The sequence below is a fragment of the Lactuca saligna genome, chromosome 8, assembly GCF_052625555.1.
Source record: "Lactuca saligna cultivar CGN05327 chromosome 8, ASM5262555v1, whole genome shotgun sequence".
Taxonomy (NCBI): domain Eukaryota; kingdom Viridiplantae; phylum Streptophyta; class Magnoliopsida; order Asterales; family Asteraceae; genus Lactuca; species Lactuca saligna.
The window spans coordinates 201,847,804-201,991,982 of record NC_136424.1 but is presented as its reverse complement, the minus strand read 5'-3'; the positions used below and the strand labels follow the sequence as shown (position 1 = coordinate 201,991,982).

Here is a 144,179-nt window from a genome sequence, read left to right as displayed (position 1 = left end):
GTCGTCTGTCGTCGCCGTATGCCACCAAGTCGGTGGTGGTGTTCCTATTCCAGGTAAAACGTGTGTGTTTTTTTGTGTTTCTGTTGTTGGTGTTTACATGTTTTAGTTTGTAGGTATTTGCTTGCTTGGCCGAACTTTACAAGAAAGGCCACCATTACCACCACCGTGAGGTGGTGGCTGTCACCGTCCAACCACTGCCTGCCGTCATAAGGGTGGATGTGTGTGTGTGTGTGTTCATTTGAATGGTGTTGTATAATTGTAATGGGTGACCGGAATTATCAAGAAATTTATAACCACCATCATGAGGTGGTGATTGTCGCCTTCTGCCGCCACCAGCCGTCGTGTTGGGTGACGATGTGCATTTATGTGTGATTGGACTTCCTTTTGAGTTGCTAGCTAATGTTTTGTTCGAGATGGCAGTGGGTGGTTCCCGAGGTGGTAGTGGGTGGTGCCCGATTTAATTAAGAATTAAATAACCTAAAAACTTAACAAATGGACTAATTGGAACGCAATTGGGTTGGAAACCCCAATTAGGGTTTAGAAAACCCAAAATTTTAGATATATAAATTTGGATTTGTCGGGACCCGCATATTTGGACCATTGGATTGGTATTATGAATTATTCCCGACCACATTGTATGTTTGACCTAGTAGAGTGATAGACTTAATGGATTAAGTCCTTAACGGGTTAAATAAGAGCAGTTAACCCTAATCATCATTTTATGTGAAAACGCTGATTTTTCTTGGGCCTTGAGTTGGGCCTTTCTATTGGACTTTGGTAATTGGGCTATTGATGGGCCATCCAAGAACAATTATATGGACTAGAATATTTGGATTAGGCTTTATAATAAGGCCCATTGGAAAGGCTTGGCCCAATTTGGAAATGTGGGCGATAGGTAGGCCATAATTGGGCCTTGATGATTATGATATATTGGACCATTGGAATGCTAAGTGTTTGGACTATAATAAATGGTTGGGCCTTAAGGTAGCACCATGTGATGGGTTTGGACCCAATTTGGAAAATTGGGCATATGTTGAGCTTTTGTCCATTGTTTGACTTTTGGGCCTTTGGAGTGTGAGCTTGGGCCTTGGGCTTGAATCAAGCTAGGTTGGCGGTAAAGTAGTCTTTTAACCCAAGCATGGACTTATGGTTATGTGTTGGAACCCAATTATTAATCGGGTGTTGTTTTGGTGATGACAGTTCAGGAATTTGTCATCCAACAGCTAGAATTTATCTGCGGGACTTCAACAGTGAGTTGTCCTCACTATACTAATAGGGTCGAAGGCACCAATGTCGGCCCTTATTGGATTGTTATCTTTGTTATTGCATGATGATATGCTTACTGACTTGTTAGGTCAGTATCCTGGTTTATAGGATGATATATTAGTGACCTTTTAGGTCGGTATCCTGGTATATAGGATGATGCTAAGATTTGTGATTTGTTTGATTGGTCTGAATATTGGTACACGCTAGCTAGCTTATGATATCTATGTATTGATTGTGTATGTGGAGTTGGGTTGAGATAGACTTGCTTTGTGATGAAGGCCAACAAACCCAGGGAGGACCAGATAGACTACAAACCCATTAGGGCAAATTAGTTCAACCGAAGGCCCGGAGAACGGTCCAGACAGGCTAAAGGCTCTGGTGGGCGGACCAGACATGCTGAAGGTTCTGAGAGTGGGCCAGTTACACTGCAAGCCCGATAGGGGCAATCCAGTATTACTTTAGAATTTACATGCATGCTGTTTATTTGCTATGATATGGTTATGATTTGTATCGTGTTGGTATTTTGGGGGAACTCACTAAGCTTTGAGCTTTCAGTTTTGGATTTTGTTTCAGGTATTTCAGATGATCTTGGGAAGGCGAAGGCTTGATCGTGCATCTCTTTTTATTTGATGATTTGATTTCTAGGATACTCTGATATGATACTATTTTGAAAACATTTTTCAATAAATAATGGTTTTTGAATGTTGAAAAAGTTTAAAATTTTCATGAATTTTTATGGATGTTACAATTTGGTATCAAAGCCTTGGTTTGAGTGAATTGGAGGAACACTCGTGTGAATCCAGTCTCAAACTAAGGAAAACGGATTTTCAAAACAAATTTTCAAATGGTTTTCAAAATAATCAAAGAGGATGTGATGTGTACGATCAGCTGGAGCCAGTGAGTAGACCCCAAATTACCACATAGTTATTTGAGCTTATGATATGTTATGATATGTTAGAAAGGTATGCTAGCAATAGGCATGGGATCTTCACGAATTGCATGGTATAATTGTCTGATTATGTGATGCCTTAGTTCTTATAGAGTTAACTTGTTTGGATGATCTATGACTCTTTAGCGTGTGAACTGGCTATTGTGTGGATACACTAAGTTGCATACCGCATGGTTTAAAGGATCTTAGACTAAGAGGTTTGGTCCTGCTGCACAGCTCTTGTCTGACTCCAACCATTGTGGGATAGAATCTTTTAGCCTAAGATTGTTTAAATGGTGCGTTATGTGATTGTATTCATTGAATAGTCATCTGGCACTGATGGAGGGTTGTGTGGCAAGCATGGTATGGATGAGTCGTATGGGGTCTGCCGACCAGTCACGTTATTGGATGAGGTAGCGGTGTTTTCCCTAGTTTGGGTGCGGTTCATAGTGGGTCGACAAGTGGAAGGATTAGCCACTCTTGAGAGAGTGAGGGTAGGGAGAAGATGCGCACGGGATGTTTGGAGTCTGAGATCGAGGATTTCATGGGAGGATTTGTCAGATCTTATTGCATTTTAGTTCCAGTCGACTTCTCTGCATAAATGCTGCTTGCTTTGTGCTTTGTGGAAATCATAAGTGATGTGAGTTAGCCATTAAGTGAATATGTCAAGTCACATGTGAAAAAGGTTGGATAATCTCTGAGTGATAGAATTGACCCTGCTTCAATTCTCTTGTCTAAGTCTAACCGTTGTAGGGATGAGTCTACTACTCGAAGGATTATCTAAGATTTGTTACATGTGATTGTATTCATGGAATGGCTAGTTAATATTGTGAGGAGTTCTTCAGCAGCTGATGGAAGAGGGAAATTGGGTAAGTCCTAGCATAGCCTATGGAGTATGAGTGAGGTTGTTTTGCCAAGGATCAGGTTTCAGAAGTATTTTGTGACTAGGACTTAGAGGACCTGAGATAATTTTGGAGGAAAGTATAGATAGGTGTGGAAGGTAGTATTGGGCCCGTACTACTAAAAGCACGGGAACCATAATAAAATCAAGGAAGATCTCAGGGATTCTAAGGGCTGTTCAGGGAAGGTAGGATATTTGGATACCATGGTTTGCGGTAGTGGTTCTGTTCCTGTCAATCTTTTAGTTGTGGCTGCTTAGGCAGGAGGATAGACCTGGTATGTGTTTTAAGCCCAGTGGCACATTGGATTTTGGCTGGTGTGGTGTAAATTTAGTGAGTTTTGGTTTGAGGCCTCAGGGGGTTTTGCTTGAGGTCAAGAATGCGAGTCGCGGGACCCAGGAAAGGAGCGATGATTATGATCGGCTGAAGTTTTTCAGCTAAAAGCAGAATGGTTGATTGATGGATTAAAATGCCGCTCTCCAGTGGAAGAGTTATGCCCTTCCAGTTTTTTCGGGTTCTAAGGGGTGAGTAGGCTTGTGATCTCCAGGGTTAGGTTGTTTTTTCAGCTCAGGGTCAGCCGATCATAGTAGTTGGCAGCAGTATTTCAATGCCGGTGAGCTCAGGTGGATTGAGGTGTCGGACTGGACCAGATTTCAAAAGTACTCTTCAAGATTTCAGAGTATAGGCGATCTTAGGGTTTGACTGGTAATTGATCGCTAGCATTGGTAAGCACAAGTTGCCAATAGTGGATTATTAGAAAACAGGAAAGATTGGGAAATCCTTTCATTCTCACGTGTCGTGAAGACTTAGTTGAATCTAAGTGGGGGAGAATCGATCAGGTATTCAGGGAGTAAGGCGGTCGAGTGACCGTCTAGGTTGAGGATTGTGTGAGTTGAGAGTTCGAAAAACGTTCCAACATTTGGTTCATGCCTTTCCTTGGCATCGGATAATATGTTTAGGGACCAGGTTATAGGTCTAGTTAGGACTCAAGTTCAGTTGAGTGTTAGGTCGAGTGCTAGAGTGTTCGACCCAGGATAGGTATAGATGGAGTGGTGGTAGGACCTAGGTTGGCAGATAGTGCTAGAGTGTTGTAAGTCTGTGGGTGTAGCCGTTGCATTCGCAAGGTTGGCAGATAGTGCTAGAGTGTTGTAAGACTGCGAGTGTAGCCATTGTTGGATAAGGTGTCTAAGTCCATAACTATTTCTGGTATGTACTTGACCCGACCCGGCATGGTCCATTTGGGTTGCATGGCACCGTGCAATTGGATAGACTAAATGAGAGAAATAACACTTGGAGATTATTAATATATTATAAGTTCTAATATATTAATAATATTATTTGATTAGTTTGATCAAGAATTAATTTAGAATTAATTATGTGATCAAAAGATAACTAATTAAATATATGGGTTGATTATGTAAATCATCCATATCTTGTATAGTGGGCTAAGAGGCTCCATAGATTATCAAGTTGGGTTCCACCCATAGGATGCTCCATGGGAGTTACAAACCCATGGGTCATGGAAATGAAGATTCATGACACATTAGGGTTTAACCCTAGATGTGTCAACACTATATAAGAAACATGTTCTCCACCTAAAATTGGCTACACTAAGAAACAAGACGGCTTGGCCGATTTTGAGAAGTGTGTGTTCTCTCATAAGTTCTTCCAAGAGCATTTGGTGTTGTGTGAAGCATTTGAGGCATCACACTTGGGGTGCTAGGCTCACAAGGTTTCAAGGAACACAAACAACAACAAGGTAAGTTATTCTATCTATACTTTAAGTTAAAATTGTTCCCCATGTATGCTAGATAGGAATATAACCTTGGAATTCAACTTTGCATGATAATTAGACAAACATAGATCCAAGGTTATTAGGGTTGCATGTACACTTAGGAAGTGTTAGAATGCTCAAAACCCATCAGTGGTATCAGAGCCTAGGCTTGTTTGCTTTTTATTTGTGCTTAAAAGTTGAAAAAAAAAGTCGAAAATCCTGCTGTCTACGAATGGACTCGTCGAGTCCATAAGAGGGACTCGTCGAGTTCACGTGTATCTTCAACCAACTCGGCGAGTAAGTTCATGCACTCGGCGAGTAGGGTCGACTGGTTGCAGAATTTCGATTTAGTTGCTGGAAGTGAATTAGAAACATTACCCTAAACTGTTTTGGTAATTGAAAACTTGTTTTTGGTGGTGTAATGTCTTTGCTAATTCATTTACAACAACTAGTTATCAAAATTACAAAGTTTTAAGTGTAATTTATGAATGTGCTCATATTCATGTTCTTGTTCTTATGATGTTTTAGATGATCATAGGAATTATTTGTAACCTATGTGGTAGATTAATTCTTGATCATAATGTGTTTTAATGGAGTCCATAACTTGTACTCAAGTTATGGAAAACCAAGAGTCACACTTGAATTAAAATCATTAAAACAAACACAAGAGTTAGAAAAATGAAGAGTCTTCATTTTATTACTCTATTAAACTCATAAGTTACAAGAAATGAAAAGTTTTGAAAGTTACAAAACTTGCCCTCAAGTTTTGGAACAAGTAAAGTTAAGTTAAAACTTTAAGTTCCAATCCCTAGAATTTTAAAAGTTAAAATTCAACCCTTATACTTATATTATGATGATTTAATAATTATATATATATGTATAAGAACAAAGTCGTCTTACCGCTAGTACGCCTCATTCACGAAGCCGGTCTATAAGGTGGGTATAAGGTTGTTGCCTATAAAATGGTGACTTAATGGGTGTCTACTCTCACCCACCGCTTGCTTGAGTGGTGGAGGGTCGTTAGCCGAACGGGTAAGACAAGGACTTATAAATTCTCATTCAAAGTATGATGAATATAATAAAGTAACTAAATGTTTTATTAAATTCCCAATCTTAGTTACTTTAGGAAAATGTGAATAAGGTGCTAATCCATGAAATTACACTTTACACTTTGTCTAAGTCGTTGGTGGAGCGTGTGTGGTTAACCGGCACACTAACTTGGACTTAACAAGGTAGGTAAAGGGTGACTTAAGGTTTATTATAGTATCGGTGGAGCGTGTGTGGTTTACCGGCACATCGATTGAGTGATAAACTTTAAGGGTACCAAGTGATTTGCATGGTTACTTCACACCTCGTTTTGTGATCCTCGGTATCCCAGTCACAAAACTTGGAGGGCACCCTCGAGATTGAAACATGCCTTTGAAAAGTTCATTGAATCTCAAAGAATCTAGGAATTTCTAAAAACCAATAAAACCTAATGTCTAATATTTTGGTTTTCGTGGTGGAAATTGGTGAATCGTCATTCACCTACCTTTCAAATATGGTATAGCTTAGATTACGGCATACCTCTTCTAAGTTATATTATATTGTGATTGGATCCTAGCCTTAATATTACATTTGGATGTTTTATTAAGGACTCTCTTAAATCTATACTAAACTTGTTCTCCTCTTTCAGATGTCTTCAAATAATGCTTCTGGCTCGAATCCTAATGGCTCCTTTACTCTTATGAGTCTGTGTGGGAAAGTCACCTTTGATGGATCCAACTTCAATGAATGGATCAGAAACATCAGGATGATTACCCGCTACGAGGACAAAGAATATGTCCTTGACAAGGAGCTTAAGGAAATTGATGAGTCCACTGCAACTCCCCAGGAGATCGCTGACTTTCATACTCATGAAAGAGATGCAACCAAGGTGGCTTGCATCATGTTGGCCACAATGACAGCAGAACTCCAAAAGTCCTATGAGGATTTCTACCCTTATGAAATGCACCAAGATTTGATGGAAAGATACCATCAAAGTGCACGACAAGAGAGGTACGAAATCATATGCTCCATGATAACAACCATGATGAAGGACGAGGATTCCGTCACGAGCCACATGCAGAAAATGCAAAGGTATGTGGATCGATTGCTGAAACTTAATGTGAACCTCCCTGAGGAGCTAGCAATAGATATAATTTTGCGCTCCTTACCATCGTGCTATGATCAATTCCGCATGACATATCACATGAATAAGGAAGAGGTCACTCTCAGCAAACTTCAGGGACTTCTCAAGACCGCAGAAACAGGTCTTAAAGGGAAGTCGGTTGCTATCACTCCTACTCCAAACTCAACTCTGGTTTTGGCAATCGGGAAAAGTCGAGGGAGGAAGAAAGGTTTCATTACTCCTTCTTCTGACCCAAAAGAGGCTGAATGCTTCTATTGCCATGAAAAAGCTCATTGGAAGCGGAACTGCCCAAAGTACCAGCAGGATGTGAAGGATGGGAAAGTCAAACCTAACCATGCAGGTATTTACACTATCATTTCTAATAACTCACCCCATTCTAAATCTTGGGTCCTTGATACCGGTTGTGGTATTCATATTTGTTGTGACTTGCAGGGACTAAGAAGAAGTGAGAATGTGGAGCAAGGAAGAATAAACTTGATCATGGGGAATAGGAAAGCTTCACCTGTCACCAAGATTGGAGTTTATACTTTATCGCTAAGTAGTGGGTTTAGTTTAGATTTGAATAAGTGTTGTTACTCGCCAGGAATGGCAAGAAATATTATTTCCTTTCATGCTTTGTACAAACAAGGGTTTACCTTTTCATTTAATAATGAAGTTTCTATTGATGCTTTCTTTAATAATGTTCTTTATTTTAAAGCATTACCTTGTGATGGTGTGTATGAAGCTGTGTCTGTTGTAGATAACTTAGGAAATAATGTTTTGTGTATTGATTCTACTAAGAATAATAACTTGGATAAAGCATCATTATGGCATTGTCGTCTTGGACATATAAGCAAGAAACGCATAGGCCAACTCCAAAAGGATGGAGTCTTGGAGTCATTTGACCTAAAGTCAGATGATAGTTGCGAATCATGCTTACTTGGAAAAATGACAAAGTCACCCTTCACAGGCTCGTGTGAAAGGGGTGAAGGTTTGTTGGACCTTATACACACGGATGTGTGTGGGCCATTCAAACATGCCACAAGGGATGCTAATCGTTATTATTTGACTTTTACTGATGACTACAGTAGATATGGATATGTCTACTTAATCAAGAATAAGTCAGAGACTTTCGAGAAGTTTAAGGAATTTAAACAGGAAGTCGAGAATCAATTGGGCAGGAACATTAAGATGCTTCGATCCGATCGGGGTGGTGAGTATCTTAGCTCAGAGTTCCTCGACTATCTAAGGGAATGTGGGATTGTCTCACAATTGACACCTCCCAGGACACCACAGTTGAATGATGTGGCTGAGAGGCGTAATTGAACCTTGTTGGACATGGTTCGTTCCATGATGAGTCGAGCTTCGCTACCAATCTCATTCTGGGGGTATGCCTTAGAGACTGCCGCCCATATCCTTAATCTAGTCCCTACAAAGAAAGTTGCCAAAACTCCTCACGAGATGTGGACTGGTAAAGTACCTAAACTAGACCACATCAAGATTTGGGGTTGCGAGGCTTTCGTGAGACGCGAGACTCATGATAAGCTCGAACCCCGAAGCGAGAGGTGTATTTTCATCGGCTACCAACAGCAATCCTTTGGTTACCTCTTCTACAGACCTAGTGACAATGTGGTCTTTGTAGCAAGAAGAGGAGTCTTTCGAGAAAGAGAGTTTATAAGCCAAGTAGACAGTGGGAGGCAAATTGATCTTGAAGAAATTCAAGAGTCAAGTGGTGATGGAACTTCAAAATCTAGCCCTCAACTTGAGGAGGAAACTCCTGTTGAGCCAATTGACGAATCTGTACCTCTGAGGCGTTCCACGAGAGTTAGGAGTGCACCTGAGCATTACTATGGATTCCATATTACTGCAGAAGGTGAGACACTTATTAGTGATGGGACACTAGTAAGTCAAGATGACCCTAACAGCTACGAGGAAGCCATGGCAGGCCCCGAGTCTACTAAATGGAAAGAGGCTATGGATAGCGAGATACAATCCATGTATGACAATCAAGTTTGGAACTTGGTTGAGAATGTACCAGGTCGAAAGACTATAGGGTGCAAATGGGTCTTCAAGAAGAAGACCGACATGGATGGTAAAGTACACACTTATAAGGCTAGACTGGTTGCAAAGGGCTTCTCTCAAATTCCTGGAGTGGATTATGATGAGACCTTTTCTCCGGTAGCCAAGAGTAAGTCTATTCGGGTTCTGTTAGCCATAGCCGCATTTCATGACTATGAAATTTGGCAAATGGATGTCAAAACCACTTTCCTTAATGGAAAGTTGGCTGAAGATGTTTACATGAGTCAGCCAGAGGGTTTTGTCAGCAACGAGTTCCCTAATAGAGTGTGTAAGCTTGAGAAGTCCATTTACGGATTAAAGCAAGCACCTCGCAGATGGAATCTTTGCTTTGATGAAAAGGTCAAGGAATTTGGCTTTTCTAGGAGTGAAGATGAATCTTGTGTGTATGTCAAGGCTAGTGGGAGTATAGTTAGCTTTTTGGTATTGTATGTGGATGACATACTACTCATAGGAAACGACATTCCAACCCTGCAGGAAGTAAAGTCCTGGCTTGGAAAGTGTTTCGCTATGAAGGACCTTGGTGAAGCTGCCTATATTTTAGGGATAAGGATCTTGAGAGATCGGAGTAAAAGACTAATTAGACTTAGTCAAAGTACCTACTTGGATAAGGTGCTGAACAGATTCAGCATGCAAGACTCCAAGAAAGGAGAGTTGCCCATCCAGAGTAACGCCAAACTGAGTAAGACACAAAGCCCTAGCACTGAGGCTGAGATAGCACAAATGAGTTGAGTTCCTTATGCTTCGGCTGTAGGATCGATCATGTATGCTATGACGTGTACTCGACCTGATGTAGCTTTTGTCCTGAGCATGGTTAGCAGGTTTCAGGGGAACCCTGGCAAGGCACACTGGACTGCGGTAAAGAATATTCTCAAGTACCTACGAAGGACTAAGGACTGGGTCCTTACCCTCGGTGGGAGTGATGACTTGAGAGTTGTAGGGTATAGTGATGCTAGCTTCCAGACTGATAGGGATAACTTCCGCTCTCAGTCGGGCTGGGTCTTTACCCTAAATGGAGGAGCAATTTCTTGGAAGAGTTCCAAGCAAGAGACAGTGGCAGATTCTACTTGTGAATCAGAGTATATTGCAGCTAGCGAGGCGGCAAAGGAGGCGTTATGGCTGAGGAACTTCATTGGAGCCTTGGAGTTGTACCAACTATTAAAGAGCCAATGGAAATTTTCTGTGATAGTGAAAGTGCTGTTGCCTTAGCCAAGGAACCAAGGGATCACGGGAGATCCAGACACATCGACAGAAAATACCATTTCATCAGACATTGGATCGAAGAAGGACTCCTCGTGGCAAAGAGGGTATCATCAGATGAGAATCCGGCAGATCCCCTCACGAAGGGACTGACTCGGGTTAAGCATCTCCAGCATTCTCGGAGCATAGGGCTGAAGGATGATATTAGATTTAGTAGTTAGATAACCTCGAAATTTGTAAAGTGTAATTGACATCTGATGATGAATAAAAGTGTTTTATTTATGAGTAAAGTGTTGCTATCTCTTGTCGATCGTTTACTATATTTCTTTTGCATGTTTTGACTTCCAGAATAATTTTTTGTTTGGTATAACATATTATTCAAACCTCCACAGTCGGTCATATGTCGGAAGTAGATATGAATCAAGACTATCATGTTTGGTTGTAGAGGTCTTGGACAAGGCTACAACAATCATGAGTGCTCAAAAGTTCTGAGCATTGGACTCAACCCACGCTCACTGGAATCATTTCATGGAATTCTATCTCGAGTGATCGTGAGATGGTAATATCGTATAAGTCTTCAAACCTAGAGATATGATTTGTTACTTACAAGTTGGTTATGCATTGATTGTACGAAAAACGCATTGGTAACTCGATGTTATAAATCGTGCTCTTGTGTGTAATTCAATGAGTGGTAGAACAAACATATGAGTCGAAATTTATCTGTTCCTTCTTGGATTAGAAGCTGATATCTGGGCCCCTCGATGATTTTGTTTTGACCTATGTACCGGGCCCGGTCAGAACTAAGTTGATGTGTTCAATTAAGTTCTTTGTCGAACAAATCGGAAATTGGGAAACAAACTGTTGGACAATAAGTAAGACATTGTTCCGTGTATTTGTCCGACTGATATCTAGAACAGAGGATTATATGATCACTTATCTTAAATGGCGTACCATCATCTTCTCAGTTCCGAGAAACCTTGTAAAGAGCTACGATTGCCGATCGGTTCCTGAAGTCATACTTGCAGTAATAGTTATTAGACTTATCCAAGTGGGAGACTGTTGGATAAGGTGTCTAAGTCCATAACTATTTCTGGTATGTACTTGACCCGACCCGGCATGGTCCATTTGGGTTGCATGGCACCGTGCAATTGGAGAGACTAAATGAGAGAAATAACACTTGGAGATTATTAATATATTATAAGTTCTAATATATTAATAATATTATTTGATTAGTTTGATCAAGAATTAATTTAGAATTAATTATGTGATCAAAAGATAACTAATTAAATATATGGGTTGATTATGTAAATCATCCATATCTTGTATAGTGGGCTAAGAGGCTCCATGGATTATCAAGTTGGGTTCCACCCATAGGATGCTCCATGGGAGTTACAAACCCATGGGTCATGGAAATGAAGAGTCATGACACATTAGGGTTTAACCCTAGATGTGTCAACACTATATAAGAAACATGTTCTCTACCTAAAATTGGCTACACTAAGAAACAAGAGGGCTTGGCTGATTTTGAGAAGTGTGTGTTCTCTCATAAGTTCTTCCAAGAGCATTTGGTGTTGTGTGAAGCATTTGAGGCATCACACTTGGGGTGCTAGGCTCACAAGGTTTCAAGGAACACAAACAACAACAAGGTAAGTTATTCTATCTATACTTTAAGTTAAAGTTGTTCCCCATGTATGCTAGATAGGAATATAACCTTGGAATTCAACTTTGCATGATAATTAGACAAACATAGATCCAAGGTTATTAGGGTTGCATGTACACTTAGGAAGTGTTAGAATGCTCAAAACCCATCAACCATAGCATTCACTAGGTTGGTAGATAGCATGGGAGTGTTGTTAGATCGCGGAAAGAACAGTAGCACCCACCAGTTCTGGTACAACAGTGAGAGCTTGCCAAGTCCACAGATTGTTTACGGATTTCCCAGATGAATTAGGCCTGGTTGATCCAGTGATAATACCATAGAAACGCCACTACATTCATGGGATCAAGGAAGCAATGGACCGTACAAGGTCGTTTGTGATATAAGGCTACCTTTTAGTCTTGTAGCAATCATTTTTAGCTTTGGATTTGGTGCGTCAAGATTCGACGTATGGACCCGATCGGTTTGATCAGGAGGTCGTTAGAGACACAATGTCAAGATAACTAGTGGAAACTATTGATAGATGAGGATTTCGTTTGGAAGTCACCATAGAAAATTGTATGGGAGCCTTTGGCTCAGTAACCAAGTAGGAGCTAGGTATTTCAAATGACTAGCAGAAGAATTGAGACTAGGGAGGCCTCAGTGGATTTTGGAAAGCAACCAGGTGGCAACATGCTGTTTCGGCATTATTAGTGTTTTAGGATTTCAGGTATGGATGGATAATTGATTACTTGGGTAATGCTAAGTCACTCACAATGGGATTAAATAATCTCAGAGTAATTGGTTCGACCCTGTTGCGTAAATCTCGTTTGAGTCTAACCGTTGCAAGGATGGATCTTTTACTTGAAGGATTATTTGATCCTTCTGTCAAGTATAAGAGCGCTACAGTTGATTATGGTAAGTGATTTTGTTTCTAATGGTAGCAACGAGATAATAAAGGTTGGAAGTGTGCAACTGGTCAATCATCCGAGGAAGATTAAGCTTAATAAAGCTCAAGATGGGTGGTCTGTCAGGGATTCAGACCATCTCGAGACTCCAGATTTCAATTGCATAATGTGATCATGATGCAAGGAAATCGTTCATCTTCGGATCTAGAATCCTACTAGGGTTGGTTTTGATTGCTTTGGGAAGGCTACGGTATGCTCGGGATTATGGCGATGTCGTTCACTTTGTCTGGTGTGTAAGGGATGATTTCGAGGATAAAATCTAATTTAAATGGGGGAGAGTTGTAACATCACATTTATTAAATAAATAAAAAAATAAAATTTTGATAAAGGAATAGTAGCCCAAAAATCCATAATATTTAGCGGGGTGTTGGTTTTAGGGAGCTAATTGTTATGATTTGGATTATTTTGGGGTTAAAGTGTAATTCCAGGATTAAAAGGTAATTTTTGGATTAGTTTTGCAAAAGATTCTCGAAGCAGAGGGTTGTTTGGTAAATGTTGGACCTAAATAGAAATGAATTTGGAATGATGAGGGCTAAAAGGGTAAATGTTGGATTCATGTTGAAAGGAATTAGGATGGAGGGGCTGGAAATGTAAATATGGGGGAAGTTGTATATAACAAGTATGTAACACATCACCCCCATAAGCCTAACCTTAAAGCTTCACTCAGCTGTCACATTATGCCTTCATCCCTCCAGCCGCCGCCACCACCCGACTTCCTTTTGTCTTTCCGATCAGTCGAAGCTTCAAGCCACCGAACGTCCACTGATGGCTCATGCTGCCGGCAATGGCGAAGATTGTCAAGAATCCGGGGACGTCACAACATGTGAAGATTAAAGGAACAGGTATCGACATCATGGTTGCCACCGCTGTTGGAGCCGAGAACCACCAGTTGGGTGCCACTATTTTGTTGTCGGTGAAACCAAGGATTGCAATGCTGACGTTCATCCGGTGGGCAGTGAATGATCGAGATAGCTATCCCGTTGGCGGTTATTTCTGGTGATGGATAACCACCACCTCCACGCCGTAGTCACTCATTCTTCCTCTTCTGTCTTGTCGTCAGCCACACTACCGCCAAGCGATTATGCCACCACTGATGTGAGCCATTGCTGTTGCCGCCGTTTTTGCCACTACAGTCATCCGTCGTCACCGTACGCCACCAGGTGGGTGTTGGTGTTCCTGTTCTGGAAAAAACCCGTGTGTATGTGTGTGTTTCTGTTATTGGTGTGTGTGTTTCAGTTTGCGGGGATTTGTTTTCTTGGTCGGATTTCATGAGAAAGGCCACCACCATCACCACCATGAGGTGGTGGCTATCACCCTCCAACCACCGCCTGCCGCCAGAAGGGTGGCTAAGTGTGTGTGTACGTGTGTTATTTTGTGTGTGTGTGTGTGTTCATTTGAATGGTGTTGTATAATTTTAATTGGTGACCGAAACAATCAAGAAATTCATTACCACCATAATGAGGTGGTGGCTGCCACCTTCTGTTGACACCAGCCGCCGTGTTGGGTGGCGATGTGTATTTATGTGTGATTGGACTGTCTTTTGAGTTGCAAGGTCATGTTTTGTTCTAGAATCCTAACCACCACCACCATGAGGTGGTGGCCGTTGCTGTTGACCACCATTACCCGAGGTGGTAGTGGGTGGTGCCCGACTTAATTAACGATTAATTAACTTAAAAACTTAACAAATGGACTAACTAGAACGCGATTGGGTTGAAACCCTAATTTTTGGATATATTAATTTGGATTTGTCGGGTCCCGCATGTTTGGACCATTGGATTGGAATTATGAATTAATCCCCACCACATTGTATGTTTGACCTAGTCGAGTGATGGACTTAATGGATTAAGTCCTTAATGGGTTAAATAAGAGCACTTATCCCTAATCATCATTTTATGTGAAAACCCTAATTTTGTTTGGGCCTTGAGTTGGGCCTTTCTATTGGACTTTGGTGATTGGGCTACTGATGGACATTCCAACAACAAGTATATGGACTAGAATATATGGATTGGGCTTTAGGATAAGGCCTATTGGAAAGGATTGGGCCCAATTTAAAAATTAGTTCATAGTTGGGCCGTAATTACGCCTTGATGATTATGAGATATTGGAACATTGGAATGTCAAGTGTTTGGACAAGAATAAATGGTTGGGCCTTAAGGTAAGACAAAGTGAAGGATTTGGGCCAAATTTGGAAAATTGGGCATATGTTGGGCTTTGGTCCATTGTTTGACTTTTGGGCCTTTGGAGTGTGAGCTTGGGGCTTGGGCTTGAATCAAGCTAGGTTGGGGGTAAAGTAGTCTTTTACCCTAAGGATGGACTTATGGTTATATGTTGGAACTCAATTATTAATTGGGTGTCGTTTTGATGTTAACAGTTTGGGAATTTGTCATCCAACAACTAGAGTTTATCTGCAAGACTGCAGTAGTGTGAGGTGAGTTTTCCTCACTATACGAACAGGGTCAAAGGAACCAATATCGGCCCTTATTGGATTGTTATCCTGGTTATTTCATGATAATATGCTTAGTGATATATTAGGTCGGTATCCTGGTATATAGGATGGTGCTATGATTTGTGATCTGTTTGATCGGTCTGGTTATTGGTACATGCTAGCTAGCTTATGATATCTATGTTTTGATTGTGTATGTGGGGTTGGGTTGAGGCGGACTTTTTCTGTGGTGAAGGCCAACAAACCCAGGGCGGAACAGATAGATTGCAGACCCATTAGGGCATATCAGTTAGGCCGAAGGCCCAGAGAACGGTCTAGATAGGATGAAGGTCCGGGTTGACGGACCATACATGTTGAAGGTTCTAAGAGTGGGCCAGTTAGACTGCAGGCCAGGTAGGGGAAATCCAGTCTTACTGTAGACTCTATATGCATGTTGTTTATTTTCTATGATATGGTTATGATTTGTATGGTGTTGGTATTTTGGGGGAACTCACTAACCTTCGGGCTTACAGTTTTGGATTTTGTTTCGGATACTTCGGATGATTGCGGGAAGTCGAAGGCTTAATCGTGAACCTCCTCGCATTTTATAATTTGATTTATTGGATACTCTGATATGACACTATTTTGAAAACATTTTGTAATAAATAATGGTTTTTGAATGTTGAAAAAGTGTTAAATTTTCATGAATTTTTATGGATGTTACAATTCTACTGAGTACACGGGGTGTACTCAGCTCGTACACACATCATACTTTCCTTACGGATTATACACTAAGCGTACCTGCTTGTACGCCCAGCGTACCCTTGCATTTAACCACCAAGCTAACCCAAAAAGGAAATAAAAGCATCAAAACAAAGATATGAAGAGATCTAAGCAAGAAGAAGACAAGCTATAAACTTGATACCTCAAAAGACTTACAAAATGATTAGTGATTCTGGATCTATAAGATTCACACCAAGCAAAGCACCTTCAATCTTCTTTACTTCCTTCAAAAAGAGCAAAATAACCACCAAGTTCTTCTCAAGAACTCAAAGACACAACAATGGAAGTTAAGGGTTGAGATTTAGGGTTTTAGGGCAATGGAGGCTGGTAAAGAGGCCAACTCTAGGGAATTAAGGACTTTATATAGGGTGCAACACCCTAAAATTAGGGTTTCTTAATCTTCGAGTACGCTAAGCGTAATCCTCGTATGCCCAGCATACGAGGTCTCGCATCCGCAACCATCATCACCTTAGTATGCTAAGCGTACCATGTGGTATGTCTCGTGTACTAGCTTCTCAGCTAGTAAGCTAAGCATAGCATGTGGTACGCCCCAAGTACTATTCCAAGGGCCATTTTTGCAAAAAGTTAAACATAACCACAATTAAGGAACATACCAAAAACGCATATGCTACATTCCAAACCCCAACTGGTTGAGTACACATGGCATACTTAGCACGTACGTGCATCGTACTCTTGTTAGGGCTTGTATGCTAAGCGTACCTGCTTGTACGTTCAATGTACTCCCCAATTCAGCCAACTTTCATTTCCAGCTCTTAACCCATAGAAACTTTACTCCAAAACTTAGATCTGACTTCCTTAGGCTGATTAATCATGTAAAGTTGCTAACTTTACATGCATACATAACTTAATGAAGCTCTTAAAGCTCAAAAGGACTTAATAGATGACTTAATGCATGGATGAGGCCATAAACCCCATAAAGTTTGCACCTTTAAGCATAATGATCCCTCCAAACACCCAAACCTACAAGATTTAGCTTCTAAAATGGCCTTAACCCATAAAGACCAACCAAAAAGGGATAAAGAAGGATAAAACCATAACATGAAGAGATCTAAGCAAGGAGAAGACAAGGTATAAACTTGATACCTCAAAAGACTTGCAAAATTAGTGGTGATTCTGGATCTCTAAGCTTCACACTAAGCAATGCACCTTCAATCTTCTTCAATCCCTTCAAAATGAGCAAAATAAACACCAACTTCTTCTCAATAGATATAAAGACACAACAATGGAGGATAAGGATCGAAATATAGGGTTTTATGGCAATGAAGGTGGGTAAAGAGGCCATCCCTAGGGACTTACGGACCTTATATAGGGTGCAACACTCTAAAATTAGGGTTTTCTTATCTTCCATGTACACTAAGTGTAACCCTCATACGCCGAACGTATGAGGCCTCACACCCATGATCAACTCCTCCTTAATACGCTAAGCGTACCATGTAGTAAGCCCCACATACTAACTCTAAGGGCCAAATTGCAATAAACAAAATATAAAGGGAATAAAGGAAACATACCTAAATCGAGTGTTACAAAAAGACCCTTGTAGTCATGAGAAGGCCTAAAATGGTGGCATAAGCTAACTACACAATTAGCATAGATGCCTATATGGCTATCTCAACATTCTAAACATGGTGTAGTTACTTGAGGGTGGGGAATGGAGATAACTATTAAAGTGACTGCCACAACACTTGTTGAAGGATTGGTGACCACTATGAGGTTACTCTCTTGATAAGGACAATTAAACAAGTTTTGTTTTGATATGTGAATAAATTTGAGGGAATGATCAATATGTGACGATTAATGAGGATGAATATGCAATACTTGTTGTTTATCAAGTAGTAAAATGGAACAGGCTCGGAGAAAAGTTAGAAGAGGCGTGAAATGGATGGTAATTAGGAAATATCATCATATAATCTGGAAATTCCATTGATAAAATGAGTGAAAAGTTTTTTCAAAATAGGGAATCGATATTGGCAAGAAGATCTGAATCAATGGCACACACATCATTGCTTTCACATAACAAGTCTTAAAGAATAAGACCACAAAGTTCGACTTGTGACTACTTTCTTAAGAATCATGGTAAGTAGAGGTTGTGTAGTAGTCTCGTAAATACACATTTTCACCTAAGAATCATGTTTGTTCTATTCCACATCATCATCACATGTGGGAAGTGAGGTTCCATCAAGACGTCGAACGACATCATAACCTATATAACATTGTTTCAAACAATTCTTACCGCACATCATAATTTAACTCATTCGGATCAAAAGTGAGTGCAACATATTGTTTGATGTTTGTGATTACATATGGTTTATTTTTTATGTGGTTTGATTATTTTCGAACACAATCAATAGATATGAGGATTGAGAAGAGATGAGATATAAGAAGGGTAAGTTGTCGGATCTGAAGTGTGGCTTGTTGTGATTATGATTTCAGGCCAAGAACGAAAAAGGGGGGAGGGGGATAATTGATTCCCTGATACCATGTAGTATCCTAAGATTATCCTTAAATGATTATTGGATTAACAAATGATATAAATACAAATACAATCCCAACAACCTAGATAAAGGTTAGGGTGTAAATGATCCAAGATATTTGGGATTGACTCGTAAAAAACTCGAGTTAAAGAAGCTTGAGCTTGGTATCATGTTCGTTAATAAACAATCTCGAGGTTGAGGTTCATCTATCGAGCTCGATTGAGTTCGTGAGCCTAAATGATCCTATCTTTATTAATATAATATAATTTTTATTTTTAGTTATATATTAAATTTGTAACACTCTAAAAATTCAAGCCAATTTAAACTTTTCAAAAACAACCCAATTTCATAAAGTTATTACAAAAGGGTTTTCAAAACATTTATTATCAGAGTATTCCCAGAACCATATCATAAAACAAGAACATGAGGAGCGGTACGATTACGCCTTCGCCTTGCCACGGTCTCCTGAAGTACCTGAAAAACATTAAACCACAACTGTAAGCCCGAAAGCTTAGTGAGATACCCACAAAATACCAACCACATATAACAGACACATAACATATCATACAGAACAGAACAACTATGCATATCGAGTCTACGTTGTGACTGGTTCGCCTGCACCAGGCCTTCAGTCCACCTGGTCCACTCTCTCTGTATATCCGAGTCTGCAGTATGATTGGTCCGCCCGCACCGGGCCTTCAGTCCACCTGGTCCACTCTCTAAGTCTACAGTATGACTGGTCCGCCCTCATCGGGCTTTCAATTTGTCTGGTCCACTCTCCGAGGCTCGACACGTTTGTTCCGCCCTCGTGGGGCCTTCAGCGTATCCGGACCGCTTGCTGGGCCTTCGGTCTAACTAGTCCGCCCTAGGTATGTTGTCCTACAACACAAAGCAGGACCCACCTCAACCCGACCCCAGTCAACCAACCATGTGCACATAAACATAGAACATATAGCATATAACCATCCACAACTAAACAACCGATCTAATAGATCACATAGCATAGCAACATCCTAACCAGGATACCGACCTAACCGGTCACTAACATATACCATCGTACATACCAGGATATCAATATAGCAAAGCAATAACATATCACGACTACTACCCGAATTACAATCGGATAAAGGGCCGGCCTTGGTGCCTTAGACCCTGTCGATATAGTGAGGATAACTCACCTCGCAACTGCTGACTGAAAAGATAAGATCACGCTGCTCCAACCTCCGACACAAACTCCACCACTGATAATACCAAAAGACCGAACTCAATAAATACCAATAATTACCAAAATACCCTTGGAAGCCAACTGGTCAACTCTTGGTCAAAGTCAAAGTCCTCAGTCAAAGTCAAACTTCCTGACTGACTCTACTCGCCGAGTCAGCCCGCTGACTCGTTGAGTCCCTATGCTCTGAAAACTCCCATATCATGACCCAACTCGCCGAGTCCCACGAACTCCGAGTCACCTCCTGCTCAACTCACCGAGCCTTCCCTCGACTCACCGATTTATAGCTCAACCAAAATGGTTAGGACTTCGCGACCAGACTCGCCGAGTCCAAGAACAGACTCGCCGAGTTGTTCTTCCAACTCGTCGAGTCCCTTCCTATCTTCATCCAACTCGCTGAGCACACACATGTGACTCGTCGAATACATATAGTTCTTAATCCATACAGTGGCCTTCCAAGCCATGCAGGGGCTCCAATCCATAGATCTGCCCTTCTACAAGCTATTCCTCAACTAAAGTTGCAAACTTTAAGTGAATCCAAAGAGATCTAAGCATAAAACACTCTTGAGCTAGGGCTTGGGACAAGAAGGCTTCACCAACAATTCAAAGACAGGAACTTTATGATCTTCTGGACCATCTTAAGTCCAGATCTAAGGTAACAACCTTAGATCCAACCTCCAAACCCGAAATAACTCTAGAAATGCCACAAAACTCGAGCAACAAAGGATCTAGATGCAAAGGACCTTAAGCAACAGATTGCTACCTCAAATGAAAGCTCCAACTGAATAATGAACCAAATCTCTGCAAAGCCCCTTACTCCAACCTTCTTATTCTTCAAAGATCTCTTCACCAAGCACTTATCAAGGTTCCAAATTCTCTCCAATGCACTCACAAATAGATTTAGGGTTTCTGGACTTCAAAAGGGGCTAAGGGGACTGAGGGGAGGACATTAAGTCCTTTAAATAGGGTGCAACCCTGAAGATTAGGGTTTTTCTCTCTTCAGCACCAACTCGCCGAGTTGGTCACTTAACACATGACCAGATTTGCGACCCGACTCGCCGAGTCTACCCATTGACTTGTCGAGTCGGTCTTCCATATTTACACTAAGCACCCTGAACTTTGCTCTTCTGAACTCTGGATGTTACAAAATTATTGTTAAAATATTAAATATTATATATTAAATATCAAATAATGATACACAAGCTTTTAAGGAGTTTAAAAACACAAACAAGCTTGATATTTTTCTATTAACCGAACCGACCTTTGAGCCAAACTTCGGTTGCCTTAAGCTCGTCTGACAATCGATTCGAATCCAAAGGAAGCTTGAGCTTTAAAAGATATGTTTGAAAACCGAACTCAAATCCAATCCTCATAAATTTAAACTGATGGAGCCCAATCGTTTACACCTTTAAATAACGGTAAATACTAGATATACAAGTGGCCCAAAATACAATACAACAACATAAGGGATGACTTAATACTTTTTGCAATCTTTAACTTTTACTTTAAACTAATGGAAAAATCCGGGCTTCGCCCCGAGCCGTCTTTTGTATTTTTTTATGATAAATGTAAAAGTTTTGACTGTTAGTACCAAAAATATCAAAATGGCTAAAGAATTTAATGGGGTGGAATTAGCAAGTTTTTAGAAGAAGGACCAAAGTTGTCAATTCTTTAAGGTGTTGTGGCCAAACTTTGTATTAAAAGGTTCCTAAAAAATGTAAAATTTTTTATTTCAATGACCAAAAATATCAAAAAGGCTAAAAAATAAGAGGCAAAATTGACAAAAAAAACATACAACCTTACTATTCATAAGAAAACATTCTTTTAATATATATATATATATATATATATATATATATATATATATATATATATATATATATATATATATATATATATATATATATATATATATATATAATGACTAAAAATATCAAAAAGACTAAAAAATAAGAGGCAAAATTGACAAAAAAAACATACAACCTTACTATTCATAAGAAAACATTCTTTTAATATATATATATATATATATATATATATATATATATATATATATATATATATATATATATATATATATATATATATATATATATATATATATAATTTAAAGCTAGCGTAAAGTTGAAATATATATGCAATTTGAATCTATTATATACTCTAATAAATGATTTTTTTTTTTGTCATATGTCATACTTTCATTCGATTTGTCAAATGTCATTTTGTGGTTATTTTAAATTAATTTTTTTTCACATGTCATTTTATAAGTTTTTCTATTTTATTAAATTCAACATAATATTATAATGTAATAATTGTAATAAATATAGTAATAAATGGATATCAATTTCATTAATAAACTTAACTTTTAATTTCAAAATTTTCAAATTAAAATTCATTAGTTTTATCTGTTTATTTATTTAAATTATTTGTTTAAATTTAAAAGATAAAAAACATTTCAATTATAATAATTCATTATTATTATTATTATTATTATTTTTTAATAAATTCCAAGTTCTCAAATTTTTACATTTATATTTAACTTTTTTTTTTTTTAAAAAATTAACCAATACAATATATGAGTTTCACAATTAGTATAATAATATATTTTACAATTTTTAATTGATTTATTTTTAGAGAAAATTACAAATTTAACCAAAAATGTTAATTATTTTGTGGAAAATAGCAAAAAAAAAAAAACTAAAATTAAATTTTTAGCCCTCAATTTTACAGATGGACTACCTATGTTCGAAGATGGACTAGTTCATCTGCGATCGTACAAGCCACTAAAGCTAACCTGTGCTTCAACGACTTGTTCGTTAGCACATGGACTAGTCCATCTATGAAAATAAACCTAGACTACTACAAAAACCTAATTTTTTTGGTTCATTTTTTACTCTTTGTTGTTGAAAAACTCTCTCTGGAAAGTGATTTTCTTACCTCATTTGTGATTATGAACGATTTCATGAACAATCCCGATAATATGCTAACAACTAAAATGATAATTTTTTTAGAGAGGTTTTAAACAAATTTTCCAAAGAAATAACAACTAAATTAATAATTTTTTGTAAAAGTTTATATATAACAAGATTGTTTCGTAGTTAAACACTATCAATTTCGTAGTAAAAAAAATACAAAAAAAAAAAAAAAAAAAAACACACAATATCGCAATTGAAAAGGAGAAGAAATTGCATATGACTTTAGTCCATCTACGATTTTAAGGGGGAAATGAGGTTTTTATACAACGAAAAAAAAAGCTATCTGCGAACGTAGAAGTGGCTAAAGCACATATGTGCTTTAACCACTTGTACGTTCGCTGATAACTTGCCAAAATCGTAGAGTTTAATCCATCTGTGATTTTGATGGCTAAAAATGCATTTTAGATTTTTTTTTGACTATTTTCTAGAAAGTAATTAATATTTTTGGTTAAATATACAATTTTCTCTTAATTTTATATCTCTTTAATTAACTTGTCATATTTTATTGTTTTAAATAAAATATACAGAAATCAATTAGTTTTATATTAAATAAGTAAAAATTATCACCGAAAAGGCGAAAATATATGTTTATTGATGTGATAAAATGATGAAGTTTCCAAATATGAAACGAAGAAAAGTTGGTGAACAGCCGTTTTGGCCGCATCCGGGAAGTACATGTTATTCGTTGACTGGGCTTAACACGTAACCGAGTCAGTTTAACATGGCGACATGTCCCACTAAAGTTTCTAACACGGCCGTCCACTTTTAAATTATTTTATTTACTCGGTTTTAGTTTTGATATTTTAAGATTTAAAATATAGATAATTTTTCTTGCTGGAACTTTACATATACTTTTTAGGTTGCATCTTGATGGACTTGTGTTTGGGTTTGTGGATGTTTGTAGGAGCCCTAAAAGCCTCCAAAGCGGCCCTTCCAAAGTTATTTAAAAGTCTACATATTACACATTTGCATTTGCAAACCTATTTAAAGGATAACATTTCCATACCACTTAAGAATTAAAGATTATACTTGAAAGACTTGTAAACATAATAATTAATTGTTTTTTTTAATAATTAATTATTTTTTTACTTTTAATTTTATTTTATTATTTAATTTACTTAATATATATCTTTTATATAAACTAGCGGAAAAACCCGGGCTTTGCCCCGGATCATTTTTTGTTCTTATATGAAAAAATATATAAGTTTGACTGCAAAGACCAAAAGTGTCAAAATGATTAAAGAATTAAATGGATTGGAATTAACAAGTTTTTCGAAAATGAACCAAAGTTGTCGATTCCTTAAAGTTTTGTGGCCAAACTTTGAATATTAAAAGGTTTTTAAAAAATATAAAATTTTTTATTGTAAGAACCAAAAATATCAAAATGACTAAAAAATAATTTGAGACAATTCTAATTTTCTGAGACCGTAAGATTAAATCTAAAAATAATTTTAAAATGCAAAATAAATGTAAAAATCCAAAAATTCTTTTTTTAAATATTATTTTCGGAACTTGAATTAACTAAAAAAATAATAAAACTAAATAAAAATAATTAAATAAAAATCCCGTTTTTTTTTTTTTTTTAAAATACGTGAAATATTCTTAATAGAATATTACACTGTACATATTCTAAAAAATAATTTTAAAATGCAAAATGAATGGAAAATCCAAAAGTTGTTTTTTTAAATATTCTTTTCGGAACTTGAATTACGTAAAAAAAATGCGTTTTACAATTTCACAAAATTAAGACGTCTATATATATATATATATATATATATATATATATATATATATATATATATATATATATATATATATATATATATATATATATATATATATATATATATATATCAAATTGTATTATATTGATTATAACCGAGTAAGATAAAGTACTTTTTTGGTGTTTCCTCTCTCTCTCTCTCTCTCTCTCTCTCTCTCTCTCTCTCTCTCTCTCTCTCTCTCTCTCTCTCTCTCTCTCTCTCTCTCTCTCTCTCTCTCTTAATGTTTAGTTAAATTAAAAGTTTAGTATTATTGAATAATAACTTAATCAATAAATAAAAACTTATTAAAAAATAGTTATTGATGTCGCAATGAGATCATTTTAAAAAAAGGATTGATATTGAGTTGATGTAAACACAACTAAAAGATAAAAAGATTACATAACATGGTATTGTTGTTTACGTTAAAGATCACCTTGAGTTTTAAAAGGGTTAAATTTTAAAATAACAAATAACTTTATGAGTCGTTTATTATAATATTTTATTTATAAATTAAAGATTATATATTTTCAAAACGTTACTTATTGCATATGGTTTTCTTTATTACAATTTAAGATTTAAATTTTTTTTTTTTTTTTTTTTTTATAAAAAGACCAACATTGTATAGATTATTAATATGATACGGCATTCCATATTAATCGTATATTTACATGCCATGGCATAAATTGAAGTTTCAAACTAGGAATACATTGTGAGCTCACCTTAACTAAATCATAAGAACTATCCCAATAAGGCGTTTTGTTTAGTTAGAAAAACATAGAACGACAGTAGCAGGACGAAAGGAAATGTCACCTCCTGTGAGGGTTCTACATGGAGGATAATTCACATGCTCATTATCTTCAACGGTGAAGTCTTTGTTGTCTGTTCGAGATGCGAACTCTAACTTCACTCGAAAAATAGTAAGGCGGATGGTGTAACATCCCAAAAATCCCAAGAAAAGTTTTCATTTTTTAGTCCAAACCATTAATTCATTATTCCAAAAGATTATCAAAGTAAAAGTATTCTCAAAACATCAAAGTAAAATCATAAACAATCATTACAGAATGATCTTCAGGAGATGCAGTGCGATTACGCTAGACCATTCCTTTTAAAACAAGAATGACCCAAAATTATAAACATAAACTGTAAGCATAAAACTTAATGAGTTCTCCAAAGTACCACATACAAACATACAACTATGGGCCCTGCCATGGGGTACTACAAAAAAACTTATATGACCCGGTTATTTCATTTAAATAACCCAGTTTAGAATCGGGTCCTAAAGCCAGCGAGACCTATGTGAAAAAGGGAATAGAACCCGATTTTAAAGCCGACTCTTATCTAACACAAAAAAACCCGATTATTCATAAAACTGGGACATATAAGAGGAACATAATGCCTAATACTTATCATATATGCAGATTATGACGCGGTCCAACCATACAAAACCGGGTCATATATGGCTAAAAGAGCATGGTTCCAATCCCCAAACTAGGTCATATAAAGATTAAATATGGACCGGTTCCATTCAAATAACCGGGTCTTTTCAGCCTTCCAAAAACCAACTATCATTACAAAAGTATGGTTATAAGAATTAAATTGGTGACAACTTTATTCAAATAACCATAATATAAAGAAAACAATGGATACAAAACACAAACTGATACTTGCATCCAAAGCAAACATTCAAAACAAAACAAAAATTATGCATTGATGAACAAATTATATTAATATAAACATGTTAAATAACCAATCATTATAGTCATCGATAAAAACATGCTTAAGTGCTGCTAAAAACTCCTTGATTTGGTCATTTCCTACTACATAAAACTTACATAAATAAATTCAAAAATAAAATTGTTTTCCCAGGTGTATACTCAAGTGTTGCAGCTATCCTCCAACCTCACTTACAAACAAAACACAAGAGCTATCCTTCATCCCCATTGAAAAAACAAAACACAACAAATAATTAGTTTTTTGTCTAGCATTTTAAAAGAGTTGAATTTAGCAAACAATCATTAAACTAAAAGTAGGATGTTATAAAGATTAAAAACTAACATTATATGCACTTTTAGACAACCACATCATTCATAAATTTTTTCAGAAATTCTCTGGCCCATGTAGCAACAGTTGTAACCAACGCCTTTTCGTCAAATACAGTTTTGTCATTTCAAAGGGTACCAAACTATATGAAAATAAAATTAAAACTACTAAATAACGTAACAATTTGTTTCTTGCTGTAGAAGAAAAGATTTTTTTAAGAAGTACTTACTCTACACGGAAATCCATGTTGTATGTTCAACACAAAATCAAAGATCCAATTCATTACATAATGCCCACTCACCTCACGTTCCAATACACCAACTTGGTTGCACTAAAATTGTGATAGAAGGTAAACATAAATCACAAACGAAACCATATCTAACTAGTGGATAAGTAATAAGATAAATTACCTCGGTGAGCTTCCATACAATTGGAATTGATGTGTTCTTTTCATACCTCTCAAAAACCCTAAAAATAAACAAGAAGCAGAGTTGTATTCAAACTTATAGAAAGAGTGTTATTTTCATGTCATATTAAGAAATTTCTTACTTTTCCAAAAGTTTGAGCAGGTAGTAGTTGTCAACCGTATTTTTCATAGGCTTCATCAGAGAATCCAAAATGTATACAATATGATTTGAAGGGCAAATCACCAAGAGGACCCAATGCGTACTAGTAATGTTTTGAAATTTTAGTATAAAAACACACAAAAAAAAACAAATAGCTATTAATATAGATAGCAACGTATGACTTTTTGCAGGTATGGTATGATAAGAAACGATTTTCCTTGATGAAGTTGCATCGCATCAATGAGATAATTGACGACATCAATCCGAGTTTCCTGACAGGCTTTCCCAAGAATCTTATACGGGTTTAGGGAAGCACGCCCATACGTTTCTGAAGCATTAAGTGTAGAAGGCTACAAACAATATTACAAAAAATTTACAATCAAGTCATATCTTATAAGCAGCCTAAAAAAATATCATGGAAACAAATAATAGTAAAATTTGAATGCACTTACATATGCCAAGTTGTTATGATGGACAACTCAGTTGTTTGTTTTTTCAACAAACGATAATAATCTTCATATGTAACTGAAAAATCAAACGCCCCAACTTCTAGATGTCCAGCATCAGCTACCACATGAACCACTAGGTTGGTCTTCAAAAGGTCACGAAGTGATTCTATTTGCCTTGGTTTGTTGATCTTTTGGTTAGGCATGTTTTTTCGATAACAACCTTTACAGTTGATGGTCACGCACTTGTGGTTTGAATTTGTTGTTATGATGGCACCTTGCTTTGTTGTTCCTATTAATAACTCATTGTAATTAGTGAGGATGTCATATATGTCATTCTTAAACATCAAAATATTTTATTTTTCGGCCTAACTATAATATTTTGATGTTTAATAGGAGCATATAGGGATTTCTCTCATTTTCAGAAAATGTATATATGGTAAATAAAAAATTAAAGGATAATGAAGATAAACCTTACTAAGAACAATTACAATCCATGACCATTAAATTATAGTGCCAACTGCATCTTCTAGGATACCAACTTCATTTTTCATCACAGGAACATGAATGCCTTTATATTTTTCATATATGTTGTCTATCATAACCTTCAACTGATTTTCGCGTAAAGGAAGTGAGTGAATTAACCCATCATTATTTTGGTTCATATCACCATAAGGTAACACCAAATCACAATGAGTAATAGCCTACAATCATATAACATGTAGTGTATTTCATGTGTCAACATGTTAGAAAATTTGATATATAACATAATTTGACATCAAAGTTCAAAGTAAAATGATATCAAGAAATTCAAAAAACATAAACCGAACACATTAAAACAGAAAAATATGCTAAATACAAAAGTTTGGAACTATTTTAGTATATGTTCTATCACACATGGACCATTATTGTACATTTGTATAACATAGTGATCAATTTTGCATTTCTATACACTTTTGGTTCATATCACCATAAGATAACACCAAATCACAATGAGTAATAGTCTGCAATCATATAGTATGTAGCGTATTTCATGTGTCAATAAGTTAAAAAATTCGATGTAAAACATAATTTGACAGCAAAGTTGAAAGTAATATGATATCAAGAAATTCAAAAAACATAAACCTAAGACATTAAAACAAAAAAAATGCTAAATTTTGCATTTTTATACATTAAAGGTACCTTTTTTGTAATTTATTCTGCATAGTGCCTTCTTTTGTAAATTCAGGGATTCGTAATTGTTTCTTACAAGGACCATTTCTATAAAAAAACTTACAAGGACCTTTTCTGTAAAAAAACTTACAGGGACTATTTCTGTAGAAAAAAATTGCAGGGACCATTTCTGTAATTTTTGTAACATAAGGACCATTCTATAATTTTTACACAAGTTCTATTTATCTAGTTTTATTGTTTGATATGTACAGCAGATACATAACACATATAGGGGGATATTTTATAGTTTTTTTGAAACACTTGGACATTATAGAAGACTATGATTAGTCATCAACTCTAAGGTGCTGTTTGTTTTTTCGAAGCGAAAATATCTTAAGTCTGCGGACCACCTATGCAATCCTCTGTAGTAGAAGAGGTGGAACAAAAGGTTGCAACATTTAATAAAAAGTCTGTTTGTTTTTAACGTCTGCAGACTGCTGCAGTAAGTTAAAGTAAGGCACGAAGAGGTTTGAAGCAATTGGTTTAGTGTTGCGCCACGCAGCACACGCGCAACAGTTTTTAAGTTAGAAGTTTTCAGGAAAACAAACAGCTGCGAAAGGCCAAGTGTTGCACGTGTGCTGCGCGGCGCAGCAATAAGTGGTCTGAAGTGTTTTTTTTTAAAAACAAACAACACCTAACTCATTTATGTATCTATTTTCATACTTTGTTTTGCCCAAAACAAGAAACAAGTGAATTTATTACTATTTTCCCAACTTGTACCACATAATTATAATAAATTTATGTAATCAACTAGAATTAGTGATAAAAATAAATAAACTGACTCATTGATTTGTGGATTTTATTAGTTGTTAAAGGTTTATGCTATAATAAAGAATTACCTTTATCGTATCTAAAGCATCCAATGTCGACATCGAACCAGGCCTATTCTTTTGAACACCGAAGCATACATTATTCGGGACTTGGTTCCTAGACTCTTGCATCACAGACAATGTTCTTAACTCTGCCAATTGGGTCACAACTTCATCTAACTGGACTTGCATCTTACTAACAACTTCTTTGTCCACGGCTTTCCTCTTTTTTTTGTCAAGTCCTTGCATCCCTTTTCTTAAGCCAATATCATGCCCCATCGCCCTAGTGCGACCAGGGTGCTCCGGTCCTATCGGCATAGTCAACAAATCCTCTCCGGGACCCGACAACAAATTTTTGACATCTATCTGTTAATGCAAACAACATAATAGTCAATAGAATTACTTAGACAAAAAATATTAATAAAAAAAATTAAGAACAATCTTACAAGCTTTTTTACTATCGGTTCCATGTTAGGTGGTATTATTTTTGACCCGGACTCATTTTTAGATCTTCTCCCCAACACATAATCTAATGAACACTCGCTTTTTATCTCATACAACTATGACGACAGCTGACCCGATGCCTTCTCTTTTCCATTTAGGTTTGTTGCCCCGATAACCATGTGGGCTTGGATTCGTATTACACATTGAACTTGTCCTTGCTTTCTCACTTATATATTGATGATAAAAACAACAACAACAATTATAAAACTGGAACATAATGACTAATATTAGCAAGAGACATTATATCCTACAAACCTGGAATTCCTTTGATGATATCCTTTCCTTAAATTTTTGCGATGCAGTCTTTTCCAAATATGAGTAGGTTTCAAGTGGATTTCTCTCATTCTCATTGACCAAGAAATTCTTTTTAAGCCTCTTTTTGTATGATCTCCACTTGTGGTTGCAAGTCATAAGCACATATGATTTGCGGTTTTCATCATGGATATTCCATGTTTTTTTAAACTATTAATAACATATATTAATTAAATGAAAACACATGTAATGTGTATTAGATTAGAAACCTTGATGGTCAATCATAAGTTCTCCTTTTCATTTGTTGGCACTTTCTTCCAAGTCAGATATTCGATAGAAATTAACTTTCTCGTAACAACCCCGCAATCATTAGTGAACTTATTATGATTATCGCCACAATGCTGGCCAAGACTGTTAAATTCAACTTCTTGTGGCTCTGTTTTATCCATTAGACGTGTGACTGTTATTTTTTTCCTCGGTTGTGGTTGTGGTTGTGGCTATGGTACCGGTTGTTTTTGTGGCTGATCATTCATCATCTTTGTTGTAGATGATTTGCAAATAGCTCAACGACATACCTGAATGTCACACCCCCAAACCAGAACGGCGAAATCGTTCGAGGGTGGATGACTTCATGTAGTATCGTAACAATTGAATACATAGTAAAAAAAGCAATACAACCATCACATATATAATTTAAAAGTTTACATTGTTGAAAGGTACTTGTTTCAAAAGAAATTACAACATGATGTTTAAAATGAAATTAAACTAACGCCGCAACGTCCCTTCTTCAAAAGCTGCAGTTTACTTGTATTACTGAATCCCTGAGAAATACAAGTGGTTTTGAAAGAGTAGGTCAGCATTTAAGCTGGTGAGTTCATAAGTATTTAGTGACAATGTTTATATGAAAAAGAATGAAAATGGTTTGTTCATGTTAAATGTTCCAAGAAAATCCCATATTTTATACATAGTAGATGGTAGTTTGATTTGTTCCAAAACCGTAATGCAATAGTGCTTTTCATGCCAAAAATAGTAGTTTTATGTGTAAATCATTAAGGCATTTGAAAAACCCCGTAAATCAATGTGTTTTTAATACTCCAGGTGAGTCTTATAACCATGCTATTTGACCAGGATGCCTATATCAACATTCTTCATGCGTTGGAAACTTATGATGTTTGTCACCCCAGGCCTGCCGGCCTAGCTGTAGCTAACAGCTTAGGTGTGGGATTGTCAATCCCGTATAGATCTATACACAAGTATCATGCTCCCCCTACAAGGGATTATGGTATATAATACATGACTTAAAATGCATACTCGAAAGTATGTGGAATGTCTCACAAAATTTAGTATAAAGAGATTTACGTATGAAAATGTCCATTTATTCTTGTATATGAAAATATCTTCTTTGATGTAGTGTACCTAGTATGTAAATGTTCATGATTTCCTCGTAAAATATACCTATTATAGTTTTTCAAAGTGTGTTTCGTTCATATAGTAAACCCTAGCGTAATGCTCACTCCTTATGTAAAGTATAACACGTAAAGTGACTTAATTGTTCACGTATACCTAATGTAAAATGGAGCATTTGATTTATATATATATATATATATATATATATATATATATATATATATATATATATATATATATATATATATACACATTTTATTTCCATAAGACAAGGTGTCATTGAAAGTATATATTTCATACGAGAATACTCATGTAGTAGTTTATGAATCACATATGATTACTTAGATAAAAAGTTTATATAGTGAATCGTTAAGTTACACACGATAATAACCGTGTGTTTCACTTGCATTTCCCAACCCCCCCCCCCTTAATATTGTATAAAAAGCATTTATAAAACATTTAAAAACGTAGTTTATAAGGGTATGAACTCACTTGAAAGATCGAAGAAGGCGAGATAAAAACCAAGCAGAACTTTAACTTGAGAAAGCGGATTTTCTTGGGATTCTCGGGAATCTCGGGAGCACAAACGACCTTCTGAGCTTGAGTATGGAAATATGGGCTTCGAGATATCTCGTGCACGGTAAACGAGGCAAAAACGCAAGAAAGATGAGAGAAAATGAGTAATTTCCCCGGAACCCTCGCATCCCTTTTATAGGGCTTGGGAACCGCCTCGGTATGCTGGGCGTGGCGTGCATCATGTGTGACCGCATCCTCGACTGCCTCGGAGCTCGGATGGGACGGGGCATAGCCTCACATAGGGGGCGACGTGGACGATCCGAGGCCTAGTCCTCGCGTACGCTGGGCGTACGCTGTTACGCCAGGTGTAACTTGGATTGGGCCGGTGACTCCCCCTTCGGATAATACCAAAATTCTTTTTAAATTTATATTTTTATTATTTAGTAAACTTCAAAAATTCATATCTTCCTCATACGAACTCCGTTTTCGAAGTTCTTTATATCTATGCGTAGGTGAGACTACGCTCTACAACTTACGTTTAGACTCCGTCAGCAAATTTTGAAATTATTTTTATTATTTATTTTTAAAAGTTCGGGGTAAGAAAAGTTCGTTAGAAATCCATAACTCCTTTATCCGATGTCTGTTTTTGCCAGACTTTTTACCGTTGAAATACCATTTTTGAGACCTTCGATTCTCATTTTGGTCATTCCGGCCAAAAGTTGCTCGATCTCTGTTTCGAGTTTTTAGCTGTCTACCGCTATACCGAACTTGGAAAAATCTTAACTTTCTCTTACGAAGTCAGATTTGGACGTTCTTTTTATGTAAGCTCACGGTTTAGTGATATCTAACATAGTAGGTAAGTAAAATAGAGACTTTTGTACATTTTATTTTTAAAGTTAATTTCATTATTTTTAGAAGTGGTTACAATACTTGACTTTTTAAGTCATTACATAGAACCGAAATATCGGGTTGTCACATCATCCCCCCCGTTAGAGGGAAGTTTGTCCCGAAATTAATCGTAAGAAAAACACTTGTGGATTAGGGAAAAAGACATGGGTACTTGTATTTCATCTGATCTTCACGTTCCCAGGTGTATTCAGGTCCTTGCTCTGCATTCCATCGGACCTTCACGATGGGTATGCGACTTTGTTTTGTTCTTTTAATTTCCATATCCATAATTTCAATTGGTTCTTCTATAAAATGGAGACTCTCGTTGATTTCGATTTTGTCCATAGGGACGACGAGAGTCTCATCGGACAAACATTTCTTCAAGTTTGACACATGAAAGGTATGGTGTACGTTATTGAGTTCCCGTGGTAGGTGAAGTTTGTAGGCTACCGGGCCGATCCTTTTAAGGATCTCTAATGGTCCAATATACCTCGGGTTTAGTTTCCCACGTTTTCCGAAACGTATTAACCCCTTCTAGGGTGAGACCTTTAATAGCACTCGGTCCCCTACCTGAAATTCCAAGGGTTTCCATCTTTTGTCTGCATAACTCTTTTGTCTGTCTCTTGAAGCCTTTAGTTGATCCTGAATTTGTACAATCTTCTCGGTTGTCTCCCTTATGATTTTCGGGCCAATGAGAGTGATGTCGGGTACTTGTCCCTTGGCTAGTTGTGTGTTACCTATTTCACTCCAGCACAGTGGTGATCTACACTTCCATCCGTAGAGGGATTCAAATGGAACAACTTTAATGCTGGAGTGATAACTATTGTTGTATGAAAATTCAACTAGTGGTAAATGGGTATCCCACGCTTTACCAAAACCGATTACACAAGCTCTTAGCATATCTTCTAAGATTTGTATGGTCCTCTCACTTTGACCATCAGTTTGTGGATGGTAGGTAGTACTCATGCCGAGCCTCGTTCCTAGAGATTTTGTAACGATTGCCAAAATCACGAGGTGAACCTACTATCTCTATCGGAGATAATGGATATTGGTACACCATGTAATCGCACAATCTCTCGGATGTAGGTTCGAGCTAGCTTCTACATCTTGTCGGTTTCTCTTATTGGTAGGAAGTGTGCAGATTTTGTTAACCTATCAACGGTTACCCAGATGGTGTCTAGTGCACCCGCTGTCCTGGGTAATTTGGTTATGAAGTCCATCGTTATCCGTTCCCACTTCCACTCGGGTATTTCGGGTTGTTGCAGCAATCCCAATGGCTTTTGGTACTCTACCTTGACCTTAGCGCAGGCCAGACACTTGCTTACATAGTGTCACACCCCCAAACCAAGGATGGCGGAAACGTCCGGGGGTGGAGGATCATGTACAGTATCACAACAACGTGTATAATAGTGCTCAAAGTAAATACAACCATCATAAATATAATTGAAAAAGTTACACCAAAGTATATGTTTTCATGTTTCAAAATCAATTACATTATGATGACAAAAATAAATTGTTGACGGTTTAACGTCCCATCCTCAAAGCGCTGAAGTTTTCCTGTTTCACTGATTTCTTCAGAATACAAGTAGTTTTGAAAAAATGTCAACAATTAAGTTGGTGATTTCATAAGAGTTTTGTTTGAAGTAGAAAACGGTTCCTTGTAAAATCGATAGAGTTTGATTTCTAGAAAATCCAATATTTTCTTAGTTACGTGAACAAAATATTCCTATATGATGTATTAATGATCCTAGAATGACCCGTAGATTTCTCCTATAATCGTCCAACGTATATAAGTTATATAAGATTTAAGTTAGATAAAATGTTGAATATAGTGGGTTTGCTCTAGGTCCACAACCCAACGAGGAACAGGAGATGAGGCGGGCCCTACCAATTCTAAGCCAATCAAGACTAAATTCTTATATGACTCAAGCATATACGCTCAACGATTATAGTTGAATTCTAACAACTCTAGATGAGATATAATTTTAATATCATAATAATTATTTTATGTGAACCTGATACCTTGTATCTGTACCCCTTTTCTTTTTATAAATACCCGGTACTTTGTATTTGTACCCCTTTTTGTATAAAAACCCGGCACTTTGTATTTGTACCCCTTTTTGTATAAAAACTCGACACTTTGTATTTGTACCTCTTTTTGTATATAAACCTGAGACTTTGTATTTGTACCCCTTTTTGTATAAAAACTCGACACTTTGTATTTGTACCCCGTTTGTATATAAACCCGACACTTTGTATTTGTACCCCTTTTTGTATAAAAACCCGACACTTTGTATTTGTACCCCTTTCTGTATATAAACCCGGTACTTTGTATATGTACCTCTTTTTGTATAAAAACCTTTTGTAATGTAAATGATCATAAACTATACCTATTATAGTTTATCAAAATGTTTGAAATGTATATGCATCCTAACTATATTTATTATAGTTTAGTATGTTTATTTGTGGTGTTTAAGAACCCTTTCTATGTAAGTCAAATGTATAGTACAATATAGCTATGGTTATCTTGCTTTGTTTGGTACTAATGGTTATGATGGAGGATTCTTATAATTTCAGTGAGTGTTTTTCTATTATATAATTATACCACTACAAGAAATACTCGTAATATATGAAGTTATCAAAGATTTAACACTTTGCTCAACATGTTACAAAGTGTTTTGAAAGTTATAAGTTGTTAACTAACTCTAACCTTTCTGCGTTGTTTTAGAAATGTCATAGAAAAATCATACGAAGTCGAAAACTAAATCCGTAAAGTCTGAGAGTTCCGAAAATGTGTCTAGTTTACTCATAATTTTTATCATGATTTTTAATCACCTCCAACTTGGGTGAAAAAGTCCATAATCACATACTGGTCTGGATTGGTGTTTGAAATGATAGGCAGTTTTGTAAAAATCACCATAAATTGTAGAAAAATCGTATGGAGATGTGCAAGTAGTAATTTTAAAGCTACGAACTTGAACTACTTGCACCTTGTACAGTTTTGAAAACAAAAATGTTTAAGTTGCCCAAAACAGTCTGTGAATGGAGTTGAACGTTTCTGATGAAGGCTGTTAGAAAAAAGTTTAGTTATGTTCTTGGTGTTTTAACTTGTATTCCCCCCCCCCCCCCTAAAAACTTGAGAAAACATTAAAATGTAGGGGTATGAACTCACCTTGAGTGATTTCAGTAGATGGATGATGGAGAAAAGAAGTGTTCAACTCCAAAACACTTGGAAGATGATTGAAGATTTGAGGAGCTAACAACAAATATGACAATATGTGTGTAAGCATCTATGATTTGAGTAGAAAGAAGTGAAATAATCATAGAGAGGATGAATTATACTTACCAAGAGTGTAATAAATCTTGATAATCAGCCTTGAATCTCGAATTTGAAAGAGAAAGAAGTGTGAGAGAGGATGGGTTGTTCCAGCTCTAAGAGCGTGGGGAAGGATGATAATTGAGTGGAAAGGACATTGAAGTGACCTAGGTAAGGTGGGGAGGTGTGGCTGGTCATAGAGTGGGTGTGGGGGTGGTTGCTTGTGTCATAAGGTAAAACAAAGTCAACACTCAACCTTTGTATTTCACCCACTCTTCTTGGATAAGGTTTATCCTTAAAAACGTGATTAATCATTAATTTAGGGGTCTTATATGTTAAAATAAAGTTTTGGGTGAAAATCCCGTGTTAAAACAATTAAAAACGAAGCTAAAATGAGGTTGTAGTCGAAAACCGGGAATAACTCCACTTTCTGCGAGACCTCTCGCATGAGGGGCCGAGGTTCAGTTGCCGAGTTGCTGGGCCCGAAGGCGAAATGGGATGAAAGGGCTAGAAGCGAAATGGGCCAAAGGCGAAGACAGGGCTTGGGTTCGGTTCGCATGCAAGTTTCGGGTCCAAGAGGACCTTCGGGTTCGGTCCGGGAAGTTTCGGCTCTTAGCAGGTTCGGTCCGAAGGGACCTTTTGGTTTGCAAGTTTCGGTTCCGGAAGTAAGAAGCGAAGTAGACCGAATGAACAGTAGCTTCGGGTTCAGCTCAGGAGGGTTCAGCTCAAGAGGGTTCGCTTCAGGAGGGTTCGGTCCCTAAGAGGACTTTCGGCCCTAAGAGGGGTTTCGGGTCCTTAAGAGGGGTTTCTGGTCCTTAAGCCTATTTTACACGTTTTTACCCCGTTTCAAGCCGTTTTTGACCCGGTTAAGGGTCGGAATGACTCGAATGACTTCAAAAAGTTACGGAAACTTTTGAGAGAGATTTGGGAGAGATTTCTCATACAAGGAGAGATTTGGGAGAGATTTCACATTTTTGGAGAGATTTCTCATACAAAGAGAGATTTGGGAGAGATTTCACATTCTTGGAGAGGTTTCTCATACAAAGAGAGGTTTGGGAGAGATTTCACACGCTTAGAGAGATTTGGGAGAGATTCTCGATTAAAGTGAGATAGAGTGAAAACGATTGAGAGAGGTTTCGTGCGTGACATTTATGAGTGTCTGGCTTCGCAATGCAAGGTCCGTAAACCCTGTTAAGCCTTGTTTAAGGATCTTACACACTCCCGATGAGTATGCAACATTGTTTTATTGGTTTGGCTCATCACTTACCAAAGTTTTAGATTAAGGAGATCTGGATGTACGTACTTTTCGATTTATGATCTCTCGTCAGAATAGTGAGTTGTTTAGTAATTACATAACGTAAGCCCTAGTACACCAGGGTTAGTTGAGTTGACCTGTTTGACTTGTTGACTTTCTTTGACTTTGAGTTGACTAGAATTGACGGTTGTCACACATAGGTAGCGATCTCTGCTTTCATGTTCGGCCACCAATATAGTTTCTTAATGTCTAGATACATCTTGTCCGAACCTGGATGCACGAAGTATCAAGTCTTATGAGCCTCGTTCATGACTACATCTCTGAATCCACTAAACTTCGGTATCCAGATCTGATCCATGAAGTAATGGACTCCGTCGCCCTTGACTTCAAGATTTTTGTCCATTCCTCTTAGGGCTTCATCTGCCACATTCTCTGTTTTCAAGGCTTCTTTCTGCGCTTCCTTGATTTGTGTGGACAGATGTGATGGATCGTCATGGATAAGGATTTCACTCGGCGACCTGAGTATTCTTTTCGACTAAGGGCATCAGCTACTCCATTCACTTTTCCTGGATGATAGCGAATCTCGTATTCATAGTCATTTAGTAGTTCAACTCATCGTCTCTGCCTCATGTTGAGTTCTTTTTGATTAAGGATGTGGTGAAGGCTCTTGTGATCGGTGAAGATCGTGCATTTCGTGCCCTAAAGATAGTGCCTCCAGATTTTTAACGCAAAAACGACTGTTCCTAGTTCAAGATCGTGGGTAGTCTAGTTGACTTGTGCGTCTTGAGTTGTCTTGAAGCGTAAGCATGACCTTACCTCGTTGCATTAGTACACATCCAAGACCTTGGTTAGATGCATCACAGTAGACTACAAAGTCTTCTGTTCCTTCTCGCGAGGACAATATAGGTGCGTTGCATAGTACTTGCTTAAGCGTTTGGAATGCAGCGTGTTGTTTTCCTTCCCAAATGAAAGTTACACCCTTCTGTGTCAAGGTGGTGAGTGGTTTAGCAATCTTCGAGAAGTTTTGTATAAATCTGCGGTAATATCCAGCAAGACCAAAGAATTTTTGAATTTCCATTGGGGTTCTTGGAGTTGACCAACTCTCGATTGCTTTGATTTTGGAAGGGTCCACGTGTATTCCGTCTTTGCTAACCACGTGACCTAGGAAATCTACCTTCCGAATCCAAAATTCGCACTTGTAGAATTTCGCATATAGCTTCTCTTTTCTTAGCGTTTCCAAGACTTGTCGCAGGTGTTGACTATGATCCTCTTTATTCTTTGAATAAATAAGTATATCGTCTATGAACACAATCACAAATTTTTCCAAGAATGAACGACACACTCGGTTCATTAAGTCCATGAACACCGTCGGTGCATTTGTTAATCCAAAGGGCATTACTAAAAACTCATAGTGACCATAACGAGTTCGAAAAGCTGTTTTGGAAACATCTCCTTCCAAGACTCGCAGTTGGTGATACCCAGATCTTAAGTCGATCTTTGAGAAATAAATCGCTCCTTGGAGTTGGTCGAATAAGTCATCAATGCGGGGTAGCGAGTATCGATTCTTGATAGTAAGCTTGTTAAGTTCCCAGTAATCAATGCACATGCGGAAAGATCCATCCTTCTTCTTTACGAACAAGACTGGTGCTCCCCAAGGTGAGAAGCTTGGCCTGATGAACCCTTTTTTGAGCAGTTCATTTAATTGGCTGGATAGTTCTTGCATCTCAGTGGGCACCAGACGATACGGCGACTTAGCTACTGGGGTAGCTCCGGGAATCAAATCGATTCTGAACTCAACTTGTCTTTCTGGTGGGACTCCTGGGAGATCTTCAGGGAAGATACAGGGAAAATCTAAGACATCTTGAATGTCTTTGATGCTCTTCGTTTCCTTTTCCTTATCTACTACGTGGGCTAAGAAGGCATAGTACTCCTTACGTAGGTATTTCTGGGCTTTGACGCAAGAGATGATTTGTAAGTTGGTACCAGGTTTGTCCCCATAAATGACAAGAGTTTTGCCGCTTGACAGCTTTAGGCGAACGACCCTTTCTTCACAAAGAATATCGGCATGGTGTAGGCTTAACCAATCCATACTGATGATGCCATCAAAGCTCTTTATAGTAATCAACATTAGATCGATTTGAAATGAATGTTCGTTTAGAGTTAGTGTGCAGCCTATGTACATATCATTCGTGCTTTCTGTTCTACCGTTTTCCATTTATACTGTGAATATCTTATTGAGTGTTTTAGGGTTCTGTTTTAGTATATGCTTAAATTTATGACTCACGAAACTCCTCTCCGCACCACAATCAAAGAGTATGCATGCATAAGCATTATTGAGGAGAAACATACCCGTAACCACCGTGGGATCAGCTATTGCTTCGTTCGGCCCTATTTCCAACACTCTTCCTATGCTGCTAGCATTCCTTGCCTTAGGGCAGTCTCTTTTGTAGTGTCCAGCCTCACCGCATCCATAACATGCCTGACCTACACCGGCTCCTTGGACTTGGGTGATCGGTTGTGCTGGTGCTCTACAGAAACGGGCAGTGTGCCCCTTCTTGTAGCAGTTGTTTCAATGCATCTCCCAACAATTTCCGATGTGATGGAAATTGCATTTTCTGCATTTCGGCAGGTTTCCAGCATATGGCTTTGCTGGTGTAGTGGTAATTGGTGCAGCAGTGGGGGCAGTAGTGGCATGGACTGCCACGATCTATTGTTTCTTGGAAGGTTCATGTGAAGGTTGACCCTTCCTTTTGTTCCAGAACCTCTTGTTGTTGTTGGTGGTGGTGGTATTTTCATTGTTGTTGTTGCTTCCTCTGGGTTGCTCTGGTGCGGTAGTTGCGAAGTTTTGGCAAACCCCATGGTCTACGCGAGCTTGTGCCAACTGTTTGGCGCTATCGAAGGTGATTGGCTTGGAAGCTAGAACACTCCCTCGAATATGGGGTGACAGTCCCCAGATGTACCTTTCGATCTTCTTGCTCTCTAGAGTAACTATTCATGGGCAAAGAATTTCCAAATCATTGAACTTGTTGGTATAGGTTGTGATATCTGAGCCTACCATGGTAAGGCCCCAAAGTTCCTGTTTGAGCTTTTGCAATTCGCCCCGTGGACAGTACTCTTGCAGTAAGATTTGTTTTAGGTTCTCCCAGCCCATAGAGTTAGCATCTACTAGCGTTAGTGACTTGACATGGCCATTCCACCATGTCAGAGCTCTTTCAGAGAATGTACAGGCAACGAACTTCACTTTGCTCCCTTCCGGACAAGAACAAATTTCAAAAACCGCTTCAGTTTTCTCTATCCACTGGGATAGAGCCATTATTCCTCCGGCCCCATTAAAAGTAATGGGTTTGCTATTCATGAAATATTTGTACATACAATCCCCTGGGCGACCTTGATGTTGGCCATTTGTAGAACTATTTACTCCCCCACCAGAACCATTGTTGCTTATTTGAACCATTGCTGCTATTATTGCAGCTGTTACCGCAACTATCAATGTGGCATTTTCTGTTGTGGGAGGGGGTGATGGTGGAGGTGGTGTGTTGTTGACACGGCGTGTAGATCTTCGGGGTGATATTGTGCTGATAAAGAAATAGAATGAAGAACATAAGTTTTTAGTGTGTTAATAAATTTTTCATTTTTATCAATTTATAAATTCGACTGAACTACCCATGGTTTTGAGTTTGACTCATAATAAAAGCTTGCACGGTTTTATATAACTTATGAATCTGAGTGGTAGTCAAAGAATTTATACACAACGGAATTTCTTCATATATATTAAACACATGCCGAGTTACATTTGGAGTTAGGAAATTTTTTGACCCTTCTAAGGATCTCCGATACAGAAGTTAAAGAAAAGTAAGACTTTTAGCCGAGTTCCTAATCTATAACAAAATTTTGGGATTTAGCAAGCACTACCTGTGCCGTAGTTTGCGCTTGGAGCTTGACTCCGCGTCTGATTGCTTTGCTTCCATAAGACGCCTATCGAAGGCGACTTGCTGTTCCCTCATCTCTGCGAGGGCTGCAATCATTTGTGCTTGGAATGCATCGGCGCGGAGATGGGTGTCATCCTGTAACCTATCCAGTCGACGGATGTCGTAAGTGTGACCTTGTACTTCCATGTGGACTTCGCGAAGTCAATTTCCTTGGACGCCGGATTGATAGGACTGGTTGGCCAGTTTGCCCACCACGACTGGGAGCGCTCGGTCGGCTGAACCTCGGTCCCAGATGTGATAGAAGTTCCGACACATACCGTAGGGAGGACGTATCCCTTGTTGTTGGCTCCAATGGTGGAGATGACTTCCCTAAACGGGAGTCAGTCCCTGGAAGTTCCTCCTAATCGCGGGAGGTTGAGCGGCTAGAGGGTCGACTACTTTTGGTTTTGAGTCCGTACCAGAGTCATCCCCTTAATCCAACTCGATAGGTTTTTCATCCTCTTCGGGATCCTCCTCTACCCATCCTCCATTGCCCTGGTTTGGGTAGTAGGGTTCCCCTGGTGGGTGGAATCCAGCCATTTGACTATACGAGAATAGGGTTATAAGAATTGAATAAAATTTGAAAACATGTAACACTAAACATGTCGATTAAACTATTGCATGCACCAAATACTCCTATAGTATTTAAATTTGTATGTTTGATACTAATGTTTATTTTGGTAAGTTTTGACTTGTTGCTCACTACGACCATTCTTCGACATACGTTAGTCCAATCTCGGATAAATATAGTTGATCAGGTATTCATCCCAAATTCGATTACATATATCGGGAACTAATCATAGTGTCCAACTCGTATTAATACTTCTTGTATAGTTCTAACCATGAAAATATATCGTTGTATGCATGTATTTTGTACTTTTACGACCCAAAATAATCTATTTAAATGAAACAAGGTTTTAGGTGTAAAAACATTTTGTCAGAGACTTTGAGTCCCTAAGCATTTATAGTTTGTATATCTTATGTGGTTCCATATACTTAGTTCACTATAAACAATGCTTTGATACCAATCTGTCACACCCCCAAACCAGAACGACGGAATCGTTCGAGGGTGGATGACTTCATGTAGTATCGTAACAATTGAATACATAGTAAAAAAAGCAATACAACCATCACATATATAATTTAAAAGTTTACATTGTTGAAAGGTACTTGTTTCAAAAGAAATTACAACATGATGTTTAAAATGAAATTAAACTAACGCCGCAGCGTCCCTTCTTCAAAAGCTGCAGTTTACTTGTATTACTGAATCCCTGAGAAATACAAGTGGTTTTGAAAGAGTAGGTCAGCATTTAAGCTGGTGAGTTCATAAGTATTTAGTGACAATGTTTATATGAAAAAGAATGAAAATGGTTTGTTCATGTTAAATGTTCCAAGGAAATCCCATATTTTCTACATAGTAAATGGTAGTTTGATTTGTTCCAAAACTGTAATGCAATAGCGCTTTTCATGCCAAAAATAGTAGTTTTATGTGTAAATCATTAAGGCATTTGAAAAACCCCGTAAATCAATGTACTTTTAATACTCCATGTGAGTCTTATAACCATGCTATTTGACCAGGATGCCTATATCAACATTCTTCAGGCGTTGGAAAGTTATGACGTTTGTCACCCCAGGCCTGCCGGCCTAGCTGTAGCTAACAGCTTAGGTGTGGGATTGTCAATCCCGTATAGATCTATACACAAGTATCACGATCCCCCTACAAGGGATTATGGTATATAATACATTACTTAAAATGCATACTCGAAAGTACGTGGAATGTCTCACAAAATTTAGTATAAACAGATTTACGTATGAAAATGTCCATTTGTTCTTGTATATGAAAATATCTTCTTTGATGTAGTGTACCTAGTATGTAAATGTTCATGATTTCCTCGTAAACTATACCTATTATAGTTTTTCAAAGTGTGTTTCGTTCATATAGTAAACCCTAGCTTAATGCTCACTCCTTATGTAAAGTATAATACGTAAAGTGACTTAACTGTTCACATATACCTAATGTAAAATGGAGCATTTGATTTGTATATACATATATATATATATATATATATATATATATATATATATATATATATATATATATATATATACACACGTTTTATTTCCACAAGACAAGGTGTCATTGAAAGTATATATTTCATACGAGAATACTCATGTAGTAGTTTATGAATCACATATGATTACTTAGATAAAAAGTTTATATAGTGAATCGTTAAGTTACACACGATAATAACCGCGTGTTACACTTGCATCCCCCCCCCCCCCCTTAATATAGTGTATAAAGCATTTAAAAACGTAGTTTATAAGGGTATGAACTCACTTGAAAGATCGAAGGGCGAGATAAAAACCGAGCAGAACTTTAACTCAAGAAAGCGGATTTTCTTGGGATTTTCGGGAATCTCGGGAGCACAAACGACCTTTGGAGCTTGAGTATGGAAACCGGGGCTTCGGGATATCTCTTGCACGGAAAACGAGGCAAAAACGCAAGAAAGATGAGAGAAAATGAGTAATTTCCCCGGAACCCTCGCATCCTGTTTATAGGGCCTGGGAACCGCCTCGGTACGCTGGGCGTACGCGTGCGTCATGCGTGACCGCATCCTCGACTGCCTCAGAGCTCGGATGGGATGGGGCATAGCCTCGTATAGGAGGCGACGTGGACGATCCGAGGCCTAGTCCTCGCGTACGCGTACGCTGTTACGCCGGGCGTAACTTGGATTGGGCCGGTGACTCCCCCTTCGGATAATACCAAAATTTGTTTTAAATTTATATTTGTATTATTTAGTAAACTTAAAAAATTCATATCTTCCTCATACGAACTCCGTTTTCGATGTTCTTTATATCTGCGCGTAGGTGAGACTACACTCTACAACATTTGTTTAGACTCTGTCGGCAAAATTTGAAATTATTTTTATTATTTATTTTTAAGAAGTCTGGGTAAGAAAAGTTCGTTAGAAATCCATAACTTCTTTATCCGATGTTTTTTTTACCAGACTTTTTATCGTTGAAATACCATTGCTGAGACCTTCGATTCTCATGTACGCTCACGATTTAGTAATATCTAACATAGTAGGTAACTAAAATAGAGACTTTTGTATATTTTATTTTTAAAGTTAATTTCATTATTTTCAATAGTGGTTACAATACTTGACTTTTTAAGTCATTACATAGAACCGAAATATCGGGTTGTCACACTGAACAGATTACAAAAACAATTCAACATGATATCACAATGCTTACTTTTTCGTTTCATTGATATTTGTATGTAGTCAGGCTAGTAACTATCTGGCTGTGTAACTAACCCATGAGATACATTATAACAAATTCGTTTGATTGATATCTATTATGCTTTTTCTAGAGCCAATTAGATGACAAGTTATTTTAATTACTTTAAAAACAACATCAAATCAAATCAATATATACAACATAATCAACATTTAATGTTGTATTCCTATAACACTATTAGTTACCAAAATATAAACATATCTAGTAAGTAAGATAAGAGAATAAAAGAATAGCATTAACTATTACAGATGCTATATATAGTTATAATGTTTTGCTGGAGATAAGATACAGTTAAATACCCGGAAAATGACTCTATAGTACAAACATTAAGTTTTAATTTGGTTTAAGGAAGGGGGCATTGAATCGAGATACACTTTCAGATGGATTTTCCTACAATCATAAGTCTTTATTGGAATGTCTTTGAGCATTCTACGTATCTTACTAACAAAAAAAAGATTACAAACATGTATTAGTAACAAAAAAAGATTACAATTTATAGGATGACTAACAGGGGCACTAGCTCCTTTATTGACTCAAGCATAAGACCAAGTCTTCTGCTTAAACATGCATTTAACAAACATGTGATGCTTCAATTCTAAAAACATTTTGCTTATTCCATTAGGAGGTGTTCGTATCAATGATTAAGCAACAAATTACCATTCAAATCAGTTTAATCTAAAGCAAAAAATGATAAATTACCAATAAAAAGTAAACATAACCAACGAGGAAGATGATACAGCTTATATCTATAATTGTTCATCAACAAAAATTGATTCAAATACCATACAACTTACGTGACAAGAATTAACAATACTCTAGGAGGCCATGGGAAACATTAAACGATCAGGATGTGTACTTACGAGAGAAGAGATTGTAACGCCCGTAGATCCGGGCTAGTCAATTTAGAGATAATAGGGGTCGAAAACAACTTTTTGACAAAAGGTTATTTAGAATAAATAATCTTAACTAAGTTGTAGAATACGTCTCAAGGGTTCTGTACATATAAAGAACGTTGAAATCCGAGTTATAACGAAGAAGTTATGGTCCGTCGAAGTTTTTCGGCAAAACCAGCATGACACCGGGAGACATAAATAGTGAATTTATGATAGAGGAATTTTTAGCCTTAGTAATCTAAACAAAAGTCGTAGAATATGTTAAACTGAGAGCGTCCATAAAAAGAACGCCCAAATCTGACTTCGTATGAGAAAGTTATGCATTTTCTAACATTTGGCATAGTAGTGCACGTCCCGAAACTCGAATTTTAGTTCGAGCAGTTTTGGGCCTACGCGACCTAAATGAAAGTTGAAGATCTCATTCATAGGAACTCAACAGTAAAAAGATAGACGGAAACGGAGTCCGTATGTAGAAGTTATGAATTTTACGCGGACATTTAAGAGTATAATTTTCTCGTACTGTTAATTTAAGAACCCTCGAGAATTAGCCAACGGAGTCAAAATGAAAGTTGTAGATATTATTTTTACCTATGCATGGATAGAAAGAACGTCAAAAACGGAGGTCGTATGTGAATGTTACAGATTTTAGAAGTCGGGAGTGTGCTGTGCGAAAATAGGTGATGTGGCACAATTTTGGCCATTGCTTTCTCCCCAAGTCTTGCCACTAGATGGTGACATGTGGCACCAAGTTCAGCCATTTTGCACCCTATAAATAGAACCTCTCCCACCCTCATTTTCTTCACACCTTTCCCATTCTTTCTTCTCTTTACTCTCTCTCTAGAACCTCTCTCTAGCCCCGAAACCCCCCGAAAAGCCTAGGGAACCTCCCTAGCACGAGGCAGAAGCCCCGGAGTGCTCGACGACTCCGAGAAGAAGAGATTTTTGGCTCGGGAACACTGCTCCAAGCAAATCCCGGTTTTCTATAAAACCGGCAGTAAGTGAGTTACGCCTACGCTATTTTTAATATATCTTTTATTTAATTATAGTAACATTATTAGAAACTTATAATAAGTACTTGGGATATTATTATGGGTTATATAAGTATTGTTTAACACTTATATAATAGTAATAATAGCTAGACTATTAATTAGTCTCGGTGAATAATAGACTAAACTCTAGTGGTAATAATACTAGGTTTCGTCGAAGGAAATTATTTTTAAGAATCGAAGCGCTGTATGAGTTCGGAATCACCAACTATTAAAGTGAGTGCATGGTCCCTTTCATATTAGACATAGATATGAAGTATTTAATATAAATTACGTGCTATGTGTGCATATTGTCTGAATACTTGCTATCTATGCTGGGTGAAATATTTTTATACACGTTTTAAATGATTTAAATTGTATATGTATTTTATATCTACAAACGTGTTGGATAAAACATGGGTAGATGTAATAGTTGTTGTGTGACCAAATAAAATATTGAGAGGCCTCGATATGGATGTTATTGATGATCCAGTCATCTAGCGGAGTATAAATGATGACCACGGACTATTCTAGACAGTCCAATGGAATGCTAGCAGGCTCGCAACCTGTAGGTATTTATTTGAACTGTGTGTTCACCAGCAGTACTCCATCCCCCACATGGTTGCCTTATTTGACATGAATTACTGAGGAACCCCCGAAGCATGTGTTGTCACCCTGATGAAAGTCCTTAGAATAGGTCCCTTGCGTTAGATGTTTTAGAGATGTAAAGTGAGGATAACGTGAACGGGTAATCGGGTTTGTTTGGTTTGATAAAGTTAATAAAGTTATGTATTGTGGGTTGAAAAGCCTATGTACTCATCAGGTTTCCCAACCTGACCCACTCAGTTTATTTATATCACAGGTGTTGGTATGATGTCACGTTACATTGAGAGATTAAGGAGATATAAATCACTAGTGATAATGAATGTAAGTTCTGTTTATGCTTATGTTTCTGTATTGACGATGACATACCAAATGTTTTAAAATGAATTAAAATAATTTTCTTCGGAAATGCTTTTATAACGTATTTATCATATTTTACTGGGAACAAATTCCGCAACATTTTTATTAAAAGAGGTACTCTGATTTTTATAAACTATAAACAAAATCGGTCTTTTCTGGCCGTGAAAACTGGGATGTCATAGAGATGATGTAAAGAATTTTGTCTTGTTGTTTTGGGGAAGAAGACCAATTGAGATGTAGAGTCGTGTATACGAGTAATATTGCCTTAGTAATGACTTGGCGACCTCCTGATATGAGGTAGGGGATAGGGAAAATCGAGGAAAATATAAGTGTTTTAGGCACCAGATTATTGTCAAGACGATGAGGAGGAATCTTCTGTTAAGGCACAGCCTGATGGTCTGGTAGCTAGTTAAATCATCGGTTATTTGATGCAGTGAAGAATAACGGGAGGTGTAAGGAGTGACAACGTGATTGGGGTTTTGATTTTACCAAAATTTGTAGCGGGTTATACAATTTCCATGGCGGGACATCCAAAAAGTTTACCAAAACTTATGTCAGACTAAATCTAAAAAGTAAATGGCTGATTTTTTTTTCTATAGTATACATTTCATTTCATTACCTTAAGTAGCTTAAAATTTTCAAGCTTATTCCTTTATATTTGTATATAAGTTTCAATTAATACCTTTTTCTTATTGAACTTCTAATATATATCCTTATAAAAATAATTTATTGATTTGAGAAAAAAAACATGTAATTTTTTTTTGAGAACCCTTCTTTTATACATACATGTCTCGAACCAGATTGGGAACTAGTCGAATGAGAGTGAAGAACTGGAAACCGATCCATTGAGTAAAAAACTTGGTCTGATCTGACATCGGTATGGTATAGGGTCGGTTCGATGGATCCAAATCTTCATTCCTAATATAAAATAAATATGAAATTCAGCTTGATTAGCCGCAAACGAGTCAAATTTCAATTTAGGGTTGTTTTGTATAAAATGGACGTTGAAAATATTAAGATTTCTTTTTTGAAACATCATTAAAAGTAGGTCTGAGAATCGTGTTGTGTTCAGGTTGGCATGTCAAAATATACCAACCCGATCAGACCCAGTTACCTTACATTGGTCACGGGTTGGAGGGTTTGAAATAAAGGTTTGAGATGACGATGAGGTGGTAAAATTCACTGATTGTTGCAGCGGAGAATAAGAGGATGGTAAGGAGTGACAACGTGGTATGGGGTCTGATTCCACCTTAAAATTTGTGGTGGTATATTGAATTTGCATGCTGGTTAACTCAAAAAGTTTCATCCAAAACCACTTTAGGTTTTATATATTTTTGGCATAAAATTGTGTTTTTATTTAAGGGGCAAATGATACCTTACCAATTTAGAGCCCATGTTTTTTTTTTAAATTATTGTGTATTATTTTGTTTCCAACTCTATTTATTAGTATAATGTGAATTTAAAAGGAAACTCTAACACAAAGATATAATATTTATTTATTACGATACAAGATGAAAAGTATATTGACAACACCAACACCATCACCACTGTCATCACCACCACCAACCTCCACTACTACCATCACCACAATGCGGCATCCATCACAATCAACTCCACCGCCATCATCATTACCACCACCACCACCGTCACTATCACCATCACCTCTACCCACCACTGTCGCCGCTACCACCACCACCGTCCCCCACCACCACTGCCATGACCATCAAAATTTTATTGTTTGTATAATTTATATAATGTATCTTTACATATAAGTTATAAAACAAGGTAAATTTTAGCGAAATAGACAAAAGGGTAATTCAGTCATTTTACATAAATTCCAATTCTATTTCCTACGAACCAAACATAATTTGGAATTAAGTCAAATTCCATTTCCTGCCAACCAAACAACATATGGAATTGGATTCAAATTCCTAACAGATTCATTTTCCAATTCTAGTTCAAATTCCTTCAGCTACATTTTACGAACCAAACAACACCTAAGATTTCTTTTCCAAAACTACACCATATGATTAAAAGTAGAGCTGTCAATCGTTTCGTGATCGAGTTGGTGGGTTGCAGGTTGGCGAGTCAAAATACACCAACCCAAACACGACACATTTAACTATAAAGGTCATGGGTTGGCGGGTTTAGAATATAAACCCATATATGACCCGTCAACCCATGTATTTATATAAGTTCACAGGTTGGCAAGTTCGTGGTAAGATTTGGATTCATAGGTTCATGGGTCATATTTGGGTTTATAGGTTCGTGGGACACATTTGGGTTTGTGGGTCAGATTTCATAAATATAATTGATAATTAAACATGAATAAATTCTTGATGCAAACATATCCGAATTTTAGAAACTTAAGTCTTAAACATCCAATTGAAAATTAAAAACATTCATGGAAACATGTTCATGTCACACCCCAAAACCAGAACGGCGGAATCGTTCGGGGTTAGAGGACATCATGTATAGTATCACAACAATGCAAAGTAGTAAACAAGAAACAACATCATCCATTGCATTAATAATATAATTGCATACAAGTGTGTTCTATCAAGTTATATAGACACCAAAAAGTACATAAAAATAAAATAGGAGCCCTGAATAAGCTCCATCTTCTCAAAAACCTGGCACCGGTACCTGTCTACTGGTGACCTAAGAATACAAGTTATTTTGAAAGCGAGTATCAGCTTTAAAGATGGTGAGATCATAAGTATATTAGTGTTTGTGTTTGAATGAAAGCATTTGTAAGATGTTTGTAAGATGTAATGTATAAGTTTTGTAAACTTTGTATTTGTTTGATCTATCCTAGAAAACCCTATGTTTCCTACTAAGAGTAGCCTTCTACCAAGGCATCTAGTAACTGTGTGTGTCTCTTGTATGAGTGTGTATTTTCCCAAATCCGACTACATTAACCAAAAATATAGTTTTTACATTACCGTGCATCGTGTGAATTTTCACGAAGTGAATGTAATAGGAAAAATATTGCAGTACTGTAGTGTTGTATTAAGTAACTACTGTTGTACTAACTACCTTAAACCAATTGTTATTTAAAGTACCATGTGATTGGCCTGTACCCTACTACCGACTCAATAGTACAACGACGATATAAGATGTCGTAAGAAGTGAGATTTGGCACTCGTAGACTTGCAAGTCCCACTGTAGCGAGCAACAAGGTGTAGGATAGTCAATCCAGTATAGATCTATACGCAAACTCATACGCTCCCAAATTAAGGAGCTTCTGGATACAAAAACGGTCATGGAAGGTAGTGCCATGACCCGTTTAATGGCTAACATAACTAAATGTAATGTATATGTAATGTATGTGCTAGCTGTATTGTGTGTTCTTTCTCTGTCTAGCCTGTATGTTTGTTTCTCATCACTATGTATTATGTTTGTTTCTCATCACTATGTATTATGTTTGTTTCTCATCACTATGTATTATGTTTGTTTCTCATCACTATAAGTTATGACACATGTATGAACTGACTCTTTGTATGATTCATTGTTCTAGTATTAGTATTAGTAAAACCCTAAACTACGCCTATTATAGTTTACTAGTAATATAACTTGTACGTTTGAACATGGGAGTATACCCCTGCTACCCTGGGTATTGAATTGACTGGAAGAACCTTTATGACTATATATGTACACATGATATATAACTAATAATTAAACGACCTTTGGACGGATACCCGATATCCTACCAGACCACATCCCAATAGGGAAAAGGAAATAAGGCGGGTTAGCCTTCCTAAGTCCTTCAAACATTACTTATATAACTATACATATCTAGGCATGCAATTTACAATATAAAAGTATAAACGAAGTTTCGTAAAAGCATTTGATATGTAAAAGAGTTCTTAAGACAGTTTGAAATAAAACAGTTTAGTAAAATAGTTCGAAAGTAAGAGATTCACTTGTTGAAAGTTATCAATCACATGTGATTGAGATAATAACTATCATAACTTTACTTGTATTCCCCCATAAAAGTATTTATAAACATTTGAAAATATTTAAAAGGTTAATTTAGGGGTATGAACTCACCTGTAGTGAGTGGTACGGATGAACTGAAGATGTAGGATTGCTAGGTGTCAAGTGAAGTCTTGAACACACTCTATGATCCTAGTTAACATATAAGTGTTGTAGGGAAAGGCTAAACACCTTTTACAAGTGTTATAAGTCCCAAGGGTTGCATCTAAGTGTTGTAGGGAAAGGCTAGTGTGTTTGGGGTTCAAGGAAAACTCCATTAGGGAGTTTACGGTTTTGTGGTTATTGCCGAAAGAGTTTACGGTCATAAACCCTTTTGTTTACGGTCGTAAGCTCATCCACTTGATGACCATTTGATGTTTGAAGCCTTAAGAGTCCCTAGAAGCTTTTCTACTTAATGTTTGTGACTTAGGAAGGAACTAGGGCACCATTTCACTCCTAATTGGAGTTTGCGGTCCCTAAACCATTTTCCTTTGAGTTTACTACCGTAAACCCATAAGGTTTATGGTATTTGGGGGTTTTCAAGTCCTTAGCTCATCAAGGTAATAGTCTAGGTTAGATTCTAGGCATAAGGAATAAACTAGGGACATTCATACAACCTTTGGGGTGTTTACGGTTTTGGGAGATCCCCAAACTGTAAACACATAAAAATGAGTGAATTTGATGCTTTTCATGGACTTATACATATCAAGGAAGGGTTTAGACTTGTTACAAGGGCTTGTGATGGACTAAAGCACCCTAGGGCACCTTAACTTGGTGTTTACGGTTCAAGAACTTCTTGAACCGTGAACACCTAGTTCTTGGTGTTCTTGGGTGATTTCCTTGATATTAAGATGAATAGAAAGCTTTAAAAGACTCTAGGATAGAAGTACTTACTATGTGGAAGCTTGAAATGAGCTAAAAGTTCAAGAACACTAGTGTGTGTTCTTGGTATTCTTGGTGAAAAGGAAGAATCAACCTTTTTGGAATGATCTCATGGTTAGAAGTGTTTTAAAACACTAGATCAAAGCATATAATCACTTAAGGAAGCTAGAAACACTTATTAAATTGAAGATCTTGGAAATCTTTTTGGATGATAGTTGAGAGAGAATGGGTTTTGGATCTTGAGTTTTTCAAAAAAAAAAAAAATGAAAATAATGACTAGTTCTCATATATATATATATATATATATATATATATATATATATATATATATATATATATATATATATATATATACTCTCAGATTTAGGGTTTCTGTCAGAAAATATTTTATTCAGACAGTAAACTCTAATTTCTTAGAGTTTTGGAATAACAATGTTGAACAATAACCCTAGTGCATCCTCTCTCCTGATATCTCTAAAATGTGAAATCCTGAAATACTCAAACTTATTCTAAAAAGTTTGAAAATTAACAGCAACAATTCTTACTTCTATTGACTTGATATGTTTATACATAATAGAAATTTCGGGTTGTCATAGTTCAAACTAAAACATTAATAGAAACATAAATAATTAAAATTCAAATGACACTAAAACATATTAAATAGTGACACGTCTCATCATCAATCATATATTTCTATTATCTTTGTCTGAGGCCTCACCCAAACCCGATAGAAAATGGGGGTAGTTCATCAAACTGATCATACCCTTCCTCGTCCTCAACATCATCAACACCAAATATACGTCGTTTTCTATGCATAACAATGTGCTTTCCTGATTCCTTTGGGTCCTCAACATAGAATACCTGGGTAGCTTGTTTAGCTAGGATGAATGGTTCTAATACATATCCGTTTGTGGAAAGGTCAACAACTGTAAAACCATCATTGTCAACTTTAACACCTCGTTGGTTGTCAACCCATTTGCATTTTAACATAGGTATAATGATGGAATCGTATTTCAATTCCCATATTTCCTGAATGACGTCATAGTATGATTCTTTGGCGATCCTCACCCTTGTATCATGACTATTTCCATATACTTTAGTTGAAGCTATTATTGTTACACCACTATTTTGAAGTGTACTTTTTCCATCTTGTTGATTAGTGTAAAATGTATAACCATTAATGTCGTATCCTTGGTACGTTGCCACAAGATCATCAGGACCATTCCCTAGATGTACTACAACTTGATCCACACTATCGATTCCATAACTTGCTCTCACTCTGTCTTTTAACCATTGTGAACATTATGTTATGTTCCGTAACCAACCATCTATTGCTCCTACCACGATTTGAAAATTCTAGTGTTCTTTTGTGCTCATTTATATATTGAGCAATGATTGTCATATGTTGTAGGACTGTAAAATGTGCAAGTTGTAAGTCTTCTCGATTTGGAATGATCTTTTTCAATCAGTTTGTCCCACTCCTTACAAGTCTACCCTCGAGTCGAGATTTTGGAATACCAATACTATCAACAATAGTCAGTACAATATTCAATTACCTCGTCTGTTGCGTATCCTTCAATAATACCACCCTCTGGTCGATGTCTATTCCTTACACACCCTTTTAAGACGCCCATATATCTCTCAAATGGATACATGTATCATAAGAACACTGGCCCACAATACTTTATCTCTCTAACAATATGAGATGTTAGATGGACCATGACATCAAAAAATGAAGGTGGGAAATACATCTCGAGTTGGCATAATGTCAAGATAATATCACTTTCACATGAATCTAATACCTCGGGATCAATAACTTTAGAATTAATCATGTTGAAAAACAAGCATAGCTTTGTGATTGTGTATCGAATGCGGTCTAGTAGTATTCCAAGAATTGCAATGAGAATCGTATGTGCCATTAAAACATGACAATCTTGGGACTTCATACCAAATAGTTTTAGTTCTTTCATTGACACTAACTTCTTAATGTTAGCAGACTATCCTAATGGAACCTTTACACCATGTAAGCAGTTACAAGAAAAAATTTCTCACCCTTTGACATGGTATAACAAGCTACTGGCAGATACGTACGCTTTCCAAGATTCCTTATAGGAGCAAGCTCGGGGCGAATTCCCATTTCAACCATGTCTTCTCAAACATTAATCCCGTATTTTGACTTTCCCTTGATGTTCAATAATAAGGCTATCAAGCTTTTACAATTTTTTTTTTCAATATGCATAACGTCAAGACAATGTCGAACCTGCAAGTGCTTCCAGTATGGTAACTCCCAAAATATAGATATTTTCTTCCAAATAATTTTGGGAGGATTTGTACCTATATATTTACATTTACGTTTTCCTTTACCATTACCTTTGAATTTTCCGAATGTCACATTTAGATTTTCGACACGAGAAAATACAGATTCTCCTTGTAATGGTTTCCTTGCTGTCCTCTCCTCATTTTTAACATTGAACACCTTTTTTTCTTGCGATATGGGTGATTTTTTGGAAGATATCTTCGATGATCCATATATACATTTCTCTTGCAATTTGTCAACCATAACGATTGTGTGTCATCTTCACAAATTGGACAAGCATTTTCTCTTTTTGTGCTGTATCCAGACAAATTCCCATATGTTGGAAAATCATTTATGGTGCATTAAATCATTGCATGAAGTTGGAAAATTTCCCCACTATATGCATCATACACTTCGACACCCGGACTCTACAATTTTTTCATGTGCTGAATTAATGGAGCCAAATAAACATCGATATCATTTCCTGGCTATTTTGGACCTTGAATTAGTAATGACATCATGATGTATCTTCTTTTCATGCATAACCAAAGTGGGAGATTGTAGATACAAGGAACCAGCCATGTACTATGACAACTGCTTAGGCTTCCAAATGGATTAATTCCATCAGAATTAAGTCCGAACCGAATATTTCTAATCTCTCGACCAAATTATTTAAAACTGGAATTAATATTTATCCATTGAGGGGAATCAGCCATATGTCTTATTTTTTCGTCTATTTTATGATCGACATGCCATTGTATTAATTTTGCAGCTTTGGCGTTCGCAAATAACCTCTTTAATCTAGGCACAATAGGCAAATACCACAATACTTTAGCAGGTGGACCATTCTTTTTCACATTATTGGTTTCTTCTGTATGATTATTCTGCTTATACCGTGATGTACCGCATATGATACACTTATCTAGATCAACATATTGGTTTCTATATAACATACAGTCTTTTGGACATGCATGTATTCTTTCGATTTACATTTCCATTGGACACATTAGTTTTTTTTCTTGATATGTTGAAATAGGTAACTTGTTATCTTCATGAAGCATATCATTCAAAAGCTTTAGAAGTTTTGTGAATCTTGTATCACTCTAACCATTGTTTGCTTTAGGTTAAATAGTTTGAAAACAACAGATAGTTTGGTATACTTCATACACCCAGTATATAATGGTTTTTCCTAGTCGTCAAATAATTGTTGAAAATTTTCATAATCCTTTTCAGCGACATTGTCCTCCCAATCATGCAAAATTCCAGATAAGTCATCGTACTTGTCATTGTTTGAATCATTGTTATCATCATTAAACACTGAAACAACCTCATTACAACCAACCAATGTCTCCCCATGTCATGACCAACATATATAATCTCTCATAAACCCACGATTTATTAAATGTTCTTGTACTTTAGCAGGAAATCCCCTTAAGTAAATCCACAAACTAAAAGGCCACATACTTGCTCAACTTAAGGAAATCCCCTTCTAGAGGAAAGATCATGAAGACGCATGTAACACCGTAAAAATTTGAACAATTTTTTCTTTTTTGTAACCCATAAAATATCATTTGAAATCATAAACAAATCATTATATCAACATTGTATCAATACAAAACCCAAGATCAAAATATATACAAAACCCCTGTATGTGTGTGTACAGATCATGTCGGCGTCTTCCCGCGATCATCGCTAGTACCTAAAACACATAACACATAACACTGTAAGCATAAATGCTTAGTGAGTTCCCCAAAATACCACTCTGACACATAATAGCCACTCGAGGCTGTAACTCTATTGACCCTCAGGTCTATGTGTCTCAGTGGCGGCCCTCTAGCCCCAACTCTCTATGGGCCCTCTGGCCCTAACTCTGTGGACTCGAAAGTCCTAACTTTGTGGACCCAAAGGTCCTAACTCTGTAACTTTGAATCATACATAGCACATATCGCAATAAATCATAGCACATAAATAACATGCAATTACACTAGCATATAACTCTAAAATACTCTATCACATAACTCTGTTACCACACTAGGTAAAGTATAGTGAGAAGACTCACCTCAGGCGTCTCGGTAAATCTCTGACTCGGTAGGAATATTGCCTAGTCTTCGCCTATTCACATAAGGTAAATACTCTTATAAATATAATTCTCAAGACTAGACTCAACCTGCCTTTGGCACCCTAAGGAGGGAAAAAGGCTATTTTACCCCCCTCTCAACACAAGTACTCCATTGACCAAACCCTAAAGTCAACGGTCACACTTTGACCCTACTCGCCGAGTGCACTCTGGTGACTCGGCGAGTTCACACATGTTCTTTAACACTTTGTCCCGCTTGGCACACCGAGTCCCTCCCTATGCTTGATAAGTCATACTAGGTATGAATCGTGGGGCCACCATGACTCAACTCGTCGAGTCTCAAGAACAACTCGGCGAGTGCCGCCTTGAACTCAAGTCCTCTAACTCCCTTCTGACTCACTGAGTCATCCCCCAACTCAGCAAGTCTACTCAATGAGAAATTTACGTGAAACCCTAACCCTACTCGCTGAGTCTCAGGAACAACTCGGCGAGTTCATGCCATGCACAAACTCTACTGGCCTCCTGAGGTCAGATCTGTTTCCCTAAATCAAAGATCTGGCCTTCCCAAGCATGAATGTCACGTAAAGCTCAAAACTTGATACTTGTATAACAACAACAAGGCATCAAAAGTAGATTTAGTCCCAAAAATGGCAACCTAAGTCCAATAACCCCAAACTAATCCATAAAGCTCCAAGGGTTAAGGTCTCTGGACCTCTTTCAGTAAAGATCCAAGGCACAAACTCGAAGAGGGACCATTTGCTCCACATAATCACTCTCCAAAGGGGTTAGAAAAACCTAACTCTATATATCAACACCAAAACTGAAGGAGGTTCGAACTATTACCTCAAAATGAAGTCTCTGAATCCCTGGAACTGCTAGAATCGCACCTCCCCTCTTGCTCTTGCACCTCCTTCTTGCTAAACCAAAGATACAAGGATGAAAAGTGTCTTCTTCTTCCTTTCAACTATTTGGCTCACTTAGGGTTCTCTCAAGGGATTGGTAGCCGCAATGAGAGGCTATAAGTGCCCTTAAATAGGCTCCAAACCCGGGGATTTAGGGTTTCATTAAACAGCGTGGACTCGCCGAGTCCACTCATCGACTCGCCGAGTCCAAAGCAAATCCGGATGAACAATCACGACCCTACTGGGCGAGTCTATGCATCAACTCGCTAAGTTCCTTCTCATAATTCAAAATAATTAAATAAAATAATATACCTGGAAACCCGACTGTTACAATTCTCCCCCACCAGAATCAGACTTCGCCCTCGAAGTCTCACTCTGGAAATAACTCCGGATGCTGCTCACGCATCTCACGCTCCAGCTCCCAAGTCAACTCGGACTACTTCCGGTGCTGCCACTGAACCAAAAACTAGAGGCACTTCCTTGTTCCTCAAAACCTTGATCTTCCGATCCCTGATCGCCACCGGTCTCTCGGCATAATTCAGGCTTGCATCCGCCTAAATGTCCTCCAATGGCACCACTGCCAACTCATCTGCTATACACTTTCGCAACGTGATACGTGGAAAGTGTCATGAATCTGACCCAACTCTACAGGTAGCTCCAAGCGATACGTTATCCTGCCCACCCTCGCGATCACTTTAAACGGCCCAATATACCGGGGTCCCAGATTGCCCCTCTTTCTGAATCGGATCACTCCTTTCCAAGGAGATACTTTCAGAAGCACCAAATCACCGACCTGAAATTCAAGCTCGAATCGTCGCCTATCAGCATAACTCTTCTGGCGACTCTAAGCGGTCAACAACCTCTACCTGACCTGCTGGATCTGCTCAGACGTCTGAAGCACTATCACCATACTACCCATCACACGCTGTCCCACTTCTCCCCAACAAATGGGGGTCCGACACCTCCTCCCATACAACAACTCAAAGGGTGGCATACCAATGCTCGAATGATGGCTGTTGTTGTAGGAAAATTCCTCCAAGGGTAAGTACGTGTCCCAACTCCCATCGAAATCCAACACACATGCCCGGAGCATATCCTCGAGCGTCTGAATCATCCGCTCACTCTGTCCGTCCGTCTGAGGGTGGTATGCGGTACTCAAATGTAGTCTAGTACCCAATTCCTCATGGAATTTCTTCCAGAATCTAGAGGTGAAACGCACATCTCGGTCTGAGACAATCGAGATCGGCACTCCATGTCGTGCTACCACTTCCCTCACATACATCTCTGCCAACCTCTCCACAGAAGAGCTCTCGCTAATAGCGAGGAAATGAGCGCTCTTCATCAATCGATCTACAATCACACAAATTGCATCGACACCCCTCGCAGTCCTTGGTAATTTGGTGATAAAATCCATGGCGATCTGTTCCCACTTCCACTCAGGAATCTCCAATGGCTACAACTTGTCGTGAGGTCTCTGATGCTCGGCCTTAACCATGCGACATGTTAGACACCTCTCCACGAACCATGCAACGTCCCTCTTCATACAGGGCCACCAATACTCCCTTTTCAGGTCCAAATACATCTTAGTGGCCCCAGGATGGATCGAGAACTTCGATCGATGAGCCTCTTCCATCAGAATGGTACGCGTTCCGCCCACATGCGGTACCCAGATCCGACCCTGAAACGTTATAAGCCCCCGACCATCGGTGACGAACTCTGATACTTGCCCGACAACCCGTTCTCTCTTCTGGTTTTCCGGCCTAATGGCCTCGGCCTAAGCTCCTCGAATGGTGTCCAACACCAGAGTCATCACCGTCAACCTCATACAAATGTCACGCATCGGAACACTCTCCGCCCTACGACTCAAGGCACTAGTTACCACGTTGGCTTTTCCCGGGTGGTACAAGATCTCGCAATCATAATCCTTTACCACATCCAGCCATCTCCTCTGCCGCATATTCAGGTTGGGATGATCCATCAAGTACTTCAAGCTCTTGTGATCCATGTATATGGTACACCGGACCCCATATAAATAGTGACGCCAGATCTTGAGGGCGAACACCACTTCCAATAATAGCTTGCCAGCACTAGAAAACTCCTATCTCCGTGGGCGACCTCGACACCTCCCAACCCATCACCGCCTCAATTTTGGCGGGGTCGAACAATATCCCTTTCTGGTTAATGAGATGTCCCAAGAACTGGACCTCTCGTAACCCGAAATCACACTTGGACAACTTGGCATAAAGCCTCTCTGATCTCAAAATCCCTAGGATCTCCCTCAGATGCTCCTCATGCTGCTCTCTAGATCTCGAATACACCAAAATGCCGTCGATGAATACGATTACCGAGCGATCCAACATCGGTCTGCACACCCTGTTCATGAGGTCCATGTGTAACAGCCCGAAATCCAGGTACCCTTTTATTTAGCCCTTCATCTTTAATTTGTGTCATTTTAGGGTTTTGCATGTTGGGCGAGTACGCTGGGCGTACAAGGAGTATGCTGCGCGTACTCGCGCGCTCCATTTAAACGCGTCCTCCCTCGGGTACGCTGGGTGTAACCCGTCTAGAACCAAAAAAAAACCCTAATTGTTGTGGTTGGCTATAAAAGGAATGTGTTGGCTTGACTCCTCAGCCACCATCCCTCAGAAAGAAACCCTATGAGAGTGTCCCTTCGTTCCTAGCTCATTGGTGAGTGTTCTAAGCTTGGTGGTGTCATTTCAAGGTAGCAAAGGAGAAGAGGATTCCATTTTGAAGGCTATAAGTTGGTGTTCAAGTGTAGATCCGTGCTTAGCAAAGGTTGGAGCTTCATTCTAAGGTAAAAAGTTCAGATCTTGACTTGTAGTTCTTGTGGTATGCTTTATGGACCATTTTCTAGGGTTTTGGTCCCAAAGGTGGAGACTTTATGAGCAAATGGTCTCCATTAGCTTAGATCCATCATATTTCTGGTCTATTTGAGTTGTAGATTCATAAAAATGTAATCTTGGATGTGAATGATTAACCATGCATGAGATCTAGATCCTTGAGTTGAAATAGAAAGATGTTAAGGAGTGTAGGAGCCTTTACAGCCATGCCAATGCTTAAAGGTTTCGACTTTATGAGTAAGGATGCTTAAATAAAGCCGGTTCTAGAAGTTGAAGTTATGGCTTACCGATTAAGACCAGAAATGAAGAATGTTTAGGTCTAATGGTTACGCTGGGTGTAACTCCTAGTACGCGCAACGTACTGGGTGGAGACCCCGACTTTTGGGTTGGCGATGTACACCCCGCGTACATCAAGCTGTACGCCCGGCATACTGGAATGTTGACTTTTGTTGACTTTTAGGGTTTTGGTCAACATGTGGACTTTGAGTCAAGGAAGGGTAAAATGGTCTTTTACCTTCTGAGGAATGATGATAAGGGGTAAAGTCTAGTTGTGGAAGTCTATATTAATTAAAATGATATTCGTTATGATTAGGCGAGGTTGAGTCTTCGTTGGGGTTTGGAGATAGCGAGTACACGAGATTCTAGACTTTCCACGAGGTGAGTTTTCTCACTATACCGTACCCGGAAGGGTTTTATTGTGTGACCGGAAGGTCGAAAATGTTATGAATTGCATGCATTATATATGATAAGTTAATCGTTTGTATGTGCGATGCTTGATATGGGCTGGGAGGCATTATGTTATGGGCTGAGAGGCATATATGTTATGGGCCGGAAGGCGTTGTGATGTAGACCGTAAGGTCGATGCAGGTAGGATCGGAAGGTTTACCGAGTCGGGACGGAAGTCCCCTGAGACACATGGACCGGAAGGTCAGGGCCTGGAAAGGCGTATGTGCATAAGTAGTATTTTGGGGGAACTCACTAAGCATATATGCTTACAGTTGTTGTGTTATGTGTTTCAGGTACTAGCGAGGACCGTGGGAAGGCGCCGGCGTGATCTGTACACACTGACGAAGGAACTGTTTTATGAGCATGGGATGTATTTTGTTACAATGACATTTGTTACATATGTGATTCCAGAATATTAAATGATGGTTTTTGATGTTTGCAAAATGAAAAATTGTTTTGAAAATTTAGGTTGTTACAAGTTGGTATCCGAGCCTTGGTTTGAGGGATTCGGATGCACCTTCGGGCGTAACTGAACTCAAACCGTGGAATTGAGGAAAATTTTCAATTAATAAAAGATTAAAAAATTTATAAGAGATTTCGTAATAACTAAAGGAGAAGCAGTGTGTACGGTCAGCCAGCGCCCAAACGGTAAAATCTCCAAAATACCCTTATAATATGTGTTATGAGATATGTTATGATATGATATGCATGCTAGTAGACTAGGTATTCATATTAGGACTAGAGTGGCCTGATTTGTGATGCCTTAGTCTAGGGGAACCTGCTGCTATGAGATACTTTGAGAGCGAGTAGGTAGCCAGTGCATAGCAAGAATAGAGTACTCATGATCTGGGGTCCAGGGAGGAGGACTTGGGGTGACTGCTAATGCGGTGTGGTCGGTAGTATTGCGCCCGTACTACTGAAGACACCGGGTCAGTGGGCAACCCAAGTAAGAATCCTTTGGGTATAAGAGGCCGAGTAGGGTTGCGTTATCGAGTGCGATTATGCTCGATGGATTCTCTGATATTTTTATGTTGTATTTCAGAGGCATTATGATTGGGCCACGCCAAAGACCTGAGACGAGCGATGTGAGTGACAAGGAGCTTCGTCAGATGATTCACGAAGAGGTGGCTGCGGCGGTTCGGGCCGAGATTCCGGAGATGTTTGGGTCTATCAAGACCACACTGATGGAGACTTTCGATGAGCGGTACACCGCGGTGACTGAGGCCGAGATTCCGGAGATGTTTGGGTCTAGAGAAAATGTTATACTTTTATTACATTCTTAGTTAATTCTAGTTATTAGTCTAATTTCCGTTCCTTGAGTTCGATACCCTACTTATTCAACTATATCACTAATAGACAGGTTCACTGCCTTTGTGTGTTTAAATTTTGTCTTAAAAGTAGGACTAAAACCCGTGCATTGAAATACACATCAATATAAAACTGTGTCGGTTGTTGATAACCTAGGAAATAATATGTTGTGTATCGATTCTTCCACTAACTTGGATAAAGCTTCATTATGGCATTGTCGTCTTGGACATGTGAGCAAGAAACGCATAGGCCAACTCCAAAAGGATGGAGTCTTGGAGTCATTTGACCAAAATTTGGATGATAGTTGTGAATCTTGTTTACTTGGAAAAATGACAAAATGACCCTTCACTGGTACCTATGTTAGGGGTAAAGGTTTGTTGGATCTTGTACACATAGATGTGTGTGGACCCTTTAGAACCGCCACAAGGGATGCTAACCGCTTCTATGTGACTTTTACTAATTATTATAGTAGATATGGATATGTCTACTTAATCAAGCATAAGTCAGAAACCATTGAAAAGTTGAAGGAGTTTAAACAAGAAGTGCAGAAGCAGTTGGGTAGGAACATTAAGATGCTTCGATCCGAATGAGGTGGTGAGTGTCTTAGTACAGAGTTCCTTGACTATCTTAAGGAATGTAGGATTCTTTCACAATTGATACCTCCCAGAACACCACAGCTTAATGGTGTGGCTGAGAGGCAGAATCGAACCTTGTTGGACGTGGTTCGTTCCATGATGAATCGAGCTTCGTTACCAATCTCGTTTTGGGGGTATGCCTTAAAGACTGCCGCCCATATTTTGAATCTAGTCCCTACCAAAAATGTTGCTAAAACACCTCACAAGATGTGGACTGGGAAAGTTCCTAATTTGGACCACATTAAGATATGGGGTTGCGAGGCTTCCCTGAGGCGCGAGATTCACGATAAGCTAGAACCTCGAAGTGAGAGGTGTATTTTCATCGGCTACCCACAGAAATCCATTGGTTACCTCTTCTATAGACCCAGTGATAATGTGGTCTTTGTATCAAGGAGATGAGTCTTTCGCGAGAGAGAGTTCATAAGCCAAGGAAACATTGGGAGGCAAATTGACCTTGAAGAAATTCAATGGTCAACTTGTGAACGAACCTCAAACCCTAGCAGTCAACCAAAGGAGGAAACTCCTATTGATCCGACTGGCGAGTCTATACCTCTAAGGCGTTCCACGAGAGTTAGGAATCAACCTAAGCATTAATATGGTTTCCATATTACTATGGAAGGTGATACACTTATCAGTGATAGTAAACTGGTAAGTCTGGATGAACCTAACAGCTACACGAAAGCGATGACAGACCCTAAGTCTGCTAAATGGAAAGAGGCTGTGGACAGCAAGATACAGTCTATGTATGACAATCAAGTTTGGAACTTGGTTGACAATGTACCAGGTCGTAAGACAGTCGGGTGCAAATGGATCTTCAAGAAGAAGAAAGACATGGATGGTAATGTACATACTTATAAGGCACGACTGGTTACAAAGGGCTTTTCTCAAACTCCGAGAGTTAATTATGATGAGACCTTTTCACCAGTAGCAAAGATTAAGTCTATTAGGGTTATGTTAGCCATTGCTGCATTTTATGATTATGAAATATGAAAATAGGTGTTAAAATCGCTTTCCTTAATGGAAGGTTGGATGAGGATGTTTACATGAGTTGGCCAGAGGGTTTTGTCAGTATAGAGTACCCTAATAGAGTGTGTAAGCTTGATAAATCCATCTATGGAATTAAACAAGAACCTCGCAGATGGAATCTTTGTTTCGATGAGAAAGTCAAAGAGTTTGGCTTTTTGAGGAGCGAATATGAATCTTGTGTATATGTCAAGGCTAGTAGGAGTATAGTTAGCTTTTTGGTATTGTATGTGGATGACATACTACTCATAGGAAAAGACATCCCAGCTCTACAGGAAGTGAAGTCCTGGCTTGGGAAGTGTTTCGCCATGAAGGACCTTGGAGAAGCTGCCTATATCCTAGGGATAAGTATTTTGAGAGACATGAGTAAAAGACTAATTGGACTTAGTCAGAGTACCTACTTGGATAAGGTGCTGAATAGGTTCAGCATGCAGAATTCCAAGAAATGAGAGTTACCGAACCAGAGTAATGCCATACTGAGTAACACTCAGAGCCCAAGTACAGAGGATGAGATAGCTGAGATGATTCGGATATTGTATGCTTCTGTTGTAGGCTCGATCATGTATGTTATAATTTGTACTCATCCTGATGTGGCCTTCGCATTGAGCATGGTCAGCAGATATCAAAGGAACCCTGGCAAGGCTCACTGGATTGCGGTAAAGAACATTCTCAAGTACCTGCGGAGGACTAAGGACTGAGTCCTTACCCTCGGTCGGAATGATGACTTGAGAGTAGTAGGGTATAGTGATGCTAACTTCCAGACTGATATGGATAATTTCCACTCTCAGTCAGGCTGGGTCTTACCTTAAACGGAGGAGCAATTACTTGAAAAAGTTCCAAGCAGGAGACTGTAGCTGATTTACCTTGGGAATCAGAGTATAAAGCAGCAAGTGAGGTAGCAAAGGAGGCAATATGGCTAAAGAAATTCATTGGAGACCTTGGAGTAGTACCAGCTATAAAGGAGCCTATGGAGATTTTCTATGATAGTGATAGCGCAGTTGCCTTAGCCAAGGAACCAAGGGATCACAGAAGATCCAGACACATCGATAGAAAATACCATTTCATTAGACATCGAATAGAAGAAGGACTCCTCGTGGCAAAGAGGGTATCATCAGATGAGAACCTAGTAGATCCCCTCATGAAGGGACTGGGTAGGGTTAAGCATCTTCAGCATGCGAGGCGCATTGGGCAAGACTGTCATGAAGGGTCTGCAGTTTGTTTTATAATTTACTGTCATGAAGAATCTTCTATCAATCATTTACTATCATTTCATTTTTGCATGTTTTGACTTCCAGAATAATTATGTTATGGTATATCATATTATTCAAACCATCCATAATTAATCATACTTTAGAAGTAGGTAATGAGGCAAGACTATCATGAAGGGTCTGCAGTTTGTCTGGGATAAAGGTGTTGCAGTATTCATGAGTACTCCTAGAATAGTGATTCAAGTATTGGATTCAACCCACGCTCACTTGTATCACTTCATGGAATTTATCTTGAGTGATCCTGAGATGGTAATATCATATAAGTATTCAAACCTAGAGATATGAGTTGTTAACTATGAGTTGGTTGTACATTAATTGTATGAAAACGCATTGCTAACTCGATGTTACAAAACGTACCGTTGTGTATGATTCAACAAGTAGTAGAAAAGAATATGAGTCGAAGTTTATCTGTTCCTTATAGTCCTTGGAGGATCAAAAGCGATATCTAGGCCCCTCGATGATTTTGTTTTGATCTATGTACCAGGCCCGGTCAGAACTAAATTGACGTGTTCGATTAAGTTCTATGTCAAACAAATCGGAAATCGGGAAACAAACTGGTGGACAATAAGTACAACATTGTTTCATGTATTTGTCCGGCTGATATCTTGAGAGTAGAGGATTATATGATCACTTATCTTAAATGACACCTCATCTTAGTTCCTCGAGACTTTGAAAGAGCTAGGATTGTTAATCAGTTCCTGAAATCATACTTGTAGTTATAGTTAATAGACTTATCCAAGTGGGAGACTGTTAGATTAGGTGTCTAAGTTCATAACTATTTCTGGTATGTACTTGACCCGGTTGGCATGGTCTATTTGGGTTGCATGGCATCATGACACTTGGATAGACAAAATGAGAAAGGAACACTTATGGATTATTAATATATTATAAGTTCTAATATATTAATAATATTATTTAATTAGTATTGATCAAGAAATAATTTGGTGATCAAAAAGAAACTAATTAAATATATAGGGTTGATTGTGTAAATCGTCCATTCTTATATAGTGGGCTAATGATCCATGGTTTATGGAATTGGGCTAAAACCCATAGGGTACTCAATGGATAGTCCATGGAGGTTAAAACCCATTGATCATGGAGGAAATGAAAAGCCATGTCAATTAAGGTTTATATGGTGTAACCCTACTTATGACACAACTATAAAAGGACCCCATGGGCTACCAAAATCGGACTAAGTGAAGAACTAGAGGGCTAGCCGATTTTGAGTGTGTGTGTACTTCTCTCAAAGTTATTCCAAGAGTTGTGGTGTCATGTGAAACACTTAAGGCATCATATTTGGGGTGTTAGGCTCACAAAGTTCTTAAGGAATCCAAGCAACAAGAAAGGTATGTTCTCCTACTAGCTTTTATGTTTCAAGTTCCCCATGCCATGCTAGTTAGGTTAAGAACCTTGGAAAAGTCAAATTTGCATGTATCTTAGTAAAACATAGATCCAAGGTTTCTAGGGTTGGATGTATACCTTAGGAGTGTTAGAACGCTCAAAACCCATCACGACCTGCCTTCGAGATGCTATACGGGAGGAAGTGTAGAACCCCAATCTGTAACAACCCGCTATTTCAAGTCAGTAAAAATCGAGTCCTGTAACCTCTTTGAGAAAGGAATTAGAATATCATCGAAAAATGAAGTATTCAAAAACTCTATTTGGAGTACACTATGTGGTAGTTATCGTCTTAAGGTTTCCAAACATATAAATAACACAAAAATCCGAGTTATAACGAAGAAGTTATGATCATTCTAAGTTTTACGACAAAAACCGGCAATACGAAGTTGCGTAAAAACGCAAAGTTTCAATAAAACACTTTCCGACCTTAGGTGTCTAAATGAAAGTCGTAGATATCGTTAAACTACAAACATGCATAAAAAGAACGCTCAAATCGGACATCGTATGAATAACTTATGAATTTTTAAAGAAATTCCTTAATCACGTCATTTTAATAATCAAATAATAAAAATAATTCCGGAATTTGCCAACGGAATCTAAATGAAAGTTGTAGATCGTAGACTCACCTTCGCGGGGATATAAAGAACGTCAAAAACGGAGTTCGTATGAAGGAGATATGAATTTTCGAAGTTTGAAAAATAATTTATATATATATATTTTTATTAAAACTTCGGTATTATCCGAAGGGGAGTCAGCGTCCTCATCCGAGGTACGCGCTGCGTACTCCTGTACGCCCCGCGTACCCGAGGAACTTGGCCTCAAACCGTCCACGTCGCCCTATGCGAGGCATCCGACCCGCCCGTCCGACCCGCTGTCCCATCCGACCCGACTGCCTGAGCCGTCCCATCCGAGGCCGAGGCAGTCGAGGCTTCGGTCACGCATGACGTACGCGTACGCGCTGCGTACGAGCGTACGCCCCGCGTACGAGGCCTCTCAGGCCCCCTATAAATAGCATGCGAGGGTTCCCGGGAAAATGGCCAATTCTCTCTCCTTTTTTTGCGTTTTACCTCGTTTTCCGTGCTCGCACTACCCCGAAGCCCTGGTCATTTTGTGCAAGCCCCGAAGGTCGATTTTTCTCCCGAGGAATCCCGAGATTTCCGAGGAAAATCCATTTCCCGAGACGAAACTCTGCCCGGTTTTCAATCTTGCTATCTTCAAACTTTCAAGTGAGTTCATAACCCTTTCAAACACACTTTAAATACATTTTAAATGCTTTTATACTCTTTTAGGGGGGGGGGGAATACAAGTAAACATACGGTTATTATCGTGTATTTTATAAAGTTTCACTTTACTTGTTTTATCGAATAAATCACTTGGAACTCATTACTATTATGGAAAACTCTTGTCATACTTTGCGTGCATTAGACATTATACAAAGTATATAATGATATCAAAGTAACTTTCACTGTTAAGTCGTTTTATACATTCTAAAAACTTAAGACTTTGCTTTGTCAAAAATTGTGAAAAAGGATAAACTTTGCATAGAAAACTATCGGTTTAATACGGGCTTAGTTGAGAATCCATGAGACGTGTATATCTTCAAACGTTACTTTTCTTTATTAGAAAGTAATGCTGCAAGTCCTGTCTATAACCAGAGTCTCCCGTTCGGAGAACGTGTCAAATGTGTATAGATCTATACGGGAAGTCATGATCCCGCGCCCTGACTATTAGCTGCAGTCCGTCTTTTGGGGTGACAGTTGTCATAACGCTGCGATGCTTGAAGAACGTCGTTACAGGCATATTATGTTTAGTATGGTTATAAAACTCATCGGATATACAATTATTATGGTATTATGCTTTTATGAACGAGTAGCTATAAAACTATTCTTCATCTAATAAATGTGATCTTTGTATAGTTTTACTATATAAAACTATGACACAACTTTTGAAAACGTCGGTTTCTTGCGATTTTCGGTCTTAGAGACTGCCATTTATGTTAGGAAAATAAGGGTTTCTCCTGCATACAAACCAAACAACTAATAGGAAAATAAGGGATTTTCCTGGTGCAATTATTTACAACTTATAACACGAACATTTATATGCATTTCATACTTTTATAAGAAAATAAGGGTTTTTCTTGGAAAACACAACAACTCGTATCTCAACCATTAGGGAAAATATGGGATTTTCTGGATCTAATACATTCACTTTCAACACAACAAATCACAACTCTTTACATTTGAAATGCTGCGTTTTCTGGAAAATATACACCCATTTTGGAATGGCATCCAATTTTTCTAAACTACTTATGAACTCACCAACTTAATTGTTGACACTTTTTCTTTGAAATAACTTGTATTCTCAGGGAACCGCTAAGCAGGTTTGGGAATCAACTTTTGGGATTAACGCGCTGGCGTTAATTACTTCTTTTGGATGATGTTTATGTATTGAACTTTTGAACATGTAATGAATACAATTATGTAAACATCTTGGAAACTTTAATATATATGGTGGTGTGTACTTTCCTTTCTATGAACTGTTATGATACTGAATATGACGTCCTCCGCCCCCGAACGTTTCCGCCGTTCTGGTTTGGGGGTGTGACAGATTGGTATCAGAGCTTTGTTTATAGGGAATTAAGTATATCAAAACCATTCCTTTTTGATATACAACTATAAACTCAACTGGGCAAAAACACTCTGAGAAAAATTCATACTTTTGAAAGTAAACCTAATTAGTTTTAAGGTAAGCATGCACTCATTTTTATACTAATAACAGTTTCATAGTAAATTTCTTTAGAAGTATTATAAATAAGTTGTGCAGCACAGGTACGCCGTGGGACATGTAATCGGAACTGGGTAGAATATAGCCTGATCAACTATATTTGTCCAAGAGCCGACTAACGTATGCCAAGGAGTGTCTGTAATGGACAACAAATTTAAAACTTACCAAAAGCATATCGCTAAAGAATATTGAGGGAGTATTCGAGTGCCGTCAACCATTAAACTTAAGGGTAAGTTTCATGTGCTCTAGCTTATAGTAAACTTTTAACTCTATTCTCGTACAGTCTAAATGCCGGGATTCCATCACCCCAATGACCCCTACTACCCCAACCAAGGTAATGGAGGGTGGATTGAAGAAGATCCTGAAGAAGACGAAGAGCTTATAGAGTTGGAGGGAGGGGATGACTCTGGTACGGATTCGGAGCCAGAAATTATAAATTTACCAATCCCACAATCTCCCGTCCACGTTAGGAATTTCCAATGACCCACTCCAGTGTGGGGAAGTCACCTCCATCATTGGAGCCAACAACAAAGCTTACGCCCTCCTTACGGCATGTGCCGAGACTTCTATGATGTGAGAGGCGGGGGATCAGCCGACCGCGCACTTCCGGTCATGGTTGGCAAACTCGCCAACCAGTGCTATCAATCCGGAGTGCAAGCCAACCGAATCCGAGAGGTCAATGTGGAAGTACAAATCCACACGGCCGATATCAACCGCCTAGAGTTGTTGCAGAATGACATCCACATTCGCGCCGAAGCGTTTCAAGCACAAGCAAATGCGGCCTTCGCAGAATTAAGAGAACAACAAGCTGCGTTTGATAGACGCCTCATGGAGTCGAAGTAGTCCGACACGGAGTCGAGCTCCAAACGCAAAGCGCACCGCAAATAGTACTTGCCCAACTCTCAAATTTTGTTATAAATTAGGACTTCGGATAAAAGTATTATTTTCTTTAAATTGTTCTGTAATCGGAGGCCTTTAGAAAGGCCAAGAAATTTTGTCTAGACCCCGCTGTAACACAACTATATGTTTAATATATATAAGGGTATACCCCTTTTCTTGTTGTTGTTAATCATGCGCAAATCGTTCGATTCATTGGTACATCTATTCAAACTTTACTTTCAAGCTCAAAACATTGTGTCAGTCAAACCCAACTTCTTAGAATTATTAGAAGTTAACTCAATATCATTCAACTCTGAACTGCCAAAACTTATAAATTTTTCCATATTTTTTCTTTTGGTAGAATGATGCCTCCTCGTCCAAACCTAAGGCCCAGGCCGGGCACGGTACCACCACCACCTCCACCACCAGCTTATGATCCAGCCATGGTTCAGGCTACTATCACAGCAGCAGTAACTGCAGCCCTCTCGCAAATAAACTCCCACGGAAATGGAGGGGCGGGAAGCAGCACGAATCATCCAAATTATGGCACTGGTCATGGCCAAGGAAGAGAATGTACTTACAAGGAGTTCTCTAATGCTAAGCCAAAAACTTTTAATGGAACTGGGGGAGTCATTGCACTAATGCAATGGTTTGAGAAAACCGAAACGGTCTTCGAGATCTGCTCATGCCTAGAAGCAAGCAAAGTCAAGTTCGCTGCTTGCACTTTCGTAGATCGAGCCCTCACTTGGTGGAAAAGTCATGTGAATTCAGTGACGCTCACTGTCGCCAACGCCATGAGTTGGGACGATCTAAAGGTTCTACTACTGGAAGAATACTGCCCAAGGGGCGAAGTGCAAAAGCTTAAGCAGGAGCTCTGGAATCTGAAAATGACTGGGTCTGACCTAGTCACCTACACAGCTAGGTTCAACGACCTCGCTGCACTGTGCCCTACCATGGTCAACCCAGAATCAAAGAAGGTTGAAAGGTACATTTGGGGGTTGTCACCCCAGATTCAAGGGCATGTCCTAGCTTCCGGCCCTGTTACCTACAACAGTGCTAAACGCTTGGCTCAGCATCTCATCAACCACGGAGTAAAACCCAGTATCATTTCAACAACCACAAATCCACCTAGGGAGGCTCAGGGCCAGAGTAGGCCTTGGAACAAAAGGAGGGGACAAACTCTCCAGGAAAACCCCAAGAAACAACAAGTAATAGCGACCCATGCTATGACTGTACTTGTGAACCCTGCCCCCACAAGCTCATATAATGGGAAACTTCCTAAATGCAACCGATGCAGCTTCCACCACCACAGTCCTTGCCCTGATCTTCAATGCACCAAGTGTAATAAGAAGGGACATACAGCCCGCTATTGCAAAGGGCCAACCCAACCATCCGTCCCCACCACTAATACCGGGGTAAGCCGCGCCTGCTTTGAGTGCGGAGACACGGGGCACTACCGCAGGGACTGCCCAAAGGCAAACAACCGGAATACCGGCGGAAGGGGACGAGTTTTCGCAATGGGACAAGATGAAGCCATTGCGGACCCTACTGTTGTTACGGCTACGTTTCTTCTCGATAACTCGTATGCATGCATTTTGTTTGATAGTGGAGCGGAAAGGAGTTTTGTGAGTCACGACTTTAAAGGCCTGCTAAAATCAATACCATAATCATTAAGTGAACCATTCATAGTAGAAATGGCCAACGGGAAAACCGAAGGCACTAAGGAGATATACTTAAACTGCACCCTAACTTTAATTGATAATCCCTTTTCAATCAGCCTCATGCCAGTCTCGATTAAGAGTTTCGATGTCATCGTTGGCATGGATTGGCTGAGTTCCCATTATGCGGACATTTTATGTTACGATAAGGCCGTTCGCCTTAATCTGCCAACCGGCGAAACTTTCATTGTCTTGGGCGACAAACCAAGTACCACTCTTTGTATCATCTCAAGTATCCAAGCTCGGAAATGCCTACGCAAGGAGTGTCACGCGTTCTTGGCACATGTTGTAGATGTGAAACGCGAAGTCCAAGACATCAAGAGTGTGCCCGACGTGCGCGATTTTCCCGACGTTTTTCCCGAGGACCTTCCGGGAATACCACCCACGAGACAAGTTGAGTTCCGAATCGATCTAGTTCCCGGAGCTACCCCAGTAGCCAAAGCACCCTATCGATTAGCCCCGGTAGAGATGCAAGAGCTATCCAGCCAACTGAATGAACTACTTGGAAAAGGATCTATCAGGCCGAGCTTCTCGCCATGGGGAGCACCCGTATTGTTCGTGAAAAAGAAGGATGGATCATTCAGAATGTGCATCGACTACCGACAACTCAACAAACTTACCATCAAGAACCGATACCCCCTACCCCGAATCGATGACTTATTCGACCAACTCCAAGGAGCCAACTACTTCTCCAAGATCGATCTGAGGTCGGGATATCACCAGCTGCGAGTCCTAGAGAGTGATATTCCCAAGACGGCCTTCTGAACACGATACGGACATTACGAGTTCGTAGTGATGTCGTTCGGACTAACCAATGCCCCGGCCGTGTTCATGGATCTAATGAATCGGGTATGTCATCCATTCTTGGATAAATTCGTGATAGTATTCATAGACGACATACTCATTTATTCAAAGAATAAAGAAGAGCATGGTCAACATCTGAGGCAAGTTTTAGAGACGTTACGGACTGAGAGACTATATGCAAAATTCTCAAAATGTGAATTTTGGATTAGAAAGGTGGACTTCCTCAGTCACGTGGTCAGCAAGGAAGGAATCCACGTGGATCCATCAAAAATCAAGGCTATCAAGAACTGGTCTGCGCCAACTACACCAACTGAAATTTGCCAATTTCTAGGTCTTGCTGGTTATTACCGAAGGTTCATCCAGAATTTCTCCAGCATCGCAAAGCCTCTTACCGCCTTAACCCAGAAAGGTGTGACCTACGATTGGGGAGAAAAGCAAGATGCTGCATTTCAGACTTTGAAACAGGCCCTTTGCAGTGCGCCCATCCTTTCTCTCCCAGAAGGGACCGAAGATTTTGTGGTATATTGCGACGCTTCGAAGCAAGGGCTGGGCTGTGTACTAATGCAGAGGGGAAAGGTTATTGCATATGCCTCACGACAACTGAAAACGCATGAGGTCAATTACACCACTCATGACTTAGAACTTGGGGCAGTGGTCAATGCACTATCTTTACAGACCACAAGAGCCTACAACACATCTTCGACCAGAAGGAGTTGAACATGAGACAGCGATGTTGGGTCGAATTGCTCAACGACTACGAATGTGAGATTCGTTATCATCCAGGAAAGGCTAACGTCGTGGCAGATGCCCTTAGTCGTAAGGAGTACTCTGGCCGAAGAGTGAAGTCATTAGCCATGTCAATCCATTCGTACCTTTCGACACAAGTCAAGGAAGCTCAAATAGAGGCCCTGAAACCCAAAAATGTGACAGGTGAGACCCTTACGGGAATGGACAAGAATTTAGAAATCAAGAGTGACAGAGCACGCTACCTCATGAACCGAATATGGACGCCCAAGTTTGGTGGACTTAGAGAGGTAGTTATGAGCGAGGCACACAAGACTCCATACTCCGTACACCCCGGGTCAGACAAGATGTATCAAGATCTCAAACAACTCTACTGGTGGCCAAACATGAAAGCAGAGATCGCTACATATGTGAGCAAGTGTTTGACTTGCGCCAAGATCAAAATAGAACACCAGAAACCCTCAGGACTACTCCAACAACCTGAAATTCCTGAGTGGAAATGGGAGCAGATTTCCATGGACTTCATAACGAAACTGCCCAAAACTCAGGGTGGCCAAGATACTATTTGGGTAATCATCAATAGATTAACCAAGTCCGCTCATTTCCTACCGATCAAGGAAACTGATAAAATGGAAAAGCTATCGAGAATCTACATCCGAGAGATCGTACGACTCCATGGAGTGCCAATGTCTATCATCTCGGATAGAGACAGCAGATTCATGTCTAGATTCTGGCAATCATTGCAAAAAATCCATGGGAACAAGATTGGACATGAGTACAACCTATCACCCCCAAACTGACGGACAGAGCGAAAGAACGATCCAAACCTTGGAAGACATGTTGCGAGCATGTGTAATCGACTTTGGTAAAGCATGGGATGTTCACTTACCTTTGGTTGAGTTCTCTTATAACAATAGTTATCATACTAGTATCAATACTGCTCCATTTGAAGCCCTTTACGGCCGTAAGTGCAGATCACCTCTGTGCTGGACGGAAGTGGGCGACACACAACTAGCAAAAGGTCTAGTCCCTGATAGCACCCTCACTGGTCCAGAGATCATCAGAGAAACTACTGAAAAGATTGTGCAAATACGAGAACGACTGAAATTCTCGAGGGATAGGAAAAAGAGCTATGCCGACAAAAGACATAAACCCTTGGAATTTCAGATTGGCGATCGGGTACTACTGAAGGTCTCACCCTGGAAGGGCATGATCCGCTTTGGAAAGCGTGGGAAGCTAAATCCTAGGCACATTGGACCCTTCGAAATCATTTCAAGGGTTGGTCCAGTAGCCTACAAACTCCGACTTCCAATAGAGCTTAACAAAGTACATCCAGTATTCCACGTATCAAACCTGAAGAAGTGTTTGTCCGACGAAACACTTGTAATTCCACTCGATGAGATCGAACTAAATGAAAATCTTAACTTTGTGGAAGAACCTGTCAAGATCATGGATAGGGAAGTTAAACGAACCAAACAGAGTCGCATTCCAATAGTAAAGGTCCGATGGAATGCTAAGAGGGGACCTGAGTTCACGTGGGAACGAGAAGATCAAATGCAACAGAAGTATCCACATCTTTTCCCCAGCCCCTAAGACTCTTCTTTTGTATTAAAATTTTGGGACGAAATTCCCTCTAACGGGGGGATGATGTAACAACCCGCTATTTCAAGTCAGTAAAAATCGAGTCCTGTAACCTCTTTGAGAAAGGAATTAGAATATCATCGAAAAATGAAGTATTCAAAAACTCTATTTGGAGTATACTATGTGGTATTTATCGTCTTAAGGTTTCCAAACATATAAATAACACAAAAATCCGAGTTATAACGAAGAAGTTATGATCATTCTAAGTTTTACGACAAAAACCGGCAATACGAAGTTGCGTAAAAACGCAAAGTTTCAATAAAACACTTTCCGACCTTAGGTGTCTTAATGAAAGTCGTAGATATCGTTAAACTACAAAAATGCATAAAAAGAACGTTCAAATCGGACATCGTATGAATAAGTTATGAATTTTTAAAGAAATTCCTTAATCACGTCATTTTAATAAATAAATAATAAAAATAATTCCGGAATTTGCCAACGGAATCTAAATGAAAGTTGTAGATTGTAGTCTCACCTTCGCGGGGATATAAAGAACGTCAAAAACGGAGTTCGTATGAAGGAGATATGAATTTTCGAAGTTTGATAAATAATTTATATATATATATTTTTATTAAAACTTCGGTATTATCCGAAGGGGAGTCAGCGTCCTCATCCGAGGTACGCGCTGCGTACTGCTGTACGCCCCGCGTACCCGAGGAACTTGGCCTCAAACCGTCCACGTCGCCCTATGCGAGGCATCCGACCCGCCCGTCCGACCCGCTGTCCCATCCGACCCGACTGCCTGAGCCGTCCCATCCGAGGCCGAGGCAGTCGAGGCTTCGGTCACGCATGACGTACGCGTACGCGCTGTGTACGAGCATACGCCCCGCGTACGAGGCCTCTCAGGCCCCCCTATAAATAACATGCGAGGGTTCCCGGGAAAATGGCTAATTCTCTCTCCTTTTTCTTGCGTTTTACCTCGTTTTCCGTGCTCGCACTACCCCGAAGCCCTGGTCATTTTGTGCAAGTCCCGAATGTTGATTTTTCTCCCGAGGAATCCCGAGATTTCCGAGGAAAATCCATTTCCCGAGACGAAACTCTGCCCGGTTTTCCATCTTGCTATCTTCAAACTTTCAAGTGAGTTCATACCCCTTTCAAACACACTTTAAATACATTTTAAATGCTTTTATACTCTTTTAGGGGGGGAATACAAGTAAACATACAGTTATTATCGTGTATTTTATAAAGTTTCACTTCACTTGTTTTATCGAATAAATCACTTGGAACTCATTACTATTATGGAAAACTCTTGTCATACTTTGCGTGCATTAGACATTTTACGGGCTTAGTTGAGAATCCATGAGACGTGTATATCTTCAAACGTTACTTTTCTTTATTAGAAAGTAATGCTGCAAGTCCTGTCTATAACCAGAGTCTCCCGTTCGGAGAACGTGTCAAATGTGTATAGATCTATACGGGAAGTCATGATCCCGCGCCCTGACTGTTAGATACAGTCCGTCTTTTGGGGTGACAGTTGTCATAACGCTGCGATGCCTGAAGAACGTCGTTACAGGCATATTATGTTTAGTATGGTTATAAAACTCATCGGATATACAATTATTATGGTATTATGCTTTTATGAACGAGTAGCTATTAAAACTATTCTTCATCTAATAAATGCGATCTTCGTATAGTTTTACTATATAAAACTATGACACAACTTTTGAGAACGTCGGTTTCTTGCGATTTTCGGTCTTAGAGACTGCCATTTATGTTAGGAAAATAAGGGTTTCTCCTACATACAAACCAAACAACTAATAGGAAAATAAGGGATTTTCCTGGTGCAATTATTTACAACTTATAACACGAACATTTATATGCATTTCATACTTTTATAAGAAAATAAGGGTTTTTCTTGGAAAACACAACAACTCGTATCTCAACCATTAGGGAAAATATGGGATTTTCTGGATCTAATACATTCACTTTAAACACAACAAATCACAACTCTTTACATTTGAAATGCTGCGTTTTCTGGAAAATATACACCCATTTTGGAATGGCATCCAATTTTTCTAAACTACTTATGAACTCACCAACTTAATTGTTGACACTTTTTCTTTGAAATAACTTGTATTCTCAGGGAACCGCTAAGCAGGTTTGGGAATCAACTTTTGGGATTAACGCGCTGGCGTTAGTTACTTCTTTTGGATGATGTTTATGTATTTATCTTTTGAACATGTAATGAATACAATTATGTAAACATCTTGGAAACTTTAATATATATGGTGGTGTGTACTTTCCTTTCTATGAACTGTTATGATACTGAATATGACGTCCTCCGCCCCCGAACGTTTCCGCCGTTCTGGTTTGGGGGTGTGACACAATCTGTTAGGGCGTGGTCGGACAGAGGATCATGGGGAGTACTGAGGTAGTACTCAATACTACTCAAAGGATCCAACGGGTCCAAAGCAGACTCCAGACTGCTCAGAGTCGGCATAAAAGCTATGTTGATAAGTGTCATTCAGACGTAGAGTTTCAGATGTGCGACATGGTTCTCCAGAAGGTGTCACCTTGGAAAAGTGTCATCCGGTTCAGGAAGTGGGGCAAGCTTGGCCCCAGGTACATCGTTCCTTTCAAGTTTTTAGCTCGGGTTGGCCGGGTTGCTTAACGTTTGGAACTTCCAGCAGAGCTCATCTAAATCGACATCACTTTCCATCTTCGTGAATGAGGCATACCAACGCAAAGACTGACTTTTCTTATACATATATAACATTGGACCTTTTAATTTTATATAGTATAAGGGTGTATTTTAAACAATTAAAATACTAAAGGTTTAATATTTTGATAAATTAAACTTTTAATTTAATTAAATTTAAATCACACATGGAATTAAATGTCTTTTAATTAATCTTTTAATTAAATTATTAATAAAATCCACAAGGATATCTTCTAGGGTTTTCCATTTAAATTTCCATAATTAAAGTTTTAATTTCAAATTTAAATTATAAAACCAAAAGGGTGTATTTTAAAACTTTTAAAAATACTAGGTTAAATTTAAAATAAACTTATCATCATCCAAATTTAACCAAATGCTTTAATTATGATACGGATATCATATTACCTTTCAGAAAATTCAGTTTTAGGAATTAAAAACGAATTAAGGTAATTATCCTAATCAAACAAATATATCAGAATCGAAAAATCAGGGATCTGACGAGTCAACACATCGAGCTTAGCACAGTGAACTCGTTGAGTTCATCGTTGAACTCGTCGACTTCCTGGAACAGACAGCAAAAACCGATTTGCTTCTTCTTTGGACGTCTCATTATTGCATCAATTCAATTGAAAAACAACCTGGCTCTGATATCACTAATAGGTTATTAGCATATCTACAATTTTATGTGATCATGTTGAAGAGAATTGTTATTGAGATTTAGAATGCAATCATGATTTGTATGAATTAAAAGTATGAACACAGGATGTAAATATTAATCAGATCTTAAATTGATGAAGAAACAGATTACAATAAGCAGAGAGAAAATGTATTTGTATTCTCTACTTCTCTCCTCAATCCCTTATTATAAGAAACTTGAGTGTACAAAAAATATACTAAGTCATAAACTGTAAGCTTCGCACAAAAGAAGAGACTTAGTAAAATAACTAATATGCGAAACAAAAGAAACAACTATTTGGACTTTTACAACTTATAGTCTCTACAATCTCCCCCTTTGTAAACAGTCGAAACTATTCAGTCTGAGAGATGCTGAATAGCTGAGTTAATTGTTCTTCTGATTTCTGAATACGATGTAATAATCTTTTTGAGCTGCTTCCTGTCTCCTTCATTGTTCTTCGAGCAATTATTCATACGAACTATGAAATTCGTATATTGCGAAGTTGTATATCTTTCAATTTCTGAGACTTTGAACAAAAATTTCTTTGGCTTCCCTTTCGTATCCTTCCCTGCGAAAACCATGCCAAAAGGTTTAAGGCATATCTCTTCATTTGAATATTTCCACAATTCTGTTTGAGATAAAACTTCTCCCCCTTTGCATCTTCTCGTACGCTTCAAAACTCCAAGATCACTTCGGTCTTCAAATCCGCATAATATGAAAAATTCAAGTTCAAATTTCCATACAAAACTTCTCCCCCTTTTTATAATCGAAATTTGATTATAAAACTCCAAGGAAAAAGAACGTGCTCTATTCGGAATTTTTTATGTCAAAACTCCCCCTTAACATGTGGCATAAACTTTGTGCTTCAATCCGGAAAACCCAAAAAATAATCAGTTTTTATTGCCGTTCACGGATTCCCTTTGACAAAATTTCTCAAAAATGGGTAGAAATTTTCAATTTCAAAATTCTGCAGTGACCCGTTGCGCCTAAAACAGGAAAATATGTGAAACACACCCCCATTTGCGAAACTGGGTTGAATGTGTAAATTCGCACAAACTGCAGGGACCAGATTCGAAAATATTCCCACTTCTCAAAATTTTTACCCCAAATGCGAATCTGGGTAAAATTTTTCACCTTGCGAAGACTGCAGGGATGCGAAATGTAAATTCTGCATTTTTGTCATTTTATGACCCCATTTGCGAAGTTGGGTCAGTTTTACCATGTTTTTGAAATTCCAGGGACTAATTTTGAAACTTGTGTGTTTTCTTCCCCAATTCATGAATGTTTTACAGTACTTCGCAAGTTCAGTCAAATTCTTTGCACACAAACATGAATGCGAATCATGGATAAGATGACTTCGCATTTTGACTCCAAAATTGAACAAAACCCATTGTCATATGCGAACCCAATTTTGATCTCTGTAACCAAGTGCGAACTCCCACAAATCAATCTTGTGAACTCACAGAATGAACCATCAACCAAGTCGACCAATTCACCATATGAAGTCTTCGCATCCTCAAACAACAAATCGTCGAACTTAACTAGTATAATGAAATCATAATCGACTTCCTTTAATCCTGAACTTCACATAATCAATTCCAATATCCAACATCGATTCCTCTTTCTTGACTTCACATTAATTGACTGCAACATACATTGACTATCGACTTTTCCAGATCAACAATCAAAACAAAATTTCCAAGTATAAATCCAATTCAACAATTGATCCCAAATCAAGATTCTCAACCTCTCGTAATCTATCCCAAAAACAATATCAACCTTCGCCTTTTTGATCTTAATCTTTCGATTTAAAAAAAAAACCCGGTATCAATCAATGATTTTGATTCCACAACATCACATTTGATATCAATGCAGAATACCAAATCGAATTTGTTACATGATTTCGAATCTTGACTCTCGAAAATCAATCACTTGAAATGAAAACAAAATTCACTTCACTCGATTACCAAAAATCAATACCCGATCATCAGGTAACTCAATTTTGACTTCTATATGAAACGTTTACTTTTCAATTTGTGGATGCTAACAACGATTATAACAAAATCGAGTTGAAAAATGAACAATATTATACTAAACCGATTCTGAAATCTATTTTACTCATCTAAACAAGCATTAATCAATTCTTCAAAATAATCGATGAAATTGGAACATAGGAACGATAATGAGAGTACAATTTGACTATGCGTAAGATGAAAAATGAGCACCATTAAAACGATTCAATCATTGATATAATAGATCTTTGAACTCCTTGTTATACAAATCGATTTATGGGCTTAAAAAGCGGACATAAACATGAAATAACATGTAATTGGCCTCAAAATGTTTTGTGAATAGCAATGAGATTGAAACTAGATCCAAAACGAATTTATCAAATCAAAAAAAAAATGTGAACAGTAACCAGACATTTATTTAATTCAATTAGAATTAAATTCTGATTCCACGGGCAATTAAAAAATTTAAGAATTGAATCGAACAAAAAAAATAGGATTGAATCAGGCTTGATCAATGAAAAATAATTGGATCAACAATGAGATTTGAAACAAATTAGATCCAATGAATCAAAATGATCAAAAATCAAGAACGCAACGCATGAATTCAACTATTACGAGAGATCATAGAGAGAGACTCACCAAAATGGATCAAATTGTATCAAAAATTGCCAAACCGAGAATCGTTCTTCAAATATCACATTGATCTTGAAGACCCGCTCTGATACCAATTGAAGAGAATTGTTATCGAGATTTAGAATGCAATCATGATTTGTATGAATTAAAAGTATGAACACAGGATGTAAATATTAATAAGATCTTATATTGATGAAGAAACTGATTACAATAAGCAGAGAGAAAATGTATTTGTATTCTCTACTTCTCTCCTCAGTCCCTATTTATAGGAAACCTGAGTGTACAAAAAATATACTAAGTCATAAACTGTAAGCTCCACACAAAAGAAGAGACTCAGTAAAATAACTAATATGCGAAACAAAAGAAACAACTATTTTAACTTTTACAACTTATAGTCTCTACACATGTATCCCTAATTTCTTTGGATCTAAGTTTTTCACTAATTGAACATGAAAATTGAAAACCAAAGCAATAACCCTAGATCTAGCATACAATTTCGAAGTTCATGTATAAATTAGGGTTAGAAGATTACGTTACTTGTTATGTAGTAATAACAAGAACAACATTGAAGATCCTTGACTCTTGAAAGATTAGTGGCCCAAATGTTGTACCTCTAATGGTTCACAAACACCCAATGCAAGAGGATGAGAGGAGAAAAGAAAAGAGCACTTAGAAAATCAGCTAGGGTTCTTCCAAAGGTTAAGTTGGCCGAAAATCTAAGTCTAACTCACCTTATATACTTGTGGCTGTTAGGGTTTTCAGGTGTAAATCCTAATTTCCTGCTTAGGGCTTAAGTAGGCCATGGACTCCTCCTTTAGAAGCTCTTCGACGAAAATCTATAAGGCCTCCCTATATTTTTTCATCCACTCCTATCCAAGGGGTCTAAGAGCCAGTTTTACAACTATCAATGATTTGCAAAACAGCCCTTGCATTATTAATCAGTTCCTTTAATCACACAATTAATTCCAAATTAATTTCTGATTAAATACTAATTAATAACATGATTTCTAATTAATATATTATTTTCATAATATATTAATAAATCATTTTAACCACCAATTTATTAATCCAAATAATAAATTGAACTCTTTCTCCAATAGTCATCATGTCAAGTTGCATGAGTGAAGGCAACCCAAAAGGACCATGGTACTATTAAATCAAGTACATACCAATTATAGTTATGAGCTTAGACACCTAATCGAACAAAATTATTGTTCACAGACAAAAAACACACAGATTAAAAAATCATTAACTACCTCTAACTTTATTAAATGAAATGACAATTATACCATTTTGTTACATTTAATTCCATCTTTTTGCTGATTAATTCCATGGTAGTTTAACTAATAATGAGGTATATTTTGGTAAAAGGGATATTTATTTTTGAAGTAGGCTAATATTTTAGGACAAACTAAAAAGAAAACATGGACTATTAATATGGGACTAGGGGAGAAATATTATGTAGCATTTTAATTTATGAAATTTGAAAAAAAAAACCATAAATTGACATGTGAATTTTATTTATTAAGAAAATACTATAAAATGAAATGTGTCAAAACTCATGAGAATGTGACATATGACAAAAATACCTTGATTTATTAGAATATATCACCCCCTCTGTCACTGGACGAAACTACCACCATGTCTACCTCCGGGAAAAAAACACACATATACGCCATCAAACACATTTAAACCCAAAACTCAATCACCTAAATTTAACCTATTGAAAGTAGAAATCAAATCCAAAATTCCAACAGAGAAATTCATGCGAAAAATTAAGGTTTGTGTTGTCATTTTAAATCGGGCAGGTACTAAATCCAAAACAAATTCAAATCTAGGGTTGAATAAAAAAAATTAAAAGATAAAGACTACGGGTTATCTGAATGAAAAAAAAAAAGTTAAAGGGTAAAGAATAAAGTTTGTCTAACTGAATAAAAAAGTTAAAAGATAAACACTAAACGTACAATTGTATCAAACAATATGAATAATTCATGTAATTTACTCTAAGTTGGTGAATTGTATTTAGGTGTAATTGATTGAATTGTTTACCAAAATCAGTCTTGATGAATATTAAACAAGTAAGGAATGTATGGAGTGCACACTTGTTTAAAGTTATTCAAGATTCAAAGTAGAATGTCATTTAGGGGCGAAGCCCTTAACGAATGGAGGTCTAGGGGTAAAGCCCCTGGGAGCAAGTCCAAGGGGCAGTGCCTTTGGGAGCGAGCTCCAAGGGGCGACAGCCCATGGCGGAGTTCGAGGGGAAGTGCTCATGGCTGGAGTCAAGCTATTAAAAATGCATTAGAACTATGAATTATTGAAAATGAACCTGATTTTTTACTTTGTTTTTACTCTTATTAAAATGCCCATTGTTTGTGACAGTTTTTGATTGTTGGAGACATTTTTTGGACAGAAAACTGTCTTGTGACAGATTTCAGACAAGAGAAATTTAACCACATTTTGGTTAAATATATGGAACTCAAAAAAACATATCATTTCACTCTTCTTTTATTTTCACTTAAATCTGAGACTTATCCGATTGAAGATTACGGAGTACCACCCAAACACTTTAATTTGAAAGTGATTATACAATTCTCAAAATTTTCAAGTGTTTTAACCCCAAATTTTGAACCCTATATATAATGGGTTTTGATCATATGAACATTCCTATGTGCACATACAAACCCTAATGCTTGGATCTATGTTTCTCTAATTAAACATGCATTGAATCCAAGACTCCTAATGGCTAATTAGCAATAAGAACAATATAAAACCAGAGTTAGAAGCATACCTTGAAACACTTGTTTGATCTTCTTGTTCTTGGAGCTTTAGAGTCACAATTGTCACTCCTCTAATGGCTTACAAACACCAACTAGCAAAGAGAATAATTTGAGAGAGAGGAGAGAGGAGTAAATCAGCCAGGGTTTCCTTGCTATGGACGAGGTGCCGATTTCCTTATCCCAAAGGGTCTATTTATACTTGTAAGGCTCCTAGGGTTTCACCCTTAAACCCTAATTGGATAACTTAGACTCTAAGCAATCCTAATCCTTACCTAAGATATGCCTTGGACGATTTTGAGGCTTATCCTAGCCCTAGAAATCGTCCATACCCTATCTCTTAAGGATTCATAGCCCAAAGTGTAACTATCAAACAGTTGACAGTTTAAACCCTCTTATTTAATTAATCTCTTTAAGTCACCAAATTAATACTAATTAATCTATGACTTATATTAATCAAATAACAATATTATTATTCCTTATATTATTCTTATAATATATTAATAATATTTATTCTCTCATAATAAATCATCCTGCCAAGTTGCTATGGTGAAGGCAACCCAAAAGGACCATGCACAATCGGGTCAAATACTTGCCTAATATAGTTGCAGTCTTAGACACTATTCCAACAGTCTCCCACTTGGATAAGTCTAGTAACTATATGCACAGGTACAATCCGATTTGCAATCGTAGCTCTCAAAGACGTTGTCAAACTCTGATCTAATCAAACTTGTCCTTTAGATAAGGGATCGTATAGTCCTCTGTTAGATATCACGCTGACAATTTTATGGAATAATTAGTCTAGCATTTGGTTTCTCGATCTCCGATTTATTTGACATAGAACTTAATCGAACACATCAATTCAGTTCTGACCGGGCCCGACACATAAGTCAAATCAAATCATCGAGTGGCCGAGATATCACTTTTTCCTTCTTAGAATAAAAGTTACAGATAAAATTCGAATTATATGCATTTACTTATTTATTAATCAACTATACACAACAATGCGTTTTATAACATCGAGTTACCAATGCGTTTTTGCATTATCAATGTACAATCAATTAACACATAACAAACCATATATGTAGGTTTTAAGAGTATATGATATTATCGTCTTGCAATCACCCTTTTTATCACATTCCATAAGATGATTCCAGCAAGCGCGGGTTTGTTCCAATGCTCAAAACTAGTTCATAAGCACACATGAATGTTGCAGCAATCTTTTGCTATGTCTAAAACCATTTAGACAATCTACACACCTATTCATGACAATCTTCATTCATATTTACTTCCGACATATGACCGATTTGTTGGGTTTTGAGCAATCTAACACTTCCTAAGTGTGCATGCAACCCTAATAAACCTTGGATCTATGTTTGTCTAAATACATGCAAAATAATAATTTTCCAAGGTTCATAACCTATCTAACATGGCATGGGGTACTTTTAAACATAAAAGATTTAGAAGAGACTACATACCTTTTTGATGAGTTTGATTCTTAAGGAGTTTGAGGGCCAAGCACCAATAGTGTGAATGCCTCAAATGGAATCACAAATCACCACAAACTCTTGGAAAACTTTGAGAGAGTGTATACATACACTAATTTCAGCCACACACAACCACACACACTAGTGGCTATTTCATGCAACATAAGCATGCTTATATAGTGTACATGATTAGGGTGAAACCCTAATAACCCATGACCTTTCCTTTTCCAAGGATCCATGGGTTAAAAGCTCCATGGATCATCCATGGACTTCCATACAAGCCTAGCCCATTAACAAATGGGTGTTAGCCCGCACCATATGTCACACCCCAAAACCAAGAACGGCGGAAACGTTCTGGGGCGGAGGACGTCATGTAGAGTATCACAACACAGTAAATGTAAATAAGCAAACAACATCATCCATTGCATTAAATATATAATTTTAATACCAGCGTGTTCTGTACAGTATAGACACCAAAAAATAATGTATATCAAAATAATAAGATGAGTCTTGGATGCGCTCCATCTTCTCAAAAGCTGGCCTCGGTACCTGTCTACTGATGACCTGAGAATACAAGTTATTTTGAAAGAGTCTATCAGCATTAAGCTGGTGAGTTCATAAGTATTTTAGTGTCGGTATTTGTCATCCAAAAATGTTTGAACATGTATCAAGTATAAGTTTGTAAAATGTATGTAAAGGATTGTAATTGTTTGTAAAAGTTTGAATCTCTCAGAAAAACCTATATTTTCTATTAAAGTAACCTTCTACCAAGGCTTAACTGTTTTTTATGCTCGTTTAATGTAAAAGTGTGTAATTTCCCAAGTGTAACTATCATTAAACAAAATATAGTTTGTACATTAACGTTTAAGTGAGGTTATCACTAAAATATGTAATGGGTAAATCATTGTAGTACTGTAGTTTTGTATTATAAGAACTACTGTTGTACTAACTACCTTAAACCGGATTTATATTAAGGTATAATGTGATAAATTGCACCATGCTATCGACTGGTAACAACGATATAATGAATGGTCGTAATAATGAAATGACGTTTGGCACCCGCAGACCTTCAGGTCCGGTTGTAGCTAGCAGCAAGGTGTAGGATAGTCAATCCAATATAGATCTATACGCAAACTCACGCTCTCCCTCCAAGAGAATTCTGGCTACAACTCAGGCCATGACATTTAAGGCATGCTCCGACACAGTGGATCATAATTGTTAACGTGTTCATGTATATGTAATGTTTCTCGTTCTAGTATAGTTGTATATGTATTGTTTCTAGCATAGTTGTATATGTATTGTTTCTAGTATAGTTGTATACGTATTGTTTCTAGTCTAGCTGTATATGTATTGTTTCTAGTATAGTTGTATATGTATTGTTTCTAGTATAGTTGTATATGTATTGTTTCTGGTATAGTTGTATATGTTCTGTATTACCCCGATGGTAACTAGCTATTGATGTACTGATAAATATGAATATGGAAGTACTTTTATGTCTATACATGTATATATGATATATATAACTAATATGGAAACGACCCTCGGATGGTCACCCGAAATCCCACCAGACCACATCTCAGTGCGCGAAAAGGAAATAGGGCGGATGGCCTTCCTATGCCCTTTAAACATTACTTATATATCTATACATATATGGGCATGTAATTTATAAGAAGTAAAACAAAGTTTAATAAAAGCATTTTATAAGTAAAAAGAGTTTGTAAAACATTTTGAAGTGAAACAGTTTGATAAACAGTTTAAACAGTGATAAAATCATTGGTTTTCTAGTTATTAATCACATGTGATTAATGCAATCACATGTGATTGATGCAATAACTATAAGTATTTAACTTGTATCCCCCCCATAAAGTATTTAAAACATTTAAAAGTATTTCAAAGGTTGATTGAAGGGGTATGAACTCACTTGTGGTGAATAGATTGGATTGATGTATCGGGTACCGTGCTAGGTGGCAAACGGAGACTTGTTCACATATTCGAGCCTAGTTATCATATAATGAGAATATATATATATATATATATATATATATATATATATATATATATATATATATATATATATATATATATATATAACTAATTAGCCAAATAATAACTTAACAAAGTAAGTTGAGACACTTAGGAACATGTAAACACTTTATATAAGTGTTATAGGTCCTAATGGTTGCATCTAAGTTGATACTGGACAAGGCAAAGGGGTTTAATGCACCAATGACCTTGTATATGAGTTCACCACCCAACAAACCCTACCCTTTGGAGTTTACAGCCGTGAACCCATGAGTTTATGGCCTTGAACTCCTCACTTGGTGGTTTTGGGTGTTTTGAAGTGCTATATTGATCCTAGAATAAGCCTAGCCTTGTTGGAATAATCCTTGAAGTAGTTTAAGACCTTGGAATGCTCCTTTGGGGAGTTTACGGCCAAAGTACCATATCCCCTAGAGTTTACGGCCGTAAACTCCTATGGGGTGTTGGTTTTAATTCTTTTAAGTCACTTGCACATGTAGGATAACTTTCATGTTTTTGCTTAAGGCTAAAGGGGACATTAGGCACACCTTTGTGCCTTTACTTGGAGTTTACGGCCCAAGAGGTGTTCCTTGGCCGTAAACTCCCTTTAAGGGATGATTTTGATGTAGTTTGTTCCCATTCAAGTCCAAAGTATTAAAGGGTAATGGTCTTAAGGCTTTAAGGGTGTTTAGGGCACACTTTGCCCTTGAAAAAGGGGTTTACGGACCAAGAGATGTTCCTTGGCCATAAACTCCTATAACTAGGGTTTCTTGATTGATTTCTTGCCTCAAATGTTTATACATTAAGTCCTAAACAAGTTGTCTAACAAGAAATCGGGACTAGGAAGCCTTTAGGCTTCGTTTTGGAGTTTACACCCCAAGAACGTTCTTGGGCCGTAAGCTCCCGGATCTAGTATTTTAGACATGTAAACAATGTTATAAAGAATATAACAAGTATTAAAACACATTTAGGAAAGTAGACTCACAATCCGGGATGAAAACCCGAAGATCCGTCAGAGAGAAATGGCTTTTCTCTAGTTGGAATTGTGAATATTGAATTAATTAAATTCAGAAATCTATTTATAGTCCTAAAATATTTTGACAGAAAATATTTTTATTCCGGAAGTTGGACTATAACATTATGAAACTTGGAATGTTCAAGTTTCACAAATACAGGAGCATCCACTTTCCTGATATATCCAGAAACGTAAACCCTAATGTACACAAACTTGTTCGGACAAGTCTGAGAATCACTGAAACTGGACTAGCTTCTATTGAATAGATAATGTTCGTACAAATGGAAATTTCGGGTTGTCACATCATACCCCGTTAGAAGGAATTTCGTCCCAAAATTAGAATTTAAGCAAATAAGAAGTTACAAATAACTAAGCGAAAAGATGATGGTATTTCAGTTTCATCTGATCCTCGCGTTCCCAAGTGAATTCCGGTCCTCGCTTGGCGTTCCAGCGAACCTTCACGATAGGGATACGGCTTTGCTTCGTCTGCTTGACCTCACGGTCCATGATCTCTACTGGTTCTTCCACGAAGTTGAGGCTCTCGTTGATCTTGATCTCGTCGAGTGGGATTACGAGAGTCTCGTCGGACAGACACTTTTTCAAGTTAGATACGTGGAATGTAGAATGTACGTTACAAAGTGTGTCGGGTAAATCGAGTTTGTAAGCTACAGGGCCGACTCTTGCGAGAATATCGAAAGGCCCTATGTACCTAGGATTAAGCTTCCCACGCTTACCGAAGCGTATCAAGCCCTTCCAGGGTGAGACTTTGAGAAGGACTCGGTCTCCCACCTGAAATTCCAAAGGTTTCCTGTGTTTATCAGCGTAGCTCTTTTGTTGGTCTCTAGAGGCCTTCAATCGTTCACAGATCTGAACGATCTTCTCTGTCGTTTCCCGAATGATTTCCGGACCGATGAGAGTACTGTCAGAAGCTTGCCCCCTAGCTAATTGGGTATCACCCACCTCAGCCCAGCACAGAGGGGATCTGTACTTTCGGCCGTAGAGGGCTTCAAACGGTGCTGCCTTTATGCTCGTGTGATAACTGTTGTTGTAGAAAAATTCGACGAGGGGTAAATGGGTATCCCACGCTTTTCCAAAGTCAATTACACAAGCACGCAACATATCTTCTAACGTCTGGATCGTCCTCTCACTCTGTCCGTCGGTCTGGGGATGGTAGGCTATGCTCATGTCCAGCCTTGTTCCTAGGGAATGTTGCAGTGATTGCCAGAATCTTGAGGTGAACCTACTATCTCTATCAGAGATAATGGATATAGGCACACCATGTAGCCGTACGATTTCCCTAATGTATGTTCTCTTAAGTTTCTCCATCTTGTCAGTTTCTTTGATAGGCAGGAAGTGTGCAGACTTGGTCAATCTATCAACGATGACCCATATGGTATCAAGTCCACCTGTTGTCTTGGGCAACTTGGTTATGAAATTCCAAAGGTTTCCTGTGTTTATCAGCGTAGCTCTTTTGTCGGTCTCTAGAGGCCTTCAATCGTTCACGGATCTGAACGATCTTCTCTATCGTTTCCCGAATGATTTCCGGACCGGTGAGAGTACTGTCAGAAGCTTGCCCCCTAGCTAATTGGGTATCACCCACCTCAGCCCAGCACAGAGGGGATCTGTACTTTCGGCCGTAGAGGGCTTCAAACGGTGCTGCCTTTATGCTCGTGTGATAACTGTTGTAGAAAAATTCGACGAGGGGTAAATGGGTATCCCACGCTTTTCCAAAGTCAATTACACAAGCACGCAACATATCTTCTAACGTCTGGATCGTCCTCTCACTCTGTCCGTCGGTCTGGGGATGGTAGGCTGTGCTCATGTCCAGACTTGTTCCTAGGGAATGTTGTAGTGATTGCCAGAATCTTGAGGTGAACCTACTATCTCTATCAGAGATAATGGATATAGGCACACCATGTAGCCGTACGATTTCCCTAATGTATGTTCTTTTAAGTTTCTCCATCTTGTCAGTTTCTTTGATAGGCAGGAAGTGTGCAGACTTGGTCAATCTATCAACGATGACCCATATGGTATCAAGTCCACCTGTTGTCTTGGGCAACTTGGTTATGAAATTCCAAAGGTTTCCTGTGTTTATCAGTGTAGCTCTTTTGTCGGTCTCTAGAGGCCTTCAATCGTTCACGGATCTGAACGATCTTCTCTGTCGTTTCCCGAATGATTTCCGGACCGGTGAGAGTACTGTCAGAAGCTTGCCCCCTAGCTAATTGGGTATCACCCACCTCAGCCCAGCACAGAGGGGATCTGTACTTTCGGCCGTAGAGGGCTTCAAACGGTGCTGCCTTTATGCTCGTGTGATAACTGTTGTTGTAGAAAAATTCGACGAGGGGTAAATGGGTATCCCACGCTTTTCCAAAGTCAATTACACAAGCACGCAACATATCTTCTAACGTCTGGATCGTCCTCTCACTCTGTCCGTCGGTCTGGGGATGGTAGGCTGTGCTCATGTCCAGCCTTGTTCCTAGGGAATGTTGCAGTGATTGCCAGAATCTTGAGGTGAACCTACTATCTCTATCGGAGATAATGGATATAGGCACACCATGTAGCCGTACGATTTCCCTAATGTATGTTCTCTTAAGTTTCTCCATCGTGTCGGTTTCTTTGATAGGCAGGAAGTGTGCAGACTTGGTCAATCTATCAACGATGACCCATATGGTATCAAGTCCACCCGTTGTCTTGGGCAACTTGGTTATGAAATCCATAGTAATCCACTCCACTTCCATTCTGGAATCTCTGGTTGCTGCAGTAAACCAGAGGGCTTCTGGTACTCGACCTTAACCTTTGCGCAAGTAAGGCATTTACTTACAAAGGTAGCAATCTCTGCTTTCATATTAGGCCACCAGTATAGCTTTCTAAGATCCAGATACATCTTATCTGAACCTGGATGGACGGAATACCGAGTGTTGTGCGCCTCGGTCATGACCAAGTCTCGGAAACCACCGTGTTTCGGTGTCCAGATCCGGTCCATGAAATATAAGGCTCCGTCACCCTTGGCTTCTAAATTCTTGTCCATTCCTCTGAGGGATTCACTTGTCACATTTTCAGGTTTCATGGCTTCAAGTTGGGCCGCCTGAATTTGTTTAGACAAGTGTGAATGGATGGTTATTGACAGTGACTTGACTTTGCGACCAGAATATTCCTTCCGACTTAGGGCATCTGCTACTACGTTGGCTTTACCCGGATGATAACGAATATCGCATTCGTAATCACTGAGTAGCTCGACCCACCGTCGTTGTCTCATGTTGAGCTCCTTCTGATCGAATATGTGTTGTAAACTCTTGTGATCAGTAAAGATAGTGCTTTTCGTTCCATACAAGTAATGTCTCTAGATTTTCAGAGCAAACACTACTGCTCCCAGTTCAAGATCGTGGGTCGTGTAGTTAACTTCGTGTGTCTTCAACTGTCTGGAGGCGTAGGCGATGACCTTACCTCGCTGCATCAGAACACACCCGAGCCCTTGGTTCGATGCATCGCAATAGACTACGAAGTCTTCTATCCCTTCAGGGAGAGATAGTATTGGCACGGTGCACAAGGCTCGCTTGAGCGTTTGGAACGCTCTCTCTTGTTTCTCTTCCCAGTCAAAGGCCACGCCTTTCTGGGTCAGGGTTATAAGAGGTTTCGCTATTCGGGAGAAGTTCTGAATGAATCTGCGGTAGTAGCCAGCAAGACCTAGAAATTAACGAATTTCTGTCGGCGTCTTGGGTGCTGACCAGTTCTCAATGGCTTTAATTTTGGATGGGTCCACGTGGATTCCCTCTTCGCTTACCACGTGTCCTAAGAATTCGACTCTTCGGATCCAAAATTCACATTTCGAGAACTTCGCATAAAGTTTCTCCTTTCGTAGAGTTTCTAGAACTTGTCGCAAGTGATCGCCATGCTCTTCCTTACTTCGGGAGTAGATCAGGATGTCGTCAATGAAAACGATGACGAACTGATCCAAGTAAGGTTGGCAAACTCTGTTCATCAGGTCCATGAAAACTGCTGGCGCATTGGTCAATCCGAATGGCATCACCACGAACTTGTAGTGTCCGTAACGAGTTCGGAAGGCAGTCTTCGGAACATCCTCCTCTAGTACTCGTAACTGGTGATATCCGGATCTCAGATCAATTTTGGAAAAGTAGTTCGCCCCTTGCAGTTGGTCAAATAGATCGTCTATGCGAGGTAGAGGGTAACGATTTTTGACCGTCAGTTTGTTGAGTTCTCTGTAGTCGATACACATTCGGAATGATCCGTCTTTCTTCTTAACGAACAAGACCGGTGCTCCCCAAGGTGAAAAGCTTGGTCTTATGAAGCCCTTGCTGAGTAGTTCGTTAAGTTGACCAGATAATTCCTGCATCTCTGCTGGTGCTAAGCGGTAGGGCGACTTGGCTACTGGGGTAGCTCCTAGGACTAAGTCGATTCTGAACTCGACCTGTCGTTGCGGAGGTAATCCAGGTAGTTCTTCTTGGAAAATGTCGGGGAAGTCGCTCACTACTGGAATGTTCTTTAGTTCTTTCGTTTCGAGGCTCATGTCGACGACATGAGCAAGGAATGCGTGGTATTCTTTGCGCAGATATTTCCGTGCTTGAATACTTGATATAATGCGAAGACTCGCATCAGGTTTGTCACCGTAGACTACAATAGTTTCGTTAGATGAAAGGTTTAAATGGACTGCTTTCTCGAAGCACATGATGTCAGCGCAATGAAGACTCAACCAATCCATGCCGATGATGACGTCGAAACTTTTTATTGAGACCGGGATGAGGTCGATTGGGAATGAATGGTTATCTAGAGTTAGGGTACATCCTAAGTATATGCTACTGGTGTTTTCTGTTTTTCCATTAGCCATTTCTACTGTGAATTGTTCTTTAAGTGCGTGTGGTTGTGGTTTAAGCATGCGAGCAAATTTATGGTTCACGAAGCTTCGCTCCGCTCCACTATCGAACAGAATGCATGCATAGGATTTATTGAGGAGGAACGTACCAGTCACCATTGACGGGTCAGCAACTGCTTCCCCATGGCCTATAGCTAGTACCCTCCCTGCTCCTCCAGCATTTCTCGCTTTGGGGCAGTCCCTCTTATAGTGGCCTATTTCGCCACATCCATAGCAAGCTGGGCTCGCGTCGGAGCCAGGGACCTGTGTGATCGGTTGTGCCGGGAACTTACAGAAACGGACAGTGTGTCCTTTCCTGTTGCAGTTTGAGCACTGCATTTCACGGTAGGGCCCGTTGTGGTGGAAGTTGCATTTGTTGCACTTAGGCAAACTTCCAGCATACTGCTTCATCGGAGCAGTAGCAGCAACAGGGGTTACCGCGGCATGTACTACCACAATTTGCTGCTTCTTGGCAGCTCGCTGCCTCTTCTTGTCATCCCAGAACTTCCGCTTGGTGTCAGCGGGTTTGGAGGGTTCCGAGATGGCTAGGGTTGTTGTGGTTGCAGGGGTTTTGACACCATGGTCAATGAGTCGCTGCGCCAGTCGCTTGGCACTGTCGAAGGTAGCGGGGTTCGATGCTAGGACATTCCCCTGATACGGAGGCACTAGCCCCCATATGTACCGTTCGATCTTTTTCCCTTTAGTGGGAACCATATTAGAGCAGAGGGCCACCAGTTTGCTGAATCTGGCAGTGTAAACAACAATGTTGGTGCCCTTCATGGTCAGGCTCCAAAGCTCCTGCTCTAGTTTCTGGATCTCGCCCATCGGGCAGTATTCCTCAATCATGAGGTCTTTCATCGTTTCCCAGCCTATGTCGTTGGCTACGATGAGAGTTAGAGATTTAACGTGGCCGTTCCACCACGTTAGTGCCTTCCCTTCGAAGGTCCATGCGGCATATTTAACTTTGCTCGCAGCAGGGCATGAACAAATTTCGAAGACTGATTCAGTCTTCTCGAACCATTGCGAGAGAGCAATGACTCCGCCGGTCCCATGAAAGTACTTCGGCTTGCAGTTGGTGAAATCCTTGTAAGAGCACTCTCTCGAGCGCACAGGGGTTTCAACCGGAATGGAGTTAACCGGGGTTCCACCTCTGCTGGCATCAGTAGAGTGATACTGAGCCATGGCAGTTGCCACTACTGCAGCTACGGCAGCATTCAAGGCTACAGTATCGATGACCGGAGGTGGTGGAGGCGGTGTAGGTGTAAGGTTATTCCGGGGAGATTTGCGAGGAGGCATCTTTCAGCTATAAGTTTATAAAGATGAGAAAAGTGGTAAGAATCAATTTGTCAGTAATGTGCGAATGACACATGGACTAACTAACCATAGCCCAACAATTGAATGAGTGTGTGAGATCATAACCAGAAAGATGTGAAGGAAAACCCAAATGTAAAGATTCTTCCCACAGAGTAGGTAGTTGTCAATAATACTGGTATTACTGATGTAACGAGTTCAATGAAAATCGACCTAACAGTAGGTCTTACATCATACCATACGGAAAGTTTGACAGTTCTTAGATTCCTAATTAGAGTACTGAAAGTTAGGAATATTTTACAGATAAGTGCTATTTAGAGCACAGATGTTAAAGGCTAATCCTTAACCCAAAGGTAATGATGTACTAGACATCTTTTAACGGCGATGAGTATTCCTCGGGAGAACCCTGAGGTCTCTCATTTGTTGGACCACCTCTTGAAGGTGTCGTTCATGAGCCCTTTAACGAGCTCGAAGTTCCATGACTTCTGCTTGAGAGGCAACCAGATGTTGCTGTAGGGTTTCATTGGTTCTCCGGGTCCGTTCCATGTCTTCTTCGAGACAGCGAATCCAGACTGTGTTGACACCAGAGTTGGCATCAATCTCCATGACCCGGTCGATGGCTGCTCGACCTTGCTCAACATTACGAGCTATTCTGCGGATAATGACAGGCAGAGCTCGGTCAGCAGAGCCACCATCGCTGACGTTGTAAAAGGTTCGGTCCTCAAAGTATGGTAAGGGTTGACCCTGTTCGTCACTCCAACGATTCAAGTTATCTACCCACAAGGGAGTGGGACCTGGAAAAGCTGGTCGAGGGTTGTTGTTCGGGGCTTGACCTACTGGAGGTAGGTTGTTGACTTCGGGCTCAGAGTCTGATCCATCTAAGAAGCCTTCAGCTTGATGATCATCCAACGGAATTTGGTGTTCATCGTCAGACTCTGCTTCGAGCCATCCTGCGTTGCCTTCATTTGGAAAGTACGGGTCGCCGTGATGGAATCCAGCCATTTAAATCTACGCGAGAAGAGAGGTATAAAGATATAGTATATATGTAGCTAGAAGTACAAAATACACCTATAGTATTTTAAGTTTAGGTTCTATTGATCTTCTTGTGGTATTGTTGGTAAGTTTTTAGACTTCTAACACATCACAACCATTCTAGGGCATATGCTAATCACTCCTAGGACCAGCACAGTTGATCAGGCTATGCCCTTCCCAGGACTGACCATACATCCCCGAGCTTACCTGTGATATTTAACAATCGTAATACTTTTGTTCTTGTCGTTTTGATACTGGTTTTAGTATGAATGTAGAATAGTATACTTAATTAAATATTTTAATATTTAAAGTATAGACTATTGGTCAGAGTGTTTTAATCCCAAATGGGTTTATAGTTTAGTATATCTTTTATGGGTTGACATACTTGATTCACTATAAACAATGCTCTGATACCAATCTGTCACACCCCAAAACCAAGAACGGCGGAAACGTTCTGGGGCGGAGGACGTCATGTAGAGTATCACAACACAATAAATGTAAATAAGCAAACAACATCATCCATTGCATTAAATATATAATTTTAATACAAGCGTGTTCTATTCAGTATAGACACTAAAAAATAATGTATATCAAAATAATAAGATGAGTCTTGGATGCGCTCCATCTTCTCAAAAGCTGGCCTCGGTACCTGTCTACTGATGACCTGAGAATACAAGTTATTTTGAAAGAGTTTATCAGCATTTAACTGGTGAATTCATAAGTCTTTTAGTGTCGGTATTTATCATCCAAAAATGTTTGAACATGTATCAAGTATAAGTTTGTAAAATGTATGTAAAGGATTGTAATTGTTTGTAAAAGTTTGAATCTCTCAGAAAAACCTATATTTTCTATTAAAGTAACCTTCTACCAAGGCTTAACTATTTTGTATGCTCGTTTGATGTAAAAGTGTGTAATTTCCCAAGTGTAACTATCATTTAACAAAATATAGTTTGTACATTAACGTTTAAGTGAGGTTATCACTAAAATATGTAATGGGTAAATCATTGTAGTACTGTAGTTTTGTATTTTAAGAACTACTGTTGTACTAACTACCTTAAACCGGATTTATATTAAGGTATAATGTGATAAATTGCACCATGCTATCGACTGGTAACAACGACATAATGAATGGTCGTAATAATGAAATGACGTTTGGCACCCACAGACCTGCAGGTCCGGCTGTAGCTAGCAGCAAGGTGTAGGATAGTCAATCCAGTATAGATCTATACACAAACTCACGCTCTCCCTCCAAGAGAATTCTGGCTACAACTCGGGCCATGACATTTAAGGTATGCTCCGACACAGTGGATCACAATTGTTAACGTGTTCATGTATATGTAATGTTTCTCGTTCTAGTATAGTTGTATATGTATTGTTTCTAGCATAGTTGTATATGTATTGTTTCTAGTATAGTTGTATACGTATTGTTTCTAGTCTAGCTGTATATGTATTGTTTCTAGTATAGTTGTATATGTATTGTTTCTAGTATAGTTGTATATGTATTGTTTCTGGTATAGTTGTATATGTTCTGTATTACCCTGATGGTAACTAGCTATTGATGTACTGATAAATATGAATATGGAAGTACTTTTATGTCTATACATGTATATATGATATATATAACTAATATGGAAACGACCCTCGGATGGTCACCCAAAATCCCACCAGACCACATCTCAGTGCGCGAAAAGGAAATAGGGCGGATGGCCTTCCTATGCCCTTTAAACATTACTTATATATCTATACATATATGGGCATGCAATTTATAAGAAGTAAAACAAAGTTTAATAAAAGCATTTTATAAGTAAAAAGAGTTTGTAAAACATTTTGAAGTGAAACAGTTTGATAAATAGTTTAAACAGTGATAAAATCATTGGTTTTCTAGTTTTTAATCACATGTGATTAATGCAATCACATGTGATTGATGCAATAACTATAAGTATTTAACTTGTATCCCCCCCCCCCATAAAGTATTTAAAACATTTAAAAGTATTTCAAAGGTTGATTAAAGGGGTATGAACTCACTTGTGGTGAGTAGATTGGATTGATGTATCGGGTACCGTGCTAGGTGGCAAACGGAGACTTGTTCACACGTTCGAGCCTAGTTATCATAAAATGAGCATATATATAACTAATTAGCCAAATAATAACTTAACAAAGTAAGTTGAGACACTTAGGAACATGTAAACACTTTATATAAGTGTTATAGGTCCTAATGGTTGCATCTAAGTTGATACGGGACAAGGCAAAAGGGGTTTAATGCACCAATAACCTTGTATATGAGTTCACCACCGAACAAACCCCACCCTATGGAGTTTACGGCCGTGAACCCATGAGTTTACAGCCGTGAACTCCTCACTTGGTGGTTTTGGGTGTTTTCAAGTGCTATATTGATCCTAGAATAAGCCTAGCCTTGTTGGAGTAATCCTTGATGTAGTTTAAGGCCTTGGAATGCTCCTTTGGGGAGTTTACGGCCAAAGGACCATATCCCCTAGAGTTTACGGTCGTAAACTCCTATGGGGTGTTGGTTTTAATTCTTTTAAGTCACTTGCACATGTAGGATAACTTCCATGTTTTTGCTTAAGGCTAAAGGGGACATTAGGCACACCTTTGTGCCTTTACTTGGAGTTTACGGACCAAGAGGTTTTCCTTGGCCGTAAACTCCCTTTAAGGGATGATTTTGATGTAGTTTGTTCCCCATTCAAGTCCCAAGTATTAAAGGGTAATGGTCTTAAGGCTTTAAGGGTGTTTAGGGCACACTTTCCCCTTGAAAAAGGGGTTTACGGCCCAAGAGATGTTCCTTGGCCATAAACTCCTATAACTAGGGTTTCTTGATTGATTTCTAGCCTCAAATGTTTATACATTAAGTCCTAAACAATTTTTCTAACAAGGAATCGGGACTAGGAAGCCTTTAGGCTTCGTTTTGGAGTTTACACCCCAAGAACGTTCTTGGGCCGTAAGTTCCCGGATCTTGTATATTAGACATGTAAACAATGTTATAAAGCATATAACAAGTATTAAAACACATTTAGGAAAGTAGACTCACAATCCGGGATGAAAACCCGAAGATCCGTCAGAGAGAAATGGTTTTTCTCTAGTTGGAATTGTGAATATTGAATTAATTAAATTCAGAAATCTATTTACAGTCCTGAAATATTTTGACAGAAAATATTTTTATTCCAGAAGTTGGACTATAACATTATGAAACTTGGAATGTTCAAGTTTCACAAATACAGGAGCATCCACTCTCCTGATATATCCAGAAACGTAAACCCTAATGTACACAAACTTGTTCGGACAAGTCTGAGAATCACTGAAACTGGACTAGCTTCTATTGAATAGATAATGTTCGTACAAATGGAAATTTCGGGTTGTCACACCATATAAAATCAATAGCCCACAATCTAATTAGTCTTCCTTTTAATCTCTAAATTAATTCATAATTAATTTAAGACTAAGACTAATTAAATAACATGACTTCATATTAATATATTATAGCTTATAATATATTAATAATAATATGTGTATAACTCTCATAAAATTATCCATAAATAGTTTGGATGAAATGCAACCCAAATGGACCATGCCGGGTCGGGTCAAGTATATACTAAATAAGTTATGGACTTAGACACCTTATCCAAGAGACTCCCACTTGGATAAGTCTAATAACTGTATTTGCCTATTACTTCAGGAACCAACCGGCAATCGTAGCTCTCGAAAACTCTGTTGAACTATGAAGCGCCATTTTAAGATAAGTGATCATATAATCCTCTGTTCTCATGATATCAGCCGGACAAACACATGGAACTATGTCTTTCTTATTTTCTGGCAGTTGTTTCTCGATTTCCGATTTGTTTGACAAAGAACTCAACTGAACACATCAATTTAGTTCTGATCGGGCCCGGTACATGGGTTAACACAAAATCATCGAGGGGCCCAGATATCGCTTCTATTTCTAGAAGGAATAGATAAACTTCGACTCATATACTTGTTCTACTACTTGTTGAATGGTACACAAAGGCACGTTTTATAACATCAAGTTACTGATGCGTTTACGTGCAATCAATGCACAACCAACTCATAGGTAACAACTCATATCTCTAGGTTTGAAGATTTATATGATATTATTGTCTCACGATCACTCGAGATAAATTCCATGAAGTGATACAAGTGAGCGTGGGTTTATTCCAATACTCATAACTTATGAGTACTCATGAACGTTGTAGCAACCATTGCCATGTCTAAACACCTTTAGCCATCTACAAATCCAATTCATGACAATCTTGATTCATACCTACTTCCGACGTATGACCGATTGTGGAGGTTTGAGTAAATTAATTATTCTGGAAGTCAAAACATGCAAAGCTGAAACAATTGTAAATAATTGACAATGATAGCAACTCCTTACTCATAAATAAATCACAATTTTATTCATCATCAAATGTCGATTACATTTTACAAGTTTCAGAGAATCTATCTAATCTATAAAACTAATATCGTCCCTCAGCCCGATGCGCCTCGCATGCTGAAAATGCTTAGCCCTCGTCAGTCCCTTTGTAAGGGGATCCGTAGGGTTTTCATCTGACGATATCCTCTTTGCCACGAGGATTCCTTCTTCTATCTTGTGTCTTATGAAGTGATATTTACTGTCAATGTGTCGGGATCTCCCATGATCTCTCGGTCCTTTAGCTAAAGCAACCGCACTATTGTTGGCACATAAAATTTCCATAGGCTCCTTAATAGCTGGTACAACTCCAAGGTCTCCGATGAAGTTCTTCAGCCATATCGCCTCCTTCGCTGCTTCACTCGCTGCTATATACTCTGATTCACAACTCGAATCAGCCACCGTCTCCTGCTTGGAACTCTTCCAAGACATTTCCCCTCCATTTAAGGTAAAGACCCAGCCCGACTGAGAGCGGAAATTATCCCTATCAGTCTGAAAAATAGCATCACTATACCCTAATACTCTCAATTCATCACTACCACCAAGGGTAAGGATCCAATCCTTAGCCCTCCGCAGGTACTTTAGAATGTTCTTTACCGTAGTCCAATGAGCTTTACCAGGGTTCCCCTGATACCTGCTGACCATGCTAAAAGCAAAGGCCACATCAGGGCGGGTACAAGTCATAGCATACATGATCGAGCCAACAGCGGAAGCATACGGTAATTAGCTAGCTCATCTCAACTATCTTTGCCTCTGTACTCGGACTCTGAGTCTTACTCAGCTTGGTGTTGCTTTGGATCGGTAAATCTCCTTTCTTGGAATTCTACATGTTGAACCTTTTCAACACCTTATCCAAGTAGGTACTCTGACTAAGTCCAATTAGTCTTTTACTCCTTTCTCTTAATATCCTTATCCCTAGGATATAGGCAGCTTCCCCTAGGTCCTTCATAGCAAAGCACTTCCCAAGCCAGGACTTAACCTCCTGCAAGGTTGAGATGTCATTTCCTATAAGTAGTATGTCATCTAGATACAGTACCAAGAAGCTAACTATACTCCCACTAGTTCTAACATACACACAAGACTCATCTTCACTTCTCGAGAAACCAAACTCTTTGACCTTCTCATCGAAACAAAGATTCCAGCTACGAGATGCTTGTTTTAATCCATAAATGGATTTCTCAAGCTTGCATACTCTATTAGGGTATTCTGCATTGACAAAACCCTCTGGCTGATTCATGTACACATCCTCGGCCAACTTTCCATTAAGAGAAGCGGTTTTGACATCCATCTGCCATATTTCATAATCATGAAATGCAGCAATGGCTAGCATAGCCCTAATAGACTTAATCTTTGCTACCGGCGAGAAGGTTTCATCATAATCAATACCCTAAGTCTGAGTAAAACCCTTCGCAACCAGTCGAGCCTTATAAGTATGCACTTTTCCTTCCATGTCGGTCTTCTTCTTGAAGATCCATTTGCACCCGACTGTTTTACGGCCTGGTACATGGTCAACCAAGTTCCAAACTTGATTGTCATACATGGACTGTATCTCGCTATCCATAGCCTCCTTCCATTTAGCAGACTCCGGGCCTGCCATGGCTTCCTTAACACTGCTAGGTTCATCCAAATTTACCAGTGTACTATCACTGATAAATGTATCACCTTCCGTAGTAATATGAAAACCATAATAAAACGCATGTGTGTTCCTAACCCGTGTGGAATGCCTTTGAGGTACAGACTCGTCAGCTGGATCAACAGGAGTTTCCTCCTCAGGTTGATTGCTAGTGTCTAAGGTTCCTTCACCAATTGATTCTTGAATTTCATCAAGATCAATTTGCCTCCCACTGTCTCCTTGGCTTATAAATTCTCTCACACGAAAGACCCCTCTTTGTGCTACAAAGACCACATTCTCATTGGGTCTGTAGAAGAGGTAACCGAAGGATTTCTGTGGATAGCCGATGAAAATACACCTTTCACTTCGCAACCCCAAATTTTGATGTGATCCAAATTGGGGACCTTCCCAGTCCACATCTCATGAGGTGTTTTGGTAACCTTCTTTGTAGGGACTAGATTGAGGATATGGACGGCAATCTCTAAGGCATACCCCCAAAAAGAGATTGGTAGCGAAACTTGACTTATCATAGAGCGAACCATGTCTAACAAGGTTCGATTACGCCTCTCAGCTACACCATTTAGCTGTGGTGTCCTAGGAGGAGTCAATTGTGAGACAATCCCACACTCCTTAAGATAGTCAAGGAACTCGGTACTAAGATACTCACCACCTCGATCGGATCGAAGCATCTTAATGTTCCTGCCCAATTGATTTTCTACTTCCTGTTTGAATTCCTTAAACCTTTCAAAGGTTTTTGACTTATGTTTGATTAAGTAGACATATCCATATCTACTAAAATCATCAATAAAAGTCACATAATACCGATTAGCATCCCTTGGGGCGGTTTTGAAAGGTCCACATACATCAGTATGTATTAGGTCCAACAAACCCTCACCCCTTTCACAAGTTCCAGCGAAGGGTGATCTTGTCATCTTTCCAAGTAGACAAGATTCACAACTATCATACGATTTAAGGTCGAATGATTCCAAGACTCCACTCTTTTAGAGTTGGCCTATGCGTTTATTGTTTACATGTCCAAGAAGACAATGCCACAATGATGCTTTATCCAGGCTAGTAGAAGAATCAATATACAACACATTATTTCCTAAGTTGTCTACAATCGACACAGTTTCATACACACCATCACAAGGTAATGCTTTAAAATAAAACACATTTTTATAGAAAGCATTAATACCACCACATTCATTATCAAACGAAAAGGTAAAACCTTGTTTATACAAAGCATGAAAGGAAATAATATTCCTCGCCATTTCAGACGAGTACACACATTTATTCAAATCTAATTTTAACCCATTATTCGGCAACAAAGTATAAACTCCAATCTTGGAAACAGGTGAAGCCTTCCTATTCCCCATGATCAAGTTTATCTTCCCGTGCTCCACATCCTCACTTCTTCTTAGGCCCTGCAAATCAGAACATATGTGAATACCACATCCTTTATCAAGCACCCAAGAGTTAGAATATGGTGAGTTATTAGACAATATTGTGTAAATACCTGCGCGGGTAGGTTTCACTTTCCCATCCTTCAGATCCTGCAAGTATTTTGAGCAGTTTCGCTTCCAGTGCCCCTTGTCCTGGCAATAGTAGCAATCAGCATCCTTGGGAATGGCAGAAGGAGTGGCAGAACCGCTCTTGGTCCTTGATGAGGAGCCTTCAAGAGACTTTCCCTTGTTACCCTTCGAAGGGTGCTTCCTCTTTTTCCCTTTGCCTTGCCCGATAGCCAAAACAGGGGTAGATGTTAGAGTAGGAGTAGTAGAGGTAACAACTGACTTGCCCTTAAGACCGGTTTCAGCGGTCTTCAAGAGTCCCTGAAGCCTGCTAAGGGTAACTTCCTCCTTGTTCATATGATATGTCATACGAAAATGGTCATAACAAGAAGGTAAGGAGTACAAAATGATGTCAATTGCCAACTCCTCAGGGAAGTTTACATTCAGCTTCAGCAAACGGTCCACATGCCTTTGCATCTTTTGCATGTGGCCCGTGACGGATTCACCGTCCTTCATGCGGGTTGTTATCATGGAGGAGATTATTTCATACCGCTCTTGATGAGCACTCTGATGGTACCTTTCCATCAGGTCTTGGTGCATCTCAAAAGGGTAGAAGTCCTCATAAGACTTTTGGAGCTCGGCTGTCATCGTGGCCATCATGATACATGCCACCTTAGTAGCATCTCTCTCATGTGTCCTGAATTCAGTGATCTCCTCAGGAGTAGCAGTAGACTCATCAAGCTCTTTTAACCTCTTAACGAGGACATATTCCTTGTCCTCATAACGAGTTACCATCCTGATGTTCCTTATCTAGTCCATGAAGTTGGAACCATCAAAGATGACTCTCCCACAAAGATTCATGAGAGAGAAAGAACCAGTTGGGTTAGAGCCCAAAGCATTAGTGTTGGAAGACATCTGAAAGTAGAAAGTAAGTTTAGATTAGATATATAGAGTCTTTAATAAGACACCCAAATGTAATATTAAGGCTAGGATCCAATCACAATATATTATACTTAGAAGAGGGATGCCGTAATCTAAGTAATAACATATTTGAAAGGTAGGTGAATGACGATTCACCAATTTCCACCACGAAAACGAAATGATTTATTAGGTTTTAATTGGATTTGAAATTCCTAGATTCTTTTGAGATTCATTGAACTTTTCAATGGCATGTTTCAATCTCGATTGTGCCCTTCAAGTTTTGTGACTGGGATGTCGAGGATCACAAAACAAGGTGTGAACAACCATGCCAATTCACTTGGTACCCTTAATATTATCACCTAATCAATATGCCGGTTAACCACACACGCTCCATTGATCTATAACAAACATTAAGTCACCCTTCGTGATCCTTACTAGTCCAAGTTAGTGTGCCGGTTAACCACACACGCTCCACCAACGACTTGGTAAGGTACAAAGTGTGAATTCCATGGATTAGCACCATGTTCACATTTTTCCTAAAGTAACTAAGATTGGAAATTAAATAAAAGATTTAGTTACTTTATAATATTGATCATACTTAATGAGAATTTATAAGTCTTTGCCCCACCTGTTCGGCTAACGACCCTCCACCAGTCAAGCAAGCGGTGGGTGAGAGTATACACCCATTAAGTCGCCATTTTATAGGCAACAACCTTATACCCACCTTATAGACCGGCTTCGTGAATGAGGCCTACTAACGGTAAAACGACTTGTTCTTATACATATATATATATATATATATATATATATATATATATATATATATATATATATATATATATAATTAACCATTAATGTTATAATAGTATAAGTGTTGAATTTTAACTTTTAAAATTCTAAGTGTTGGAATTAAAGTTTATTAAAGTGTGTGAAACTTTTCCAAATTCCAAAACTTGAGGACAAGTTTTGTAACTCTTCAAAACTTTTCATTTCATAACTTATGAATTAAAGGTTCATAAAATGAAGACTCTTCATTTTATGTAACTTATGTGTTTTTAATGTGTGTTAAAGAAATCTGACCTTTGGATATCCATAACTTGAGGACAAATTATGGACTCCATTAAAACACATAAATGATTAAGAATTAATCCTAAACAATTAAGCAAATAATTCCTATCATCTTCTAAATTCATAAGAACATGAACATGATTATCAAAGTTTCAAAATTTATATGAACACATACAAAGCATGAAATTTGATATATGCTATTGTAAATGGATTAGAACAACCATTACACCCACTAAAATAAGTTTTAAAACATCAAAACAATTTGGGGTAAAGTTTCTAGTCCATTCCAGCAACAAAAGTCGAAAATCTGCATTCTGAACCTTCTACTCGCCGAGTGCACGAATCTACTCGCTGAGTAGGTTGAACTTTGCCTTGGCTTCGTCGAGTCCCCCCGTGGACTCAGCGAGTCCATCATGCAGACATCAAAGATTTCGACTTTTTTCACTATTTTGCATCATGTATCAAACAAGCAAGCCTAGGCTCTGATACCACTGTTGGGTTTTGAGCAATCTAACACTTCCTAAGTGTGCATGCAACCTTAATAAACCTTGGATCTATGTTTGTCTAAATACATGCAAAATAATAATTTTCCAAGGTTCATAACCTATCTAACATGGCATGGAGTACTTTTAAACATAAAAGAGTTAGAAGAGATTACATACCTTTTTGATGAGTTTGATTCTTAAGGAGTTTGAGGGCCAAGCACCAATAGTGTGAATGCCTCAAATGGAATCACAAATTACCACAAACGCTTGGAAAACTTTGAGAGAGTGTATACATACACTAATTTCAGCTACACACAACCACACACACTAGTGGCTATTTCATGCAACATAAGCATGCTTATATAGTGTACATGATTAGGGTGAAACCCTAATAACCCATGAACTTTCCTTTTCCACGGATCCATGTGTTAAAAGCTCCATGGATCATCCATGGACTTCCATACAAGCCTAGCCCATTAACAAATGGGTGTTAGCCCGCACCATATAAAATCAATAGCCCACAATCTAATTAGTCTTCCTTTCAATCTCTAAATTAATTCATAATTAATTTAAGACTAAGACTAATTAAATAACATGACTTCATATTAATATATTATAACTTATAATATATTAATAATAATATGTGTATAACTCTCATAAAATTATCCATAAATAGTTTGGATAAATGCACCCCAAATGGACCATGTCGGTCGGGTCAAGTATATATACCAAATAAGTTATGGACTTAGACACCTTATCCAACACGATTGTGGACAATTTGAATAATTCGATTATTCCTAATAAATTCAATTATTGTGGAAGTCAAAACATGCAAAGTGAAACAATAGTTAAACAATTAACATAAGACAGTAACATTACTTATAAATAAAACTCCTTTATTTAATCATCAAATGTTAATTACATTTATCTATTACACGTTTCTAATACTATCTAATCTATGCTAATATCATCCTTCAGCCCAATACTCCTAGCATGTTGCAAGTGCTTAACCCTACTCAGTCCCTTCGTAAGCGGATCTGCTGGGTTATCTTCTGATGATATCCTCTTCACCACAAGTTGTCCTTCTTCTACACGATGTCTAATAAAGTGATATTTCCTGTCGATATGTCATGATCTACCATGATCTCTTGGTTCCTTGGTCAAGGCAACCGCTCCTTCATTATCACATAAAATTTCCATGGGCTCCTTTATGGCAGGTACAACTCCAAGATCACCAATGAAGTTCTTCAGCCATATTTCCTCCTTCGACGCTTCGCTCGCTGCAATGTACTCTGATTCGCACGTTGAATCAACTACAGTTTCCTGCTTGGAACTTTTCCAAGTCACTGCTCCTCCATTCAGGGTAAATACCCATCCTGACTGCGAACGATAGTTGTCCGTGTCAGTTTGAAAGCTGGCGTGTCTATACCCTCGCACCTTCAAGTCATCACTCCCTCCGAGGACTAAGAACCATTTCTTCGTCCTCCGAAGGTACTTAAGGATATTCTTCACCGCAATCTAATGAGCTCTGCCAGGGTTCCCTTGATATCTACTAACGATGCTCAAAGAAAATGCTAAATCAGGGCGAGTACAAGTCATAGCGTACATGATTGAGCCAACTGCGGAAGCGTATGGAACTCGGCTCATTTCAGCTATCTCAGCTTCGGTACTCGGACTTTGAGTCTTACTCAACTTGGCATTACTTTGTATTGGTAATTCTCCCTTCTTTAAGTTTTCCATACTAAAACGCTTTAGTACCTTCTCTAAGTAAGTGTTCTGACTAAGTCCTATTAGTCTCTTACTTCTCTCTCTTACTATCCTTATTCCCAAAATATAGGAAGCCTCTCCGAGGTCCTTCATATGGAAGCACTTCCCGAGCAAGGACTTAACTTCCTGCAGAGTCAGGACGTCGTTTCCTATGAGTAATATGTCATCGACATATAGAACGAGGAAGCTTAACATACTCCCACTGGCTTTGACATATACACATTACTCATCTTCGCTTCGTACAAATCCAAACTCTTTGAATTTCTCATCGAAGCAAAGATTCCATCTGCGAGACTCTTGCTTAAGTCCATAAATGGACTTCTCAAGCTTACACACTCTATTCGGATGCTTCGGATCCACAAACCCCTCTGGCTGAGCCATGAAAACATCCTCAGCCAACTTTCCGTTAAGGAAAGCGGTCTTGACATCCATTTGCCAAATCTCATAATCATGAAATGCGGCAATAGCTAGCATCACTCTAATAGACTTTATCTTCGCAACTGGTGAGAAGGTCTCATCATAGACAACTCCGGGAGTTTGAGTGAAGCCCTTCGCAACCAATCGCGCCTTATATGTGTGTACCTTTCCATCCACGTCGGTCTTCTTCTTGAAGATCCATTTGCACCCAACGGTCTTACGTCTGGGTACATTATCAACCAAATTCCAAACTTGGTTATCATACATGGATTGGATCTCGCTATCCATTGCCTCTTTCCATTTCTCAGACTCCGGGCCTGCCATGGCTTCCTTATAGATATTAGGTTCATCAAGGTTTATTAGTGTACGATCACTAATATACGTGTCCCCTTCGGTAGTAATATGAAAACCATACAACTGGGGTTGAGCTCTAACTCTTTCGGAACGTCTAAGAGGTAATGATATGTCAATCGGTTCAACCGGAGTTTCCTCCTCGGGTTGAGCGCCAGCGGTAGAGGTTCCTTCATCTATCGATTCTTGAATCTCTTCAAGCTTGATTTGCCTCCCACTGTCTCCTTGGCCTATGAGTTCTCGCTCTCGGAAAACTCCTCTCCTCGCAACAAAGACAACATTGTCCTTCGGTCTATAGAAGAGATATCCAAAGGATTTCTGCAGGTAAGCTTGATTTACCAAAGCCTCGTAACCCCAAACCTTGATATGTGCTAACGAAGGATCTTTCCCCGTCCACATCTCGTGAGGTGTTTTGGCAACCTTCTTAGCAGGGACTCGGTTAAGGATATGGGTGGCAGTCTCTAAGGCATACCCCCAAAAAGTGATAGATAGCGAAGCACGACTCATCATAGAGCGAACCATGTCCAACAAGGTTCGATTACGCCTTTCTGCCACACCATTCAATTGCGGTGTCCTAGGTGGCGTCAATTGTGAAACTATTCGACACTCCTTGAGATAATCGTGGAATTCAAGACTTAGGTACTCTCCTCCTCGATCAGATTGAAGCATCTTGATCTTCCTGCCCAATTGATTCTCCACATCATTCTTGAACTCTTTGAACTATTCAAAAGTTTCTGACTTTTGCTTGATTAAGTAGATATACCCATATCTACTATATTCATCGGTAAAAGTCACGTAGAAGCGGTTTCCATCCTTCATGGTAGATCTAAACGGTCCACATACATCGGTATGTATGAGGTCCAATAGACCCTCACCCCTTTCGCACGTACCAGCGAAGGGTGACTTAGTCATCTTTCCAAGTAAACAAGACTTGCATGTGTCATCTTCCCTAAGGTCGAATGACTCCAACACTCCATCCTTTTGGAGTTGGGCTATGCATTTCTTGTTGACATGTCCAAGACGACAATGCCACAAGGATGCCTTATCCATAATATTGGAAGAATCCATGCATAAAACATCATTTCCTAAGTTATCAACAATCATAACAGTTTCATAAATTCCATTACATGGTATAGCTTCAAAATAAAAGACACCATTCAGATAAGCTAAAATAGAACCATTCTCATTGTTAAAAGAAAATCTAAAACCTTGTCTAAACAAACCATGAAATGAAATGATGTTTCTAGCCATTTCTGGCGAATAACAACAATTGTTCAAATCTAAAGATAAACCATTCCTAAGCACTAAAGAATACACTCCAATCTTGGTCACAGGCGACGATCTTCTATTTCCCGTGATTAGATTTATTCTTCCATGCTCCACATCTCTATTTCTTCTTAGTCCCTGCACATTAGAACAAATGTGGTAACCACAACTGGTATGAAGAACCCAAGAAATATCATGAGATGAATCGTTAGATTTAATTGTGTATATACCTACGAAAAATGGCTTAATCTTTCCTTCCTTGATGGCTTGCAGGTACTCTGGGCAGCTTCTTTTCCAATGTCCTATCTTGTGGCAGTGGTGGCACTCTGCCTCCTTCGGGTTAGGGCAGGGCTTAGCGGGATCAACTTTGGCCCCACTAGAAGAGGCACCATCTCGGGCTTTAACCTTACGATAGTTCTTTGATGAATCCTTCCTCTTCTTTCCCTTTCCTTGTCCAATTGCCAAGACAGGAGCGGCAGGCGGATTGGGAGTTGGTGCAACAGACTTGTCCTTGAAGTTGCTCTCAGCGACCCTTAAGAGACCTTGGAGTTTGCTTAGGGTGACCTCTTCTTTGTTCATGTGATAGGTCATCCTAAATTAATTGTAACTTGGAGGCAAAGAGTGAAGCAACATGTCGATCGCCAAGTCTTCCCCAAAGTCAACATTTAACTTGCGAAGACGATCGACATACCTTTGCATCTTTTGCAGGTGCACGGTAAGAGACTCTCCATGACCCATCTTAGCAGAAATCATGTTAGTGAAAATCTCATAACGCTCTTGTCTCTCGTTTTGATGGTATCTCTCCAACAATTCTTGGTGCATTTCGTATGGATACATGTCCTCGTAGGACTTTTGGAACTCGGAGTTCATAGTGGCGATCATGATGCAATGTACCTTCGTTGCATCACGCTTGTGAGTTTCAAAAGCGGTTATCTCGGACGGAGTAGCGATTTCAGGGTTGATTTTCTCGAGCTTCTCATCGAGGACATACTCCTTATCCTCATAGCGAGCAATCATGCGAATGTATCTTATCCATTCGCTAAAGTTCGTTCCATCGAAGGTGACCTTTTGACAAAGGCTCATCAAAGTGAATGAACTCGCAGCAACACTGTTAGCGTTCGACATCTACAAATAGAAAGGACAAAGATAGATTAGAATACGAATCCCTAATTATCACCCAATGAGAACAAATTAGGGCTAGGATCCAACAAAAATATTTACACATTAGAAAAGGGATGCCGTAATCTAATATGCAAACAATTTGAAGGTAAGTGAATGACGATTCACTAATTCTCCACCATGAAAAACATAACTTTAAGTCCTAAATGTATTAAGAATTCCTAGGTTTGGATAAGATTCATTGAAACTTTTCAATGTCATGTTTAAATCTCGATATGCCCCTCTTGTTTGTGACTAGGATACCGAGGATCACAAAGCGGGTGTGAATTACCATGCAAATTCACATGGTGCCTTCATTGTAATGATCACCTATTCGGTGTGTCGGTAAACCACACACGCTCCATCGAACTATGATAAACAATGAATCACCCTTTGCCACCTTCGCTTAGAATCAATTAGTGTGCCGGTAAACCACACACGCTCCACTAACTTCTTAGAAAGGTGCAAAGAGTAATTTCATGGGATTGCATCAATTCACTTTTCCAAAAGTAACTAAGATTGGGAAATTTTAAGAAAACATGTAGTTACTTTGTACTTCATATTATACTTTTAATGAGAGGATGAGGTTGCCCTATCCTATCCGTTCGGCTAATGACCCTCCACCGATCAAGCAAGCGGTGGGTGTGAGTGTACACCCATTAAGCGCCATTTTATAGTCTGCAACCCGTATACCCACCTTATAGATCGGCTTCGTGAATGAGGCCTACTAACGGTAAGACTAGCATTTAAGTTATAAATATATAGATATTAATCTTGTAATATTATATTAGTATACGGTTGGATTTTAAACTTGTAAAATTCTAGGGTTTGAAATTTAAATTGTCTAAATTAAACTTTTAATCACAAAACATAAATTTCAAAACTTGAGGACAAGTTTTAAACATTTAAAACATAAAGGATCAAATAACAAATAATTTAAATTAACAATTAATCACATAATTATCCATATTTGATTTATTTATTATTTCTTGAAAAACAATTTACCAATTTAATCAAAATAATTAATAATTATCATATAAGGAAATTAAATATTTTATTAATTGATAAATATCTTCAATTAGATCAAAAATATAGTCATATATATCATAAAATTGGATTTGGGTTGATATAATATGATAAAGGTAAGTTTCCATAAGATAAATATGAAAAAATCCCGATTTTGGCTCTTCCTGACGCTCGGACTCGCCAAGTACCCAAACTAGACTCGCCGAGTCAGGCCAACTCGTCGAGTCCACTATGGGACTCGCTGAGTCCATGACTCAGAATCATAAAAATTGAATTTTGCAGGTAAGATTCAAACAATCAAGCAACAATTTAATAGAAACCAATCTAGGCTCTGATACCACTAATGGGTTTTGATCATATGAACATTCCTATGTGCACATACAAACCCTAATGCTTGGATCTAGGTTTCTCTAATTAAACATGCAATGAATCCAAGACTCCTAATGGCTAATTAGGTATAAGAACAATAGAAAACCAGAGTTAGAAGCATACCTTGAAACAGTTGTTTGATCTTTTTGTTCTTGGAGCTTTAGAGTCACAATTGTCACTCCTCTAATGTCTTACAAACACCAACTAGCAAAGAGAATGATTTGAGAGAGAGGAGAGAGGATGAAATCGTCCAAGGTTTCCTTGCTATCGAAGAGGTGCCGACTTCCCTATCCCAAGGGGTCTATTTATACTTGTAAGGCTCCTAGGGTTTCACCCTTAAACCCTAATTGGATAACTTAGACTCTAAGCAATCCTAATCCTTACCAAAGATATGCCTTGGACGATTTTGAGGCTTATCCTAGCCCTAGAAATCATCCATACCCTATCTCTAAAGGATTCATAGCCCAAAGTGTAACTATCAAACAATTGACAGTTTATACCCTCTTAATTAATTAATCTCTTTAAGTCACCAAATTAATACTAATTAATCTATGACTTATATTAATCAAATAACAATATTATTATTCCTTATATTATTCTCATAATATATTAATAATATCTATTATCTCATAATAAGTCATCCTGCCAAGTTGTTATGGTGAAGGCAACCCAAAAGGACCATGCACAATCGGGTTAAATACTTGCCTAATATAGTTGCAGCCTTAGACACTATTCCAACAATATATATATATATATATATATATATATATATATATATATATATATATATATATATATATATATATATATATTCTAATAAATGAATGTTTTGTTTGCCACATATTACATTCTCATTCAATTTGCTAAATATTATTTTGTGGTTATTTTGAATTAATTTTTTTCCATGTGTCATTATATGAGTTTTAATATAATAATTACAATTAATGTATTAATAAATGAATATCAATTTCATTAATGAACTTACCTTTTTATTTCAAAATTCATAAATTAAAGCTTATTAGTTTATTTGTTTATTTATTAAAAAATCAATTTTAATAATTCATTATTTTTCTTATTTTCTTATAACTCAAAAGTTCTTAAATATTTAGACATTTATATTTTTTTAGTTAACCTATATAATAGATGGGTCTTACACCTAGTATGTGTGTGTATGTGTGTGTGTGTGTGTGTATATATATATATATATACTTATAAAGGAACATTTTTCCTTTCACCACACTTATTTGAAGCTCCCATGACTTTTCTATTTCTTTCTAATAATAATTATAAATTGGTTAATTAGATTAAATAAATATCAAACCTATAGTTTAATCGTATATAAACTAAATTTCAATATTATAATAATATCTTTACTACTACTTATAAAGTTATGTTTTTTAACTTTTAACATATTATAGTTAATTTATTAGTTTTAATATAATGTTGGATGTAAGTCATTATCATTTTAAAAACACAGTTTTGGAACAAATTGTATAAAATAATTAAATTATTAATTTAAATATAACATTACATGGTCAACTTAAATATAAATTTTAGTTTAACTTAAACAACCCAAATAATATTCTGTAAACAGTTAAAAGTGACAAATTATAGTGTCTTTCTATTAATAATTATCAGTTGGTTAATAAGGTTAAATAAATATCAAATCTAAAGTGTAATCATAAATAAACTAAATTTTAATTTTAAAATAATATATTTACTTCTACTTATAAAGTTATATATTTAAATTTTAACATATTATACTCAATTTACTAAATTTAATATGTTGTTATATGTAAGTCATTATCAATTTAAACCTACAACTTTTGAATATTTTGCATAAATACTTAAATTGTTAACTTAAATATAACATTACAATGTCAACTTAAATATAAATTTTAGATATGTAGCTTAAAATAACTTACAATAACAATTGTTAAAAATAACACTATATAAATGATTACATTATTATCTTTAAAATCAAAAAATAATGTTTGATGTTTTAAATAATTATAATGATGGAAATTAAAACATTAAGCAAATAAATTTTAAAAAATTAACTAACAATAACAACTATAAATAACATTAAACCATGTATTATATTTAATTTTATTCATGTGTAGCTCGCGAGTAAAAATCATTCAAACGATTGATATTATAAAGCTATAATAGATGTGTGTGTATATATATATATATGATAATATATATATATATATATATATATATATATATATATATATATATATATATATATATATTATCATATAATTCAAAATAATCAATATATTATATCAATATAGTATACGAATTATTATATCAAATTTAACAACAACGTTATTGTTATAGTAAAAAAAAATATTTGTAAAGACTTCAACTATATTGGTGTTTCTGCGCATTACAATGTCAACTTAAATATAAATTTCAGTTCCACTTAAAAAAAACCAACGGAGATTTTGTAAATAGTTAAAAATAGTAAATTCTAGTGATAAATGCAAAACCTAAATTATAATATCGATTTAACTAAAATATTTCCTAAATATATTTTTATAATCATTAAAAGTTTCTAAATAAGTAGCTTAAAATAACTTACAATAACAATAGTTAAAAATCATTTTATATATTGTTAACTTTAAAATCTAAAAATAATGTTTAATGTTATAAATAATTATAATGATATAAATTAAAACATTAAACAAAAAATTTTTAAAATTTAGTTAACAATAACAACTATAAAATATACATTAAAATATATATATTATATTTAATTTTATTCATGTGTAATTCACGGGTAGAAGTCATTCAAATGATTGAAATTATGAAGTTATAATATATGTATATATTATCATATAATTCAAAATAATCAATATATTATATTAATTTAGTATACAAATTATTATAAGACCATCCACAGCGGTCTTGCAAATATGTTTTTATTGCCACCTAGGATTTGATCTTGCAAGTATAGAATGGCTTGCTGAAACATCCCAAAAATACAGTCTGAAAATTTCGTTTTAAATTAGTAATTAAACCATATTCATCAAACGTCATATAAGAATCATAAACAATGTATCTCAAAATATCTTAACAACTATCAAATATATCATATTATAAACATCTAAGGCTGAACAAATGGTGTGTGCACTGCAGTCTTCCCGAGCTCGTCTTTTGAAAACTGAGTACCTGAAACCAAAACTGAAAACTGTAAGCACGAAGCTTAGTGAGCTCCCCCAAACTACCACATACCATACAATAACATATAAACATATACTGGGCCTTGCCCACTACATCGGAACGATGTCCGGAAACTGCATCGGACCAAAGTCCGGAACTAACCAGGGCCTTGCCCTCCGCATTGGACAGAAGTCCAGAAACTGCGTCGGACCGAAGTCCGGAACTGACTGGGACCTTGTCCCCTGCATCGGACTGAAGTCTGAAACTAACTGCATCGGATCGAAATCCGGAAACTGACTGAGCATAACATAGCATAGCATAAACATATCAACTAGCATGGACACATAAACTGCATACTGCATCGGGCCATAGCCCGGAACATATAACACATGAATCATGTCTCAGCCACGAAGGCATCAAACATCCTAACTATTGCTAGTTAAACGGGCCGGCATTATGGCCTTAGACACGTTCCTAATGGAAGGAAACTCACCTCACACTACTGACGTCCCGTAGACACAATCTCATACTGTTGAAGTCTCGCAGACTCAACCTTAGCTGCTGGAGGACAGATTCCCGATCTGTCAACATCAAAATAACACCCAAGTAATAATTGGGTTCCACTATATAACTATAATTACATACTTTGGATAATTACTACATTACCCCAAGCTTGGCTTACCAAAGCTCAAGGTCCAATCCATAGGCCCAAAGTCAACTAGGGATCAAAGCCCAACATATGGCCTAATTTTCCAAATTGGGCCCAAACCTCTACATAGGCTTCCCTTAAGGCCAAATTGTCTAGTCCAATCCAACATGTCTCATTCTAAGGGCCCAATATCATACAACCATCTAGGCCTAACTATGGCCCATCTATGGCCCAATTTTCCAAATTTGGCCAAATCTTTCATATGGGCCTTACCCTATAGCCCAACTAATTACTCTAGTCCATTTGATTATTCTTGGATGGCCCAACACCAAGCCCAAGTGAAATTAGGGTTTCACATAAAATGATAATTATGGTTAAGTGTATCTCACTTAACCCATTAAGGGCTTAACCCACTAAGGACTTAATCCTTAAGTCCATTATTGCTTAGATTAATTTATGCCAATGATTGTTATTTAATATTTCACTTATTAAATAATTCCCGTGTGTCTCTTGATAAATTCTCCAATATTAGGATTTTCTCAATTAGCCCATTAAGGACTTGATCCATTAATTCCTTTAATCTACTAGATAAATGGCATGGAATAATTTAGGCTTAATTCACAATCCAATCCCAATGGCCCACAAGTGGGCCCAATAAGTCTAAGGCCTAATACTCATAATTAGGGTTTTCCACCCAAACGTGGCCCAATAGGTCCAAAACCAATCTCTAAGCTCATTAGGGTTTGCTAGAGGGGAACCACCTACTACCACTTCGGGTAGTGGTGGTCAATGGCGGCTTTCAGCGGTGGCCACCACCTTACAGTGGTGGTTTGAGTTTATTTTCATTAATCTTTTGGAACTTACAATTACAATGCTTTATCCAAAATAATCCACACACTCACTAACACACACTAACTAATTAACACACACACACACAACCACACTATGGTGGCCGACGGCGGTGCTTAGCGGCAGCCACCACCTCACGGTGGTGGTGGTGGCTTTATTGATTTATCTGGCCAGCAAAACCCAATCATTCGTCACTGAAATAACACACACCCAATCATCACCTAATTGCAATAAACACATACGATTTCTGTTGCAAACGAACCCAACCTATTGGATTAGTGTCTAAGTCCATAACTATTTTGGTATGTACTTGACCCGATGGTGCATGGTCCTTTTGGGTTGCCTTCACCAAAGCAACTTGATAGGATGAATTATGGAAAGAAAGGATTAAATATGATTTATTAATGTATTATGAGAATAATATATTAAAGGAAAAATCATATTGTTTAATTAATATTAGTCAAGAATTAATTGGTAATTAGTTTTGTGACTAAAAGAGATTAAATAAACTTAAGGGACTGGAATTGTAATTATAAGATAATTGCAATTTGGGCTATGGATTATCTTAAATTAAGGAGTAGACGAATTCTATGGGGAAACCCATGAGGCAATCGTCCAAGGCCTTAAGGAAAGGAGTCCATGGGTTGCTTAGGGCTTAAGCATCCAAATTAGGGTTTCCTTGTTAGATAACCCTAATAGCCTCACTATATATAGAACCCTTAAGGCTCAAAAACGTGGGGAACTTCTCTTCTAAGGTTAGAACACGTTTTGGGCAGCCTCCATCCTCTCTCCACTTCATCCTCTTGCTTATGGTGTTTGTGAACCATTAGAGGAGTGGCATTTGTGACTCTAAGCTTTCTAAAGTCAATACAAGGAGGAATTGAGATTGTTATTGCTACATAACAATCAAGGTATGATCTTAAATCTAATTCCATGTTAATATGATTACTTGAATGCTAGAATTTGGGTTTATAGTCTTGGGTAAATTGCATGTACAATAGAGAAACCTATATCCAAGCATTAGGGTTTGTATGAGCACATAGGATGTTCTTATGACCAAAACCCATAAGTGGTATCAGAGCCTAGATTGGTTTCTATTGTATTGATGCATTATATGTTTGAAAAATTCATTTTTTGTGTTTCTGGGGGCTAGACTCGCCGAGTCCATAGCTGAACTCGCCAAGTCCATGCTGACTCGACGAGTCCATGCTTGACTCGACGAGTCAACTCGTCAAATGGAGCAAACTTCGGGATTTCTTGCTGTTTTTGCTTAAGGATAGTTGCCTTATCATATTAGATCAATATAAATCCGATTTTATGATATATTTGACTATATTCTTGATCTAATTGAAGATATTTATCAATTAATAAAATATTTGTTTCCTTATGTGATAATTGATTAATTATTTATCAATTAATTGGTAAATTGTTTTGCAAGAAATCATTAAATAAATCAAATATGGATAATTATGTGATTAAATGTTAATTTAGATTATTTGTTATTTGATCCTTGTTGTTATGAAAAGTTTCATATTTCCCCTTTAGGTTTTATAGTTTAAATTTGAACCCAAAAGTTTTGTTGTTTTGAAATTTAAATAGTTGAAACCCTAATGTTTTGAAATGTTTCAAAACTTGCCCTCAAGTTTTGGAATTTAAATTTTGATTAAAAGTTTAGTTTTGATGTATATTTAAATTCTAAACCCTAATGTTTTTTAAATGTTTCAAAACTTGCCCTCAAGTTTTGGAATTTAAAAGTTGATTAAAAGTTTAATTAGGAATGTTAAATTCTAAAACCCTAGTAATGTTTTGAAAAGTTCAATTCATACCCTTATGGTTTTATTAATTAATTAAGGTGTATAATTAAAAGAAGTTTAATAAATCCATAAAAGTTTTGGTTTGCAATTTAATTGAATTAAAAGTATAATTATTAAATTTGACCACCTAGTATTTTAAAAGTGTAAAATACACCCTATACTATATATATATATAACATTAAAAGTCTAACATTATATATGTATGAGTAAAAGTCAGTCTTACCGTTAGTAGGCCTCATTCACGATGCTGGTCTATAAGGGGTGTTTAAGGAAATTGCCTATAAAATGGCGATTGAATGGGTATCCACTCTTACTCACCGCACTCTTGACTAGTGGAGGGTCGTTAGCCAAACGGGTAGGATAGGACGAAACCTTCCATTATAAGTATAATGAAATACAAAGTAACTAAATGTTTTTCAAATTCCCAATCTTAGCTACTTAGGCAAAAGTGAATTGATGCAATTCCATGAAATTACACTTTGTGCCCTTGCGAAGACGTTAGTGGAGCGTGTGTAGTTTACCGGCACACTAAATGGTTCTAAGCAAAGGTAGCAAAGGGTGAATCAATGTTTGTCATAGTTCGGTGGAGCGTGTGTGGTTTACCGGCACATTGAATAGGTGACTATAACATGTGAGGGCACCATGTAAGTTTGCATGGTTATTCACACCCGCTTTGTGATCATCGGCATCCTAGTCACAAACAAGAGGGGCATATCGAGATTTAAACATGCCATTGAAATGTTCAATGAATCTCAAAGGTTCTAGGAGTTTTCATAGATTTAAAACTTAAATTTCTTTTTTGTTTTTATGGTGGAAATTGGTGAATCGTCATTCACTTACCATCAAATATTCTGCAACTAGATTACGGTATCCCTTTTCTAGGTTGTAGCATATTGTGTTGGGTCCTAGCCTTAGTATCTTCTTTAGGTGATTTACTAAGGACTCAATCAATCAACTAACCTGAATTCGTTTTCTCCCGTTTTGTAGATGTCAAAGTTCGACAACTATGGTCTTCCCAAATCCCGTGGAACAAGCATTCCACATGAAGATGGTAGTCCACGATTCGATCGAGGAACAAGAAATCATGCTTCACTTCCTCCACCTCCTCCAATTATTCTCCCTAACCCACAAGATCGAAGAATTGAAAGGTTCAATATCACTAAAGCCCTATTGGAAATGAAACATGAAGAGGGTAAACCCGTGTGTGCCCACGTTCTAGGAATGAAATCACACATTGATAGGTTGATAATGTTGGGTGTGTCATTCCCGGATGAGTTGGTTGTGAATTGGGTTTTGCAGTCACTTCCTGAATCATATAATGAGTTCAAAAGAAAGTATTATATGATGGATCATGACGACAACCTCATTGACCTAACTTACATGCTCATTGGTGCTGAATCAGAAATGATTTGGCGAAGCAATGGAGCGTATTTGTTGGGAAAGTCAACCAACTATACTTCCGAGGACGTTCTAGGAGAACCGACCTGCGTTTGCTGCCAAAAGAAAGGGCATTAGATACAAGTCTGCCCTAAGAGCCTGAAAATTCCAAAGATTGGAGAGTCAAAGAGTATGACTGCGCTTCAGGTAAAATCCACTATCTAACTTCGTTAAGTTCCTATTCATTGACTCAAAATACATGATGTGATAAGATTTCATTTGAATGTGTTTGTAGGATGGGTGAAAAGAAAGGAAGCTTAGTGAAAGAGCAAGATGAATCTAATCACAAGAAATGGATCTTGATCGCATGGACTTGAAGATTAGATTTTGAGCTTAGATAGTTATGATAGAGTTGTTAGAAATTTTCTTTTTCAAATACATAGTTTTCAATTGATTTTGCATTGTAAGGACAAATGTTTTCCGCTGCTTTTATAAATAAAATAAATTTTGGTTTGACTTATTTATTTATTTGTTTACTTCCTTGCAATAAAATCGTTATGAAAATTGATGTTTGAATATTTCTACAACAAATGGATATGATTCTTATTTATGGTGTTTATGGAAAAAGTCGAGAATTTACGAAATAGGGAGAGTTTCTCATCGCCCAAGTTTCAATTGGACAGAAATTTGGAATCACGCAACTTGGTTGCATGATGAATGAGAAATTTCATATTTGGAAATTAGACTAATTCGTTGACAAAGTGTCAAGTGAAGGACTAGGAGATTGAGTACACAAAGTTGTGTGATGGTCAAAGTCCACCATAATAGTAACAAGACATTCATCATGATTTACTAAAAGTTTAGTAAATATGATTATACTTATAAGATTAAGTGTAATTCGGAATTGATTAAAAAGGTTTAAATCAATAGCAAAATGAATAAGAAGAATCAAGTAGGTGGAAAGATAAAAGTTTCTCCATTCTAAGAAGAAGGGAGAGTAGCTTTTATGCTTTATGATAGGTCTTAATGATTAAGAACCATATCTTAATTGATCCTCTAAGTGAGTCTTAGCATAATTGTATGTCTAAGAAGAGGAATCAAGAATTGAAGAAATGGTTAAATCAAAAGGTCAATCGTACTTCGTTCCGATAACAAGTCTTAAAGTTAAGATTGTGACGTCGAGTGAAAAAGTATTAATAAGGTTTATAACATTCATAAAATGTGGAAAGTTGTTATGTCTTGGATAAGACAAAGACCAACTAGGACCAATTTATGAAGTGTTTTGATATAAGCTACACTAACTCTTGAATAATTGTTTGTCAAGAAATGGTTATTGACAAGAGAATCTTATATGTAAAGGAGTCAGTGGGAGTCTTAATGGTCTTGAAAGGTTTCAAGAACAAATCAAATAAACCTTATCATTCATCACTAGCACACGAGTTAAGGTTTACAACCTATCGTGTTGATGTTATTTTGTTTCTGTGCTATTCCAATTGAGTTAATTATGCATGTGAGTTCTATGAGTTCTCATTTTGAACGCATAAAAGGCAAGGCACATTAATCAATGAAAGGTACATTGATAGAAAAGGGTGAGCTGCTTAACTACTTGGAAGACATGATGGGCAGCTGTGCCACCATAAGGCAAGAAATCAAGATTAAGAAAGTTCGATCCATATGAGTTTGAATTTGTTGTAAACTTTGGTTTTGACAAATTCACATGGATAGGAACAAATACACCGTTTAAATCTAAGTGTCATAAGATTTCCTCCTTCATGGAAATGATTGTGAGGAAATGCTTTCACAAAGAACAATTTTAAGAAGATAGTGATTGTAAAATTACATTCTCGAATTCGATTATGGTTACGGTATCCCTTTCCATAATTTGAATTGTGAGGTTTGGCAATTAGTCTTAAGTGTTTAGACACACATATGAACTATCTAAGGCAAAGGTGTATAAGTTCGAGAAGCCTTGATAAAAGATTATCAAAGCATTAAGTATTAGAAACATGGACTTAAGAAATTCAATAGGTATTGTTTTTCTGAAAGTTAAGATGTTTATGAATACATGTCAAAGCTAGTGGGAGCATAAGTGTTATTTTTATAATAATCATCATAATAGTGGGAGCATAAATGTTATGATTGTATGATTATTAAGGCAACTATTGCAAGTTGGCAATATTAATTATAGAAAACAAGAGTCATTCTTTGCAAAGTCGTAAGGATGGAATAGTTGTTTTGCTATAATTAAGGGAGAGAATATTATGCTTCATTTCAAATCTAAAGGCTTAGGTTGTGGAATGTTAATAACTTAGTCAAAGAAACATAGTGTGTTCTTAAAATTTCGATTATGATTATGACATTTCTTTTCACAATTCAAATTTTGAGAACATAGCAAATAAAACATTATGCATCGTGTCCCATACGCTTCGGGTATAGGATCGATTGCAAATGATTTAATGTTTGACCATTCTAAAATTTTCAAAATGTCTAGCGCATTTAGTGGGAAAAGGGACTAGAATCGGTTTTGACTAAAATAATCAAACAACTATCAAAGGACAATCCAAAGTTCGACGAGGATTGGTTGCTTAAGAGTAGTTGGAAGCATGGTATTGAATGGACCATATCGACATTATTATGAATAGAAAAGATTCTATTAAGAATGAGTTGTCATATGGAAATTATGGAATGTTTCCATATTGGATGGACCATATCGACATCATTACGAATTGATAAGATTCTATTAAGAATGAGTTGTCATATGGAAAATATGGAAGCGTGTCCATATTGGGAATTGAATATTGAAAATCTATGTCTAGATTAGAAACTTTTATGCAAAAGGATGTTCAAAGGAATGTACTTTGAGTGAGAGACATCATATCTAAGGAATTGTCTTGTAACAATCTCCGATAGAAGATTTTGTAATATCATTGGCAATAGTCTTTGTGACTTTGGTGCAGTGACATTACGAAAGAATCATTGCATAGAATGTTAGAATATAGCATATTCTATAAGTAGCAAGAATTTGATATTCTTTCACTTATGAAAAAGGATTTGGAGTTGTGAAATGAGAATGATTGGAAATGTGTTCAATTTGATCTATTTCACAAAGTAAGAACCATAGGTAAACATTGTGTGCATGCTAGGAGCATGGGACAAGTGTAATAATTCAAGTAAGAAGTTGATTACCCGAAACGAAAAATAATGAGTAATCGATATGGTGACAAATAAAATGAGTTTTATTTATACTCAAAGGTTTGAGGCCATATGGGATTAGTATTATTCTTGTGTTTCACTTTGCATGTTTTGACTTCCTGGATAATTTAATTGGTTAAGAACAGTCAAATTATTCGAACGGGCCACAGTCGTTCATATGTTGGAAGTAGGTATGAATGAAGACTGTCGTGAATTGGTGTGTGGGTTGTCTAAATGAGTATTAGACATAAGCAAATGTTTGCTGCAACGTTCATGAGTGCTTATGAATATGAATTTGAGCATTGGATTAAACCAACGCTCACTTGGATCACTCCATGAATTGTATCATGACTGATTGGTGAGACGATAACATCTTATATTCTTGAAACCGAGATGTGTGAGTTGTATCTTGCTAATCGGTTGCACATTGATAATATGAAAACGCACTAGTAACTTGGTGTTATAAAACATATTGTTGTGTGTGATTCGGTAAGTGAGTGCAAGCAAGCATTGTCTCAAAGTTTATCTGTTCCTTTTATCCAAAGAAGGATAAAAGCGATATCTTTGGGCCCCTCAATGATTTAGTGATGACAAACGTAAATACTCGGCCAGGCTAGGGCTAATTTGATTTATTCAATTAGTAAGTCATCATAAATCGGAGATCGAGAAATAGTACAAAGAGAGTGATTAGAAATTATGTCTTACAATATCTAGAATGGAGGAATATATGATCCCTTATCTATAGGACATGCGTATCTGATAGGATCAGAGTTGACAGCGGCTTTGGAAAGCTACGATTGCATATCAGGATCTGAAGTCATATGCAGAATAATTATTAGACTTATCCAAGTGGGAGACTGTTCGATTAGTGTCTAAGTCCATAACTATTTTGGTATGTACTTGATCCGATGGTGCATGGTCCTTTTGGGTTGCCTTCACCAAAGCAACTTGATAGGATGAATTATGGAAAGAAAGGATTAAATATGATTTATTAATGTATTATGAGAATAATATATTAAAGGAGAAATCATATTGTTTAATTAATATTAGTCAAGAATTAATTGGTAATTAGTTTTGTGACTAAAAGAGATTAAATAAACTTAAGGGACTGGAATTGTAATTATAAGATAAATGCAATTTGGGCTATGGATTGTCTTAAATGAAGGAGTGGACGAATTCTATGGGGAAACCCATGAGGAAATCATCCAAGGCCTTAAGGAAAGGAGTCCATGGGTTGCTTAGGGCTTAAGCATCCAAATTAGGGTTTCCTTGTTAGATAACCCTAATAGCCTCACTATATATAGAACCCTTAAGGCTCAAAAACGTGGGGAACTTCTCTTCTAAGGTTAGAACACGTTTTGGGCAGCCTCCATCCTCTCTCCTCTTCATCCTCTTGCTTATGGTGTTTGTGAACCATTAGAGGAATGGCATTTGTGACTCTAAGCTTTCTAAAGTCATTACAAGGAGGAATTGAGATTGTTATTGCTACATAACAATCAAGGTATGATCTTAAATCTAATTCCATGTTAATATGATTACTTGAATGCTAGAATTAGGGTTTATAGTCTTGGGTAACTTGCATATACAATAGAGAAACCTAGATCCAAGCATTAGGGTTTGTATGAGCACATAGGATGTTCTTATGACCAAAACCCATCACAACCACCCACTTGGCGGCGATGGTAACACAAGAAGTTCGGCAGCAGCTCCGCTATCGGCGACAACCACCATGGCCGACTGCAATGGTGGTGTTTTGTGACTCTTATTCGACAGGAACCATACGCACTCACCTTTAATCGGCATCTAGAAACTAAAGCTTCCTGAATCAGCCACCACGGGTGGCAAACGACAACCAACACCGACCACCGGTTCCCACCAACATACTCGATGTCAGCCACAGAAAGAGTGAAGAAACAGACGTAGGTGGGAGACGATGGTCCATACCGAGAGCTCCTTTCTGCTCACGACTTGCACGGTGACGAACACCATTAGCTTTCTCAGTCTCGGTGATTCTCTAGCAGCAATGTCGCAAAGGTGACCCTCCATGGCAGTGTAGCAGTCGTCGGCACTCTAACGACACAGCAGGCGGCGGTAGAAGAAAACGGAAGAAGAAGGAAACACGGAGAGGTGATGGAACAGTGGCGGTCACACTCTCGTCGGAAGATGGTGGCCGTTGGTGGCTTCGATAATGGCTAAGAAGCGGCGGTAGGGTTTGATGACGCAATCGGCTGTCGAGGAGCTCCCAAGCGATAGTGGCGGCTGAAGTTGGCGACCCTAGGGTTTTGGTTTGAGCAATGCTTCCATACACAGGAGGAATGGACGGTTCTTAAACACTCGTCCCATTTCAAAGTTCACCCAGATTGACATATCCGGTCCCTCCTTCCCAAATCCACTTCAACTTAAATCCAAAATATACCAAACAACCCTGACCTCCGTAATCCTTTTCAATTTAATCCCGAGCATACTCTTTTAAACCCCGACTTTTAAAATTCTTCACAAATTAGTCTGGGACTCACATTTACTAATTTATTTAAATAAACGGGGCGTTACACTTGCAAATGTTGGACTTATTCTTTTTTTTATTATATATTCATATTATTTCTAATACATACACGCAAATATATATTTTAAGATATACAAAACATTTCTTTTAGTTTTTAGTGGGATCATTTTAAAGAAAATGTAAATATTACAATAATTAAATTTATGTTTATTTATTATTCAATAAATGTTTATATATATATATATATATATATATATATATATATATATATATATATATATATATCTTTACTATCTTATAAAAGAAATCTAACTATTTCTAAAAATAGATTGATTATAATAATAATATTTTTTTAAGACGTCCAAATGATGAAGCTGATAGTACAACTAGCCATTAATAAAATAATATTAAATTTTAACCAAATTTTGAATTCAAATATTTATCATCAAATCTCCTTATATTTCTCAGCAATTTGATATGGTTCCCTCAAATCCCGGATTTATTCAAATTTTGAACCCTTTTCGATATCCTTAAATTTAGCATGTTAATTTAAATATCCCTCCAATCGCAGATACCTCTTTGTTCCCTCGTCTGCTATAAAGCCCACCGTCTAAGAATAAAAAATGACTTCATCTCCCAAATAACACCATAGTTTGATTATTTTGTCTTCGACATGTACTTTCTTTTGTAACATAACATTTTTGTAGAGGAAACATATCACCGAAAAAATTTACACACCCCGCCGCTTTGCGCGGGTAAGCTGCTAGTATATATATATATATATATATATATATATATATATATATATATATATATATATATATATATATATATATATATATATATATATTGTTGATTCTGGACCACTTTTGAAAGATGAGTGTTATTGCACTAATGTGAGTAGTCATTGCGAAGCTGATGTGATATAATTGAAAGTTTAATGACATTGTACTGATGTGGATGTCCTAACAAATTTAACATTGTTATATTAAAAAAAACATATATTTGTAAGAATTTCAATTATATGGGTGTTTCTGCGCAACACGCGCGAGTTCGACTAATATATATATATATATATATATATATATATATATATATATATATATATATATATATATATATATATATATATATATATATATATATATATATATATAGAGAGAGAGAGAGAGAGAGAGAGAGAGAGAGAGAGAGAAAGGGTTGAGTTGTGCAAACATATGAACTTGTAAACTCATAATCAAAATATTTCAAAATTAAAAACATTAATCTTCTGAGCGTCTAAACTATCTCTGAGATAAAAAGAAAATTATAAATTTTTTATTTATTTTTGAAATCTATATGTGTACACAATCAACAATTATAAGAACTGTTGATAAACACTATCATCATCAGCCATATGGACTGAACCGCAGATATACACAATCAACAACTATATAAATTATGACTGCAGATATACGTGCTTCTAAACTATCTCTAAGATAAATAAATAAATAAATAAATAAATAAAAATTATAATTCTTTTATTTGTTTTTAAAATTTATATGTGTACACAATCAACAATTATACAAAATGTTACAATTATACAAAATGTTGATAAACACTATCATCATCAATCATATGGACTGATGATATATACACAATCAACAACTGTATAACTTATGATTGCAGATATACACAATCAACAACTGATTTATGAGCAACTGACAGTTAGATAGTCCATATATATAACTTCTAATTGTGCGCATTCGTATACTCGTCTGTGCTCATAAACAACGAAAAAAAAAAGATTAAATTTTCTTTTTAGCCTAGACGTGTCTTAGACGTGAAGTCATAAAAAAAAATATGAAAAAATTAAAAATAAAAAAATTTCTTTTTAGCCTAGATATGTCTTAGATGTTCCCACTTCAAGAAAGATTGATGTTGTAAGTTCTCTCAAATTTCTGGTTCTCAAAATAACCCGGCTGTATACGAGACTATCTAATCCAAAGAATGTCTCATCAAAACCTGTTATCTTTTTTTTTCTTTTTTTCTTTTTTATTTTTTACTTCCGAGGGGATTATTCTGAAGTTGATAAGCTCCGTTTTAATTATCAGTCGGAGACCGGGGTTGAAGGTATAAAAGGGAGACCACAAAACGAACAACTCATCTAAAATATGATAATTCACATCGGAAGTTTTACATTTTAATTCAAACCCGTTTGGAGTCAGTCGGTTACGCAATAGGTTCATCAATTCACTCATTAATGAACCGAAACAAACAACAACTTACAAGAGAAAATGAAATTACTCATTCACAGGTATTTACCATTTCTTACATTTATCATCTCCCTGTGTCTTACCAAAATAGTATTACAAGCTATCTAGACACATTTAAACGCTTCAAAAGGATCATTGCGTTAATTTCACAACCAACTAGTGACAATACCAATGATTAATAATAATAATAATAATAATAGCAATAATAATAGCAATCCCAGAAAACATTCATCTTCTTCTTCATATCTATACATCTCCTTCTGCTCCTTCTCTTCATCATCACCATCATCGATCTAGGTGAGAAGATCATTCACCCAGTTAAGATCCGGACCACCACTTGAGCTCTCATTGACGGACCTCTCTTCATTGAGGTTGTTCATGCCCGGGAAACCACGACTTGACCCGGATGCACACGGGGACATTGTCGAAGGAGAGAAAACAAAAAATGACTGTCGATCATCACTACCAGCGAAAGAATCCATCCACATCGGGTTCGTATTCTGAGCTTGATCAATTGCATTCATATTCATAGCCTTCATAGAGTGCATGAGTTCTTTTATCGACTGAGAAGCTATGAGTTCGTTCATGGAATCTCTGTAGTTTCCGAGTTGAGCCATTCCAGATGACTCCGTGCGGCTTAACCTGTCAGAAAAACGGGACACCGGAGAAAACCCAACTCCCGGCAGCGCCGTGGAGAATGGAGGCGAAGAAGGTGGAGACAGTTTGTCTAGATCGAGAATCGAGGTTGGGGAATTTGAGTGATGGGTACCTGGATGACAGCGACAGTGAACACAATGGCCGGAGTTTCCATGCTTTTTCGGCGAGTCAACCGTCTCAACCGGCAGCGATCGGAGCTGTTTAGGAGTATGTGCAAAAAAGCAGATCTTCCGCTGACAATTCTTGCCATCTTTGCAGGCTTCAGTACGATAGCGAGAAGGATGAAGCCAGCACTCAAAAACCCCATGAGCAAACTCACAGCTATCTCCACGGCTACAACTTCCCCGGCGAAAATCCGCACACACAATACCAGAATAACTGAACCGACGGGGGCACCTCCGGCGAGCCTTTTCACCAGGGTGAGCGAAGGGGCAGTCAGTCCAGTCATGCGATCTGCTACGAGTACACTTCCGAATCTTGAACTCGTACATCCGAAATTCTTCAGAAGAATAGGGATCAGAGTCATCATCTTGACCAGAATTGTAAGGGAGAAATTTCTGGAGTAGGGTTTCCTCCGGAAGGACTCTAGGGGAGTCATTTTGTTGGTGTAGGAGCTGATTGTACATATCCATGGATTGTTCGGAAGATAAAGCTGCAAGTCGACGACTGAGAAGCTTGCGAGGAGGGATGTCGAGGTCTCGGAAGGATTTCTTGCTGGCGAGGTACAGTTGGTGAGCGGACTGAAACTTGTGTTCTTGTTCTGAACAAACATTATCCATGATCCCTTTCTCTTTTTATTCTTTTGGGAATTGTGTGTATGTTTATGTGGGGAGAGAAGGATAGAGAGAAATAGAGGGATCAGGTGGTAATGGAAGACATTAAAGAGATGGTTGATGAGGAAGGAAAGAAGCAAAACGGGGGCGATATATAGGTGGTTTCTGGTTTGGGAAAGATCGAGAGAAGGATGATGACGAGAGGGGAGGGATGACGAGGATAAACTGAGGTGTGGAGAAACGACTGCGTGGCAGAATAGTATTAGAGCTAGGCATGCAGAGTTGTATATGTGGCAGCTCGACGAAGAGGTTCTTTACATGCAGATCTATGTCTCTCTCTCTCTCCTCTCTCCTCTCTCTAACACACAACTAAAATTTAGTAATATTCAGTTCACTTCTTTAGTTTTGCTATTCTGACTTGTAGTAGCATCGTGTCACCAATACTATTATTTCCTTTATTTTTAAAGATTTTTATAACATTTTCAACGAACTTTTTCACATTTTCTATAAAATATTGATACGTTATTTTTTTATTTGTTGAGTCACATGGGTACTATGAATTTTATCTATAAATAGATTTAACGGGATAATCGTAAAATAAGTAGAGAAACTGAGAAAGTCATAAACCCACCTAAAAATAAAGTGTGTATTTAACAAAATATTAATTATCTTTTATACAAGTTATCATAAATTTCGTAACATAACACTTTATAAGTTCAAAAAAAAATTGTTCCACTGATTTGTGGTCTTTTTTTTTTATTTTTTTTTTTTACTTCGCTTTACATAGAAAATCTATTTTAGAGATTCTTTAACATTTAACATTCCATTCACGGTAGTCGCTTTACATAAAAAATGCATTTTAGAGATTCTTTAACCTTTAACATTCCACTCGTAGTTCTAAGTTTAGTTAGCTATTAAATAAGCAGCATTTTACAACATTCTTACGATGTCTTTAATGTTTTTATATAGTGAAGTTGATTAAAGTAATTTTGTTTTTGACAATAGAACAATTTTGGAGTGAATATTTTTACTTATAAATTGTTTAGTTTTGCAATGTCTTTTTTATTTTTTTTTTGTTATCATTAAATCCATTTTGAGTTTGAAAATGTTGATAAAAGTTGGGTCTTTATATAATACTTGATCAATAAGAACAATTTCATAGCATTGTAGTTTTCAGAATTTATGGGTTTATATGCATATTAGGAGAATAACTATATATATATATATATATATATATATATATATATATATATATATATATATATATATATATATATATATATATATATATATATATTAAAATTAAGTTTGACAAAATAATTTTATACTAAATTAATATATAACGTTGATTATTTTAAATTATATGATAGAGTAGATGTTTATTAAATCCAAATAATCTAAATTGTTTCAATGACTTCAATGATTTTTATGAAAAATATTTTTTATGTATTTTAAAAATATATTTTTATATAATATACTTTTACATTGCTATGATCCTAAAATATATTTTTTAGTTTTATACAAAAAGTTTTTTTTTTCTTTTTGCCTGTAAATTTTTTTTACATATTTATTTTATATAAAATATTTTTATTTTATGTATTAAAAAATATACATTTTTTTATAAAATGTTATCCCGTCATTCTAATCTTAAAATATACTTTTAAGTTATGCCAACATGTTTACTTGATTTAAAGCAAACCTGCAAATATTTGTCTTACGTAAAAACGTTAACAACATGATAACATAACGTAAAAATATGTTTTAAGATCAAACCAAAATGGCATATATTTTACACGTAAAAATTCGTTTTCCTGGTAACATAACGTAAAATCGTTAATATGTTATCACATCGTTAATGTTTTTACATAATAAAATACTTACAATTTCGCTTTAAATCAACTAAAAACGTTAACATGATGTAAAATTATATTTTAGGATTATAACAATGGAATAAGCGTATTATACAAAAAGTATTTTTTAAATACATAAAAACAAAATTTTGTTTTATGTGAAGGCAAAAAAAATTATGAAAACGTAATAATATATTTTAGGATCATAGCGATATAATAATATATCATACGAAAATGTATTTTTAAAATACATAAAAAATGGTTTCCATAAAAAAACATATAAACTAATTGTAAAAATTCATTTATTTAATAATATGTAAAAATACATTTTGTTTTATTAAAAAAATATTTTTAAAAATGTCATTTCTTTTTTTTATTTATGGTTTTTTGCAATTTTACATAATATAATGTAGTTTTTAAAATATAAATCAAGTTTGGATGCAATTTAGTGACATAGGGCTTTGGCATAATGGGAGGAGAGGAGGTCTCAAGTTCGGAACTTTTAGTTTAGGGGAGTGATTCTTTGAAGAGGGAAGTGATTCTTCGAAGAAAGACAATTATCCATCATTTTGTTTCCAAACCCAATCTCTCTCTCTCTCTCTCTCTCTCTCATAAATACACATATCTCTTTTCTAGATTTCAATCACAAAAAAAATCTGTTTCACTTATCCTTTTCTTCGATAAAATAACAGTAACTATAAAGACTCAAATTGATCACCTTTCCCCTCACGATTTGAAGACATTATTATGGGTTTACTTTAAGCTACAAAAAACCGAAATGAATTTATTTTTCTGTAAATTATCTCTGATCAAACCACTACCATGGAGAGTCAGCTTTTACAATTCTGATATAGATGACAAAGGGAACAAACCTCAATGCAATGGAAGCAGAGTAGGGATTCAAGGGAAATGGAATAAACAATCGGCGCCATTTACAACATCAAAGATCGCTTCCGAAGATGTCACTATTAATGGGTTTTTTTAGTTCTTTATGTGGTTGATTCAAATGGAATTGGCTATAAATGTTTACTCCTTATGTCCGTGAATCCAAATGATTTCGTGGAAGTGAAGAAGTGTAGAGTGTACACACATTTGGCAACAAAAAAAATATATAATTAAAATAGTTGTATAATCGTCATAATGATAAACGTCAGGGGATAGAAAAAAAAATTGTGGAAGAATCAGCCCCTATTCATGACAAATTATGAAAAACGGTTTATGTGGTTTGCCAAATTTCACGAATTTAGTCAATCTTATACCTGAAAATACCAAAATACCATCACATGTCTAGCATGCGATATACATTGACGGTTGAAATGGACGATGTGAGTAAAAAATGGCCATTCATGCAAGTTTTGCAAACCACGATAACATTTGCATAAAAAAAAAGAGTAAATTACATAAATGATCCCTATGGTTTAGGGTAATTTGTTTTTTTGATAACTAACTTACTTTTTTAACTCAAAAGATCGCTAATGTTTGTTTTTATTACATGTTTGGTCCCTGTTTTATCTAAAAAAAATATTTTGTCATTGATTTTTTAATTTATTTAAATAAACACATCCCAACCTCACTTCCTTACCATATCTTACCCACCTCACTATTTTTCCTTATTTAAATAATAGTCTTTTTAGGTAATAAAACGACCAAGCGTGTAACAAAAGAAAATAGTAGGGACCAAGCCTTAACAAAAACAAAAAGTATAGACCATCCGAGTTAAAAAAATAAGTTAAGGATAAACACGCAAATTATCCTAAACTATAGGGACCATTCATTTAATTTACTCAAAAAAAAACATGGACTTAATTTTGGACTTAATTTTATGACCTTTGATAACCCTTAATTTTATGACCTTTTATAAAAGATATGGACCATTTTTATAGTTTTGTCTAAAAATAATACAATTGTTAATGCTCTTTATATTTTTTGATATGATTAATTAACTTTTTAAAAAAATTATTTGCTTAATATTTTAATTTATATCGTTGTAAACTTGAAATTACTTAAAACATCAAATGTTGTTTTTTGTTTTTAAAAGTAACAACATAATTTTGTTATATAATGTTACTTTTAACTATTGTTGTTATAAATAATTTTAAAGCTATTTATATTGAACTCTTAATAATAATAAAATAGTTTTAGAAAGTTTTCTAGTTAATTTGGGATTACAATTTAGATTTTGTATTTAGCATTATAACTTATAACTTTCAATTATTTACAAAATAATTTACATTTTTTTAAGTTTAACTGAAATTTCGATTTAAATAAACCCTTTAACATTATATTTAAATTAACAATTTATATATATATATATATATATATATATATATATATATATATATATATATATATATATATATATATATATATATATATATCTTGTACAAACTATTCGAAATTTATGAATTTAAAATGACGATGTTTCATATACAACTAGGGCTGCAAATGCAAATGAAACGGATAAACATATACATACTATGTTCATATTCGTTCGTTTAAGTTCGCCGAACAAATGAAGGAACGTGAACAGATAAACGGACGATTTTTCTTGTTCATGTCCGTTCGTTTAAAAAATTACATTTGTTTATGTTCGTTTGTTTATGTTCATGAACATGTTAAATGAACATAAATGAAAAAAAGATAAACAAACACAATTGAATATATGTACATAAATAAACTTAAAGAACAATATTATTGTTCATATTCATTCGTTTAATTAAAGAACGAGAATTTGTGTGAATATTCATTTATTTATTAAATAAACGTACTTCCGCTGAACAGTTTACGAATGATTCACCGAACGTTAGATTTGTTTACAATCCTACATACAACAACATATTCAAACTAAATAAAGTATATAATATGTTAAAACTTCAAAACATAATTTTATATAATCGTAAAAGAAGTTTTTTTTAAATATTGAAGTTTAGTTAATTTATGATCACAATTTAGAGTTGTCTCAATGGCTTCTAGGCGTGGGTTACTCATAAATAACATAAAAATAATATATGGTTTAATGATATTTATAGTTTTGGTTATGATTAGTTACCTTTTTAAAAATATTATTTGCTTAATATTTTAATTTTTATCATTGTAGTTATTTAAAACATCAAACATTATTTTTGTTTGTAAAATAACAATATAATTTTATTATATAATGTTACTTTTAACTATTGTTGTAAATTATTTTTAAGCTACTTATTTGGAACACTTAATGATTAGAAAAATAGTTTTAGAAAATTTTCTAGTTTAATTTGGTATTACAATTTAGGTTTTGTATTTAATAGTATAATTATAACTTTCAACTATTACTAAATAATCTCTTGATTTTTAAGTTTATTTGAAATTTCGATTTAAATTAACCTTTTAACATTATATTTAAATTAACAATTCAAATATGTTATACAAACTGTTTGAATTTTATGAATTTAAAATGAAAATTGTTCATATACAATAATATTTAAACTAAATTAAGTATATAATATGTTAAAGTTTAAAACATAATTTTATATAATAATAAAAGATGATATTCTAATATTGAAGTTTAGTTAATTTAGGATTACATATTAAGTTTTACATTTATTCAATATTATTAACCAATTTAGAATCATTATTTGAAAGAAATAGAAAAATCGTAGGAGTTTCAAATGCATGTAGATGAAAAAAAAAATCTTTTATACTATAATATAAATATAGATGTAAAAACCATAATTTGCCATAAAAAATTTTATCATTAAATGCAGAATTTGTCATAGAAATTTGACCATTAAACATAAACCTATTGGCCATTAAAGTTCGATGAGTTGTTTTTTGGTTAAACCAATTTTTAATGAATATTTAATTAGTAATATTTAATTGTTCATGGGTCGATTGGGTGGGTTTGGGTTCAGTCCATTTATTAATTAGGTTGAAAAGATCAATCTAACCCAATCTGTTTATTTAAATGGATTGGTATTTCTCACCCAACCCAACATTATAGATAAATGAGCTGTCACCAGGTTGAATTATTTATGTAATTCTCGATCCAACATATTAAATAAATAAGTTAAACTTAGGTTACTTATTTAAAATCAAAAAATTAAATACATTAACTAAAGATTATACTATATAAATCAGTTTCAAACATAAATAAAATTTCAAAAGTATAACAAAAGCACAATCACAATTTACAAATTTTAATAAGTTGATCAAATAACATAAATTTTTTTTAATTTCAAATGGATTTTAGAGAGTGACTAGTATTTTTGGGGATAACAAAAAAGATGAGAATTAAGATTACATTTTTTTAAAAACACAATTAATAATACAACATTTTAATTTATAAATTAATACTTCGATTAATACATAATAATATTCAAATAAATATTAAATTAAACATATATTAAAGTTAAATGAATTGATGAATTGAAAACGGATTTACAACTTTTATCTAATCCAATCTATTCATTTAACTTAAATGAGTTGAAAAATCTCAACCCAACCCGTTAACATTGGATTGGATTCAAGTTAGATTGACATGTTGGATCCATTAATATCGGCTCTAGTTAATGAACAAACCAAACAAACGTAGTTCATATGACGGAAGCTCTTTAGAGTTTGGCATCAATCATTCGGCCTATATAATGCTTCGGGATAATAAAACTAATCTATTGGACTTATTTGAGGTATTGGACAGATATAATATATTGGGCTTACTGAAAGTGTTGATCTTAACTAACTTTTTCGGCTTATTTTAATAATGGGCCAATCTAATAAGTGATAGGACCTTAGCGTTATCTATATTGAACTTTGTTTATAATTGTCATTAAACATTCTTCTTAAGGAAGATAAATGCGAGGAAATGTCCAACTTGAGTGAGTTTAGTTCAAAACCTAAGTTAAAGAACTATTTGTGATCATGGGAAAACTTTTAAAGTCTTAAATTCTGAAGTTTTTTCCTATTCATTTTCACCATACGTATTTTGAGATAGAAAAAAGATAAAGGCTTTGTTTCAATTGGGGAAAATCCGTTTTCTAGCTGTTGGGATTGATATTATCTTAAATAAAATGGTTTTATCATGTATTATAATGCTCGTATCTTTTCAATTGAAGAAAACCATTGCAAAGGGTGGTTAAAAAGTAGGTTTTGAGGTTAAAATCATGAAAATTGTGAAAACCCTTAACCTATTGGGAGAATTCTATATACAACCTTATTAAACATCAAATATCATATTTACACACCTTAAAATCTAAATATCATATTTATCCTTCTTAAGCTTTTAAATATCCTATTTACCCAAACATGTTTTTTTTAGTATCTTTTGATAATTTATAATCACTTTTATGTGTTGGAATCATTAAAATGAAAAAGATAAAAGTAAATGGATCATATTGCCACTATCTTCTCAAGTTATAGAAACTAAATTAACCTTATGCCCTTATCTGCTGCGATGAACTATTCTTAACCTTTGTGCTGCTTTTTTTTTTTTTTGGACTTCTTGGCATCTTTATGACTAAAGCTTCTTCAATTAAGGGAATGATATCTTGTAAATGGTGTTAGCAGTTTCGTGAGGGAGGAATCCTTCACCTGGTGGGGTAAGGTAGATGTGTCTTAGGTTTGATAAGATTGTGTCATCTAGAATCACTACATCGTTGTAGATCTCGTTTGAGTGATCCTTTAAATCCTATTGCAATCATCATTTTCATCTCTAAAAAACACCATTCAATTCGAACTAACAAGTTTTAATCAAAACAGGAAAAAAAATTATGTAATGTAAATTGAGTGTACTGATATTTGTATTGCTCTTTGAGGAATTTTCTCAAAACAATAAGTATTCATAAAACTCGATATCACTTTATCAACACTGCCAACTCTAAAGTTATGTAATGTGTATAACTTATTGCAACAAGGAAGATAACGAGAAGGCAAAAAAAAAAAAAAAAAGATGCCGTTAAGGGCATAAGGTCAATTTCATTTCTGCAAGTGAAATTGTAAGGACAATATGGTCATTTTAGTTTTTCTTTTTAATGTTAATGATTTCAAAAGAGAAAGCTGATTAGAAAATAAAATAGGCAAACATGATATTTTAAATGATTAAGAAGGGTAAATATGATATTTAGATTTTAAGATCGGTAAATATGATATTGGAGTATTAAGGGTGTGTTCGACAAAACTGGCTAGTAGCGGGTAGCTAGTAGCGATTAACGGGTAGTTGGTAGCGGGTAGCATTTGATTTTGGAGCGTTTTGTTTAGGCTAAAAGCTAAATGCTCCTATCGCCAAAAGCTCTCAAACGCTGCATGCCGAACACACCCTAAATGATGTTGCGTTGGTCATAGCAAACATTTTCTATTGCTTTGTATCAATCCTAAACAATAATATTCTCTAGAATGGCACAACAAAAGGGTCTTATGGCCACGGTGGCAACGACCACAACTATGCACACCATCTTGGTGGCTCATTGTCGTATGTTGTCGTAGTGGGTTGTGGTATATACCACGTCACATAACATCCAATTAGTGTAGAAAGAAGGATTTGACCCTTTGACTTGGGTTGACTAGCCGCTCACAACGGCTGCCTTTTTTAAAAATAATTTTACACTTATAAATACAACATAATATAACCTTATTTTTTCACATCATTCTTCTCTTCCTCTACTACATACACACATACCTTGTTAAAAGGAAAATACGATGGATCAATATCCAAACACTCCACCAACTAATCGAAAACTATAATTTCGAATATGCTATTGGGTTAGACACAACTCCTCATCAATACACATACATAGAATCAACGCAAGGAAGTTTTATGAACTTGCCCCAACATGGAGAGAGGTATCTCATAAAGACCACATTTTTTTTTACAATAATAGCAACCTCATCAATAACCCTTCCAATCCGCATACGTATACCAATAACCTTATCAAACACAACCACCACCTTCATAAGCACAACCTTCACAACAAGATTCTCCGAAAATTTTCTAGCAAAAACACAACTTGAACAATTCTGAACATCAAATAAGAAAGGAAAAAAACTCAAACAGTTAAAACCACAAACCGAAGGAATGGTGAGTTAGACAAAGGAGGAAGAAATGCATTTAGCAATGGCTTGGGTTTCAGCTTCCCAATACCCCATCATTGGAGATGCTCGAACGACAAGTTGTTTTTAGGGAAAAAAATACAAACCATTTTCTATTATTTAATAAAAAATGAAAACCAAAATCCCAAGCAATTACTTCGAAATGGAGTGATATGAGGTTGAAATAACCGAATTCGAAAGAATTTTCAACAATCTAACCAACTTGCTCAAAAGTAGATCAAGCCACTTTGATGTGCTTAGCACGACTATGGAATAATATGCAAAAACAACACCAACCCTAAAGCTTTTCCCTATGTCCAACATTGGATAAAGTTGATGGATGCTCCAAAATAGAAATGTATGCAATAATTGACTACATCCGATTTTCATCGCTGAGAAATATCGACGGAAGTCCATATTCACAACAATTGGACGGTCGGACACACATCGAAATCAATGATGAGGCGGTCGATCTTGAAGATGAACAACCTCTACGTCGATCAATATGAAAAAATAAATCAAAGAAAGTGGTTCATGGTTTCGGTTCAAAAAATTTGGGTTATAGCCTTATTAATCATTTTTTAGAAGAAAAAAAATGATTTATATGCCCAAATACAAGAGAACAAGGTTGCAATAATGAATTGGGTGAACTAAGAAAGCGTATATACATAATCGTCATTATGAATGAATGCCGATTTGAAGGTTTTGAAAATGAAACATAACAACTATGAAAACGAAGACTTAAGATATTTCATAAGAAGAAAGAATTCATCCGATCGAGATATAGGCATAGGAATTATTTTTATTTTTCAATGTTTGTTTTGATTTTTAATTTATTTTAATTTTCGCATTTAAAAAAAAAACTTGGTATTGTCTTTTTTAATTTTAATGAATGTACTTTTTTTATTTTAGTTTAGTAATGTTTTTATTTTAATTAAAAATTTAGCATTTTTTATTACATTTTCATTTAATTTTAATTAAAATAAATGATGCGTTGTGGTGAATATACCATCTTATTGTGGTTTTGTGTAGTGATTAGGTGCCTATGACATGATACCTTTGTGTTAGTGATAACCATACGGAATGACCTAAGTTAATATATGCTCATAGATAGGTTTCGAAGCGAGTTAACATGGTCATCTAAGATGGTGTGTTTTATCATTTTTAAGTTGATTTGAGCTGATGAGGTTAAGAAGTCGGGGAAAAACATGTAATATTTATTTTAGTTCTACACTATAATAGTGTTATTTTAGTTCTACACGGGTTGTCATACCTTGCAAAAAAGGTTCTAAGGCTTTGAAAATTAGAAAAACTTGCAAATCCTTTTGGGAAATATGTCTAGGGCTTGCAAAGGGTTTTAAAGGATGTATAAAAATTGTAAGACCTTGCAGACCTAATTATATGTGATCAAGAAATACTCAAGTAAAGAGAGTTCTTATACAAGGCTATCAAGGTGAGTACATAGTGTTATGAGCACATGTCCTTTATAAGATGTCGCATGTTGGTTTTCATGTGTTTATTATATTATGTATTATATAATGCTTGGATAATTATTTGTACATTCTTATACATTGTTTCATATAAATAATGTCACAACTAGCAATTTTGGGTCGAGATTGTAATCATGTACCAACACTCTTTCCATGTAACTTGTTGAAATAGATTATGGTAAGTCAAAGATGAGCATATTTTGAATACATCTATAAGCAAAACACTGTGAGACAAATGCACAACACTTAGAAAAGATTCAAGATAAATCAAAATGACCAGAACATAAATTTTAATGTATTGCATCTAGGTGTTCGGCCATGGAAACCTCATGACCAAACATACCTTAAGAATAGGTGAAATGGGCCTCATCAAGACCGATTACCCATAAAGAAGTTCACTAAGGACCGAAATCACCTTACGAATGGGTGATTTCGATCAAGCAAAGAAATTTGAAGTGTGTTCAGCCAAATTAAAGTAGTTTCCAGGGGAAATTGTTTTCCATTAGATTTGTAGTATGTCAAAGATTTACCTGGGAAAGGAAGACTCAGGTTTACACGCCTTTATCCAACAAACAAATATGCAAAACATTCCATTAACCATCAAATATCAATACCTAACCTTTTCATTTAAGTCACGTCCAAAAGAACCTATCATCCATTTTCCAGCCTTCATTCTTCAATGACTCTTTCTCTCTTCATACTTCATCTCCATTTAACAAAGTTCTTCAAAAACAAGCAAGATCCTCCTCAAAGCAATTATCATCTAAGTGGTCCTAGAGAATTTGGTAAGCCATTTCAAAATCCTCTAGTGTTCTTACACCTTAGTATGTAAATTTCATCTCATATACACATTTATTTTCGTGTGTATGAACCTAGAACACTAGCAATTTTCAAGTGACCTTCAAGTTATAGAAGGCCAGGCTGAACAACTTCTTTCTTCTTCGCTACAACTCACAAAATCTTCAAGGTGAGCTTCATACCCCATTATTTTCAAGTTTTCATCCTTTTTTTTTTTTTTGGGGGGGGGGGGGGGGGGGGGGATACAAGTCAATTCTTGTTTAATTCTTTGGATATTTGCATGCACTTGTATGTTTATGTGACTAGGTGTGTTGAAATGTTGATTGCTTCATCTTAACACCCCATAAACTCGAGATGTTTCCAACCTCATGTAATGCTGTTAGAAAAAAGTTATCTTTGTGTAGTTTCACATATTTTGGTATTATGTTGAAGATGAAACAAGTTACTAAGTAAAAATATATTTCTTTAGTGTGTGTTAAAAATCAAAAATAATGTCAAAGAAAATGTTATGGCATTTTTTGTTATAAAAGCTTGAAAGATGGTGAAAATATGAGAGTTACACTCAAAATGGTAAATTATTAGTCAAGTATATTTTTAACACTAACACTTGTACAAATATTGAAATATTAAAAATTTCAAGGATTTTATGCAATCTTGTGGAAATTGTGATATGTTCTAGTCTCAACAAAAATTGAATATTTTTGCGTTACAAAACACTCAAACAATTTTTGGTGTGCTAAAACCCACCAAAATACTTGAATATTTTACTAAAATTAATTTTTATTAGTAAAATAATCGGAAAATGTTGTTACCATTTCAAGGGTTCAAAACCTAGAGTATTATGTTATTTTTACAACACATATTACAAGTTGACAACCCATTAGTAATTATTTATAAATATCGTTATAGATAATCTAATAAAACTGGTATGCAATACAGAGTTTTACGACAGAGATATCCGCGTGTCATAATCTGTCCACCATATTTTAATAATACAAGTGTTAAGTTGTATGTCATAAAGCTGTAAAACGCATGTCATAAAACTGCAATCATAAATTTACACTAGAAACATCATGTGCATTATTCGATAAATTCACGTAAATTCTATTAAGGTTCTTGTGAGACTCTTTTTCACCATACCTACCTATCGTACACCGTAAGTCCTATAGTTATAACCACGGTCTCCTGGAGGGAGAGCGGGGGTAATTGTGTATAGATCTATACGGGGTTGACACCCCCACACCCAAGTTGTTATCTACAACTAGATGAGCCAGTCTAGGGTGACAAATATCTTACTGAAACCGACGCTTAAAGAACGTCATGACATGCATTCAGTCACATAAAGTATGGTTGTAACGACTCACATAGAGTTTAACAATATTATTTTGAATTTACGAGGAATATTCACCCTACTTGTTTCATAAAAATACAAACTACGCTTCATCTATTTTGTACACTAACTTCACCACTCCAGTCTTCGGGTTTTAAGACTACAACTATTCATATACCAGAAATTATAGGATTTTTTGGGGACACTCTCTTTACAATTACAAACAAGGAATAAAGAACATGCATGCAATTATACACGATTTCGAATGAGACTCACAATTTACTTTTTATAGAAAATATTGGATTTTTTGGAGTTTTACAATTTACTACAAACAAAGATATTACAAAGTTTTCTAATATGCTTATGAACTCACCAACATTCTATGTTGACACTTTTCAAAACGACTTGTATTCTCAGGCACTCAGTGAGCAGGTACTCGGGCTATGGATTTTGGATATTTACTACATTTTTGAAACATCATATTTGTTGTCACTTTTCTGAAAGTTGTGAACAAATACAATTATAAATATATAATCGATTCTTTACCCTAAAGGGTAAAATAAAGTGAATGTTTCTCAAACTATACGCAACATAGTTTAATAGATATTGTTCCATTGAAAATGATAATCATTTCTTTCTAACGTGTTTGGCATGTAACCGTTTGTAAAATTGGTAATAATGTTATGCCACATGTTTGATATTGTTACGTAAAGATATTTTAACGTAATAAAATATAAAACAATAATATGTATATTAACACAAATTTATTGTGTTTTACTCATATCCCCCTCCCCCCCCCCCCCCCCCCCAAATATATATATATATATATATATATATATATATATATATAGAAAAAGTTATAAAAATGTGGGGTTATAAACTCACGTTGAGTGTGATAACGGTGTTGATAACGGAATAGAAACGGTGAATTTCGATTTAAGAACAAAACGATAACCGTATCCTAAGGTTTAAACACATATTTATATGTGAATATTTGATAAATCAAGAATTCATAGAGTGCATAAATACTTAGTTTTATAGATACTTACAAAGTCTAATAATTTGATCTTAAGAGAAAGGGTCTCCTGTAGTGGCTTGATCTTGAAATGAAAAGGAAATGTGGTTTACTATTTGAGAGAGAACTGAGATGATTTTTGTGGATGTATGAAAATGAGGACATGCACTCATGTGTTACTTATATATTAAGTAAATATTAGGAGGTGATGTGATATGTTCGTTGGTAACTCCACAAAATCACATTGGGAAGTTGAATTAATGGTAAGATAAGAAGATATTAAGGGTTTTCGGCCATGACTTCACCTGGAAGGAAGTAAATTCGGTCCTAATATCCAAGAGAGAAGAGAATTCGGTCCTAGGGTCAAAGAGAGAAAGGAAATCAGTTTCATGGTCAAGGAGAAAAGAGAATTCGGTCATAGTGGTCAAGGAGAGAAGAGAATTCGATCCTAGTCTTCTAGAAGGAAAGGAATTCAGTTTTGCTTTAATCCATGGGGGTAAATTTGGTTTTTTGTTTAGGAAAATATTCCCCAAACTGAATTCCATATATATATATATATATATATATATATATATATATATATATATATATATATACTTATGATTAATTTATACCATAACATGTTCACATATATTTCACTTGAATTAATGTTGACTTCCTCGAATCCTTAATGTCTTGTT

The 144,179-nt window shown here is 37.0% G+C and overlaps 1 protein-coding gene across 1 annotated transcript; it reads right to left on the bottom strand.

Moving 5' to 3' along the window:
* Positions 1–128,820: 128,820 nt before the first annotated feature.
* On the bottom strand, positions 128,821–129,963 carry LOC145010439 (zinc finger CCCH domain-containing protein 2-like). The gene has a single exon (XM_078968979.1). The coding sequence runs from the start codon at positions 129,961–129,963 to the stop codon at positions 128,821–128,823; it is 1,143 nt and encodes a 380-aa protein (XP_078825105.1).
* Between the last annotated feature and the right edge of the window lie 14,216 nt (positions 129,964–144,179).

Coding starts and splice junctions, on each gene's coding strand:
- LOC145010439 (XM_078968979.1), bottom strand. CDS start 129,963: ATGGATAATGTTTGTTCAGAACAAGAACACAAGTTTCAGTCCGCTCAC.